This window comes from Cervus elaphus, chromosome 20, assembly GCF_910594005.1.
Source record: "Cervus elaphus chromosome 20, mCerEla1.1, whole genome shotgun sequence".
NCBI classification, from domain to species: Eukaryota; Metazoa; Chordata; class Mammalia; order Artiodactyla; family Cervidae; genus Cervus; species Cervus elaphus.
Genome location: NC_057834.1, coordinates 71,641,337 through 71,785,451, shown reverse-complemented (window position 1 = coordinate 71,785,451; position 144,115 = coordinate 71,641,337). Strand labels below are relative to the sequence as shown.

Sequence of the window (144,115 nt, the reverse complement as noted above, 5' to 3'; positions counted from 1 at the left end):
CCTTGTTCTTTTCTCTTTTTTTGGTACCAACTCTTTGAAACTCAGTGTGATTTACACTCACAGAACATCTCAATTCAGACTAATTGCATTTCAAGTTGTCAATATATACATGTGGTTAGTGGCTACTATATAGGACTGTGGCATTTCATAGACTTTCTGATTAACTGAAATTCTATGATTTTGAAATGTGACTCAAGTAACTCATTCTTAACTCACCTTCACCAGGGCTTCCTGGTGTGGCTGAGGAATCTCATGTTAACAACCTGTGAATGATTTAACTCCCTTGTGCCCTCCCCGGGCTATTCCTGCTTCCTCTCTGTTTTGTATACTCAGCCAGACAGACTGCTTTAAAGTCTGAAGTAGATACCATCAGATCTCTGCTCAAAACATTTCCACAGCTCCTATCCCAGTCTTTTTGTGGCTCCACACAGTCCAAACCCTGCCTACATCTCTGATCTCATTCCCTACCATCCTCTCCCTCATTTGCTCAGCCACACAGCTTCTTGCTGTTCCTTGACCATGCCAAGAACACTCCTCGCCCCAGGGTTTGCACTTGCTTCTCCTGTTCTACGGGAATCCTCTCCCTACATATGTACTGTCTACGCAGATGTCACCTATCAGAAGGGCCTCCTTCACCCCTCTATGCAATATCCCTTAAAGAGGGTTTTTCTGAAGGCCCCCTTGGCATCACCCTGCAACCTCATCCCCTTCTTACCTGCTGTAGTGCTTTTCATAGCACTTGCTTATTTATTAGTCTATTTTCTGTCTCCCCCACCGACTCCACTAGAATGTGAACTCTGTGAGGGCAGAGACTGTCTCTTTGACCTTTGGAGGCACTGATGACAGAGCAGCAATAGTACCTGGTGCATAGTAGGAGCTCAACAAATTTCAGTAAATGAATAAAAAGAAGAAACCATCCTTGGTCAGAAATGCTTATGGGAATTATGGGCTCTCATAACAGTGATCGATTTATATCTAATGTTCTTATTTGAGTTTAGTCTTAGGACTAAGTAAGTGTTCCCTGCACTGGGAACTCATCTGAAGACAAACGAAATGGCCACACATCTGGGTTACTCGGCCTCACACAGGGGTCTCTCCCTTGACTCCCTGATTGCTATTCTTATCGTTCTCCACCTGTTGCAGGCCTGGACTAGAAACCCTTTATTTGATGAACGATTAACTGATAGTTGTCCAACAATCCTAGACACATTTCTTGCTCAGAACACCTCAAATTGCTTAAAACCAGCTCAGGGATCTCTGCCAAACAAATTCTGTCCTGTAACTTTCTAATTGTCCTTCTCATTATTAGTGTTTCCACATTCCCTTTAGGAATGCAGGGAGGGATGCTCCACATGTGTTCACTGGTCGCTAGTATTTACAATAATTTCTGTCTGTGCTGAGCATGCACAGACACAGCTCTCCAAACCTGCTTCATGCTTCTCATGCTCCTGAGAAGACTGGGGGAGCTGCTTCAGAAAAAACCATTTAACTGGACTCATAAGTGCCATCCTGTTTTAACTCTGTGAGGTCCTGAAGTATCAGCCCTAATTCATCTCTGCTCTCCTGTGGTCCTCAGAGGACCCATAGCCCAGGGCTGTGAAGTTGCTTGCTGGTCAAGGGTGGAATGAGGCCTGTGGCCATGGGACTGACATGGTCACTGGTCTCCAACCCCTGTGTCTCCCAGATGTTCCGTGGACACCACGTTCTAGCCAGGCGAACTGTGTGCCCTGAAGGGCTTCTGCTGTGTGGGTGTGGGACATGACCACCAGGATACCAGAGCCGTCTGAATGCTTGGAGCTCCTCAGAGGGATAGATCTCATTGGGAAACACACTGTCACTCTATCCAGCTTGAATGACTGGTAGAGTATATGCTTCAGGGACACAAAGAACAGAGTCTCACCCCCTTGGTGAGTATTCTTATTTTACAATGATAATATACTATAAACACATGGTGAGTGGTGAATAGTTGTAGGACACAGCTAATACATCCTTTCTGTAAGAATGTACAAAGGTATACTGGCCATAGAACATCGGAAACTACCTGTCAGTTTTAGGCAAATTATTTAGAATTTAATTAAGTTTGTGAAATTCATCCCTTTGTCTGCACAGCTGAGTCAATGTTTAAAGGTAAAGTGTTCCCTGACCACAAATTTCTAGGCAAAATTCTCCCTGTTATTCTCTGTCCTGTATGCTGTTTGTTTCTTTAATAGAATATATCATAAACCACAATTACGTATTTGTCTCTTTTATTATTTCCTAACCTATATCCCTGACAAGATTATAAACTGTAAGGGCAACAGAATGTGTATTTTTTACTCACCCTTGTATACCCAGGAATATGTGCCAAACCTAATACACAGAAGTGCTTCAAGGTAATATTGCAAGTGTACTGAGTCATTTCACTCGTGTCTGACTCTTTGTGACCCTAGCATGCCAGGCTCCTCTGTCCATGGGATTCTTCAGGCAAGAATACTGGAGTGGGTTGCCATGCCCCACTCTAGGGGATCTTCCTGACCCAGGGATTGAACCTGTATCTCATTATGTTTCTAGCAATGCAGGCTCTTTACCACTGAGCCACCAAGGGAAGCCCAAAGGTAATATTAATTATTAATATTAATTCAATGAGTAAAGCAGTGACAGCCTTTCAACAAACATCTTTAAACAAGATTGCTACATCAAGATAAAGGTTTTTCTGCAAGTCAATATTGTCAATATCAATTTCAAAATTTAAATTCTTTTTCAAATAGTTGACTAAATCAGTCTAGCGGGTAAAAGCTTTTCATTCTTGAGAGGAGATTTATCTAATGAGGCAAACAATAACTTGTGTTCTGGAAATTTATATTCATGTAATATTGATTTATTAAAGTCTGTAAACTTTGTCAAGTTTTACCCAGAGAGGGGAGGACAGAGAGGATGCTAGCTTAAAAAGGTTCAGGAATGTGAGTTAAGGTTGGATTGGAGCTCAACACTCTGTGACCCCACCTGCCAGATTAGGACACTGAGCTTGATTCAGTTCAGTTCCCCAGGAGATTGTCAGTGACCCGCAGCACTCCAGGTGGTCTGGTAAGAATTAGATAGGGTTCTTGTGCTCTATGGTCTTGTAGTCTGCAGGAGGGAGACAAACTTGACCATTCTGACAAGCACTCAGATAGAAGGATGGACACTTCCACAAGGAGGCCAGCCCCTGAAGGGCCCCATGTTAGGGCTTTGGTACCTGCTGTTCCCACTCCTGGAACAGATTCCATCCCCTGATTTTCCAGATCACCTCAGAACTATTCAGGTTATCCCCTCTGTCACAATTTCTCTGTTTTCTTGTTGACACTTAATATTGCCTTGGGCTTCCCTGATGGCTCAGATGTTAAAAATCTGCCTGTGGTGTGGAAGACCTGGGTTCAGTTCCTGGGTCAGGAAAATCCCTTGGAGAATGAAATGGCTACCCACTCCAGTATTCTTGCCTCGAGAATTCCATCAACAGAGGAGCCTGGCAGACTACAGTCCATGGGGTAACAAAGAATTGGACATGGCTGAGTGACTAACAACAACACTATTACCTGAAACTGTCTTGATATTTGCTTGGTGTCTGTCTTGTCCTTCAGGAATGTAAGCCCTGTGAGAGCAGGAAGCTGGTCTTTGTGCTGCACTGGTGTAGGCACAGTGCCCAGAAAAGTGTCCGGTACAAGGTTGGAAACCAGTAAATGCTGAGGGGGAACCAAAGGGCTTGGCTGCAGTAAGAGCCATTGGAACTCTTGACTGTGAGGTGACAAGATGAAAGTGTTCTGGAAAATGTTTCTGGCAGTGGAGTGTAGAATAAATTATGTGGGACACAGACTTGGGGCAAAAAGAATAAAAAGATTCTTGAGGTAACTTAGGTGTGAGTGCCACAGCTAAGGATCAGATTGTAGTAGGAGGCACAGAAGGCAGGCTGAATCCAAGATAACGTGTTGAAAGAAGAGACCCCGCTCACGTTGGCCACCTTGCTAATCCTCACAGGTATATAGCTCTTTCTGACTCAGTTTTTCAAAAAACAATTTTATATATTTATTTACTTATTTGGCTGTGCTGGGTCTTCATTGCTGCACAGGCTTTTCTCTGGTTGTGGCAAGCATGGTCTATACTTTAGTTGTGGCACATGGGCTTCTCATTGCGGTGGCTTCTCTTGTTGCAGAGCACAGGCTCTAGAGCTTTCAGGCTTCGATAGTCCCCCCTCTGTTTTTATAGTTATTCCCCTTCCTGAAACACTTCTTCCCCAGGTCTTTGCATTTTATTGAGGTTTCTGTTCTTTCCTTATCACCTTACCTAAAAGTATCCCCTCCCTATACCTGGGTTTTGATTTTCTTCCTTGCACATTCACCCCTTGCCATATATCGCACAACATGACACAAGACACGGAAGCTCCCTGAGGCCAGAAGGACAAGAATGCCACCTGCCTTGTTCCCCACTGTATCGCTAATAGATGACACATAGCAGGAATTCAACACATATTTGCCGAGTAAGTAAATGAATTAGATTAGATATGAAGATGGTTAATGAGAGAGACTATCAAGGGAGACCAGCGTTATTAGGAAATTAACAGAAATAGACACCTTGCTAGAAGTTATGGGTCCATGAGGGAAGCTCTTCATTAAGACAGATTCAGCTAAGCCTCTATTCTACAGCATCAAATAGTGCCTGACACATAATAGACCCTCAGTTTAAGGCGAATGAAAGAACATCTTGTAGGCTCTTCCAGTTACTGTGTATTGATAAATTAATAAAAATGATGTCCACAATGAAGAATTTCCTTTCTTTAGAGATTTCTCCAATTCATACTGGTTTTACCACTGTTTTGCATGTACTAGCGAGGCTTTGCTCGATTTAATCATCTGTACCACAGATTTTTCAAAAGTTTTCTTAATGATTGACTTGGGAGTTATAATTATCATCTTAATTTATAACAGTCTAGTTTGAATTAATAGTGTGAGTGCTCAGTCACTGTCATATCCAACTCTTTGTGATCCCATGGACTGTAGCCTGCCAGGTCCCTCTATCCATGGGATTTCCCAGGCAAGAATACTGGAGTGAGTGGCTATCTCCTCCTCCAGGGGATCTTCCAGACCCAGCAATTGAACCCAAGTCTCCTGTGTCTCCTGCATTGGCAGGTGGATTCTTTACCACTAGTGCCACCTGAGAAGTCCATTTTGAATTAATAACAGCTTAACAATAAGTATACAAAAACTTTGCTCCAATGTAGCTCCATTCTCTCCCATCTCCTTTGCTGTGTCAAACAAATCACATCTTTTTACATTGTTTGCCTGTCAACACAGATTTATAGTTATTTTATGTGGTTGCCTTTCAAATCAAATAGAAGGAAAAAAGAATTAAAAACAAAAAACACAGTTATGCTGCCTTTTATATTTATTATGTAGTTATCTTTTACCAGTGCTCTTTATTTCTCCATATGGATTCATGTTACTGTCTAGAGCTTTCATTAAGCTTGAAAGTCCTTTTAGTATTTTTTTTGTAGGGCAGGTTTGCTAGTAACGTATTTTCTTTTTCAGTTTTTGTTTATCTGGGAATATCTTGCTTTCTTTCTCATTTTTGAAAGGTAGTTTTGCTGGACCTAGAATTCTTGATGGACAGTCTTTCTTTCAGTACTTGGAATACATCATCCCACTGCCTTCTGGTTTCCATGGCTTCCAATGGGAAATCAGTTTTTAATCTTATTGAAAGTCTTCTGTACATTACAAACCACTTCTTTCTTGCTGCTTTCGAGATTCTTTCTTTCTCTTAAGCTTTGATTATGATCTAAGTGTTCTCTTAGATTAAGATCTGATTATTATCTGTGTTCATTTTTTAAATTCATCCTACTTGGAGTTGTTTTTGTCGCTGTTGTTTTCAGCTTCTTGGGTGATTAGTGTTTTTCATTGAATTTGGGAAGTTTCCAGTCACTATTTCTTCATTTTCCTTTTTGATCCTTTCTCTCCTCTTCTTCTGGTACTTCATTATACATATTTTGCTATTCTTATATTGTCCTTCAGCTCTCTGATACTCTGTTCATTTTTCTTCATTTTTTTTCCCCTTTTCCTCAAACTGGGTAATCTCAACTGACCTGTCTCAAAGTTCATTGATTTTTTTCTGTTGCCAACTCAAATATGCTGTTGAACTCCTCAAGTGACTTTTTCCATTTCAGTACTGTACTTCTTAACTCCAGAGTTTCTACTTGGTTCTTTTTAATAATTTTCATCTCTTTATTTGGTAAGCCATTTTTCTCATATTTTGCTCTAGTTCTTTAGGCATAGTTTTCCTTAGTTCTTTGAACATATTTCAAATAGCTAATTTAAAGCCTTTGTTCAGTAAGCCCAGCATCTGGGCTCCCACACAGACAGTTTCTATTGACTGCTTTTTCCTCTGAGTATGGCCAAACTTTCTTGTTTCTTTGCACGTTTCATATTTTTGTTGTTGTTGAAAATGGTACATTAAAAAACATAACATGGTAACTCTGGAAATCAATGTCTCTCCACTCAGCATCTTTGTTTAGTGATGACCTGTTTTCTGAACTAATTCTGTAGTTTAATTCTGTATATTTTGTCTTGTGTGGCTACTAAAGTCTCCACTTATTTAGCTTTGTGGTTAATGATTGGACAGAAGTCTGGTTTTTAAAAAATAATTTTATTTACTTATTTAATACTTATTTTTGGCTGTGCTGGATCTTCGTTGCTGTGTGGGCCTTTCTCTTGCTGTGGTGAGTGGGGGCCACTCTCGTTACAGTGCACAGGCTTAGTGCGGTGGCTTCTCTTGTGCAGCACGGGCTCTAGGGCGCGAGGGCTTCAGTAGTTGCAGCCTGTGGTCTCATAGGTTGTGGCTCCCAAGCTCTCCTGCATAGGCTCAGAAGTTGTATATGGGCTTAGTTTCTCTGCAGCATGTGGGATCTTCTCGGGTCAGGAACTGAACCCATGTCTTCTGCATTGGAATGTAGATTCTGTACCCCCAGCCACCAAGGAAGCCCCAGAAACCTGAGTAAATGCTTGGGACTGATAAGCTTCACAGTCTTTGCTGAGGAACTCTGTGAGTCTCTGGGAAACACCTTTGACATTCAGACAGGCAGATTCCAACTCTGTCTTAACCTAAACTTCCTGCTTGTGTAGAAACCTCACGGTCAGCCTGCTCCTTCTTCGATCTTTCCTGAGTGTGCGCACAACCCTGGAAATGCATGTAGCATTCTAGATTCCCAAGGAGCATGTCAAAGTTTTTCAAGGTTCCCTATAGATATCTCATTCCCCAGATTTTTCTTCTAAGATTTTTGGCTAGCCTACTGTTTGACCCAAATATTATTTGCCACCTTAGGCAGCTGTACTGTTTTCAACTAATGCCTCTGGGCAAAGGATTTTTTTACAGTGAGTAAAACTTCAAGTCGATTTAAATAAAGACAACTTTGTGAGTGGGTCTCCCAAGAACCACCAGATAGATCAAATAACAACAATCACCTGGGAATAGGGCTTTGAAGGGGTTCAGGCCCCATTCTGCCTCCTCCTGCGGTTGCCAGGCTGCTGATTTTCACTATACTTGTGGGCTGTTGATCATCAAAGCTACTGTTGAGTTGGGGAGGGGAAACACAGCAAGTTAAAATGTCACAAAACTTGCTGCTTTTTCTGAAATTCAGCCTTGTTTCTTGAATAAACTCTTCTCAGTTTGCCACAAGTCTTTGATTAATTTCCAGAGTTCTGAAAAAAGTTGATTCTGACAATTTTTGCCAGTGTTTTAATTGCTTTATAGAAAAGATTATTCCAGAGGTCTTCTCTCTGCTGTTTTTGCTGACATCCCTCTACAGATTCTTCCAATGAAATTCATCCTTGACTGATAATCTAAAGCCCCAAATAGTTTAGATTTGTTCTGAGTATTTAAGAAATGAGTTTTCTGAGATAAATATTTGTTCTCATAAAACCACCAAGGAGACAAAGTACGTACAAACAGATAAGCCACAGAACATGATAAATTGTTTGTGGCTTTCTACAATTTTCATCATGATTTATGTCTTTTTACTTGTTTGTTTCAGCATGGCACTAATGAACTTGAAAATACCTGGTGAAGTTTCAGCTGCCTGTGTTAGCTCCCCGTCTCCTCTCCGGGCCCAGGCAAGCTGGGAGCAGAAGGACACTGAGATAGGATTTGTCCCCCAAAGCCCCTCACTGTTGTTTATCTTTGCCATATTAGCTTTCTCAGGCTGCTGTAACAAACTGCTGCAGACTAGCCAACTGAAACTGGTTTACTCACAGCTCCAGAGGTTTGAAGTCCAAGATCAAGGTGCTAGCAGGTTTGGTTTCTCCTGAGGCCACTCTCCTTTGCTTACAGACGGCCGCCTTCCTGTGTGTCTTCACATGGCCTTTCCCCTGTGTACACTTGCCCCAGCGGTGCCTTCCTCTTCTTATAAGGATGTCTATCCTGCGGGATTAGGGCTCCATACTGATGATCTGACTTAACCTTAATTACCTCCCTAAAGGCTTTGTCTCCAAATATAGTCACACTGAGGGTTAAGGCTTCAACATATGGATGTGGGAGGGACATAGTTTAGTCCATAATAAGTGCCTAACACACAGGAATTAGGTTCTCCATAAACATTTTCACCGATTATATGCATCTTCTTTTGTCCCTTGCTCTTTATGCTTCTGTACCATTCTTTATCCCTATTTAAGTATTTCCAAAACTAGGCACTATGGCTCCAGGTCTATTGGAAGAGTAGCAACATATAAAGCTGCCAGACTAATCTTAATGCCAGAGTTCAAATCCCTACTCTGGTTCCAAGCGGCTATGTGACCTCGATCAAGACAGTTACGTCACCAATTTTCTCCTGCTTTTGCGTTGCATTCTTGTATACTTTAGAAACCTTCACTTTCACTTTAGTGAAATTCCCTTTCACTTATCTCTATTCTCTATGCCCTAGATTTGTCACCAACTCCTATTGATAAAACATTCTTATAGGGAGGAGCCAAGATGGCGGAGGAATAGGACGGGGAGACCACTTTCTCTCCTACAAATTCATCAAAAGAATAATTGAACGCAGAGCAAACTTCACAAAACAACTTCTGATCGCTAGCTGAGGTCATCAGGCGCCCAGAAAAGCAACCCTTGTCTTCGAAAGGAGGTAGGACAAAATATAAAAGATAAAAAGAGAGACAAAAAGCTAAGGACGGAGATCTGTCCCGGGAAGGGAGTCTTAATAGAGGAAGTTTCCAAACACCAGGAAACCCTCGCACTGGCAGGTCTGGGGGAAGTTTTTGAATCTCGGAGGGCAACCTGACTGGGAGGGGAACAATAAATAAAACATACAGATTACGTGCCTAAAAGCAACTCCCAGCAGAAAAGTACCCCAGACGCCCGCATCCGCCACCAGCAAGTGGGGGCGGAACGGAGAGGAGCGGGCAGAATTGCTTAGGGTAAGGACTGGGCCTGAGTGCCCTGAGGACAATCGGAGGGAGCTTTTGTAGTTACCAACTTAAACTGTGGGACAGCAAAAGAGAGAGAGATAATTAACCAGCCGAACACACTGCCGGCCGTTCACAGAGCAAAGGGACCGAGCAAGTCCAGAGAAGAGCTTGCAGGCTGCAGACCGGCCCAGCCCCGCCAGAGGCAGGGAGGAGGGGAAAGGGGCAGGCTCGGCCCCAAGGACCGCATCCCCTACTGCACTGCAAACAGGCCCCCAGTTTCTAATCAAAGACCCCCTGAGATTCTGGATGGTTGACATCTGCCGGGAGGGTCGCGGTGAGACACAGGGCGCAGGCACCCAACCGGCGCGGACGGGGACTGGGGCTGGGGACATGGAGGGCAGAGGGCGCACGCACCCTACTGGTGCAGGCAGAAACTGAGACTGGGACCACGGAGGGGAGAAGGCGCGCGGCACCCGGGGAGAGTGCGCCCATCAAGCTTCTGGCTGCCTGAGCCGCTTGGACGGGGAAGGCACAAAAACCAGGCGCAGCTTTTTGTTCCGCGCTTTTGTGGAATACCCGAGGGCTGGAATCGCACGCGGCGCAGGGCATGCTCCATATAGAACAGCCGGGAGCCTGAGCAGCGTAGACAGGGCGCAGCGCGTCGGAGCTAGCAACCTGAAAGAGAACACCTCCGCCCGCCTGTGTCAGGGCGGAAATTAGGCACTGAAGAGACCGGCAAACAGAAGCCAAATAAACAAAGGGAACCGCTTCAGAAGGGACCGGTGCAACAGATTAAAATCACTGTAGATAACACCGACTACACCAGAAGGGGCCTGTAGATATCGAGAAGTGTAAGCTGGAACGAGGAGCTATCTGAAACGCACCGAACCACATTGACTGCAACAGCTACAGAGAAATTCCTAGATATATTTTTACATTTTTTTTTTTAAGTAAAGAAAAAAAATTTTTTTTTTCTTTCTTCTTTTTTCTCTTTTATTTTCTTTTAAAATTCCCTATTACTCCCCCATTACTCCTTAACTTTCATTTTCATATACTTTTACGATTTTTTTAACTAGGAAAAAAATTTTTTTTCTTGTTTTTTTTTTTTCCTTTTTCTCTTCTATCCTCTATTTTTCTTTTTCTCTTATTTCCTTTTAAAGTCCTCTATTACTCCTCTACTACTTCTTCATTTTCATTTTCATTACACTATAACCTTACCAAAAAAAAAGAGAGAAGCCGTATTTAAACCGAACTTCATATATATTTCTAAAATTTTTTGTGTGTGTTTTGGTTTTTGTTTTTAATATTGTATTTTTAAGAGTCTAACCTCTACTCTAGATTTTTAATCTTTGTTTTTCAGTATGTGATATGAATTGTGGACATTTAAGAATCCAATATTCAGTTCCCGTTTTTATTCAGGAGTGTGTTGATTACTCTCTCCCACTTTTGACTCTCCGTTTTCTACCTCAGAACACCTCTATTTCCTCCTTTCCCCTTCTCTTCCCAATCCAATTCTGTGAATCTCTGTGGGTGTCTGGGCTATGGAGAACACTCTGGGAACAGACAACTGTGTAGATCTGTCTCTCTCCTCTTGAGTCCCCCTTTTTCTCCTCCTGCTCATCTCTATCTCCCTCCTCCCTCTCCTCTTCTTCATGTAACTCTGTGAACCTCTCTGGGTGCCCCTCATGGGGGAGAATCTTTTCGCCATTAACCTAGAAGTTTTATTATCAGTGCTGTATAGTTGGAGAAGTCTTGAGACTACTGCAAGAATAAAACTGAAATCCAGAGGCAGGAGACTTAAGCCCCAAACCTGAGAACACCAGAAAACTCCTGACTACATGGAACTTTAAGTAATAAGAGACCGTCCAAAAGCCTCCATACCTACACTGAAACCAACCACCACCCAAGAGCCAATAAGTTTTAGAGCAGGACATACCATGCAAATCCTCCAGCAATGCAGGAACATAGCCCTGAGTGTCAACATACAGGCTGCCCAAGGTCACACCTAACACATAGACCCATCTCAAAACTCATTACTGGGCACTCCATTGCTCTCCAGAGAGAAGAAATCTAGTTCCATGCACCAGAACACCGACGCAAGCTTCCCTAACCAGGAAGCCTTGACAAGCCAAACGTCCAACCACACCCACTGGGTAAAACCTCCACAATAAAAAGGAACCACAGACCTCCAGAATACAGAAAGCCCACTCCAGACACAGCAATCTAAATAAGATGAAAAGGCAGAGAAATACCCAACAGGTAAAGGAACATGAAAAATGCCCACCAAGTCAAACAAAAGAGGAGGAGATAGGGAATCTACCTGAAAAAGAATTTAGAATAATGATAATAAAAATGATCCAAGACCTGCGTGACATCTCCAAAGCGTCCAATAAAGAAAGAAGAAGCCATAAAAAAAAAAAAAAAAAAAAAAAAGATCCAAAATCTTGAAAACAAAATGGAGTTACAGATAAATAGCCTGGAGACAAAGATTGAGAAGATGCAAGAAATGTTTAAAAAAGACCTAGAAGAAATAAAAAAGAGTCAATTAAAAATGAATAATGCAATAAATGAGATCAAAAACACTCTGGAGGGAACCAACAGTAGAATGACGGAGACAGAAGATAGGATAAGTGAGGTAGAAGATTAAATGGTGGAAATAAATGAAGCAGAGAGGAAAAAAGAAAAAAGAACCAAAAGAAATGAGGACAACCTCAGGGACCTCTGGGACAATGTGAAACGCCCCAACATTCGAATCATAGGAGTCCCAGAAGAAGAAGACAAACAGAAAGGCCATGAGAAGATACTCAAGGAGATAATAGTTGAAAAGTTCTCCAAAATGGGGAAGGAAATAGCCACCCAAGTCCAAGAAACCTAGAGAGTCCCAAACAGGATAAACCCAAGGCAAAACACCCCAAGACACATATTAGTCAAATTAACAAAGATCAAACACAAAGAACAAATACTAAAAGCAGCAAGGGAAAAACAACAAATAACACACAAAGGGATTCCCATAAGGATAACAGCTGATCTATCAATAGAAACCCTCCAGGCCAGAAGGGAATGGCAGGACATACTTCAAGTAATGAAAGAGAATAACCTACAACCTAGATTACTGTACCCAGCAAGGATCTCATTCAGATATGAAGGAGAATTCAAAAGCTTTACAGACAAGCGAAAGCTGAGAGAATTCAGCACCACCAAACCAGCTCTTCAACAAATGCTAAAGGATCTTCTCTAGACAGGAAACACAGAAAGGTTGTATAAACGTGAACCCAAAATAACAAAGTAAATGGCAACGGGACCATACCTGTCAATAATTACCTTAAATGTAAATGGGTTGAATGCCCCAACCAAAAGACAAAGGCTGGCTGAATGGATACAAAAACAAGACCCCTATATATGCTGTCTACAAGAGACCCACCTCAAAACAAGAGACACATACAGACTAAAAGTGAAGGGCTGGAAAAAATTTTTCACGCAAATGGAGACCAAAAGAAAGCAGGAGTCGCAATACTCATATCAGATAAAATAGACTTTCAAATAAAGGCTGTGAAAAGAGACAAAGAAGGACACTACATAATGATCAAAGGATCAATCCAAGAAGAAGATATAACAATTATAAATATATATGCACCCAACATAGGAGCACCACAATATGTAAGGCAAACGCTAACAAGTATGAAAGAGGAAATTAATAGCAACACAATCATAGTGGGAGACTTTAATACCCCACTCACAACTATGGATAGATCCACTAAACAGAAAATTAACAAGGAAACACAAACTTTAAATGACACAATGGACCAGCTAGACCTAATTGATATCTATAGGACATTTCACCACAAAACAATCAACTTGACCTTTTTCTCAAGTGCACACGGAACCTTCTCCAGAATAGATCACATCCTGGGCCATAAATCTAGTCTTGGTAAATTCAAAAAAATTGAAATCATTCCAGTCATCTTTTCTGACCACAGTGCGGTAAGATTAGATCTCAATTACAGGAAAAAAATTGTTAAAAATTCAAACATATGGAGGCTAAATAACACGCTTCTGAATAACCAACAAATCATAGAAGAAATCAAAAAGGAAATCAAAATATGCATAGAAATGAATGAAAATGAAAACACAACAACCCAAAACCTATGGGACACTGTAAAAGCAGTGCTAAGGGGAAGGTTCATAGCAATACAGGCTTACCTCAAGAAACAAGAAAAAAGTCAAATAAATAACCTAACTCTACACCTAAAGCAATTGGAGAAGGAAGAAATGAAGAACCCCAGGGTTAGTAGAAGGAAAGAAATCTTAAAAATTAGGGCAGAAATAAATGCAAAAGAAACTAAAGAGACCATAGCAAAAATCAACAAAGCTACAAGCTGGTTTTTGAAAAGGTAAACAAAATTGACAAACGATTAGCAAGACTCATTAAGAAACAAAGGGAGAAGAACCAAATTAACAAAATTAGAAATGAAAATGGAGAGATCACAACAGACAACACTGAAATACAAAGGATCATAAGAGACTACTACCAGCAGCTCTATGCCAATAAAATGGACAACTTGGATGAAATGGACAAATTCTTAGAAAAGTATAACTTTCCAAAACCGAACCAGGAAGAAATAGATCTTAACAAACCCATCACAAGCACAGAAATCAAAACTGTAATCAGAAATCTTCCAGCAAACAAAAGCCCAGGACCAGATGGCTTCACAGCTGAATTCTACCAAAAATTTAGAGAAGAGCTAACACCTATCTTACTCAAACTCTTCCAGAAAATTGCAGAAGAAGGCAAACTTCCAAACTCATTCTATGAGGCCACCATCACCCTAATTCCAAAACCAGACAAAGATGCCACAAAATAGAAAACTACAGGCCAATATCACTGATGAACATAGATGCAAAAATCCTTAACAAAATTCTAGCAACCAGAATCCAACAACATATTGAAAAAATCATACACCATGACCAGGTGGGCTTTATCCCAGGAATGCAAGGATTCTTCAATATCCACAAATCAATCAATGTAATACACCACATTAACAAATTGAAAGATAAAAACCATATGATTATCTCAATAGATGCAGAGAAAGCCTTTGACAAAATTCAATACCCATTTATGATTAAAACTCTCCAGAAAGCAGGAATAGAAGGAACACACCTCAACATAATAAAAGCTATATATGACATACCCACAGCACGCATTACCCTCAATGGAGAAAAATTGAAAGCTTTTCCCCTGAAATCAGGAACAAGACAAGGGTGCCCACTCTCACCAGTACTATTCAACATAGTGTTGGAAGTTTTGGCCACAGCAATCAGAGAAGGAAAAGAAGTAAAAGGAATCCAGATAGGAAAAGAAGAAGTGAAACTCTTGCTGTTTGCAGATGACATGATCCTCTACATAGAAAACCCTAAAGACTCTACCAGAAAATTACTAGAGCTAATCAACAAATATAATAAAGTTGCAGGATATAAAATTAACACACAGAAATCCCTTGCATTCCTATACGCTAACAATGAGAAACAGCAAGAGAAATTAAGGAAGCAATACCATTCACCATTGCAACAAAAAGAATAAAATACTTAGGAGTATATCTACCTAAAGAAACAAAAGACCTATACATAGAAAACTATAAAACACTGATGAAAGAAATCAAAGAGGACACAAACAGATGGAGAAACATACTGTGTTCATGGATTGGAAGACTCAATATTGTCAAAATGGCTATTCTACCCAAAGCAATCTATAGATTCAATGCAATCCCTATTAAGCTACCAACGGTATTTTTCACAGAACTAGAACAAATAATTTCACAGTTTGTATGGAAATACAAAAAACCTCAAATAGCTAAAGTAATCTTGAGAAAGAAGAATGGAACTGGAGGAATCAACCTGCCTGACTTCAGGCTCTACTACAAAGCCACAGTCATCAAGACAGTATGGTACTGGCACAAAGACAGAAATATAGATCAATGGAACAGAATAGAAAGGCCAGAGATAAATCCACGAACCTATGGACACCTTATCTTCGACAAAGGAGGCAAGAATATACAATGGAAAAAAGACAGCCTCTTTAACAAGTGGTGCTGGGAAAACTGGTCAACCACTTGTAAAAGAATGAAACTAGAACACTTTCTAACACCATACACAAAAATAAACTCAAAATGGATTAAAGATCTAAATGTAAGACCAGAAACTATAAAACTCCTAGAGGAGAACATAGGCAAAACCCTCTCCGACATAAATCACAGCAGGATCCTCTATGACCCACCTCCCAGAATATTGGAAATAAAAGCAAAAATAAACAAATGGGACCTAATTAAACTTAAAAGCTTTTGCACAACAAAGGAAACTATAAGCAAGGTGAAAAGACAGCCCTCAGATTGGGAGAAAATAATAGCAAATGAAGCAACAGACAAAGGACTAATCTCAAAAATATACAAGCAACTCCTGAAGCTGAATTCCAGAAAAATAAATGACCCAATCAAAAAATGGGCCAAAGAACTAAACAGACATTTCTCCAAAGAAGACATACAGATGGCTAACAAACACATGAAAAGATGCTCAACATCACTCATCATCAGAGAAATGCAAATCAAAACCACAATGAGGTACCATTACACGCCAGTCAGGATGGCTGCTATCCAAAAGTCTACAAGCAATAAATGCTGGAGAGGGTGTGGAGAAAAGGGAACCCTCTCACACTGTTGGTGGGAATGCAAACTAGTATAGCCACTATGGAGAACAGTGTGGAGATTTCTTAAAAAACTGGAAATAGAACTGCCATATGACCCAGCAATACCACTTCTGGGCATACACACCAAGGAAATCAGACCTGAAAGAGACACGTGCACCCCAATGTTCATCGCAGCACTGTTTATAATAGCTAGGACATGGAAGCAACCTAGATGCCCATCAGCAGACGAATGGATAAGGAAGCTGTGGTACATATACACCGTGGAATATTACTCAGCCATTAAAAAGAATTCATTTGAATCAGTTCTAATGAGATGGATGAGACTGGATCCCATTATACAGAGTGAAGTAAGCCAGAAAGATAAAGATCATTACAGCATACTAACACATATATATGGAATTTAGAAACATGGTAATGATAACCCTATATGCAAAACAGAAAAAGAGACACAGATGTACAGAACAGACTTTTGGACTCTGTGGGAGAAGGCGAGGGTGGGATGTTTCAAAAGAACAGCATCGAAACATGTATATTATCTATAGTGAAACAGATCACCAGCCCAGGTGGGATGCATGAGACAAGTGCTCGGGCTTGGTGCACTGGGAGGACCCAGAGGAGTCGGGTGGAGAGGGAGGTGGGAGGGGGGATCGGGATGGGGAATACATGTAACTCCATGGCTGATTCATGTCAATGTATGACAAAACCCACTGCAATGTTGTGAAGTAATTAGCCTCCAACTAATAAAAATAAATGAAAAAAAAATTTTAAAAAGGAAAAAAAAAACCCCATTCTTAAAACAGTATCTGTGTGGCATGTCTGGGGGTGGTCAATACATCCTTGTAAATGAACTGGTTAAACAGCTCTGAGTGCTCTCCACTTCTGCCCAAGTATTAACTATATCTCTGTAGGTGCTGTGCTTGCTATTGCTGCTCAGGCAAGAGAGGTGTTAGCATTGTTGAATAATTTGGTCCAAGAAGGCAGGGGAGATGCAGCACAGAGATGGCTAATGGGGAGGTAACTGGGATTACACCAGAAGCTGGGAGTCACCTCACATGTATTGACTCCGCCAACTTTCACTAAGAATCTGCCAGTTCCAGTTCAGTTCAGTTCAGTCACTCAGTTGTGTCTGACTCTCTGCGACCCCATGGACTGCAGCACGCCAGGCTTCCCTGTCCATCAACAACTCCCGGAGTTTACCCAAACTCATGTCCAATTGAGCTGGTGATGCCATCCAAGCATTGTGAAAAAGTGATGGTCCAGAGCACACACTAAGGTCTTTTATGACCATAGCATTAAGTTTGATGAACCATAGGACTGTAGAAATAAAAAGATGGCCTGGGTTTAAATCTTGGATTTGTTAGTTATTTCTTTCTGACCATAGGCAAGCCACTTCATTTCTCAAAGTTCCAGTAATTCCATTTTTCAAAGAACAAATAGGATCGGGTGTCCTAAATGGCTAGTTCTACTACTTTGGCTCTCACCTAGAATTCTGTCTCACTGGGATCCTGCCTAACATAAATCTGTTTTTGAGCTTGATTTTAGCACAAGGCTACTCTACCTGGCAAGATGGAAGGAGAGACTTACATAAATGTGGGGAAAGTTTGTAGGAGAAAATTAAACCTATAGTTGACTCAGAAAATTTTCAAACGAACCTTTAAAGGAGAAAAAAATCTGCATTCTTTTTCGGTCATTTGATGGTGTTATTCATGAATAACTTACATATGGTAGGGAAGAATACACTTTAGCGGTTTAGACAAAGAGATATCCATTATGGATTATTAGTCCTAAAGAGATTGACTAGGTATTCATAATAAATGCAGATTTAAGAGGAAAAACAATTTGCCCAGTGTCACAGATGCAGTGGCCACATGTTTACACATTTTGATGTAGGAAACAGTTTTGTTCACTTCTCTATTCCTAGCACCTAACAGCACAAAATAGACATTCAATGGACATAATCGTCCTCACTCTCCAGTGGAATTCCCTTCATGTCACCAGCTTAAAAAGAGAGACAGAACCACAACCACATTTTAATGCTGATATTGTCCCCTAAATTGTTGGAGAACTAGTTTTCATTATTTTCAGAAAATTCAATGGAAGTTGTATTTACTTTGGAGTTAGCAGCTTAAGTCCCTGGCTATCCCAGGCCTGGCAGTGCCTCTGAATTCAGACTTTTTGGCCTCACTGTCAGTCTTCATGGGCAGCTTACACATACAAGAGCAGTGGACATAGCAGAGGCTGATGCTCAAGCTGCAGGTCAGGGTGGGATTCAAGTTCCAGCTCTGTCACTCATAACCTTGTAATTTCTGCAAGACACTAACCTCTCTAAGCCCAGTTTCCTCATCTGTAAAAAGGGGAAGGCTCTATTACCTACCTCATAGAGTAATTGTGAAGATTAATTTTGAAAGCAAATTAAAGTACACAGTGACTGGCACAAAAAGTTAAAAGCACAGAAAGTGTTGGCTTAAAGAACTGACAGTCATGGATAGAAGAAGAACTCTCTTTATCTTTTATGCTTTCAGGGTATACACAGAACATTATTACTATTATTATTATATTTTTAGACTTCTTTTTAATATTATAGCTATCCTAAGTATTATCATCATGCAACCCAACTGAATGAATGGTTAAAGAAGTAGTGGCATACACACACACATACACAGCCTAATTAGGAAATCCTTCCATTCGCAACAACATGGATGGAACTTGATGGCATTATGACAAGAGAGGTAAGTCTGACAAAGACAAATACTATATGATCTGAGATCAGACTCTTGTGGTTACCAGAGGTGGAGAGTGGAGGGGGAATTGGAGGAAGGTGGTCATAAGGTGCAAACTTCCAATTGTAAGATAGCTAAGTACTAAGGATGTACTGTACAACATGATGACTACAGCGAACACTGCTGTGAGATTCATAGGAAAGGGAGTAAATCCTGTGAGTTTTCATCACAAGGAGAAACTTCTTTCTCCTTCCTTTCTTTTTATTGAATCTATATGGGGAGATAATATTAGCTGAATCTATGGTGGTAATCATTTCACAATATATGTAAATCTAACCATCATGCTGAGTACCTTAAACTCATATAGTGATGTATGTCAATAATTTCTCAACAAAACTGGGAAAATGTTATCATCATCATATTTTTGTACATCAAGTCTTTCTTTCCATGAACTTTATCAGGAGACTGATGCTCCTGAACCATAGAATAGGAACCCACTCAATCTGAGAAATCATTAATTTGTTTTCCAGATGTCCATTTAGAAACCACCATCACATTACTGGAATACTTACAAGTTTTGGAGAAAAAAAAAAAAAAACAAGTAAAAAAGCATATGCAGTAAAGAAAGGCAGAAAAAAGAAAAAAAATAATAAAAAGCCTTAATTCTTTAAAAGTCATCTCATATATTTACATTTATAAACAGTAGCATATTCTTTATGAAATGATGATTTAAAACTTTGAGGATATACACATAATTTCTTCAAAGCCTTGGCAAGAAATGAAACATAAATAAGTTCTTGATACTAATATAAATATTTTAAAAATCTTTCTAATGAATCTAAACACTACACTTCCTTGTATTTTTGCAGTTTCCTCCCTCAAATGATTTCTCTTGTTTTCTTTAGATCCCAAAGTCACTTGGAATTTATGTACTGGTGATCAGAGAGTAAATTCCAAGAGTTTCCTGACTAAAGTATTTAGGAATATATTAAATAACTGCACCCAGACAGACAGAAATGTTGTGGAAATAAGCTAGCTTTACCTCAAGTTATAGTAAATGAGGTGTGCAGAGAACAGTGAGTTCCCAAAAGAAATCTTCAGCAGGTTAACTGTCATGTTCTCGAACAAGAGAGAAAAATGTGAGCTGAATGCTAGGGAAGATTTTGGTCAAACTTATATTGAAAATAGAAAGGTAAATCTATCTCATTAGGCCTCATTGCTTGTTGAATCAAAATACACATCCCACAATCTCACTTGCTCTTGAGAGTTTGGGGGTGTGGGAAGTGGCCAGATAGCCTCACTTATTGAGACACTGGAGACTGAAGTCATAATAACCTGGGGTGGAGCGAGGCATCCCGGCTGCTCTGAGATGTCTGCAGAGGGCTTTCCAGTGACCAGATGGCTTCTCTGAAATTCCCACACACGTGCAACTTCCTGTGGCCATTGGTGCAGACCCAAGGGTCCCCTTCATTCTCTGGAATTCCAAATCTCCTCCTCCTTGTAACAGTTATGTTCTCAGAAGCATGACTCACTTTTTTCTCCTGAGTCTAGGGGCTGCACAGGGGAAGCAAAACAGAACAAAGCTAGAGATCTAAGCAAGTAAAGTGGTCCCTCTTTTTTTTTTGTCTATGTTGGCATCAGAATCCTGACTTGTCTCTCTCAAATGTGTGTTTAATTTTTTAAAACTTTCCCAAACCAGACAACAACCATCGGTTCACAGTATATGGCCCAAACACCCATCAGTAATACACTGAATTCTCCGGGGCATTTCCCCACAGTGGAGCACATTACTAGGGTTGGAAGGAACAGTTCTCACTAGTACATCACTGTGGTTACTCTCAAACATGAGGGTGAGTGAAGGCAGACAGATGCTAAAGGGGGTGTTTATGCTATGCTAAAGGGGAAGCACAGATGCTATGTGCTTCCTTTTACAGAAAACACAGAAAACCAATCAGTTTGGGATTGCCCTTCATAAAGGAAGTCTACGTGGGTCTTCTGGGTAGTTAGCGATAACCTGGTTTTCTTTGTGTTCAGAATGCTGGTTACACAACTATGTTCTTTGTAAAAATTCATCAACCTGTACATTGAAAATATGCACCCTTTTTTATAATATATGCTTCATTTAATTAAAAAGCAAGCTCTTAAAAAAAATAATACATGGAAAGTGAATCCGAATTCATTGGCCAAGTTCTTTTCTGCATTCAGTCCAACATCCCCCACTTAAGCTTTCAGCCTTTCTGCATTTACAACTTAAATGGGGAGAAAGCCCTTTCGGGCTTCTTAGGTGGCTCAGTGGTAAAGAATCAGCCTCTCAATGCAGGAGATGCAAGAGACGTGAGCTTGATCCCTGGGTGAGGAAGATCCCTTGGAGAAGGAAATGGCAACCCACTCCAGTATTCTTGCTTGGAGAACCCCATAGACAGAAGAGCCTAGTTGGCTACAGTCCCAAGGGGCCGCAAAGAGTCAGACACAGCTGAGTGACTGAGCACACACAAGCCCTGCAAGACTTTTCAAAATTTTCCATGATGGCATCTATGGCAAACACAATCAAGTGTTCATGACTCTTAAAGGCCAAATGATTTATAACTTTTTATCTCAGGAATTTTGGACACCGTTGACAGACAAATTATTATGAACCTTGTTATAAGGTTATGTTATGAGGTTATGAACTTTTACAGGTACCCTTGCTGGGGACATGTGGGCTATCAGCTAAGCTGCTTTGGTTCACAAAGATTTCAGGAAAGCATGGGTTCTTTTAGGCAAGATGGCAGTGGTGATTACCAGCTGGCATGGATTTTATATACTTTACTTAGTGATCTGAAATTTCTTATAATCACCTAATCTTAGAGGGTGGCTGAAAAAACTCAGACGCGAGGATGCTGGGACACAGGTCACAAAAATGTCTCTTGAGCACTGAAGTGCTAGTAGTTCTTTAAGTGTTCTAGTTGTTCTTTATTTTTATACTGATTGATTGATGATGAAAGTTTCCCCATGGATTTTTAATAAGAATGCAAATAAATTAATTGAATCACCTAGATACTTTCAATGAAAGAACAAAACTGGCTTAATTCGTTTGTCTTATGATAGTAATGATGTGGGAATATGGATATATTTTGAGCTTATCAGAAGGAATATCATGAGGTGGTTTTTAAATGCTGGAGTCATAAAAAATGTCAAAATGAAGTTAGTTGTGTATTTTTTCTTCATTAAAAATTACATTTAAAAGGAAAATTGAACCCATGTTTTCATTTATTAATATTAAAAGTTATTTAAATATAATTTGAGACACCAATTGACATCCAAGAAACTTAAAACTGGAAAGAATTGCTGTGGTTGGTTAGTTGCTAAGTCGTGTCCAATTCTTTTGCGACCCCATGGACCATAGTCTGGCAGGCTCCTCTGTCCATGGGATTTCCCAGGCAAGAATACTGGAGTAGGTTGCCATTTTCTTCTCCAAGAGGGATTTTCTTGACCTAGGTATTGAACCCACATCTCCTGCATTGGCAGGTGGGTTCTCTACCCCTGAGCCACCAGGGAAACCCAAAGTTGAAAAGAATGCCTTCTCAAAATTCTTTTAAATAATAAACTATATTTTGCCATTCATGTGGGATGATCACTGGATGATGTCAGGAACTCTCAGTACTTCCAACACTGATGATTCATTACCACTTACTGATTCCCCCTTTTGCTAAGAAGCATGTGTTGTTGTGATTGATTAGAGTAATAAAGGCATCTTTTGTTATAAGATTTGATTTTTGTCCTCAGTTCCTGAAATAGCTTCAAAATTACAAGCATGAAATTGATATGTTATTCATAACAAATTCCTTTCAACCACATCTGAGTTTATGTTAATGGGGTGAATTTTGGAAAGCCCCTAGACAATCACAGGATAAGAGCTGGTTTCTAAGAGAACCAACAATTAGAGGGTTGAAATATTCAGTTCCTTCCCTCCCACTTCTGGAGAGGGGAGAGGGGCTGGAGATTGACTTAATTGCCAATGACTAATAATTTAATCAATTGGAGGGTTGGAATATTCAGTTCCTCCCCTCCCACTTCTGGGGAGGGGAGAGGGGCTGGAGGTTGACTTAATTGCCAATGACTAATAATTTAATCAATTGGACCTTGGAATGAAGCCTCCATAAAAACCCAAGAAGGCATAGTTTGGAGAGTTTCCTGTCCATAGAGACGCTGGGAGGGTAGGGCACCTGGAGAGGACATGGAAGCTTCATGCCTCCTTCCCACACCTTGCCCTTTGCATCTCTTCCATCTGGCTGTTCTGGAGTTACATCCTTATATTGTTTAGTGGCTAAGTCATATCCAACTCTTGTGACCCTACGGACTGTAGTCTGCCAGTCTCCTCTGTCCATAGGATTCTTCAGGCAAAAATATTGGAGTGGAGCTGCTATTTCCTTCTCCAGGGGATCTTCTTGACCAAGGAATCAAACCCAGGTCTCCTCATTTCAGGCAGATTCTTTACCGACTGAGCTACAAGAGAAACCTATATCCTTTTATAATACACTGTTAATAATATAGTACACTGTTACTGTAGGTAAATTGTTTTCCTGAGTTCTGTGAGCAGCTCTAGGATATGATTGAACCCAAAGAGGGGGCCATGGGAACCTCCAGTCTATAGCCAATGGTCAGAAGCACAGTGTGAGAAAATAGAAAAAAAGATATATATTGGTTTCTGTCCTGGGTTCCTGGCACAGAGTTCCTAAAACTCTTTTGATTTCTTAAGTGAGAAAAGCATTAGGAACCTCTTTTGATCCCATATTTGGTCTTTGATCCCAATTCCTGACACAGAGCTCTTAAATCCCTTGGAATTTCCTGGGTGAAAGGAACATCTTTTTTCTAATGAGGTGACTCTTGGTGGGCTTCTGGATGGGGGCTGGTCACCAGAAAGACCAACTAATGATTAGAAGCTTGGAATTTTCAGCTCTACCCACCATTCTCCAGAGAGGGGAGAGAGATTAAAATAGAGTTAATAATCAAGCATGCCTGTGGGATGAGGCTTCCATAAAAATCCCAAATGTACAAGGGTTGGAGAGCTTCTGGGGTGAACACATGGAGGTGCTGGGAGAGTGGGGTGCCCAGAGAAGATACAGAAGTGCCACAGCCTTTCCCACATAACTTGTTCTATGACCATTCCATCTGGATGTTCATCTGTACCCTTTATGGATGTATCCTTTTCCAATAAACTGGGAAACAGTAAGTAAACTGTTTTCCCAAGTTCTGAACCACTCTAACAAATTAACTGAGCCCAGAGAGGGATCATGGGAGCCTCTGATTTGCAGCCTATTGGTCACAAGCACAGGTAACAATCTGGACTTGCGATTGGCATTCGAAGTGGGAGACTGAACCTTTCACATGTGTGTGATCTGATGTTATCTCTAGGTAGAGAGTATCAGAATTGAATAAATTGTAGGACACCCAACTGATGCCTGAAAATCTCTCAGTGTGGGAGAAAAATTCACACACATTTGGTGACCAGAGGAGAGGTGCTCTGAGTGTCAGAAGTGAAGTACTGAAAGCAGAGTGCTGAGAGGAGAAACATAGGAGGTTCCCTCCTTTATGAAGCACAAAGAGCCCCTTTATGGGGTCAGACTGAGGAGCATGAGAGCATAACTCTTACAGGGAGGCTAGGACTTATAGACTCTAATGGTGATTTTTCTAAAAGAACAAACTGCCACAGTCAAACCTTCCTTTAAGAATAGATGAAGTCACCTGATGAGGGTGTGGGGCATGTGGGAGTGACAGAAGGAGCAAGATGGTCAGAGGCCCAGCTCTTTGGGGATGGGTGAAGTTCTCCTTCAGCTGGACCCTAGCTTTGACAGTTTCTCTCCCTCTACCCTGGCCCAGAGCTCTTCTTATTTCTCCAAAGTAGAACTGAGGCCCAAACTAGACCTGTAGGACCAAGGCTTTTGCACCAAAGGCAGAGACACTCTAGACACTCTAACCTTTCAGTTCTTTGTGACTGTGCCTCACTTAGGTTTGGTCCTCTCCAAAGACTGGCAATTCATTGAATACTGAAAGCACTTCACAGTTTGTTCATATCTGTACCCTTTATTTATTTATTTATTTTCATTAGTTGGAGGCTAATTACTTCACAACATTGCAGTGGGTTTTGTCATACATTGACATGAACCAGCCATGGAGTTACATGTATTCCCCATCCCAATCCCCCCTCCCACCTCCCTCTCCACCCGACTCCTCTGGGTCTTCCCAGTGCACCAGGCCCGAGCACTTGTCTCATGCATCCCACCTGGGCTGGTGATCTGTTTCACTATAGATAATATACATGCTGTTCTCTCGAAACATCCCACCCTCGCCTTCTCCCACAGAGTCCAAAAGTCTGTTCTGTACATCTGTGTCTCTTTTTCTGTTTTGCATATAGGGTTATCATTACCATGTTTCTAAATTCCATATATATGTGTTAGTATGCTGTAATGATCTTTATCTTTCTGGCTTACTTCACTCTGTATAAAGGGCTCCAGTCTCATCCATCTCATTAGAACTGATTCAAATGAATTCTTTTTAATGGCTGAGTAATATTCCACGGTGTATATGTACCACAGCTTCCTTATCCATTCGTCTGCTGATGGGCATCTAGGTTGCTTCCATGTCCTAGCTATTATAAACAGTGCTGCGATGAACATTGGGGTGCACGTGTCTCTTTCAGGTCTGATTTCCTTGGTGTGTATGCCCAGAAGTGGTATTGCTGGGTCATATGGCAGTTCTATTTCCAGTTTTTTAAGGAATCTCCACACTGTTCTCCACAGCGGCTGTACTAGTTTGCATTCCCATCAACAGTGTGAGAGGGTTCCCTTTTCTCCACACCCTCTCCAGCATTTATTGCTTGTAGACTTTTGGATAGCAGCCATCCTGACTGGCGTGTAATGGTACCTCATTGTGGTTTTGATTTGCATTTCTCTGATGATGAGTGATGTTGAGCATCTTTTCATGTGTTTGTTAGCCATCTGTATGTCTTCTTTGGAGAAATGTCTGTTTAGTTCTTTGGCCCATTTTTTGATTGGGTCATTTATTTTTCTGGAATTCAGCTTCAGGAGTTGCTTGTATATTTTTGAGATTAGTCCTTTGTCTGTTGCTTCATTTGCTATTATTTTCTCCCAATCTGAGGGCTGTCTTTTCACCTTGCTTATAGTTTCCTTTGTTGTACAAAAGCTTTTAAGTTTAATTAGGTCCCATTTGTTTATTTTTGCTTTTATTTCCAATATTCTGGGAGGTGGGTCATAGAGGATCCTGCTGTGATTTATGTCGGAGAGGGTTTTGCCTATGTTCTCCTCTAGGAGTTTTATAGTTTCTGGTCTTACATTTAGATCTTTAATCCATTTTGAGTTTATTTTTGTGTATGGTGTTAGAAAGTGTTCTAGTTTCATTCTTTTACAAGTGGTTGACCAGTTTTCCCAGCACCACTTGTTAAAGAGGTTGTCTTTTTTCCATTGTATATCCTTGCCTCCTTTGTCGAAGATAAGGTGTCCATAGGTTCGTGGATTTATCTCTGGCCTTTCTATTCTGTTCCATTGATCTATATTTCTGTCTTTGTGCCAGTACCATACTGTCTTGATGACTGTGGCTTTGTAGTAGAGCCTGAAGTCAGGCAGGTTGATTCCTCCAGTTCCATTCTTCTTTCTCAAGATTACTTTAGCTATTCGAGGTTTTTTGTATTTCCATACAAACTGTGAAATTATTTGTTCTAGTTCTGTGAAAAATACCGTTGGTAGCTTAATAGGGATTGCATTGAATCTATAGATTGCTTTGGGTAGAATAGCCATTTTGACAATATTGAGTCTTCCAATCCATGAACACAGTATGTTCCTCCATCTGTTTGTGTCCTCTTTGATTTCTTTCATCAGTGTTTTATAGTTTTCTATGTATAGGTCTTTTGTTTCTTTAGGTAGATATACTCCTAAGTATTTTATTCTTTTTGTTGCAATGGTGAATGGTATTGCTTCCTTAATTTCTCTTCCAGTTTCTCATTGTTAGCGTATAGGAATGCAAGGGATTTCTGTGTGTTAATTTTATATCCTGCAACTTTATTATATTTGTTGATTAGCTCTAGTAATTTTCTGGTAGAGTCTTTAGGGTTTTCTATGTAGAGGATCATGTCATCTGCAAACAGCGAGAGTTTCCCTTCTTCATTTCCTATCTGGATTCCTTTTACTTCTTTTTCTGCTCTGATTGCTGTGGCCAAAACTTCCAACACTATGTTGAATAGTAGTGGTGAGAGTGGGCACCCTTGTCTTGTTCCTGATTTTAGGGGAAATGCTTTCAATTTTTCACCGTTGAGGGTGATGCTTGCTGTGGGTTTGTCATATATAGCTTTTATTATGTTGAGGTATGTTCCTTCTATTCCTGCTTTCTGGAGAGTTTTAATCATAAATGGGTATTGAATTTTGTCAAAGGCTTTCTCTGCATCTATTGAGATAATCATATGGTTTTTATCTTTCAACTTGTTAATGTGGTGTATTACATTGATTGATTTGCGGATATTGAAGAATCCTTGCATTCCTGGGATAAAGCCCACTTGGTCATGGTGTATGATTTTTTTAATATGTTGTTGGATTCTGGTTGCTAGAATTTTGTTAAGGATTTTTGCATCTATGTTCATCAGTGATATTGGCCTGTAGTTTTCTTTTTTTGTGGCGTCTTTGTCTGGTTTTGGAATTAGGGTGATGGCGGCCTCATAGAATGAGTTTGGAAGTTTGCCTTCTTCTGCAATTTTCTGGAAGAGTTTGAGTAAGATAGGTGTTAGCTCTTCTCTAAATTTTTGGTAGAATTCAGCTGTGAAGCCATCTGGTCCTGGGCTTTTGTTTGCTGGAAGATTTCTGATTACAGTTTTGATTTCTGTGCTTGTGATGGGTTTGTTAAGATCTATTTCTTCCTGGTTCAGTTTTGGAAAGGTATACTTTGTTAAGAATTTGTCCATTTCTTCCAAGTTGTCCATTTTATTGGCATAGAGCTGCTGGTAGTAGTCTCTTATGATCCTTTGTATTTCAGTGTTGTCTGTTGTGATCTCTCCATTTTCATTTCTAATTTTGTTAATTTGGTTCTTCTCCCTTTGTTTCTTAATCAGTCTTGCTAATGGTTTGTCACTTTTGTTTATCTTTTCCAAAAACCAGCTTTTACCTTTGTTGATCTTTGCTATGGTCTCTTTAGTTTCTTTTGCATTTATTTCTGCCCTGATTTTTAAGATTTCTTTCCTTCTACTAACCCTGGGGTTCTTCATTTCTTCCTTCTCTAGTTGCTCTAGGTGTAGAGTTAGGTTATTTATTTGACTTTTTTCTTGTTTCTTGAGGTAAGCCTGTATTGCTATGAACCTTCCCCTTAGCACTGCTTTTACAGTGTCCCATAGGTTTTGGGTTGTTGTGTTTTCATTGTCATTTGTTTCTATGCATATTTTGATTTCTTTTTTGAAGAAAAAGGAAAATTTTCATTTTCTTCTATGATTTGTTGGTCATTCAGAAGTGTGTTATTTAGCCTCCATATGTTTGAATTTTTAACAATTTTTTTCCTGTAATTGAGATCTAATCTTACCGCACTGTGGTCAGAAAAGATGACTGGAATGATTTCAATTTTTTTGAATTTTCCAAGACCAGATTTATGGCCCAGGATGTGACCTATTCTGGAGAAGGTTCCGTGTGCACTTGAGAAAAAGGTCAAGTTGATTGTTTTGTGGTGAAATGTCCTATAGATATCAATTAGGTCTAGCTGGTCCATTGTGTCATTTAAAGTTTGTGTTTCCTTGTTAATTTTCTGTTTAGTGGATCTATCCATAGTTGTGAGTGGGGTATTAAAGTCTCCCACTATGATTGTGTTGCTATTAATTTCCTCTTTCATACTTGTTAGCGTTTGCCTTACATATTGTGGTGCTCCTATGTTGGGTGCATATATATTTATAATTGTTATATCTTCTTCTTGGATTGATCCTTTGATCATTACGTAGTGTCCTTCTTTGTCTCTTTTCACAGCCTTTATTTGAAAGTCTATTTTATCTGATATGAGTATTGCGACTCCTGCTTTCTTTTGTTCTCCGTTTGTGTGAAATATTTTTTTCCAGCCCTTCACTTTTAGTCTGTATGTGTCTCTTGTTTTGAGGTGGGTCTCTTGTAGACAGCATATATAGGGGTCTTGTTTTTGTATCCATTCAGCCAGCCTTTGTCTTTTGGTTGGGGCATTCAACCCATTTACATTTAAGGTAATTATTGATAGGTGTGGTCCCGTTGCCATTTACTTTGTTGTTTTGGGTTCACGTTTATACAACCTTTCTGCATTTCCTGTCTAGAGAAGATCCTTTAGCATTTGTTGAAGAGCTGGTTTGGTGGTGCTGAATTCTCTCAGCTTTTGCTTGTCTGTAAAGCTTTTGAATTCTCCTTCATATCTGAAAGAAATCCTTGCTGGGCACAGTAATCTAGGTTGTAGGTTATTCTGTTTCATTACTTTAAGTATGTCCTGCCATTCCCTTCTGGCCTGGAAGATTTCTATTGATAGATCAGCTGTTATCCTTAGGGGAATCCCTTTGTGTGTTATTTGTTGTTTCTCCCTTGCTGCTTAATATTTGTTCTTTGTGTTTGATCTTTGTTAATTTGATTAATATGTGTCTTGGGGTGTTTTGCCTTGGGTTTATCCTATTTGGGAGACTCTCTGGGCTCCTTGGACTTGGGTGGCTATTTCCTTCCCCATTTTAGGGAAGTTTTCAGCTATTATCTCCTCAAGTATTTTCTCATGGCCTTTCTTTTTGTCTTCTTCTTCTGGGATTCCTATAATTCAAATGTTGGGGTGTTTCACATTGTCCCAGAGGTCCCTGAGGTTGTCCTCATTTCTTTTGGTTCTTTTTTCTTTTCTCCTCTCTGCTTCATTTATTTCCATCATTTTATCTTCTACCTCACTTATCCTATCTTCTGTCTCTGTTATTCTACTCTTGGTTCCCTCCAGAGTGTTTTTGATCTCATTTATTGCATTATTCATTTTTAATGGACTCTTTTTTATTTCTTCTAGGTCTTTTTTAAACATTTCTTGCATCTTCTCAATCTTTGTCTCCAGGCTATTTATCTGTAACTCCATTTTGTTTTCAAGATTTTGGATCATTTTTATTATCATTATTCTAAATTCTTTTTCAGGTAGATTCCCTATCTCCTCCTCTTTTGTTTGACTTGGTGGGCATTTTTCATGTTCCTTTACCTGTTGGGTATTTCTCTGCCTTTTCATCTTGTTTAGATTGCTGTGTCTGGAGTGGGCTTTCTGTATTCTGGAGGTCTGTGGTTCCTTTTTATTGTGGAGGTTTCACCCCGTGGGTGGGGTTGGACGATTGGCTTGTCAAGGCTTCCTGGTTAGGGAAGCTTGCATCAGTGTTCTGGTGCATGGAACTAGATTTCTTCTCTCTGGAGAGCAATGGAGTGCCCAGTAATGAGTTTTGAGATGGGTCTATGTGTTAGGTGTGACCTTGGGCAGCCTGTATGTTGACACTCAGGGCTATGTTCCTGCATTGCTGGAGGATTTGCATGGTATGTCCTGCTCTAAAACTTATTGGCTCTTGGGTGGCGGTTGGCTTCAGTGTAGGTATGGAGGCTTTTGAATGGTCTCTTATTACCTAAAGTTCCATGTAGTCAGGAGTTTTCTGGTGTTCTCAGGTTTGGGGCTTAAGTCTCCTGCCTCTGGATTTCAGTTTTATTCTTGCAGTAGTCTCAAGACTTCTCCAACTATACAGCACTGATAATAAAACTTCTAGGTTAATGGCGAAAAGATTCTCCCCCATGAGGGGCACCCAGAGAGGTTCACAGAGTTACATGAAGACGAGGAGAGGGAGGAGGGAGATAGAGATGAGCAGGAGGAGAAAAAGGGCGACCTAAGAGGAGAGAGACAGATCTATGCAGTTCTCTGTTCCCAAAGTGTTCCCCATAGCCCAGACACCCACAGAGATTCATAGAATTGGATTGGGAAGAGTAGGGGAAAGGAGGAAACAGAGGTGTTCTGAGGTAGAGAACGGAAAGTCAAAAGTGAGAGAGAGTAATTAACACCCTCCTGAGTAAAAATGGGAACTGAATATTGGCTTCTTAAATGTCCAAAATTTATATCACATACTGAAAAACAAAGATTAAAAATCTAGAGTAGAGGTTATACTCTTAAAAATACAATGTTAAAAACAAAAACACAAAACATTTTAGAAATATATATGAATTCAGTTTAAAAATATGGCTTCTCTCTCTCTTTTTTTTTTGTTGCAAGATTATAGTGAAATGAAAATGAAACTTAAGGAGTAGTAGAGGAGTAGTTGAGGACTTTAAAAGAAAATAAGAGAAAAAGAAAAAAAAGAAAAAAACAAGAAAAAATTTTTTTTTCTTATTTAAAATAATCGTAAAAATATATGAAAATGAAAGTTAAGGAGTAATGGGTGAGTAATAGGGAATTTTAAAAGAAAACAAAAGAGAAAAAATAAAAAAGAAAAGAAAAGAAATTGTTTTTACTTAAAAAAAAAAATGTAAAAATATATCTAGGAATTTCTCTGGAGCTGTTGCGGTCAGTGTGGGCTCGGTTCAGTTTCAGATAGCTCCTCGTTCCAGCTTACACTTCTCGATATCTACAGGCCCCTTCCGGTGTAGTCGGTGTTATCTACAGTGATTTTAATCTGTTGCACCGGTCCCTTCTGAAGCGGTTCCCTTTGTTTATTTGGCTTCTGTTTGCTGGTCTCTTCAGTGCCTACTTTCCGCCCTGACACAGGCGGGCGGAGGTGGTCTCCCGTTCAGGTTCACTAGTTCCGTAGCGCTGCGGGGAGCGGGGCCACTGTTTTCTCTGTCCACGCTGCTCAGGCTCCCAGCTGCTCTATATGGAGCGTGCCCTGCGCTGCGCGCGGTTCCAGTTTTCGGGTACTCCACAAAAGCGCGGATTCGGTTGCGCCTGCCTTTTGGGCCTTCCCCGGCCCAAGCAGCTCAGGCAGCCAGGAGCTAGATGGGCACACTCTCCCCGGGTGCGACGCACCTTCTCCCCTCCGCCGTTCCAGCCTGTTTCTGCTCACGCTGGTCGAGTGCGTGCGCCCAGTGTTTAGCCGCAACCCTCCCAGCGGATGTCGACCATCCAGAATCTCAGGAAGTCTTTGGTTAGAAACTGGAGGCCTGTTTGCAGTGTGGTTGGGGATGCCGTCTTTGGGGCTGAGTTTGCCCCTTTCCCCGCCCCCCTGCCTCCCGCCTCTGGCGGGGCTGGGCCGGTCTGCAGCAGGCTAGATCCTCTGGACTTGCTCAGACCCTTTGTTCTGTGAAAGGCCGACAGTGTGTTCTGGCAGGTTAATTTTCTCTCTCTCTTTTGCTGTCCCACAGTTTAAGTTGGTAACTCACAAAAGCTCCCTCCAATTGCCCTCAGGGCACTCAGGCCCGGTCCTTACCCTAAACAATTCCGCCCGCTCCTCTCCATTCCGCCCCCACTTGCTGGTGGCAGATGCGGGCTTCTGGGGTACTTTTATGCTGGGAGTTGCTTTTAGGCACGTAATCTGTGGGGTTTATTTATTTATTTATTTATTTTCCTCCCAGTTAGGTTGCCCTCTGAGATTCGAAAACTTCCCCCAGACCCGCCAGTGCGAGGGTTTCCTGGTGTTTGGAAACCTCCTCTATTATGACTCCCTCCCCGGGACGGGTCTCCGTCCCTAGCTCTTTTGTCTTTTTATCTTTTATATTTTGTCCTACCTCCTTTCGAAGACAATGGGCTGCTTTTCTGGGTGCCTGATGTCCTCAGCTAGAGATGAGAAGTTGTTTTGTGAAGTTTGCTCTGCGTTGAATTGTTCTTTCGATGAATTTGTAGGGGGGAAACTGGTCTCGCCGTCCTATTCCTCTGCCATCTTGGCTCCTCCCCCATGTCTGTACCCTTGAATGTGAAAGTTTTCATGCAAAATGAAATAATTTATTAGGATGCTTGCCTACTATCCAATATGGACTGCCGAAAACTGGTGCTGTTATTCAGCCAGAACCAAAGGGTTGTCTACATTAAACACCAGAAAACTGGGGTCATCTGCTGAAGGGTCTGCCTTAGCCATACCTGATACACAAGATCGTTTTTCTCACCCTCTCCCCAAGGCTCTTTTCCAGTCACAGGAAATGGCTCTGGATAAGTTGCTGACCCAAGGTCATGTATATAGTCTGTTTAGCAACCTTGGACATGACCTAGCTCAACTTGATGGGCTCACCCAGGAGTTTCAACTAAAAATATCTAGAGGATGAGTTAACACCAGGAGCAGAACCCAGAAGGGCACATTCAGAAGCAGATGAAGCTGGGACCACACAGGGTCCATGGTCTTGGCATCCAAAGTTAAGGGGAGTGGGGGGGGGGGGGGGAGGTGTGATAACAGCCAAAGTTTGAGCCAGGAGACAAAAATAAGACTGAACAGAGGAAGAGAACATGGTAGAAGGTAGAAGAGCAGAAAAAGAGTAGCTGAGAACATTCCATAAATATTCTGTTTCTTTTTCAGAGCTACTGTGCACTTCTCATAATAAACTTCTTCTTTTGATTTGACCTTGATAAATATCTATTTCTTTCACCCCAAACTGGAAAAGTCAGAGTAGATGTCCAACTCTCTTCCCCACCCTACCTTTCTTCCAGCGATTGGCATGGGGGGAGGTAAGGGCAGGGATGAGGATCTCAGATTATTCTTGCAATGGATACTCATGCTAATAGGGTTTGCTAACTCAACAGTGACCCTACAAATCTTCCAAGTCCTAGACTGATTTCATCCCTGAATTATAGGGCTCAATAATTACACTTCACTCTCTTTGTCTCTGGTTCTCTTAACAGTTTATACACAGGGTTCTCCTTCCTACTGAGAAAGAACTAAGGGGCATAGAAGTGGTTGCTTCCCATGTTTTTTTTTTCTCCCTGGGATTTTTAAGGAGAGGAGGGAATTCCTCAAGAAGGCATTTTGGATTTTCAGACTATAGGAGACGGAAACTAGAAAAGGCTCATCACCCCATGACACAGACTAGTCTTTGATTTGTATATCAGGCTGTCGGACATTATTTTAAGAAAATAAAAGTTTCAGGTAGCAGCTGTGAATGGTAGGGCAGTTTCAGCTCACCTGGTGCTTACGATCAGAGTGTTGTCCACGAGGGACAGTCCCAGCTGAATGGGTATAACTTCTGCCCCTGTGCAGGGGAGCGGAGCACCACACCTGCGGGGGGCAGGACTCTGTTGCTACCGGACACATCCCAGTGGGATCCGCATCCTTCTGTCTTCAAGGCAGGGCTTTGCTATACAAGCAAGTGATTTACGGAAATTTTTTTTTCATTTAGAAGTTCACTGAAAGTTGATTTCTTCAGTTAGTTGCCCTTAGGATGAGTCCTCTAATTGTAAACTTGCATTATGAAATGATTTTAAAACAAGCCAGGCTACTCTGACTAACTCTGCTTTTTTCAATGTTTTCTTCCTTGCATTTGAAGCAACTGACCCAGGAAATCGTGTTTTCTTTTTTAAAATGTTGTAGCTCATTCCTTTTAATCTTATGGAAAATCAGACTGTTAACAGGCTCATCCCTTAGTGTTCTCAACCGTCAAAGGCAATTGGAATCCAGGCTGTGGGCTGATAGGAGTAACCGGTATTTGCCCTCGCCAGCGTGTAGGGGACCTGACAGCTCTGGGACGCCAGCTCAGTGGGAACAATCCAGAAACTCCTAGCTCACAGCCCAGGGTAGGTGCCTGCAGGCGCTCTGACTCATCTTCTTCAACCCCACTTCGGAGTGGCTCAGGAGCCTTCGGGTCCGAGGGCAGCGCAGCATTGGGCTGGGACTCAGACTTGAAAAAAGGGTTCCAGCACTCTCCCTGCCAAGCATGAAACAAAGGCCCATTTGTAGAGCTTCTGTTTAGTCATCGTGCTGTTCCGGAATAATTTGCTTCATGAAAAGGGTGGGCAGGAACCCTAAGTTTCAGCTCCCATCCCCCAACCCCCATCTCCTAGCTCTTCTTTTATCCTGCGGTAATTCCCATCAGAGGAATGTCCCCAGGTTACCTCAGAATAAAACCCCCTTCAGCAAAAAGTGTCCAAATAAGCCTCACAAATGAAAGCTCAGACTGGCACCGAGGGATTCGGCATTCCTTCCCTGGTGGGAACCCGGGGCATTGGCACGATGGCCCCACGGATGAATTAGTGGCGTTGCTAAGCAACCATCTCTAACCCCAGCCCGGGACCAGTGAGAGGAGAAAAACCAAGGCTGCTCGTTTCGCATTTCTGCTCATTACCAGTCCTGGGTTTGTCTGAGCAGATGGCTTACATAACGATGTCCTCGGGCTTGCTCTGGTCCTAATGGTGTCTTGGTGACAGAGCGGCCAAGATCCGCGGTGGCCTCGGAGCAGGAGGGTGCACTTCCTGCCGCCCAGGGAGCTATTGAGGGCTGCAGAGCAGTACCATGGCCCACCATGTAATATGGTACCACCTTTAAGCCACAGCATCCCAGTAAGAAGGTATTAGCTCTGCTTTACAGATGATTGATCCCAAGAGCTGAAGCGACTGGGCTAAGATCACATGGAACCAGCTGCTCAGTCTGGGGTGCGGGCCCATTCCTCCCCGTCCGTTGCAGGGGCTGGACTTCAGCCCCGCTGTCAGGGAGGAAGTATGGCAGCCACTATGTAGGTATTGGTGTTTATTAGCAGACTAAATATTTGCCGACTGAAAAACCCTGTTGAGTTTCTCTTCAGCCAGTCATGATTTGGTTATCTTTCTGGCCACAGGGGTTTAATATTTATCCACATAGTTATGCTCATCCAGTGTATATGGAACAAGCTGAGGCTCCCTTGCTTCACACGGAAGGGGTGAAGTCAGGTCTCCATGGTGGGTGAGGAGAGAATTACCCTCTCACGGCCTCTCAACACACTGTCCCCAGTCCACCAGGCAACGATAATCTGTGGGCACTGTATCTCGCATTTCTGCCCTTCTTTGTCTGCCTGAAAAGTGGTCCTCATCATCTGGGACTCTTCTCAGTGAAGCCTTCATGATTCTTCTGGGTAGAAGACTAAAACCCCCTCTGATCCTCGCCTTACTGCTCTCTGAACACTCTGGGAGCTGTGGTGGGTGCTATGATACATCACCCCGATCTCTCTAATCCCAGGGCTTGTTGCCCCAGCTGGTCAGTAGACCCTGTCCAGCTCCCCAGGGTTTGCCCCAGCTGCCCAAGTCATGCCCCTTTCTGGTGGCCAGATGGTTGATCAGGGCAGATTGTGAAGTGATCTCCACCTAACTCTGAAGGACCTTTCTAGTACCAGAGCTCCCCATGGGTCACTGACACCATCACCAGACATGTATTGCCCCTGGACCTCTCCTCTGCCCGCTCTGCTTCCTCTCCTGCCCTTCCACAGATGATGACTCCAAGGGCACCCTTCACGCTCAACTCTGTCTCAGAGTCTGCTGAGGGGTGGGGGTGGGGATGAACAGCTGCCAAATTCTCCCTTAGTCAGTCTCTGTACAGGAGGGTCTTGCCCTTTCTTTTTTTGTTGTTTTTCTTTTGTATGTCCTCATTCATATCACATTGTACTGGAAGAAAATAAAATAAACAGAATATGTAGTATATTAGACCATGATGAATGACATAAGGAGCAAAGTTATGATGTGATGTAGAAATTAAAATAGCAGCCTGAGCTAATTAATATAGGGTAGAAGAGTATATTAATTAGCTCAGGCTGTGATTACAAAATAACAGAAACTGGGTGGCTTAAACAACAGAAATGTATTTTCTCACAGTTCCGCAGCCAGCAGTCTGGATTATCAGCATGGTCAGGGTTTGGTGAGGGCTCTCTTTCTGGCTTGCAGATGGCTGCCTTCTTTCTGTGATCTCACGTGGTAGGGAGAGGGCTTTGATGTCTCTACCTCTACTTACAAGGGGACCAGCTCTGTCAAATCAGAGCTCTACCCTCATAATCTCATTTATCTTTAATCACCTCCTTAAAGATCCTCCCTCCAGTGTAGTCATGTCAACATATGAATTTTGAGGGGGCACAGTTCAGTCCAACATAGTTCAGTCCATTGCAGGGATTTATGGAAGTTCTCCCTGAAAAGATAGCTTTTAAGGGCATATCTGAAGTATGCAGCAGAATGATCCAGGGATTATGCGGGAGAGGATAATTCAAGGAAGAACAAAGTGTAAGAGCAAAGATCCTGAGGCAGGAATGTTCTGGACAGCTATAATGGGTGAGAGGAAGAGAAGCAAAAGAGAGATGAGAGGCAACAGGGAGGTCAGAGTATATTCAGTTGTTAGGCCATTATAAAAATGCTGACTTTTATTATGAGTGAGATGGGAAGCTGTGGGAGCAAATACTTAACAAGACGTGATTAAATTTTAATGAAATCCCCTTGATTACTAAACTGAGAATGGATTGAAGGGGGAACGTTGGGAAGCAGAGAGACAGCTAGAAAGCTAGTAAAATATTCTAGAAATTACAATGACTTGCCCTTTAGATCTGAGCTTCTCAAAGGCAGGAGCCGAAACTTATTTATTAATATTTCCATCAACACCTAACCCAGCACCTAACCCAGGCCTAGACATTCAGTTGGTGCTCAGGAGATGTTTGTGGCATGAATGAATTCACGTGAAAGCCATTATGAGACAAGAGGAACTGAGAGACTGGTTGCCAGTGGATGTGACATTCTGTCCATGTCTTCTGTTTATCACTGTCCTCCTAGAAGTGTGTGTTTCTGTTATCCCCTCCAGCAACTCTACTGTCCAAACTGGGACTTGACTGGACTCCTTCCTCTTCCCCCAAACTCTATGTATATCATCTTTCTGGACTGAAAGCAAGCTTTGGGATGTGGTCTCTCAGGTGCTATTGAAGTAAGGAAGAAGAAGCCAGGACCAGAAGCTGTGTCAGCAGCCCAGACAAGGTGTGGCTAGAGCTGGTTTTCCCAGAACAACCTTCTGCTTGGTAGCTCTCACCATTTTTTTTTTCCTCTACTTGATTTCTATTTATTTTAATCTTTGTCTTTTTTTTTTTTTAATACCCTGTTTCAGGTGTGATGAACATGTTCACACCTGGTCAGGTAAGTCCTGGGAAGCCTGGTAGTGATGGCCATAGTGCCAGCCCATTTGAAAGACTGTCTGATAGAGTTGGGGCAGAGTTAGCAATGAAGGTAAGGAACCTGGGAGGAACAGCAATTCCTCTCTAGGATCTTTCCTTGAAGGCAGCTCAGAGGCAAGGGTTCCCACCTCCATTACACCCAACAGAGTAAGGAAGAATGAGCAGTCCTCCAAGGTGAAACACTCTCATAAGCTTGACATGAGGAACCCTAGTGGGTGCTTTGAAGCTCCATGGGTCTCAAGTCATAACCCTTCATGATCTCAGGAATACTATGTCTGGGCCAGCTTCAACCAGCTGTAGAGGCCCCTTGCTGGACCTCCTTGTGGATTAGAAGAAACTGGCCCAAGGAGAAAATTGCGGTCTTGTCCCCTCACAGAAGATCTGCCTCCTCCCCTAATTGGCCAGGCACATCACCTGTGTCATCTCAAGCTCAAAGTGGCTCCCTCTGACGTGACACCTGAGGCCTTCCTGAGGAAGGGCACGTCACTCAGACTGCCTGCAGGGCATCTGTGTTTGTGTGAGTATCAATGTATCAACAGGAGTAGCCTGTGTCTTACACAGCAGACTCAAAAAGTAATCAAAATGCATTTTTATTTGTAATCTCTCTACATTCTTTATGATCTGTTTACTATTGCTAATCCTTCTTGCCCCTGGAGACTCCAGCAGGCCCCAAGAACATGTTACTTATTCTTAATAAGGGACAATCCTAGAGTCATTTTAGGCAGTATTGACTTGACTCAGCAACAAGCATGTCCGGTCCAGGAGAGCAATCAAAACTCTGCACCTGATAAGATGCCAAACCCTGTCTCCTTCCCCAGGAGGCCTCCGCGGGCTGGCAGGCAGCTGTGGGGAACTGGGCGTTGGTCTGTTGATTTCTCTCTTAGAGCCCTAAGAACTGCAAATAAATTTTAAACATATTTACTGCAGAAGACATTTATTACTCTGACATTCACTGGAAATATGGTGCACAAAAATGAAAAAGAATAAACTGTTGCACTGAACACCATGAAAGCAATATGTCACATCAATATTTTAATTCCTTGCCAACAATTGGAGAATTTTGGAGGCTTACTGGGTAAAAGAAGACTTTATTTTCATTTTAGTAGAATAAAAGACTTTAAGGTTATGGGGGAAATTTTTAAATTTTTTCATTGTTTAGTGGCAACTTTGGACAGATTTTTAAAAAAATGTTGTGCTAGAACTTAGGTTTGGAAGAGTAGTGGGCATGTGTGGTAACCTCTCATTAATCTGGGGTCATCAAGGGACCAGATATTTCAGAGGAATCACATACTCAATTATTTAAGTCCTATCCTTTGAGAAATTCAGTGCCTGTGTTAAACATTTTTGATGGAAGATTCTCCTAACTTCCTTGTATACTCACTGCTTTCTGAAACACGAGTGCAATGAAAATTGGGTCCCATTTGCCCATAAGATCATCATTATGAAAATCAGTTATAGGGTCATTCTGAATTTGCCCTCAAGGCTACTAGAGTGTGTTGGTGTCTGCCCCTGCCCTCAATGGGCTCGTAGCTATGGTCCAGTAAGCCCCAGTGTCATTTTCTGGACAAGAGCCTGGGGGTGTTCTATAAACTCTAAAGTGTGGCATCCTGTCTGATAGTGGCAGTGGGGTCTCTGCCCAGAGAGAACCAGGCTTACTTAGGCTTGCTCTCACTACTCCTGAAGTGAAGGAAGTCGTTCAGTCGTGTCCGACTCTTTGCGACCCCATAGACTGTAGCCTACCATGCTCCTCCAACCATGGGATTTTCCAGGCAAGAGTACTGGAGTGGGTTGCCATTTCCTTCTCCAGGGGATCTTCCCGACTCAGGGGTCGAACCCAGGTCTCCACATTGTAGGCAGATGGTTTATCACCTGCGCCACCAGGGAAGTCTCATTACTCGTACTTGCTTGTAATGTGATACTAGAAGAAAGAAAGTGAAGTTGCTCAGTCAGGTCCAACTCTTTGAGACCCCATGGACTGTAGCCCGCCAGCCTCCTCTGTCCATGGGATTTTCCAGGCAAGAATACCGGAGTTGGTTGCTGTTTCCTTCTCCACGGGATCTTCCCAACCCAGGAGCTGAATGCAGGTCTATAGGCAGACTCTACCATCTGAGCCACCAGGGAACCGATGATGTCAAAAGTGATTGAAACTCAAACTGCAGTCTTCATCTCTCTTTATGGTCTCAGCTTTGGGTTTCTCACTAACTAAAAGGTAGTTAGAATATCCAGGGTTAAGGATTGAACCCTGTTGTAAGCCATAAGGTGCTGCATCACGTTTGTTGGTTGAACTAAGAGACGCATTCTGAGGCTCACATCCCACCTTTAGCAGATATTTAATCAGAAGTAAGTTTTGAAGAGGAGTTGTTTACAGGAAGGGATAGCTCTGGTAGATACAGGAGGAGTGTTTGAAGGAGAAGGGGTCTTCCCAAATTTCCTCCTGTGAAGCTTGGTGTGGTGGATGAGAATTGGGGCTCAACAGCATACACAAATTTCTCTTCATCAGGACACAAAGAAGGGGATGAGCATCCAAAGAATCTCTCTGAAGTTACACTGGTTTACCATTTCCATCTCCCTGATATTCTTCAGGGGTTAAGTGTCTCTGGCCAGAGATGTGCTATTATTTCAGCATAACTATCCCTTCAAGACTGCTTCCCTACTGGCTCAGACAATAAAGAATCTGACTGCAATGCAGGAAACCTGGGTTCTATCTCTAGGTTGGGAAGATCCCTTGGAGAAGGGAATGGCTACTCACTCCATTCTTGCCTGGAGAAGCCCATGGACAGAGGAGCCTGGCAGGCTACAAGATCATGGGGTCACAAAGAGTCAGATATGACTGAGCAACTAAGCACTTTCCTTTAAGAGCTCCTGGCACCTTTGGAAAGCAGGCTGTGGGCTGCTGCAGCACTAAGTACGTATGAGCTGTAATAGGACGACCTCTGACCCTAAGCCTAGCCACCCCTTGGATTTATGGGCTCCCACAGGTGCAGAGAGGGAGGAGTGGAGGGACCAGTCAAGTTCACCAGCTGGCAGATAGGCCTAGGGAGCTGTCAGACTGGGGCTTGTTACATAAACTGGGATCCTGCTCAAAGCTCAGAGCCCATCAGATTCCCCCATTTTGCACAACCCCTGTAATGGTAGCTACATCCTCAGTGCATAAGTTTAGTTTTAACCATGGACCAGCTGAAGAGCCTGTGCCTTGCTAGGCAAGGGAACAAGGTGAGTCCAAACCCACTGAAGAATTATTAATTTTAAAAAGGGGGAGGATTTTGTGTATGTGGGTGTGGGGGGCTGTTAGAGGCTTCCAGGATTTCAGACTAGGATCCTGCAAGATTTTGTCAGGTCACACTGTTCTAACATGTGATTAAAATGCTGTTTTAATGCTATTATAAAATGAAGTTTTAGTTTGGACATATCTTTAGAAAAACCCAGCCTCCTTTTCCATAAAAGTTGACAAGACAGTTTATAGAGGAAACACACAGGCATCCAGAGAATTGAATCAATATACGTCAACCATGGAAGAGATTCTACAAGCTGAGTTGAGGGAAGGGTGGACGTTAGAAATAAATCTTTTGTCTTGAAGTTATAGTAAAAGTAAACACAGTAAATTAAATAGCCTGTGGGTTTTATGAAGCTGAATCATAAAAAAATAAACACAAAATCCTGTGGTTTGGGCTACACAAAGATAAGCAATTGGGATTCTGTTTTTTTTTTTTTTTTTTTTTATAAAAGCCTCTTTCCTATAATGGATAAAGAGTTTATCAAGGAATTGATGTCAGTGTGTTTCTGCTCACTATTCTTATATTTTTCCTTTTTCCCTATAATTGCCTGTTACACAGGATATGAGAATTGAAAGAGATACTGTGGGTCACTAAGTTCGATGCATAAGGAAAACTAAACAAATGTAGTTAAATTCAAATCTGAATAGAGCTTTTCTGCTGCCTCCTTCTTTCATCTCCTTTTTCCATCCCCCTCTGCTTTGTTGGTTATTTTTTTTCCCCCTGGCTGTGCTGTGTCTTCATTGCTGGGCATTGGCTTTCTCTAGTTGCAATGCCTGGGTTTCTCACTGCAGTGGCTTCTCTTGTTGTGCAGCATAAGCTCTAGGAAGGCGAACAAGCTTCAGCAGTTGCAGCTCATGGGCTCTAAAGCGCAGGCTCAGTAGTTTGGCCCATGGTCTTTAGTTGCTCCTCTGCATGTGGTATCTTCCCAGACCAGGGATCTAACCTGTGTTCTCTGCATTGGCAGGTGGATTTTTATCCACTGTACCCACCAAGGAAGTCCTGCTTTGTGGGTTCTTGTCGACAATTGTGTGCTCCGAGCAGGTGCTGATGCGGCCCTGCTCTCCAGGGACTGTATTTATTCATTTACCCAACCAATATTTATTGAGCTCCTTCTATGTGCCAGGCTCTCTTCAAGATCCTGAAGACTCAGTGTAAGTATGAAAAAGTCCTTGTTTCATTCATCAAGTGATGAATAAATCTTTGGTATAATTTTGAGTACTATTAAATGCTATGAAGAAAGACAAAGGAAACAAAGAGAACAACAGATGGGAGTTGGGGTCTATTTCATGTGGGAAGATCAGGGAAGCCTCTTTGGAGAAGGTGGCATTTGAGCAGAGGCCTGAATGAGCTAAGGAATAAACCCAGGGGAGGATCTGGGTAAAGTGCGTGGCTGAGACAGAAGAAACAGCCTGTGCAAAGACCCTGAGGTGGGAAACAAGCTTCACGTGATCTTCGGAAAACAAAGCCCAGTGCGGCTGCAGCAGAGTGAGCTGAATTTTTCAGCATCTTCCACACAGTATGTTTCCCACATAAAGCAATGTAGTAATTATAGAGTTGAGAATTGTAGGTAGTAATTGCAAAGATCAATCAAGATTGCACATGTAAATCTCCCAGCTTAGTGCCTAGTACATTAGGTTATTGTTTAGTTGCTAAGTTGTGTCTGACTCTTTGTGACCCCATGGACTGTAGCCCAGTGGGCTCCTCTGTCCATGGAATTTGGAACAAGAATACTGGAGTGGGTTGCTACTTCATTCTCCTGGGGATCTTCTCAATCCACGGATCAAACCCATGTCTCCTGCATTGGCAGGAGGATTCTTTACCACTGAACCACCAGGGAAGCCCCCTAGTATATTTTAAGTTTTAGTAAATATAAACTGTAATCATTATCTTTATCACTTGGGCAGCTCAATGTTCCTGCCTAACCAATGCACATAACTAGGACTCCACAGGGGAGAACAGGAGGCCTAGGATGCTGTGGGTAGCTGCTCTGCCCCCTCAGGCCTTAGGTCCCAGTCCCGTTTGTGGTCTAGTTACTCATGTGCCCTAAGGTAATTTCCCTACTTGTTCTTGGATGTGTGAGCCATGTAATTCCTTCTTCAAAAGTTGGAAAGATGAGACTCCAGCCAATATTTCTACATGAAAAGAGGCTATTTTCTCATCCTCAGGCTTGGTAACGATTCCTGCCATAAGCCAGTCATTATGGAAATGACTCAGCCTTTCTCTTGTGTGTTAATAAGATTTTACTGCTTTTGGTCCTGACTCAAACTGGCTTGGAGTGATGGGATCAAGGACGCTGTGCCCGCGTGTCACTGTGTAGCTGTTTACTTGACTACCCAGGTGCGCGTAAGACCACTGCAACCTGTCACCTTCCCTCCAGGTCTGCTATGGTCCTCGCCCAACTCACACAGAGGGTACCTGTTCCCTCCATCCTCATCTGCCAGGAGGCGGGGATGCAGTTTTCTTTTCTCTCTAAGGGCCAATCAGGCTGTGAAAGAGGGTTAGTGGGATGAACTCAAAGTAAGTCATCTGAGCTCTCTTTGCCCCCTAATATCAACAATGCTTGGTGTCTTCTTGGGAGGCCTCACTGTGAGAACTGACCCAGGCCCGGGTCTCAAATTAAACCCTTTATTAGGGTTATGAGGGGGACCCTCTGGTCTCTTGGTTAAAATTATCCTGGTAGTTTAGAAGCAAACCAGAGTCCATTAATTTATTTGACAGAGATTACGGATCACTGGGTACGCAGTCCCCCAGCAAGGACAGAGAGACAGGATGCCTCAAGGTCTAGTGTAAGGAGACCGATGAGAAAATAGACAGTTGTAGATTAGGGTGATTGGTATTGTAACAGATCCTTGGGTGCTATAGAGGCATTCGTGGGTACCTGGCCCACACTGATGGTCAAGAAAGACTTCCTAAAGGATGGAATGCTTAAATGACTCTGGAAGGATGCATAGGTGTCATATAATCAGGAAATGTCCGGGAAGGGGGCAGAGGGATGTTCCTAGAGATGGAGCAGCCTGAAAAGCCAGCTAGCTGTGACCACTAACATCCATTTTCTCCTTCTTTCTGGGTGCACAGTTAGACTATACCTCCCAGTCCCCCTTACAGGTGAGTGTGGCCACGTGACTGAGTTCTGGCTAGAGGCAGGTGTGCAGAGGTGATGGGGGAGCCCAGCCCAAGAGATCCTCTGCTGTGTGCCCTTCCGTGTGCTTTCCCAGTTCAGCTACTTGGGAGTAGGGAGGAATCAGGCCCCAAAGGGCCCTGTGTGCTGCTCGAGGGAAGTCCGGAGTTAAGGGGCAGGTAATAAGCACAGGGAAGCCATCACATTTAGCTTTTAGAATAATGGAGCTAGGGTGATATTACTGACAAGGTTGAACTTAACCTGAGGAAAACAGCCATGCTTAAGAAATCCTCTACCCTTCAGTGTTTTCACCACCCAACCACCATTCTTTTGCAGTCCACAGGCAAAACCTCAAAGGACCCACCCTCAAGTATTCTGAGATAGACCTATCTTCATCCTTCCTCAAGGCTCCTATAAGATTCAGGATGACTGCCTTGTTCACCTGCCTGTATGAAGTCCCAGGTCCTTTCCCTTTCTTTGAGATATTCCTCCTTAATGAACATTCTCCCTGTTGCAATAGACTGAATAAAAGTGTCTCCTTCAGTGTCTGGGGCATTTTGTCTTTTGTATTAACACAATAGCACTGGAGTAGGAGTCAGAACCTTCTATTTGAGAGTAGGCTATCACCTGTTTTATTTTTCTTCAACAACTTTGATTATATGCTGATTTATTTGTCATCAGTCATCTATGGGAATATAAACACCTTGAGGAAAGCGCTTGTCTTTTTTAAATTTTGCTTCTTTATTTTTAATTGAAGGATAATTACAATATTGTGTTGGTTTCTGCCATACATCAACATGACTTAGCCAGAGGTATACATATATCCCCTCTCTCTTGAGCCTCCTCCCCACCTCACACACCCCATCCCACCACTCTAGGTTGTCACAGAGTCTTCTTGACCACTGTATCCCCGAGGGTCTGCAACAGATCCTGACCCACAGCAGGCACTCCAGAATTAAGACAAATTATGGCATGACAACCCCCAGCCCACCTGAGACACCTGCCATTCCCCTCTGGTCCCCTTGCCTTTCTCTGTCCCCTTTGTCTTTCTCCTTGCTTCTCTGTGAGTCTCTCTGTCTCCTCTGCTCCAGTCACTCTCCTCTCTGCCTGCCTCCCTCTTCCTCTTTTTGGAATCTCTTTCCTATTCTCTCCCTTCCTCTTGCTTCCCTCGGTTTCCTCCATGGGTCTTGGACCTAGCAGGTCCCTCTTATCCCTTCAGCCCTTACCTTCTGCTTGGATGTTTATTGAGGAGGATGCAGGGCCCAGGAGAGAGCTCCAGATAGGAAGGACTGAGCCAAAGACCTCTGTGGATCTGTCAGATGGGTACAGCTCTAACTTTGGACACACATTTGGTCAAGGGATCTTTGAAGGTAAAGATTCACTTGGAGTTGGTCGAGTTGGCATTTTGGAAACAATCAAGTAGATCTGAAGCCTTGCTCCAAGTGGGGAGATGAGAGCTGGGGAGGGAGAAAACCAGACCAGAGCCCTACCTTCCAGAACTTCCTGGTCTTATTAGCCAAGGAGGTAAGGATCACACAAGGTCTTCTAGGAAATAGTAGGGGAACAAAGATAGGCAGAAGGAGGGGTGCAGGCGGCACTGGCCAGAGAGCTCTAGAAGGGATCAGCCATTGTTAACTTCGGGGTGAGCAGTCTGTGTGTGAACAGCAGAAGCCAGATAGAAGAAGAGATCCGGGCTCCACCTGCAAAAGGTGAAAGCAGTTCACCTGTGACAGCAAGGCCACCAGGGCCATGCTTGGCTAGGGAGCCTCTCCTGTCAAAGCCTGTCCTGGCTCCCTCTCTGTCCCCACCAGGACCAGGAGAAGAGCCTGAATCAAAGCCTGCAGGTCCCCCAGAGCACAGAACTGGAGCTGAAAATCCTGATGAATAAAATCTGCAGCATCTCACCGTTTGCCCTGCTGCTCGGGAAGTCATTCACATTAGCATTCGAGGCTCTGGGAGCTGAGTGGGAGGCAGGAGCCAACTGAGGCTCGGAGAGAAATAAGATGGTTCATTTGTGCCCCTGAGGACGCTCCAGGCAGATGCTGATCTATCCAGCGTCAAACCTGTTTGTACTGAATGCAACATGGAATTCCTTTTGTGACTGCTTTTATAAATAGAATGGGCCAGAATTTTTCTGGGAAATGCCTGGGTGATTCAAGTGACCTCCTAAGATAGGTGTTTCTGTAACACTGGAGGGACAGAGAAGGGACAGGCTCTTTTCCTGAGCCCTGGCATTTAGAAGCGTGGTTCAAGGAAGAAAAAAAGGAGAGTGGTGGTAATGAGTAAAGTGAGTAAATGTTTCCCCAAGAGGATGATTCTTGGAGCAAAAAGGGATCTGAGAGCGGAAGGGGTTGGCAGAGAGGGGTGCGTGGGTGTTCGCTGGAGCACTTCCCGAGTTCCTTCAGTAAGAAAGCTCCTGCTTCATGGTCCTGATGACTTCTGTCCCTTCTCCCCAACAACTCGGCACAACATATCCACCTATATGGAGTTTCGTTCAGGTGTGTGTGTGTGTGTGTGTGTGCGCGCGCACGCGCGCGCTCAGCCGTGTCAGGATCTGCAAGCCCGTGGACTGTAGCCCGCCAGGCTCCTCTGTCCACGGAATTCTCCAGGCAAGAACACTGGAGTGAGTTGCCATCTCCTCCTTCAGGGGATCTTCCCGACACAGGGATCAAACCCACGTCTCCGGTGTCTCCTGCATTGGCAGGCAGATTCTTTACCACTGAGCCATCTTTGTTCAGGTAGTCATACTTAATTGAAGACTTGTTTGTTGAGTCATCCCTTCCTTATCAGTGATGGTCTCGCTACTCATACCTTACTACTGGTGCTGACTCACAGTTGTCTCCAAAGCTGCAGTCTTTGGACCTTGGGAAGATAATTTTATAACAGCACAGATGCTCCCTGGCCTGTGTGTTCTAAGGGTCACAACAGCATCTGAAACCAAAGCTCAAGGCCCAGGCTTATGAATATTTAGGGCAAAGCCCCTGGTTCCTTTTCTGGATCTTCCTTCCCCATCAGTCAGGATATCTAGAAAATGTGTAAATAGCCATGCAAAAAAAGATTAACTTGATTTACTTCTGTCTCTATAAACATACAGTATTTTCCAGGTTCCACATTTCAATATTAAGATATCTTCAGCTACTGAAATTTCACCAGCAGTAAGGCAACACAATGAGGGCAGAAGGCAGGGGAGAGAGAAGGAATCAATATTTCTAGTATTTAGTGACTCAGCACCGTGCCAGATAGCACACATTCTAACTTTGCACATGTTTTAATCCTCACAGGAACAGGGTATCAAGAAGTATGATTAACTTCATATCACAGTTGAAGAGAGTCCAACTGCCAGTTTTCTTCTGCAGCTTCCTGCCCTCTCTCGACTTCCTTGAGCTGAAGAGAGTTAAGGCCTTGTTCTGGATTAGGCTTTGACTCAAGGGAATGTTGTGACTGGCTTGATCTTGTCGCCAAACCACTAACATTTTCTCCACATCATCAATAAGGCTGTTTCACTTTCTTACCATTCGTGTGTTCACTGGAGAAGCACTTTTAATTTCCTTCAAGAAGTTCTTCTTTTCATTCACAACTTGACTAAGAGCTTGGTGCAAGAAACTAGATTTTGGCCAGTCTTCCTTGGACATGCCTTCCTCACTAAGCTGAATCATGCATTTCTAGCTTTTGATTTGAAGCAAGAGACAGGTAACTCTTTCACTTGAACACATAGAAGCCAGTGTCGGGTTATTAATTGGCCTAAATTCAATGTTGTCATGTTTCAGGGAATAAGGGAGGCTTAAGGAGAGGGAGGGGGGAATGGCTAATGGAGCAGTCAGAACACACACCACATTTATGGATTAAGTGCCCCATTTTACATGACCATCTTGTACATTCACAATAATAACATCGAAGGCCACTGATCACAGGTCACCATAATAAATAAAGTAAAGATGAAAAAACTTGAAATGTTGAGAAAATTACGAGAATATAACACAGAGACACAAAATAAGCAAATGCTGTTGGGAAAATGGCATCCAGAGAATTCTCAATGCAGGGTTGCCACAAACCTTCAATTTGTAAAAAACACAAAATCTATAAAGTGCAAAAAAGGAAAGTGCAATAAAAGTTCTGCCTGTAAAGCTTTTGTGGGAGAGAGAAGTAAAAACCTTTTCTACAATTAGTTGTTTATTAATCCCTGCTGCCCCCACCCCCCACCTCTGCAATATGGTTACGGTTTCAGAGAAAAATAGGAGCTCAGGAAAAGAGCAAAAAAAAACTGATGTGCACGAAATTAATGAAAGGAATAGCCTTAAGAAGCAAGAATTTTGAAAACCTTTGAATTTGGATGCTAGAATTTGTAGCAGGTTTATTCACTCACCAAGAAGGCTTGTTAATCCATTCTTTAGGGATCAAGAGGATTCCATACATTCTTCTGGGGCAGTGGCCTGGTCCTACCTGCCTCAGCCCCACTTAAGGGAGAGCCTCCAAAGCCCACCCAGTTTGAACTGTGGAAGATAATAAAGCTGCTTTCTGGATCCACACAGAGACCAGTGTTACCTCTTTCAAAGAGCAGGCAGGGATCCAATCAAGAGACAGTGTGGGTTTATAGTTCCGTTCAGTCGCTCAGTTGTGTCTGACTCTTTCTGACCCTATGGACTGCAGCACGTCAGGCCTCCCTGTCCATCACCAACTCCCAGAGTTTACTCAAACTCATGTCCATTGAATCGGTGATGCCATCCAACCATCTCACCCTCTGTCGTCCCCTTCTCCTCCCAGCATTAGGGTCTTTTCAAATGAGTCAGTTCTTCACATCAGGTGGCTGAAGTATTTCAGTTTCAGCTTCAGCATCAGTCTTTTCAATGAATATTCAAGACTGATTTCCTTTAGGATTGACTGGTTTGATCTCCTCCCAGTCCAAGGGACTCTCAAGAGTCTTCTCCAACACCACAGTTCAAAAGTAGCAATTCTTTGGTGCTCAGCTTTCTTTATAGTCCAACTCTCACGTTCATACATGACTACTAGAAAAACCATATATTTGACTAAATGAAACTTTGTTGGCAAAGTAATGTCTCTACTTTTTAATATGCTGTAGATTGATCATAGCTTTCCTTCCAAGGAGCAGGTGTCTTTTAATTTCATGGCTGCAGTCACATCTGCAGTGATTTTGGAGCCCAAGAAAATAAGTCTGTCATTGTTTCCATTGTTTCCCCATCTACTTGCCATGAAGTGAAGGGATCAGATGCCATGATCTTCATTTTTAGAATGCTGAGTTTTAAGCCCACTTTTTCACTCTCCTCTTTCACTTTCACCAAGAGGCTCTTTGTTTTCTGCCATAAGGGTGGTGTCATCTGCATATCTGAGGTTATTGATATTTCTCCCAGCAATCTTGATTACAGCTTGTGCTTCTTCCAGCCCAGTGTTTCTCAAGATGTACTCTGCATATAAGTTAAATAAGCATGGTGACAATATACAGCCTTGATGTACTCCTTTTCTTGTTTGGAACCAGTCTGTTGTTCCATGTCCAGCTCTAGATGTTGCTTCCTGACTTGCATACAGATTTCTTAGGAGGCAGGTCAGGAGGTCTGGTATTCCCTTCTCTTTAAGAATTTTCCACAGTTTGTTGCAGTTCACACAGTCAAAGGCTTTGGCATAGTCGATAAAGCAGAAATAGATGTTTTTCTGGAACTCTCTTGCTTTCTCCATGATTCAACGGATGTTGGCAATTTGATCCCTGGTTCCTCTGCCATTTCTAAATCCAGCTTGAACATCTGGAAATTTATGGTTCACGTACTGTTGAAGTCTGCCTTGGAGAATTTTGAGCATTACTTTACTAGCGTGTGAGATGAGTGCAATTGTGCAGTAGTTTGAGCATTCTTTGGCACTGCCTTTCTTCAGGATTGAAATGAGAACTGATCTTTTCCAGTCCTGTGGCCAGTGCTGCGTTTTCCAAATTTGCTGGCATATTGAATGCAGCACATTCACAGCATCATTGTTTAGGATTTGAAATAGCTCAACTGGAATTCCATCACATCCACTAGCTTTGTTCACAGTGATGCTTCCTAAGGCTCACTTGACTTCACATTCCAGGATGTCTGGCTTTATGTGAGTGATCACACCATTGTGATTATCTGGGTTGTGAAGATCTTTTTTGTACAGTTCTTCTGTGTATTCTTGCCATCTCTTTTTCTTAATACTTGATTTTAACTTAAAAAAAAGAAATCTGCTGGAAGTTGTATTTCCTGGTAGAAAGACTTGCGGAAGGGTGAGTGAAAGGGTTCTGGAGAATGAATGACAAGCATATGAGTAGCTTCTTAGGGACGCAGGTTGGGGTGTGATGGCAGTAGATGGTATGTTTGGAAAACAAAGAGCTCTTGGGTGGAGCTTCCGTTCACTGAGCCCTCCCCTCCTTTGAGGCCTCTCAGGTCTCCTCTTTTCAGAAAGTATTATTATCTTTGGTCCATGCTAAGAAAATGATGAGAGCCTATTAACAGCAGCTACAGTAATTACTGTAGGGAACGAAAGACATTCCCTTCTTCCAGTCTATGTTCTTCTACTGGTCTAATTATTAAATTGCTGTGAGACACATAGAAAGTCAAACAAAAGTTTAATGTTTATGTCTTGTATACTTGGGAGAGACCCAGGAAAACCAAGTAATTCCTTGAAATGATAGAAACCCTCATCCAAAATACCATTCTCAGCTCAAGATAAAAGAAGATGCTGAGAAATGCAAATCAAAACCACAATGAGGTACCATTACACGCCAGTCAGGATGGCTGCTATCCAAAAGTCTACAAGCAATAAATGCTGGAGAGGGTGTGGAGAAAAGGGAACCCTCTTACACTGTTGGTGAGAATGCAAACTAGTACAGCCGCTATGGAGAACAGTGTGGAGATTTCTTAAAAAACTGGAAATAGAACTGCCATATGACCCAGCAATCCCACTCCTGGGCATACACACTGAGGAAACCAGATCTGAAAGAGACACGTGCACCCCAATGTTCATTGCAGCACTGTTTATAATAGCCAGGACATGGAAGCAACCTAGATGCCCATCAGCAGACGAATGGATAAAGAAGCTGTGGTACATATACACCATGGAATATTACTCAGCCGTTAAAAAGAATTCATTTGAACCAGTTCTAATGAGATGGATGAAACTGGAGCCCATTATACAGAGTGAAGTAAGCCAGAAAGATAAAGAACATTACAGCATACTAACACATATATATGGAATTTAGAAAGATGGTAATGATAACCCTATATGCAAAACAGAAAAAGAGACACAGAAGTACAGAACAGACTTTTGAACTCTGTGGGAGAAGGTGAGGGTGGGATGTTGCGAAAGAACAGCATGTATATTATCTATGGTGAAACAGGTCACCAGCCCAGGTGGGATGCATGAGACAAGTGCTCGGGCCTGGTGCACTGGGAAGACCCAGAGGAATCGGGTGGAGAGGGAAGTGGGAGGGGGGATCGGGATGGGGAATACGTGTAAATCTATTGCTGATTCATGTCAATGTATGACAAAACCCACTGAAAAAATAAATTAATTAATTTAAAAAAAAAAAAAAGAAGAAGATGCTGGAGGAGAGGGGAGTTGTGAGAAAGTATCAGGAAAATCACAGTAATAAGAGTAAGGTTATCATGCAGATCTAAGTCCTTGCCTTCTCCACAGATAAGTTTCAAGAAACTGAGTCATCTCCCTCTTCCTGGTAAGGGAGACTGAAAGGGAGACACCCCTACAAGTCGAGATTTCTCTTATACAGGTAAGTGTCTCTTACAAGGTGTAAATTCTTCTTGGTTTTCAGAGCTTCTTCTATGTCTTCTGTTCTTAAAAAAATAAATAGACTATACCAAAGGGGAAAGAGAGAAGGGATAAATTAGGAGTTTGGGATTAACATACACACACTACTATATATAAAATAGCTTACCAACAAGGCCCTACTCTATTGCACAGGAAACTATATTCAATATTTCATAATAACTTATAAGGGGAAAGAATCTGAAAAAGAATATATAGAGAGACCTGAATCACTGCCGTACAGCTGAAACTAATACATTATAAATCAATTGTATTTTAATTTAAAAAAAGGAAAAAAAAATCAAAACATAAAATAACCAGCCTAAAATAATCCTTATGCTAAGGAGACCTATTTTGGGGTGGCAAATTCTGCTTCCCTACATTACCAATTACTTAATACCTACCAAGTGCTAGGCACTGTCTGGGAACTTGACATGTAATATCTATTTCTTAACAGCAATCCAATCCTAGAAGCAGTCCAACAAGCTGTACATATATTAATACTATCTCTCATTTCCCTAACAACCAAAATTGCTTTGATTTTCCTTGCTTCACAGATGAGGAAACAGAGAGGTAATTGTGTGTGCAGGGCCACACAGCCTGCTGCAGATGGAGCTAGCATTTGGGCCCAACTTCCTTGAGGGCAAGCGTCTTGACATGCTCACCTGTTGTATCCCTCACAACCCAGCCCCTCAGTCCATTGTTTGCAGGAGGTTCTCAGCAAATACTAATTCGTTAAATTATTTAAATCAGTATTTGCCTACACACCCAGAGACAATACCTTGGGATGTGACTTTGTGTGTACATCCTGGAGGTGGCAAAAAGGGAATGCGGACTTGGTCTCTGAAGAGCCCTGGGCCCCAGCACCCACCTGCCCTGCTGGCCAGCAGCTGGTCGCCTCCCTCTGACCACAGTCTTCCACACTCAGAGCATGCCACAATTTGGAGCCAGAACTGGCCTCACAGACTGGCCCAACCCGCTTCATTTTATAGATGTTCTCATCTATAAATTGAGATCAAAATCTGTACCAAGTTTCATGAATTCACCACTTGTTCTTTCCTGGAGGAAACTGTCTTACACAACAGGAGATCAAACTAGATCAATATACTCTTGAGCACATGCATGAAAGGACCTGTAGGTCAGGGGTCCCCAACTTCTGGGATCTAATGCCTGATATCTGAGGTGGAGCTGATGTAATAATAACAGAAATAAAGTGCACAATAAATGTAATACACTTGAGTCATCTTGAAACCATCCTCCTGCCCTGGTCCATGGAAAAATTGTCTTCTATGAAGTCCGTTTCTGGTGCCCAAAATGTGGGGGACCACTGCATAGGAGATGAGCAGTGAAAATCAGCCTCTGTTTTCAAGGCGGGGTCAAGTTTGGTTGTAGAAAAACACAACAGTCAGCGATATTAAATGCTTTCCAGGGGCCACATCCAGTGGCGACTGTGTTCCCTCTGGAGTGTACCATTTGTAATATTTAATGCCATCAGAAGTGTTTCCCAGCAAACTTTTAATTCCTAAGCAGAGTAGATTGGGGAAATGTTCCTGTGCAGCCCTCCCTCCACTTCTGCTTTAACTCGGATGCTTTTTTTCTCCTAAAATTATGAGAGCTCTACCTGTGTGAGCTGGCCAGGTCACTCTGCAACCAGAGAATCCGGGGGCTGGCTGGGTCTCAGCCACACCACGCCCAGATCTGCGTGCCTTTCTCATTTTTCCGCATTTCTTGGGAAGGAGAGGTGAGCTTGCCTGGCATGACTCAGGCCAAGGAAGTGAAAAGCCCAGACATGGTGGTTCACCAATTCCTCCCAAGCTTACTAACCCAGCAGCATTTGCAGACACTGAGATCTCAAGGCAATCACTGGGAGCCTCTGGGGACCAGTTGCCTGAGACCTGAAGGTGACAAATACTACTTGATGATCTGGCCTTCACTGCAAGAGCCAATGGCATTTTTTTCTTCTTTTTCCTTCTTTAACTTTTTAGGAAATTTTTCAGCAGGGTTATAGAAAATGGACTCCCCAATCCTCTTCCCAAGCTCAGATTCTAATCAAGATTTTTCAACACCCTCCCAGTTCCCTGTGTAATAATAAATTATGCATAATAAATGAATGTTATGACCAAATATTATTACATCATGGATCAGTGTCCAGAGTGGGCCTTGTAGAAACAGCACATGAAAGAGCCCTGGACATCCTGGTTGCCATTCTGGGCACAGGGCAATATTCAGTTTAGGCCTCGTCCTTCTGCCCTGGAGGAAGGCTGGGCTCTAAGTTTCCCTGTTGCGAAGATGACCCCAGAGTCCTCACACAAGGGCCCTACGTCCACTCATGGACCTGCATGTGGACTGCTCCTGTAATGGAGATGAATGAGATGAATGAGATGTTGGGATGCTTTAACTATTGTTCATTGGTGGCTTCAGTTGGACAGAAAGTCTGAGAGCCATTCTCTCTCACCCGGGTGTCTCTGGAAAACTGCTTCCAAACTTCCCTGGGGTGAGGGAGCTCCACTGAGTTCAGTGTTTACTGAGAACCTACTTGTACTGAGCCTGTGCCAGGCACCTTAGGGAAAGGATAACTGTGCCATGGTTTGTGTTGTTGGGGGCCTCAGACGACATGCAGCTCAGCAGAGGTCATTATTGACCCAAAGACAGGATAACCCAAACCCACTGCTCGAATGAAGTCCTCACCCAGGTCTGCTCTTGGATTTGGGCTTGGTGAGATCCTAAAGGAGACGCTTTTTCTCTGATGTTCCCTCTTTCTAACACTTCCCATTGTGTGTTTAAATGGGCTGATGACAAAGGGGATAAAATTCCAAGTGCATGGACCAGGCCGGGTGCTGTGTAGACAGATGCTCTGTTCCCACTGGGGACCTCTAGGAGACCGTCTAGACCTATTCTGGTATTGACTCCCCCTAGCCTGGGTGAGGAAGCTGAAGGACCAGTTGATCAGTTCCCTCTGTCACTCACTGGTGGAGGGCACCAACCCCTGGTAAGTCTGCCCTACCTGTAGGCCAGAGTTCCTGCAGACAGAGAGATCCAGAGTTGCAGAAAGTGCAGGGGTCTGGAAAGGGGAGTGGGAGTGGAGCTGGGCAAGGCCTCAGAACATCTGTCTGCCTCGTCCCCGGCAGCTCCAGTTGAGCAGGGGTGTGCACACTCAGAGGAAAGCCAGCGGGATGTGTGGGAAAGGTGAAATGGATACCCAGCCCCGGGGAGAGGAATGTGACCCCGGGGGTGTGGGCCTCTGTCTCCAGCAGGCAGTAGGGAGGTGGGAGCAGGGGGAATGGAGGTGTTGTTTCATGAGAAGTTTCCTTCTGAAAACACACAAGGCTCAGGGAAACAGGTTTGAATTAACCTTACACATGGAGCCTTCATAGACTGAGCTCAGCGTGGCCCCTGTACAATTTCCACAGCATCTCCCCGTGTAAGGGGCAGGTGCTGGGGAGAAATGTCTTGTGATTCCTGTTTTCCATCCTCGCATAAGTATTCTCTGAGATCAGGATCTGACCTCAGGCTTTCTTGAACCTGCTCCATATTCCAAGTATCAGGGAGGGGCCGGGGTTCACACCTGTCTGGCAGGTGGAAGTTTCCATGACCTAGAAATGGGTCTGTGGGAGACCCGTTTGGCTGTAATGAGCCAGCCTTCTGGGAACGTCATGAGCCTTTCTGCTTGTCCTACGCCACCAGGCTCCACAGGGCCTAGGAAACATCTGAGACTTCACTGGGGCCGAGACTTGGCCCAGCTTCACGTTGGAAGTGATGCTGCCTGGATTCCGCGTGCCAAGGCGTTTGTTAGTATTTCTGAGCTGTTCATTAGCATTGGGGGAAGTCAGCCCAAACTCTGGCGGGAAGGAAGGGCTGGGGAAGGAGGCTGCGTTCACCCTGAGTGCGTGTTCGTCTAAACATTTGGCCTGTGGTCAGCCACCCTCCAGTTGGTGGAGTCTGTGATGCTGCTTAGCATGACCTGGGGCTACCAGGTCAAAGTAGCCTAGGGTAGAAGTGGCCCTAGGATGAGCAGGCAGCCACCCTTCCCCACTTCTCCCAGGTTCCGAATGCAGCAAAGAGAAGTTCCCAGTGTTTACCCCCTTCATCCTCACACTAGAACAGACTGAAGTTCCCTGAGGTGTACTGTCAGCTCCCTCTTTTCAACGGCTTCATAGCTAAACTGTCTAATCAGGAAAGAGCAGAGGGCAGGAAAGAGTACATATTCCATCCTGACCTAGCGCTCACTCTGCTGTTAGGCTCCCCCCCTGAGCAGGCAGAGCCCAGGGACTTTTCTGAGGTGAGTCTCCTCGAGCTCAGAGACAGGGAGTGGGCACTTTCAGCCTGGCCTGTGGAGCCCATGGTGCTCCTCCTCACTGGTCTTTTTCAGGCCAGCGAAGGGTCATTCTCCAAAGATCCTGCCTGAGAAGAAAGCAGTCAGACTAGAGCCCAAATCCTGTATCAGATCAAGGGGTCCACACTCGCCTCAACAAAGCCAGTTTCTTCCTCCTCTGTGGGGAGCTTGGGCCTCGCAGCCTGCTTGGCCTGCCTGCCAGCAGTTGACTTTTAAGGGGTTGAGAACCTTCTGGAGAACCTGTTTCAAGGAGAGAGCCAGGGAGAGTGAGCCACACCTAGAACACAGCTTCAGGTGTTGGAGATCGGGCGTGGTTCCTACTTCAGTCCAGTGGAGTCTAACCTCAGCCTGGCCCCTTGGATGTATTATCTGGGTCACAGAAAGAGGACGGACATTATTATTTTAATTCCAGTTTTGTTTCACTCACTTCGTGGCTTTGGGCGAGCTACCTGAGCCCCCTGTGCTGGGCTCCTTGGCTGTCCACTGGTGATGTGTAGTTCCTGGCTCAGAGGGTTGCTATGAAGTCATATGAGTGAAGGCTTTCATACTGCTTAGAACACCGTGCACGTCAAGTGTTTGTCGAAGTAAGGAAACCCAAGGGCACAAGAGCACTACTTGGGGACCCTTAAGCTTGGGGCACGTGGAGGGGAAAGGACCACATCCTTTCCACAGACCACCTGAAGCTCCAGCTTAGCAGAGAGCAGGGCATAGCACAGTGACTGCTGAGTCCAGGGGTCTCCGCGGGCGGGGGTTGTCTGGGGACGCAGAGGCCTCTGGGACTGGGCGGTGGGCGCCAGGAGAGAGCCTTGTATGGGAGGGTAAGAGGCGGCACAAGTGGATTCACACTACCGTTAATGTGGCTTCATCTACACTCACAGTGCTGACTGGTGAGGCACAGGTATAAGCTCCAGCGGGGCGCCTCCCAGAGTCAAAGTCAGTTACGTAGCAGCTGGAAGTGCAGAGAAGGGAAGGGCTGTGTCCTGGGAGGTGCCTAGAGCTCAAATGTCTGGTTTCTCCCCACCAGCTGTTCTTTCATATTTAGAAAAATTCTCCAGTTCTTTCCCATTTCTACTTTGATAGGGCTGGGTTTTTTCATCTCACTACACCTGAAACCTAATTCTTATAGACTTGGCTTGCAAAGAACTTTGTTTCAAGTCCTCTGTCTTACTAGTTAGGGTGGTTGTTAAAATTAACCCAGGCTTCCAGAAAAGGCATCACCAAAAGATGGGAGTTTTTGAAAAGCTGCTGGTTTGGAAAGTTGAATGGGAAAGGGAGGTCCACACTGCACTTGACAACATGAGTCTTAGGAACCTCATTCTAAAGAGGGGCCAGACCACTCACTCAAGGCTTCATAAGAGGCTTCAGAACTGGCCCTGCCAGCTCCCCCAACATCACTGGGCTCTCCTATACAACTTAAGTGGAGAACCAGGGGAAGGAGGAAGAGGACAGGTTTTCACCAGGGCAGTGTTCATGGGAAAATGTTACTTCCTCCCCAAAGCTACATGGAGAGTTGGATGTGCTGGAAGACTGAGGGGGCCATCGGGGTGAAACAGAATGTAGTGAGACTGGGGGATTTCTTGGGGGGCCAGCACGTGTCCCTGGAGTGTGGAGACCAAAAGCTGAAGGTTTTTGCAGGTAGAGGCCTGCAGGCTCAGCTTGGGTAGAGGTGGGAGGGGCCTGTCTGCTAGCTGCTTGGCCATGAGCCAATAGGCCAAGTGAGGAGGGTAAAGGCACAGAGCAATGTTAGCCAAAAGGAAATACAGCTGCTCCAAGGGGGGTACTCAGTTCATGGATGTGGCTGGAATGGTCCAGAGAAAACCTTAACCCCACCTATGCTGAGATCAGAGAAGCAGTCAAAATATCCAGTATCATGTGGACCATGACTGAGCCAAGGTGAGACTAGCAACATCTTCCCAGCACAGACAGGTGACCTGTCATTTTAGATCACCCTGATTCCCCCTCCCTCCTCTTCCCTGTCCCCCTCTAGCTTATAGCAACTTGACCCTGAAAGGGATGGTGAAGAAAGAGAGGACATACCACACACCATACTACTTCAAGTCCCGAGCTGAAGCCTGACTTCCGCATCGAGACAGGAAAGGGGAGATTTAAACTGGATCTGAGGTTGGAGTTTTGATCCAGACTGGGCTAGATACTGAGTGTGATCAGTGGGTTATGGAACCTCCATCAGTACAGGATTGGCAGAGATGGTGACTGGAGAAAAGAACATCTTAGACTCGGTCTCTACTTAGTTGAGATTCCTCGCAGTTTTTGCAACCAGGAATTCTAGGAACTTTAAGAATGTATTTTCTTCTTGAAACACAAGATCTGGAGAAACCTAGAAAATGAAGCAAGAGCGGTCTCCTTGTTTGAAGCAGAGATCTGAAAACTCTGAAGCATGCATCATGCTTAGAGAGCTGTATCTTGAAGATTTGTAACTACACAGTGTATTAGTTTCCTCTGGCTGCTGTAACTAATTACTACAAACTTGATGCTAGCCCAGGGTGACCCGTGTCAGACCTCATACCTACAGAACTTCAGGATGATAAAGCTGTGCTGTGTCAACCTCTATGAATGCATGCTAAGTCATTTCAGTTGTGTCCGACTCTCTGTGACCCTATGGACCATAGCCCACCAGGCTCCTCTGTCCATGGGATTCTTATGGCAACCCACTCCAGTATTCTTGCCTGGAGAATCCCATGGACAGAGGAGAATGGCAGGCTACAGTCCATAGCATCATAGAGAGTCGGACACAACTGAAATGACTTAGCATGCATGCATAGAGGCTGATACAGCACAACTTTATCATCTTACAGTTCTGTAAGTAAGAGGTCAGACACGGGTCACCCTGGGCTAGAATCAAGGTGTTGGCAGGGGTACACTGACGACTCACATTTCACCACTTCAACTTCCTCTTGCCACTCCCATTTCCCCCATATTTGAGGACCTAGTTATCATATTGGGCTCACCTGAATAATCTGGAATTCTTCCAATCTTAAAGTCATTTGGCTCAGTTCAATTCAGTTCAGTTCGGTCGCTCAGTCATGTCTGACTCTTTGCAACCCCATGGACTGCAGCACGCCAGGCCTCCTGGCCCATCATCAACTCCCAGCGTTTATTCAAACTCATGTCAATTGAGTCTGTGATGCCACCCAACCATCTCATCTTCTGTCATCCCCTTCTCCTCCTGCCCTCAATCTTTCCCAACATCAGGGTCTTTTCAAATGAGTCAGCTCTTTGAATCAGGTGGCCAAAGTATTGGAGTTTCAGCTTCAGCATCAGTCCTTCCAATGAATATTCAGGACTGATTTCCTTTAGGATGAACTGGTTGGATCTCCTTGCTATCCAAGGGACTCTCAAGAGTCTTCTCCAACACCACAGTTCGAAAGCTTCAATTCTTTGGTGCTCAGCTTTCTTTATAGTCCAACTCTCACATCCATACATGATTGCTGGAAAAGCCATAACTTTGACTAGACAGACATTTATTGGCAAAGTAATGTCTCTGCTTTTTGATAGGCTGTCTAGGTTAGTCATAACTTTTCATCCAAGGAGCAAGCGTCTTTAATTTCATGGCTGCAGTCACCATCTGCAGGGATTTTGGAGCCCAAAAAAATAAAGTCTGTCACTGTTCCACTGTTTCCCTCTCTATTTGCCATGAAGTGATGGGACCAGGTGACATGATCTTAGTTTTCTGAATGTTGAATTTTAACCCAACTTTTTCACTCTCCTCTTTCACTTTCATCAAGAGGCTCTTTAGTTCTTCTTCACTTTCTGCCATAATTGTGGTATCATCTGCATATCTGAGATTATTGATATTTCTCCTGGCAATCTTGATTCCAGCTTGTGCTTCATCCAGTCCAGCATTTCTCATGATGTACTCTGCATGTATGTTTAAGAAGCATGGTGACAATATACAGCCTTGATGTACTCCTTTTCTTGTTTGGAACCAGTCTGTTGTTCCATGTCCAGCTCTAGATGTTGCTTCCTGACCTGCATACAGATTTCTCAGCAGGCAGGTCAGGTGGTCTGGTATTCCCATCTCTTCAAGAATTTTCCACAGTTTGTTGTGATCCACACAGTCAAAGGCTTTGGCCTAGTCAATAAAGCAGAAGCAGATGTTTCTCTGCAACTCTCGCTTTTTCGATGATCCAACGGGTGTTGGCAATTTGATCTCTGGTTCCTCTGCCTTTTCTAAATCTGGCTTGAACGTCTGGAAGTTCACTGTTCACATACTGATGAAGTGTGGCTTGGAGAATTTTGAACATTACTTCACTAGCGTGTTAGATGAGTGCAATAGTGTGGTAGTTTGAGCATTCTTTTGCATTGCCTTTCTTTGGGAATGGAATGAAAACTGATCTTTTCCAGTCCTGTGGCCACTGCTGCGTTTTCCAAATTTGCTGGCATATTGAGTGCAGCACTTTCACAGCATCATCTTTTAGGATTTGAAATAGCTCAACTGGAATTCCATCACCTCCATCACCTCTATCACCTCCATTAGTTCGTAGTGATGCTTCCTAAGGCCCAGCAACTTAAATTTTAGCTGTAATCTTGATTCCTCTTTGCCATGCAACCTACCAGAGTCACAAGTTCTGGGGATCAAGACACAGACAACTTTGGGGGCCATTATTCCTCTCCCCCATGTGGCTTACACATTACTGAATTCAATTTAAACAAAAATGCGTGTGATTCTTACAATACGCAAGCCAAGATTCAGTCACATTCCATCACCTGCCTCACAGGGGTTCTAGGAACTAGAGAGGCAGTAGCCAGAGATGGTTGGACTTTTATCACATCTTGAGGGTCACCCCAAAGTTGCTCCATCCCACTGAGACCCCAAGCAGGGGAAACAGCAGGATCACAGGCCCTGCATGCACCCTGGAGCTAAGAGGCTCAGAACCCCTTACTGCACTCGCTGCTCTACCGACATTGGGACTGACCCTTTCCACTGGTAAGCGTCTTCTGTTGCAAGGATCTGGATTGCCAAATCCCAGGCAGCTTTAACCAGTTTGAGGTGCTGCAAGAGGCTGCTGACTTAGGGAAGAAGGAAGGTGGTGAAAGGCGCTGTCACTGGTACTCCTGGGTGTTGAGGCTTGCCTTTCTCCTAGGGTGGAACATTCTAGCTAAAGGCTGCATCTGAAAAAAAAGAGAAGGCTGCATCTGCACAGGTGCTGCAGCCAGTGTTGGAGAAAGAGTTGGAGCCAGCTTCTCCTGATCTCCAGGAAGGACCACAGGTGGAAGGCTCTCCAGAGCCTGGGGCTGTTAGCTGAGCTTGCTGGGAGGGGCAAATGTGTGGAATTGTTGCAACTTTCTGTATGTTTCAACACTGGCCTCTCTTCCCCACTCTTCCCAGCTCAGCCTGCCCTAGGTGTTCTTGTCTGACCTCCAAATACAGAAGAAGGAATCCACCCCCCCAAATTAGGACCAGGTTGCCAGGCCTTATAGGTGTCCTGTGCTGGGGAGGTGTGACGAGCAGGCTTCTGTGAAGCTTCACATTGATCGGTCAGTCATGAACTCTGGGGTCGGGAGGGTGGCCTTCTCTCCCTTACTAATGGGTCCAGCAGCTTAGGTTGGCCCTCCTGGTCCAGCACAGCCCCTGGATATCAGAGCATTCCCCCTACTGCTCCCCCCGCTGTCCTGTCATTGGGCATTTTGAGGACACAAGCCCAGCTTAAGACCACCCTCATCGAGACTCAGTGTGGTTACTGAGCCATCTCTGTCCCCCTGGAGCAATGCCCACCACCCCCAGCTTCTTTACACAAAAGCTCTCTTTCTTATCTTGCACAATAAGTCTTAACAGCTTGTTGGAAAGGACACAATGGTCTGTTAAGCCCTTAAGAACATAAGTACTTATTTACTTATTTACCCTCCTGGAGAGTAAGATGGGCCTGGTAGGTCCTTCCTTAGACATACAAAACCCCTGAACCAGACCTGCCCTCCCCTTGGAACATTCATTCAAGATGAGGTCACCTTCCCTCCAAAAACAGACCAAAGGTTTTCCTCCCGAAGCACAGAAATCTACTCTCTAATCACATTTTCTGTGATGAGCTCTATTACTACTATCATCATGGAAAAAATAATCACGTGTATTTGTGAACGTTTAAAAAGCAAGGCCGAACAGACAGCAGCCAAATGCAAACCAGTTTCTCTTGTTTGGATGTGGAACCACAGCCTCACATGACAATTTTGTCACAGTTATTTTACGGATACGAATACAAGGATGTTTCTGACCCCAGAAACAGTTGTGCACTAAGACAGAAGACCTGGTGGCTGACCCGCTGTTTCACTCACTTGACCTTGAGCCTCAGCTCCTTCTCCAGGGAGAACAGCATGATACCACCTGCCTGCCTGCTAGGGGCGCGGCGAGCCCCTGATGAGGGCAGTGGCGCAAGCGTGTTGGGCTCTGCACAGTGCCCAGCCTCACATGCTGGCATCAGTGGCTCTGGGGAGGAGTGATGGAGCAGCCGTGTGGTTTTGGTGATCCTGCCAGGCTAGGGTAGTGGAGAGAGTCCTGCCCAGAGTTCCGGCCACCCCCAGGGACGCCCCCACAGAGAACATGACAGTTGCCACAATGGCAGGATGAGTCAGGGAGAAGCAGAGGCTGGAAGGGGGTGCTGAGGGGGAGCCCAGACTTGCTGTGACTTCCTTTCTGGTCCCAGTGAGAGAGTTGCCCAACCTGGCAGGCAGGCAGGCAGACAGGATCCACTGCAGGGGCACCTCTCCACCAGAGGAGTCATTGAGGGCAGCGGTCCCCAACCTTGTTGGCACCAGCAACTGGTTTTGAGGAAGACAATTTTTCCATGGACGGTAGTGGTGGTGGTGAGGGGGGTTTAGGGTGATTCAAGTGCATTATATTTATGGTGCACTTTATTTCTATGATTATTACATCAGCTCCACCTTAGATCAGCAGGCATTAGGTCCTGGAAGTTGGGGGCCCCCTGATTTAGGACACATTACAAGGGCTCTTAGGCTTTCAGCCTACCCCACAGGCCCAGCGTCACAAGCCCGCTTACACCCACAGAGGCTGTCACACCCCTGCATCCTGATTTTCCCTTTAATCCTACCCCTCCTTGAAGATGGAACGTGTGCGCGTTCTTGTCCCTTTATTTAGCAAGAATTGTGGGCACCTGGGCAGCGTGTGGCTGACTACTTTCACTATGTTTTACTGTGTGATGTCATAAGCTGGGGCTGAAGCTGTGAACAGAAACCATTTTCGCCCACATGGCTCACTGCCCCATCAGTACTGTCCCACAAAACACTGGTTCAGGAGGATTAAACTTGCAAATCACTCTGCTCACCTCAGGAACTGCTGCCTCCAAACCATTAAATGAACCCATGACTGCCCAACTTTTCAGTAACTAACACCCAACAAGACTTCTGGAAACTCTTACCTCAAAACCCTCGCCTTTCCCCTCAGAACCCTCGCCTTTCCGTGTTGGCCAGTCTTCTCTATATTGGATTCCTTAGTTCTAAGCATGCTCCTGCAAGAAAGACTTGCATTTGACTAAACCCCCAACCCACCAAACCTCTCACCTGCAAGATGCCACTGAGACTCTGTTTCAAGTTTGTGATGAGCAGGCAACTCAGTTTTGCCTTTTCAAAAGGCAGTTTGGGGTTGTATTTTTGGAGAGCCAGAGTTTAAAGGATATGCTGAGAAATAGCATCTGTTTTCTGAGCCTACTAGGATTATTGTGGCTCAATGTAAAAGAATCCTTCTGCAAAGCAGAAGACCCAGGTTCAATCCCTGAGTCTGGATGACACCCCCTGGAGAAGAAAATGGCAACCCGCTGCAGTATTCTTGCCTGGAAAATTCCATGGACAGATGAGCCTGGCAGCCTATAGTCTATGGGGTCACAGAGGGTCAGACATGACTGAGCAAATGAGCACAGAACAGGATCTTTGCCTTACCAGAAAGGCTAATTTTTCTTTATATCTTCTTTTCTCTTTGTCTTTACCTAATTCATGGCATTTTGTGTATTCCCGTACACCATCTCCTGTGTGTGGAAGGAGGAAGGTGTTCTAGCTGATGCTGTCAGTGTCCCATCTGTATCCCCTGGACTACAGGTCCCATCAAACACCAACGGCCAGAATCTGCATGTGTGCCTGAGGGTTCTCCCCTCTTCCAATTTAGATCTGGGGAAGGCTGCATAATCCTTGCTTCCTTTGGCAGCCAGGGATGCTAGGATGTAACATACATGCAGCGTGAGTGCTCAAACAGGGACTCTGGAATTAGTGCATAAATATCCCAGCTCCTTGGCTCTTGGATGAAATACTTTTTCAGGCATGTGTTTTACACCTTGTCTCCGAGTTTCCCCTCTGGATTAAGCTTCCGCGGCTTACGGTGGTAGCTGGTTTCTTGGCTTCCTTTCCGTCTCTGGATCCCTTTCCCACTTCTCTACCAGTGTTACCTGTACTTCCCAAATAAACAATTTTCACTTGAATCTTTGCCTCATGATCTTCATCTGGTAAAACTCAAACTAAAATGGATATCAATAAACAAAAAGGAATAGAAACAAAACATCTTACACATTACAATATTCAAATAAATGTTTATTACATTAGAGACAACATTGCAAAGTATATTCTCAGTGCTTAGCCCAGAGCTGAGCCCATAGTACGTGTTCAACAGATGTGTGGAAAGAAAGAAAAAGAGCTTAGTCAAGGATAGGCTAGATGATTACCTGGTGGGACTATTGTAGAGGTGGTTGAAGAATCATTAGCTAAGTAGACAAGACAACCTTTGAGGATCCATGCAGATTTAGTTCTGTGGGTATGACTTGCCACAGTAGTTATAAGGAGCCTCCTGGGTGCTAAGAATGGTGGTTAGCCTGGGCTCTGTTAGTGTCTCATTTTCCTATTGAATTTCTTCAACGCCACAAAATTTTATTGAGATATAATGTATATTTGAAATATATATGTAATATTCACTCCTTTATAGTGTAAAATTCAGTGCTTTATAGTATATTCACAGAGTTGAATAACTCTGTGGTAGAACTATCACCACTATTCCTTCCCAGAATCTTTCATTACCACTCCCCTCAAAAAGCTTGTACACATTACCTGTCATGCCCGTTCTTCACTCCCCCTAGTCCCTGGCAAACACTATTCTCTTTCCTGTTTCTATGGATTTGCCTATTCTGTGCAGCATAAGTGAAATCATATAATACGTGGTCTTTTCTGAGAGTGTTCTTTCACGTGACGTGTTTTCAAGGTTTATCTATGTTGTAGCAGGAATCAATATTTCATCTTTTTATTGCCAAATAATAGTCCATTGCATGGATATGCCATATTTTGTTTATCCATTTATCAGTTAATTGAAATTTTGGCTATTTTTACTTTCTGGCTATAATACTGAACATTCATATACAAGAGTTTGTGTGCAAAATGTTTTCTTATTTATACACACTAGCAGTGGAATTCCTGGGTCATATGGTGACTCTGCCCCACATGGAAAATTCTGAAAGAGATGGGAATACCAGGCCACCTGACCCATCTCTTGAAAAACCTGTATGCAGGTCAGGAAGCAACAGTTAGAACTGGACATGGACCAACAGGTTGGTTCCAAATAGGAAAAGGAGTACGTCAAGGGTGTATATTTTCACCCTGCTTATTTAACTTATATGCAGAGTACCTCATGAGAAACGCTGGGCTGGATGAAGCACAAGCTGGAATCAAGATTGCCAGGAGAAATATCAATAACCTCAGATATGCAGATGACACCACCCTTATGGCAGAAAGTGAAGAGGAACTAAAAAGCCTCTTGATGAAAGTGAAAGAAGAGAGTGAAAAAGTTGGCTTAAAGCTCAACATTCAGAAAACTAAGATCATGGCATCTGGTCCCATCACTTCATGGCAAATAGACGGGGAAACAGTGGAAGCAGTGTCAGACTTTATTTTTTGGGCTCCAAAATCACTGCAGATGGTGATTGCAGCCGTGAAATTAAAAGACGCTTACTCTTTGGAAGGAAAGTTATGACCAACCTAGATAGCATATTAAAAAGCAGAGACATTACTTTGCCAACAAAGGTCCGTCTAGTCAAGGCTATGGTTTTTCCAGTGGTCATGTATGGATGTGAGAGCTGGACTGTGAAGAAAGCTGAGCGCCGAAAAATTGATGCTTTTGAACTGTGGTGTTAGAGAAGACTCTTGAGAGTCCCTTGGATAACAAGGAGATCCAACCAGTCCATCCTAAAGGAGATCAGTCCTGGGTGTTCATTGGAAGGACTGATGCTGAAGCTGAAACTCCAATACTTTGGCCACCTCATGCAAAGAGCTGACTCACTGGAAAAGACCCTGATGCTGGGAAAGATTGAGGGCAGGCGGAGAAGGGGGCTACAGAGGATGAGATGGCTGGATGGCATCACCAACTCATGGACATGAGTTTGAGTAACCTCCGGGAGTTGGTGATGGACAGGGAGGCCTGGCGTGCTGTGATTCATGGGGTCGCAAAGAGTCAGACATGACTGAGCGAGGGAACTGAACTGAACTGAATGACAAATGACATCGAGCGTCTTTTTCTGTGCTTATCTTATTGAACATTTGTCTATCTTCTTATGAGAAACGACTGTTCAAATCTTTGGCCTGTTGTTTCGGCTATGTAGCACAGCTTGTGGGATCTTAGTTCCGTGACCAGGGATTGAACCTGGGTCCCGGCAGTGAAAGTACTGAGTACTAATCATGGGCTGCCAGGGAATCCCTCCTTGGCTTATTTTTAAATTGTGGTTTTATATATTCTGGATAGCAGACCCTTATCAGATATATGATTTGCAAATACTTTCTTTTTGTGGCTTGTCTTTTTACTTTCTTCATAGTGCCCTTAGAAGCATAAATGTTTCCAATGTTTATGAAGTCCAACTTATCTCTTTTTTGCCTTTGGTTGCTTATGCTTTTGGTGTCACATATCAGAAATGATCACCCAATCCAAAATCATGAAAATGTACACCTATGTTTTCTTCTAAGAGTTTTATAATGTTAGTTCTCATATTTAGGTCTTAGGTCATTTTGAATTAATTTTTGTACATTGTGTGAGCTAGGAGTCCAGCTTCATTTTTTTGTATGTGGAAATGCATTTATCCCAGCACCATTTGTTAATAAGATTATCTTTCCCATATTGAATTGCCTTGGCATCTTCTCAAAATTAACTAGCTGTAAATTTAAGAGTTTATTTCCATAGCCTCAATTCTCTTCCATGGCTCTATATGTCTATCCTTATTCTCATGCTATACTGTCTTGATTACTGTAGCTTTGCAGTTTTGAAATCAGTAAGTATAAGTCTTCTAAGTTTGTTCTTCTTTCTTAGGATTGTTTTGACTATTCTGGGTCTCTTGCACTTCCATATGGGTTTTAGTATTAGTTTGTCAATTGCTAAAAGGAAAAAAGCCATGTGGATATTGATGGGGATCATGTTGCAAGCATGAATCACTTTGGGGAGAGTGGTCATCTTAAGAATATTAACCCAGTCCACAAACACAGAATGTCTTTCCATGTATTTAGATCTTCAGTTTTCTTCAACAAGGTTTTAAAATTTTCATCTTGCACTTCTTTTGCTAATATGTTTCTATGTATTGTATTCTTTTTGATGCTATTGTAAATAGAATTGTTTTTTCTTTTTAAAATTTATTTATTTTTAATTGAAGGATAATTACTTTACAATAATTGCTTTATTTTATAGAATACAATGTTGTGTCATTTTCTGCCATACATACAATTGTTTCTTAACTTCATTTTTCACTTTTTCATTGTTAGTGTATGAAATGGAATTTTTATGATCCCACAAAATTTGGAAGTCTGTGTTTTTCCTTTCAAAATTAAGAATCATTATTTTCAATAAATATTTTCTGCACCCTATGACATGAGAGCCTTTTGATGCCTGCCACAGAGCACTCAAATCATGCTGCCATTTTTGAGAGAAAATAGGAAAAAATCTGGTTTGGGGAAGTGAAGTGTGTATGACTGACTTAGCATAAATAAAGCATGTTTATAGAGAGTCATGAACTATAAAAAATGAGACGTCTTTGAGCATAGAACACAGATCTGAGGGTGCTACAAATGAGTTACAAAATGAAATATTAAGATCCAAGAGCTGGTAGTGTAATAAGGGTAACAGAAATGCAGGTTAAAAATAACAACGTATAAAAATCCTCCCGGAGAAAATGGGTATATGCATTCTAATACCAACTTTAGACATTGGCTATGAAATTCAGAGCTTGAAGGGATAGTGCAGGATCATCCAGAATTGTCTACAGCATCCAGAATCATCCAGTCTGATCTCCTGAATTTACAGATGAGAAAACCAGGTCTAGAAGGTGAAGAGGTGCTGCAAAGCAGGAAAAAGCCAAGGGCTTGGAAACAAAGGACCAAAGTCATCGCTACTAGGAAACTTAGGAGGGGCTACTTAGTCTCTGTCAACCTCAGTTCTTTATCTGTAAACAGGAAAAAAAGGCCTACCTTTCAGGGAGGTTTTAAGCAATCAGTTATCCTATGAGTCACAGCTTTTCCCAGCACCACGGGGCTGTGCTGGGTGCTGGGGATAAAGTGGAGAAAAGAGACACTGCCTTGACCACTAGAAGAGCAGATTCAGGGTGAAGATTAAATGAGATAACAGGGCACAAGGCTAAGCACTGTGGTCCTCTGCCTCAAGTTCCAGTTAAATTCCTCGGGTTTAGAGGGTTTAGTGCATTCATTTCTGAGTCCTGAGTACTGAGCACGGAGCCTGACACATTGAAGGTACTTCAGCAAGTGTTTGTTGAACTAAATATATTTTCTCCCTATCCCAAGGCAAAGGAGAACTTTAGACACCAAAGGGAAGAATGGCGTTTGCCAGGCGAGAAAGCAGAGCATTTTAGGAGGAGGTGATGACCAGCATGGAACTTAGCATGAGACCAGGTCCTGGGCCCAAAGAAAGGGGAAATATTCTCAGTTGAGCCAAGGATTATTTTATTTTATTTTTAAAGAAAAGTTTTCTCTTGATAAGTTAAAATGAAATGTAAAAAGAAAAAAACCTCTCTGTCCCTTTTCCCTTCTAGTGACATCCACATACATAAGTCTTTTCTCACCAAATAAATCAGTTATTCTTAGCCAAGAAGGCTATGTTTTAAAATAGAAGTAAATGCAATTTATGTCAGCATGACTCTGAGTAAAAAGTAAAAGATTTTCTGTGCATACCATCACAAGTCTGAGCACACCCAAACTGGGATGGTAAGAATGATGGGTGGGTGCTCCATTGCTAAGTGGTGCCCGACTCTTTGATGAGGGCAATATAATTACAGGGAGGAGGGAATAAATTCAGGCTCTGGATCAGGAATTCAGGCCCCTGGGCATCACCGTGGATTTCTGCATAGGGAGGATCCCTCATTCTTCCTGCTGGGTCCACAACAGCTTGAGGATGCAGCCCGCTGGCACTGGTGGGGGTGGGCTAAGCAGGAACCAAGCTGGGACCACCAGGACAGCTGATTCCCTTGAGCCTTGTGTTAGGTGTTAGAGCCAGCCAGCTCCCTGATCTTCCCTTGCTCACTCACTAAATCGGCCCTCTCCAGACCTCACGAACAAAAGCAAATGAGTTGATGTTAAAAACAATGCCCAGGTGGAAAGCTAGAGGGCTGGATTTGAGGCCCAGTTCTGCTTCTCACTGGGGGTATGATCTTTATGGGGGCACCCCAACTCTCTGAATTTCAGTTTAATCATTTGTAAAATGAGAGGTTGGATCCAGATCAGGCATGGTAAATACACAAGAGGTGGCCCTTTACTACATCTCATCCATGGCAGACATTGCCAATCAATCACCCACTGCTTCCCTTCCCACCCAGTTACCTGAGATGCCGTCACAGACATGCTAAGTCACTTCAGTCGTGTCCGACTCTGTGCGACCCCATCCCTGGGAGTCTCCAAGCAAGAACACTGGAGTGGGTTGCCATTTCCTTCTCCAATGCATGAAAGTGAAAAGTGAAAGGAAGTGGCTCAGTCATGTCCGACTCTTCGAGACCCCATGGACTACAGCCTACCAGCCTCCTCCGACCATGGGATTTTCCAGGCAAGAGTACTGGAGTGGGGTGCCATTGCCTTCTCCGCACAGACACGCTACCTGGAGCCAATACCAAGCACTGGAACAAGCGTAGGATACAGCCTACTTTCCATTCTTCACCAGATAGTTGGGTAAAGCCTTTTTACCCTGACATTATGTGATTCTAAATCACTTGCCCAGACTTCCTGCTAAACTTGTCACGAGGCAGAAACTGATGATTCCCTGAAGTCAAGAAGCAGTCCATGGTGGCTCTCCACAAATGCAAGCACTGTGAGTACTAATACTTATGTGAGTCCTCTCAACAAAGCTATCACACAGTCAGGGCTTTCAAGTTGCTGAAGAAAGGGAATCCCTGGCTGAGCTTGGTCCATGACAGTCCCTGGGGGTAGAGATTGAGTAGTAGGGCAGGCGGGGAGAAGGGATTATGAGTTGTTGTTGTTTTTTTTTTCTGAAATATAAACTTCTATTTCTGTGCCAGGATTAATTCTATTCCATGCAAGAATGTCTAGGGCAGTGTTGCTAGGAAATTAGCAGCTGTTTGTCTGGATGACTTTGGACAGGAACGTGTCATTCATGCAATGCAAACAGGGAAGGGCTTTGAAGTGTGTGAGATCAGTCTCCGTCCAGCGCTATTTAAGGAAACACAGTACAGGGCATTTTAGACAGAACCAAGGTGGGAGAATCTTTCCCAAAGTGATCTAATTGCCGGGGTTGGGTATCCTGGAGCATGGCCCCAGGGTCTCCTTCCATCTGCCTGTCTGCCTCCCTCACAACTGCTGCCTGGCTTTTGACCCTGCGCCTGTCCGCCAGGCGCCTGGGACCAGTCGAATGACCACTGAGCTGGAAGATGACGCCTCTTTAGAAATGAGCCCTGGAACGCTAATTCACTCCCAAAGAATTTAGCCTTGGGAACTATAAAGTGGAGCCCTTAAGAATATCTCGACCTTCTGATGATTCCATTACATAGAGTTTGTTTTTGTTGTTTAGTAGCTCAGTCATGTCCAACTCTTTGCGACCCACTGGACTGTAGCCCGTCAGGTTCCTCTGCCCATGGAATTCTCTAGGCAAAAATACTGGAGAGGGTTGCCATGCCCTCCTCCAGGGAATATTCCCAACCCAGGGATTGAATCCATCTCCTGCATAACCTGCAGGAGGGTTCTTTACTGCTGAGCCACCAGGGGATAGAGTTTAAAGACAGTCAAAGCTAATCTATTTTATTAGTGATCAAAACATTACTGACCTTTAGGGAAGGGGAAGGGGAGGGGACTATTGATTGGAAAGTATCTCAAGGGACATTTCTGAGGTTCAGGTTATGTTGTTTATATTGGGTACACTGATGTTTTAACTTTGCAGTAACTCACTGAACTGTACACTCATGACTGTTTTACTTTGTGTATGCTATACTTCAATAAATTTTAAGTATCTTAAAAAAAAAAATAGAATACCCTGACCCATCTCTAGCCTCATCTCCCCATTGCCACTCTGCATTCTCCTTCTCTACTTTATTTCTGACCAAAACACTCTTCTTGAATTAATATCCATTTCATTTTCAAGATTTATTTATTTAGAGTCTCTCTCATTCCTTTCTAGCATGGAAGCTCCATGAGGGCATGGGTTTTTGTCTGTTTTGTTCATAGCTGTCTCTTCAGTACTAGAACAGTCTCCAGAACATAAGAGGCACCCGATAAATATTTGTTAAATGACAAAATGCATTCATCTATTCAATATTTTATCCAACCAGAAAACTGGATTTGTTTCATCTAAGAAAATTTTTGTAGAATACCTTCTGAATGCCTGGAATTATTCCCTGGGTTTGGGGTTTGGGCCTGGGGTCTGGGAGGAGTTTGAGGAGAAAAACAAAACAAAACAAATCCAAGTGCTGCCTTCATTTTTTATATATGCCTCAAATTAACCTCTTGAGGTAAGTAGCCTTATCATGGTGTTCCAGAGGAAGAAACAGAGGTTCACAGAAAGTAATTTGCCCAAAACCACATGGCCACTAAGTGGTAAAGGCCCGACCTTTTATGAGATATACAAATATCGCCTACAGCAGCTGTCACTGGCCCTTCTTTCTCTATAATTGTCTCTCCAAGTTAGCCGGCTTTCCAGAGCAGAAAAGCTAACAGCTTTTCTGATAAAAGTCCCTCATTGAACAGAATATTATGTAAACAACTGCAAACTTTTTTTTAATCTGCCTTGGTTTGATATTTCTACACTATAAGGTCTAAAAGGTGGAGTAATTCATCATGACACTCACAGCACGAGAGAATGTGCCTGGAGAGGAGACATCCAAATTTAGAATTTCCTGAACAATGACAAAAGTTCTGGAACCTCTCAGAACGTCCTAGGTAGGATTCCCACTGGATTTGCTGTCTCATTTGTAGGAAATTCCTGGTTTGCACTAAAAGTGAAAATAAAATCCATTTTCCCATCAAATTTAGGCTTAGATGTTTTTTGTGATATACTCCCTTTTCCAAGCCCCCAGGAATTTAGCCTTCTAATCCCCAGAAGGCAGACTGGGAACACTTTGAAATTCTTAGGATTGAGCAACTGAGGACTCCAATAAACCCGTTGGCAGTCAGGAAACATCCCGTGGGTGAATTAGTTGTCATGAGATCTCTCTGAAGGAAGTTTAACTCCTAGTTCCAAAATGCCTCTTTATCTTTGTATACTACAGGATCACTATAAGTCCGAGGTGTCAACTGAAAAAAAAAGTCCGACCTAAAAGTTGACAGTTAGCTTTTATCTGGGGCGTTACTGAAAACTATAGCCCAGGATGGCAGATAGCCCCAAGGGACTGTTCCAACGAAGAACAGTCTGTTCCTCTGTTCCTCGGACTGTTCCAACTGTTCCAAGGAGAAACTAGGATATGTAGGAGTTTTTGCTGGAGGAAGAAACAACAAGCAAAAATCCCTGCATAGTCGAAAAGGTAAAAGGTAACTGCTAATCACACACACACACACAACCCAGACATCTCAAGTTAATGATTTTAATCTTTTCTGTGTATGAGAAGATATAAAAGTCCGTGTTCACTGAAATTATTCCTTCCATATGTATCTTAATTAGGCCCAGAATCCAGTTTTTCTCCATCCTAAATTCCCCCTGAATGCACTACTGGGGAGCTGCAGTGGCTGATACCTTTATGGCTGCAGCATCCTTTGTTTACTGAAATGGCAGGTGATGTTCTTTTGTCCACAGGAGCAGTTGTGCCACTCACCAAGTATAGGAGGGTAAGCCAGCTCAGCGGGTTTCACTGCAAGTAAATATCTTTCTAGCAAGTATTTTAATAATAAAATTTCTTCCAACAGAGTTTCTCTTAAACCTTATTTATGTTAGTTTATTTTAACTGCTCATTTGATTTGCGAAATAATTTTTTAAAAGTTTTTGGTTAATTTCTTTTGCTATGCTCTCAGGTAAAAACCACATTTGTTGCAGAAAGAGCCTAAATATTTGCTCCTACCCTGATAAAATATGTACCTCTTTAGGCTTGATGAGAGGGAGTCAACAGCAGTGTTGTAAATACTATCATGTCCTGGTATCCCAGCTTGGGCCCCCAAAACCTGGCAGGGCCAGAAACTGACAGATGAAAAGATGCTCAACATCTTTAGCCATTAGAAAAATACAAATCAAACCACAGTCAGTTAACACACATTAACTGACATAACAATTCACACACACTAGGATGGCTGAAATAAAAAAGACAGAGTATACAAACAAGTGTTGGTAAAGATGTGGAGAAATTGAGACTCATACATTGCTACTAGGACTGTAAAATGGTGAAATTACTTTGGAAAACACTACTTTAAAAAAAAATTGACATTGAGCAACCACATGGGCACTTTTACTCCTAGGCATATACTCAAGAGAAATGAAAACATCTGTCCACACATATGCTGTGTTTTTAGTCGCTCAGTCATGTCCAACGCTTTGCAACCCATGGACTGTAGCCCACCAGGTTCTTCTCTCCATGGAATTTTCCAAGCAAGAATACTAGAATGGGTTGCCATTTCCTTCTCCAAGGGATCTTCCCAACCCAGGGATCAAACCTACATCTCCTGAATGGCAGGCAGATTCTTTTACCACTGAGCCACTCGGGGAGCCCCGGTCCATGTATATATGGGTACACAAATTTTACTGCAGAATGATTCATAATAGCCAAACAAGTGAAACAACCTCAATGCCTGTCAACTTGTGAATGGATAAATTATATGTCATATACCCTTACAATAGAATATTATTTGGCTAGGGAAAAAATATTGACACACGCTATAAGATGGATGAACCTTAAAAGCAGGCTAAATAAAAGAAGCCATTCACAAAAGGCCATAATTGTGAGATTCCTTCTACATGAAATGACCAGAAGAGGCAAATTCATAGGAACAGAAAGGAGATTAATGGTTGCCAGGACCTGGGAGACGGAGAAGGCAATGGCAACCCACTTTAGTACTCTTGCCTAGAAAATCCCATGGACGGAGGAGCCTGGTGGGCTGCAGTCCATGGGGTCGCTATGAGTCGGACACAACTGAGCCACTTCACTTTCACTTTTCACTTTCATGCTTTGGAGAAGGAAATGGCAACCCACTCCAGTGTTCTTGCCTGGAGAATCCCAGGGACGGGGGAGCCTGGTGGGCTGCCGTCTATGGGGTCGCACAGAGTCGGACACGACTGAAGCGACTTAGCAGCAGCAGCAGCAGGACCTGGGAGGAGGAGAGAATGGGGAGTGCTAGTGGGTATATATATATAATTTTTTTCTCAGTGGATAGTGATGAAAATATTCTGCAATTCAATAGTGGAGATGATTGCATAACTTTGCCAATATACTAAAAAAAAGTTGAATTCCATACTTTAAAATGTTGAATTTTATGATAAGTGAATTATATCTCAAATAATCTAGTGGAGAGAGATATATATAAAAATAAAATAATATAAAAAAATCATTATTACAATTAAATTACTCTCTTTGAAAACCACTTTTCATCTATTGCAAAAGCTCAATGGATTCCTTTGTAAACACAGAACGTTGACATATATGAAATTGTGAATCAGGGAAGAGTACATTAATCTTGGCTTTCCCCAATGGCTCAGTGGTTAAGAATCCACCTGCAATGCAGGAGATGTGGGTTCGATCCCTGGGTTGGGAAGATCCCCTGGAGGAGGGCATAGCAACCCACTCCAGTATTCTTGCCTGGAGAATCCCACGGATGGAGGAGCCTGGCAGGCTACAGTCCATAGGGTTGCAAAGAGTCGGACATGATTGAAGCAACTTAGCACGCATGCACATTTTTCTTTACTCCCATTTTTCTCTCTGTGGTACATCACACCTAGCCCTGTTCCTGGATGCCTATTTTTGCCTTATAATCAGGGCTTTCTCAAAGCATCACATTGTTGTAATTGCATCAAAAATCTCTTGTAGCGCTTGTGAAAAATTAAAAATTCAGTAGGACCCTCTGAAACAGAAACTGTATGTGTATGACTCTGAAGTTGGCATCTCTAATAAGTCATCTAGCAATAAAAACAATGTTATTATTAATAGGAGCTTTACCTATAGAATACTATGTGCAGGCACTATCCCAAGTATTTAACATCATTTAATCTTCTGTACAATCTATGACTGGGTACTACTATTATTCCCATCTTACAGATGAATAAACTGAGGTACTAAGCGATGAAGAAACTTTCCCCAAGGTACATAACTAGTAAGTAATAGAACCTGGAGTCATATGCAGGCAGTCTGGCTTTAGATTTTGAATTCTTGATCACTTCACAATACTGTCTTCTATGGATAGAACGTTTGTGTCTCCTCAGATTCATATGCTGAAATCTTAAGCCCCAACTGTGATGGTATTAGGATGTGGGGCTGTGGGGAAGTGCTTAGGTGATGAGGGGGGAGCCTCATGAATGATTAGTGCCTTTATGTAAAAGAGGTTCCTGCTTCTCAGGTGGCTCAGTGGTAAAGAATCCACCTGCCATGCAGGAGATGTGGGTTCGATCCCTGGGTCAGGAAGATCCCCTGGAGAAGGAAATGGCAAACCAATCCACTATTGTTGTCTGGGAAAACTCACGGACAGAGGAGCCTACTGGGCTACAGTCCATGGGGTCATAAGAATCAGACACAACTGAGTGACTAAACAACATAAGGGCTTCCAGAGGTTCCATCATGTGAACACAGAGAGAAGGTCCCAGCTATGATTGAGGAGAGCTCTCAAGGGAACATGGCCATTCTGAAGCCTTGATCTTGGATTTCCCAGCCTCCAGAGTTGGGAGAAATAAATTTATGGTGTTTGTAAGCCACCAGATATGTGGCATGTTGTTATTGCAGCCCAAATGGACTAAGATATCACCTCTTCTCCCCATTGATTCTTACACTTGAGACTCATTGTTACAGTTACTATTTAATACATTACTTTCATCTGCAAAATAAATATCTAGATTTATAACTTTGATGTGAACATTTACCAAAATAAACTTTCTGAAAGGGTTCAGTTCAGTTCAATCGCTCAGTCGTGTCTGACTCTTTGCGACCCAATGGACTGCGGCACACCAGGCTTCCCTGTGTCATGACCAACTCCTGGAGCTTGCTCAAACTCATGTCCATTGAGTCGGTGATGCCATCAAACCATCCCCTTCTCCTTGTCCTCTTCTCCTTGTCCCCTTCTCCTCCCGCCTTCAATCTTTCCCAATGAGTCAATACTTCGTATCAGGTAGCCAAAATATCGGAGTTTCAGCTTCAGCATCAGTCCTCCAATGAATATTCAGGACTGATTTCCTTTAGGATTGACTGGTTTGATCTCCTTGCAGTTCAAGGGACTCTCAAGAGTCTTCTTCAACACCACAGTTCAAAAGTATCAATTCTTCGGTACTCAGCTTTCTTTGTGGTCTAGCTCTCACATCCATACAAGACTACTGGAAAAACCATAGCTTTGACTAGATGGACCTTTGTTGGCAAAGTAATGTCTCTGCTTTTTAATATGCTCTCTAGGTTTGTCATCACTTTTCTTCCAAGGAGCAAGCATCTTTTATTTTTTTTTTTTTATTATTTTTTTTTAGCATCTTTTAATTTCATGGCTGCAGTCACCATCTGCAATGATTTTGGAGCCCAAGAAAATAAAGTCTCTCACTGTGTCTATGGTTTCCCCATCTATTTGCCATGAAGTGATGGGACTGAATGCCATGAAATTCATTTTTTGAATGTTTAACCCAGCTTTTTCTCTCTTCTCTTTCACTTTCATCAAGAGGCTCTTCAGTTCCTTCTGAAAGAGTCGGGAGATTATAAACTTGAAAACAGGGACAGGAGAGGCTATAGCTTTGGCCAGGGGCCACACCCACCCTTCCTTCCCCCTCATTAATTAGCTCTAGTGAAGTCAGCTGCCCAGAGAAGAGGCTTGGCTCCAGCAGAAGGAAGCTGGCCTGGATTCCATTCCTAAAGCCGAGCTAACCTTCCCCCAAGGTATTTCTGATTCACAGGGTGTGGGGAGGAGCCTTGCCTGAGGGTGTTATCGCTGTTGTCGCTGAGCTGGGTCAGGCCTGTTGGGAAGCTCTGGCCAGCTTTGGGCTACCTACTGATGGCCCCAACCATTTCTGGCTGGCATTGGGTCCCTGGATTCTGGCTGGCCAGAGTCACCCATCATGTCCCCAAGGGCCACACTTGTGTCCACATCACGTGGGATGTTCTGTGGTGGCTTTTTCAGCAGCCTGCAGTGTAAGATAGTGGAAGAAGCACAGGTACAGGGTTTGGGTCTGCTCCTGGGGGCAGGCGCATTGGTCCTGCAGTGTCTCCCTGGCATAAACCCTTCACCTATAAAGAGAGATCACTGTGTCCAGATGATCACAATAAGTCATGGACATGACTTCCCACTGTGTCATATTAGCATCATCACTCTGAATTGCCAGTCTTTAACTCCTAGTCTGGCCTCCCTCATCTAAAGAGGGCCAGCAGCCACTCACTCATTCAGCAATTATTATGTATATGTGACTTCCTTTGTAGATAACACAGAGAAGTGCAAAGTGACTTCCAGTCTGCCCCTGTCTTGTAACCAGCACCGGCAGCCATTCCGCTGCTTAAGTCAAAACCTAGAAGTCATCCCAGACTTTCCTCTTGGTTCATTCAGTCCATCAGCAAGGTCTTCAAAGATCACCTGAGCCCCTCCCTCATGTGACCACTTGTGTTCTCATCCCTTATGACATCCCTCATGCCAGTCTCCCTGTTTGTTCACAGGCCGTGCTACACTCAGCTGTCAGGATAAACCGAAGCCCATCACCACTCCCCCGCTGGGAAATGAAACCCAATGTTCTTGCCAAGTCAGCAAGACTGAACCTGGACCACACCGCCCCTTGCCCACCTCTCTAACATTGTCCGCCACACAGCTCCCTTTCACTGTGTCCCTGCCACACCAGCTGTCTACTTTCTGTCAGCCCCACACAGCCACGCACGTTCCTATCTCAGACCTCCACAGTCTGCTGCCTCAGCCTGGAACACTCCCTCCTTCCCCGAATACCACGTGCCTCCTTCTCATCACCTTGGTTTCAGCTTAAATAGTTTCTTCAGTTCAATAGTGTCTTCAGAGAAACCACAGCTCCTGTCCTGAATTGCCCTCTCTTCCTTTATCTGTTGTAGTTTCTTCACAGCACCCATTGCAATTTGAATTTATCTTTCTTGTGTATTTATTTACATGTCAGGTAGTGTCATTTTCCTCAACTATAATAGAAGCTTCTTGGGGGCAGAGGCTGGCTGGTTATCCCCAGCTCCAAAAGCCCACACGTAACGGGCTCTCAATAAAGATTCTTTAAATGACATGATGTCATTGACATGATGTCATGATGTCACTGCTATAGCACTGGTTTCAACTATATTTGACTTGTTCTTGGTGGTGTTTAGTTGCTAAGTTGTGTCCAACTCTTTGTGACCCCATGGACTGTAGCCCACCAGGTTCCTCTGTCCGTGGGACTTTCTACGCAAGAATAATGGAGTGGGTTCCCATGCCGTCCTCCAGGGGATCTTCCTGACCCCAGGGATCGAACCTGAGACTCTTACGTCTACTGCATTGGCAGATGGGTTCTTTACCACTAGCACAACCTGGGAAGCCCCAACCTTACTTGGTGTCTAACCAGCCTCTCACACCTGGTATGTCCAAATCTACTGTCCCATGTTGTACTTCCTGGGAAGTACAATATAGCATGTTGTACTTTTGAAAAGCTCCAGCCTGCCAAAACCCTCATAGTCAACCTTAACTCTTCCCTTTCTTTCATACCAATATTGCATCTGTCAACAAGTCCTGTTAGCACTACCTACAAAATATATCCAGAACAAGACCCTTGCTCACCTGCTCCGACTGCCAAAGCTGCCTCATGGCACCGTCACCTCCTTGCAATTCTCTCCTAATTGCTCTCTGGCTTCTACTTTTGTCTCCTTTGTCTGATCTCAACTTATTAGAGTGATTTTTTTAAACTTTCACCTCCCCTGTGGTCAGAACCCTCGGATGGCCTCTCATCTGATATAGCACATTGTCCGAGTACATCACAGCCTTCCAAACCCTACACAGTCTGGCTTCCAGACCTGTCTGACCACATCACCACCCTACTCACTCCGCTCCACCAGCAGAGCCGCACCAGCCTCCTTGCTGTCCTCCTCCATTTCCTTCTTCAGGGGATCTTCCCAATGCAGGGACTGAACCCACATCTCCCATGTCTCCTGAGTTGCAGGCAGATTCTTTACCACTGGGCTACTGGGGAAGCCCGGGATTAGCCATAAACCAGTTAAATAGGGGCAGTTATCACAACTAACCACTGCAGCAAGTTTTTCCACTATGAAATTTGATTCTATAAACTTCTCACAGAGTAAAAATATTCACTCCACTGGGCACCCCAGTCAGCTCTGCCACCCAAAGGCTCTTAACTTACACATGACAGGAGAATCCATATTTCCATGTTCACGTGTAAGACATTTCTTGAAATTTTGCGGTGAGTCAGGGATTTTTATGAGTTAATTTTCACACACTCTCAACACACATTTTTTCTTTCATTTATTGGAAGATATGAAGAAACTGCATGGTAATTAATCTGAAAAATATGTAGTGGTGATGAATAAGCAAACGCCTCAGCTTTCATGATTGTGGCTGGCTGAAGTTCCCAGGAATACTTCCCCCCTCGGGGCAAACCCTCCCAGAAAGCCTACCACGTGTTAGCATCATGAGGACAAATGTCAAGAAGACATGACCCTTGACCTCAAGAGGTTCCCAGTCTGGTGGGGGAGATAAAGCTTTCTCACCTGCAGAGTTATCCAGCTCAGCGAGTGCAGTGTCTGCTGAGGAGAACTGACTACGTGTGATCCTTGTGGACAAGAGGGACCCAGAGCCTCCAAAAGAGATGGGCTCTGAGCTGGTCTTGAAAAAGAGCAGGATGTGGAAAATCAAAGTTTCACAGAGCAGAGTTGCTTATCAGCCTCCTACCTCTAGCTATGACCTCTGTTAATATGAAAGAAATTAAATTTGAGCACATTTGGGCCACTGTATTTTGAAGTCTCTTTGTTACAGCAACTTAGCCAATAGCCTAACTGATACATCTGTGGAGTACTTTTGGAGTTTACCTTCTCCTAACACATTCAGTCCAATATGATTCCATCAGCAAGACTGAAGGAAGGGAGCCAATAACTCCTTGGCTCCCTTGTGATAAGCCAAGCATTATTCTAAAAAAAGAAAGAAAGAAATCCATCAACTCTAACCTCCCACTGACTTGGCCAGGCAGGAGCTTTCACTTTCTTCTAGTGATAAAGAAGCTGAAGTACAAAGGCTTCCCAGGGTCACACACAGCTAGGAAGCTTCAAAGACCAGGAACGCAGATAGCTCTGATGCTCTCTAGGACTCACGCATAATCGATTGTAGAGGTTCAAAGGACTACATCGAGTGTGCCCTGTGACTCTTCGCTTGGGAGGGCAACATACAGAATCACCGATGCGCTACTGAATCCAAACGGGGCCAGGTGACCTGGGGAGTGGAGCAGTCTTTTAGAACTAGAAAAGAACTTGGAAATTTTCCAGTTTAACCACCTCACTTTACAGATGAGGAGACTGAGGCTTGGAGAGATCAGGTGGTTTCTCTGACGTTCCTTGTGCCTACGTAGTTCACGGCCCTGTTCAGCGCAGCAAACCATGAACCTACGCCCAGGGCCTCACGGACAAAAGGCTACAAATTAGGACATGTGTTTTCTTGAAGACCTTCTTCGAGTCTCTCTGAGGTCAAGAAACAGACAATGATGGAAGGTGTTCTGTGTGGATGGGTGAGATGGACACAGGCAAAAAAGTGCCTCAGTTACTGTGGTCCAGAGCTGATGCTTGACCAAATTCTAAAGTAGGTCAGACTTGTCCTTGTCCTTAAGTTTCCCTTTCTGGGTCCCTTGCTCTTCTTCAGATTCTGACAGGTGACAGCCTGGTAGGAATGTAAGCCGTGTTCTGGGGTATGTATGTTCATGTAGGCTCTCTCTCCCACCATCAGTGAAAAACTGTGTTTTCCTCAAAGAGACTTCAGGCCCAGCCAGCAAGCAGGGGCAAAGGTGGGAGGAGAGGAGGCGGAAAATCTGATATGCGTAATAGTGAGGCCATCTCTGCAAGCAGCCTTGGGCCCTGTGGATGGATTGTGTCCAAGCTGGTCTGTGTGCTGGGGCTCAGTACTGCCTCTCAGAAGACGTGTTTCGGTGATGAAAGAAGAGCTCTCGTGTCTGTTTAGAGAGATCACTGCATTCCCGAAAGGCTCCAGACTAGAGCAGGCTGAGTCAGGAGCGGGCTCGTTTATTAGATAAACCTAGAGTTATTGATTTCTCAAGACTTTGTAAACTGATTCTGTGTGGGAGTATTTCCCTTTCCTTATATGGATCATTAAGGAAGGTTGGCCACAGATCAGGAATTCAATTTCTAACCAAACAAATTTCCACCCACACACACAGGACTCCACTCACTTTAGTACAGGCAACTTATAATAAATAAAAGTTTTTTTTTTTTTTTTCATCTTAGAGACTGACTAGTCAGTGGAACCTAGCTGAGTGTCTATAGGGGTCTTTTAAGGGTCTCTGTCTGGGCTGCTGTAATCCAACGGTACAGGATAACTTTAAAAGGTATTCTTAAAAACAACAAGGTATCCTTAAAAAGCACCATAGGACAGCCTTTTAAAATTGTTTTTATTTTTGGCTGTGCTGGATCTCCGTTGCTGCTCAGGCTTTTCTCTAGTTGTGGTGAGCAGGGGCTTACTCTTTATTGTTTTGTGAGGGCTTCTCGTTGTGGCGGCTTCTCTTGTTACAGAGCATAGGCTCTAGGCTCACGGGCTTCAGTAGCTGTGGCACACAGGCTTAGTTGCTCCGAAGCATGCGGGATCTTCCCAGACCAGGGATCCATCGATGCTGTGTCTCCTGCATTGGCAGGCAGATTCTTTTCCACTGGGCCACCAGGGAAGCCCCAGGAAAGCCTTTAAACCTAAGTGCTCTCATTTGCTATTATCACTACCCCTGGGATGAAGATTGTGGGTCATATTATCATTTCCTTTTGCTAGATGTGGAAACTGAGGCCCAGAGTGATGAAGAACTGGCCTAAATTCACACAGCAAGAAACAAACCATTCTCTTCCAGTACCTTTTCCCACTTTTCCACAGCATCTGCTTTCTTGGGGGATAAGTCTGAAATGCCACAGGTCAAAAGAGAGAATGGAGAAACCACCAAGACCCTATAGATAGTGCCTTCATTTGTTCATTCATTTAAAAACTTTACTGAGCACCAGCCATGTGTCAGACACCATTCTCAGTGCTGGGGATGCAGCCGTGAGTAAAGCAGACAAGAGTCCCACAGTTTTTCTGGTCTTATTCTTTGACTCATTTCCCTTTCTGGGTAACAACACCTGGCATTTACTTAGAGCTTAACAATTTACAATGTGCTTTCCTGTATCAGCTCCTGAAACCTTCACGGCCATCCTCAGGCTGGGTGTGTTGCCTGCAGGCACAGGCAGAGCTGGGATTCCATCCACCTCTTTTGATGGCCATGCCAGCAGTGCCGTTGCAGTCCATTTGCACTTTCTTCCTAAACAGCTAGCCAAGGGTCACGCTGCTGGAGGGGGCGCTGAGGAGCCTCAGAGTTACTGCACCCCTCCCCTCCCTGCACAGGTGAGTGGGTTTCCCCAGAGAAACAATGGTCGGAAAGAGAGTCCCCCCAGCAATTTGTCAGTTCACAGCTTGCGAAGCCACAGATCTGACCAAAGGTGGAGAAAGGATACAGGAGTTCATGCCCTTGTGACCTGTATGGCAGGTGGGGAAAGACCTGGAAGGGGTGGGCTGGGAAGAGCAGCCACAGGAGACAGAGATGGGGGTTTGCAGGAACAGGCTGGGGCATGTGTACATCCACGGTTCACATGTATTTGCCCTGAAAGCAGCACTGGGCCTCCTGATAGCAGTGAGCATTCAGGAAGGCAGTGTCCTGGATCCAGGGTGGGCTCAGTCTAAAGGAGGCAGGAAGTGGGACGTGAAAGCCACACCTTTTTTTGAGGTACCTCCATACTGTTTTCCATAGTGGGCTGCACAGCCTACATTCCCACCAAAAGTGAATGAGGACTCCCCTTTCTTCACATTCTTGCCCACACTTGTTATTGCTTGTCTTTTTGCTAAAAGACATTCTAACAAGTGTGAGGTGATATTTCATTGTGGTTTTAAATTGCATTTCCCTGATGATGAACAATATTGAGAATCTTTCCATGTGTGTGTTGGCATCTCTATGTCTTTTTTGAAAAGATGTCTTTTCAGTTCCTCTGCCCATTTTTCAATTGGATTGTTGGATTTTTGATGTTGAGTTGTATGATTTTTTTTGTATATTTAGAATACTAATCCTTTATTGGATACATCATTTGCTCAAATATTTTCTCCCATTCAGTAGGCTGCCTATCCATTTTGTTGATAGTTTCCTTTGCTGTGCAAATGTTTTTTAGTTTGATCTAGTCCCATTTGTTTATTTTTGCTTTTAGTTTCCCTTGCCTGAGAAGACACATCCAAAAAATTGTTACCAAGACCAAGGTCAAAGAGCTTACTGCCTATGTTTTCTTACAGGAGTTTCATGATTTCAGGTCTTACATCTAAGTCTTTAATCCATTTTTAGTTTATTTTTATATTTGGTGGTATGTGATCTTTTAAAGGCAGTATTGCCAACTTCCTGTTCAGAAAAGTTGCACCAAATTTACCTTCCATAAGCAGAAGTTAAAAATAATGATTTGGGTCTGAATTTTTCCAACAAGAAATAAAAAATCTTTTTGTCCTTATATATCCTATTTTTGTATTTTTGTTCTGACCCTTACTTCAGCTTACATTGTAAGCTTGTTTGTGTGTGTATGTGTGTCATTATCTTGTATCTGCTCAGATTATAAAGTTCATTTAATTGATTGAACAAAAAAGGTAACAATTTAGGGAACATTGTCACCTCCCATGCCTGTTACTCTTATTTGCTCCTATGATGATTAACAATAAAATCCATAAAGAAGCAAGGAGGTCCATGAAGGGTGTCAGAGAACCACAAAGAGAACATTGAGAAGTTGGTCCATGTTCTCAGGCTGTGGAAAGGAACAGCAGGAAATTGGATAAGATGATAAAAGCTTTAAAAACATCCCTCAGGGATGGAAGAAAGGCTGATGTTGAAGGGGGAGCCCATGGAGATACTGTGCAGCGTGTGCTTTCACTCCTGAATTACACAGAAGGTTCCTGGGGAGGGCGGTAGCTCTGCTTCTTTACACTGATGTCTGTGCCCTTTGGGGCTCAGTCACACGGGACTGGAGGAGCAACTGGAAAGTAGACTTTACCAGTAGACACCTGCAAGAGGAAGGCAGAGTGGAACTGCTGGGCCTGGCGAGCTCCAGGGACAGCTAAGAGAAGCATCAGGTGGAGGAGACCTAGATGCCTTCAGATAGCTAGCCAGTTCTCAACCACGTTGGGGTCCTTCTCAGCAAAGCATACAAAGGTGATCATCCAGGCTTTCTCTCATGGCACCTAATTCACTTTCCCTCAAGCACTGAGCAGCCACTTAACACCCAGCACGAAGGCAGGTCCACAGAAGAAGGGGAAGACTCACACTTGCCTGTGAGGAACCTGTGGGCTTGGTAAGGAGCTGAGACCAGCGTGACCAGGAAAGCACCCCAACCCATCCAAAAGACTGGCAGGTGAGTGTCAGACTTGGGAGCAAGGAGGTGTGGCGGGCATCCTAAAGACAGAGGAGGGGTCAGCAGAATGGGGGCTTCAGGGCAGAGGGGAGGCTCAAACATCAGTGATTCTGAAGTGGGGGCCTTGCATCCTTGCTTCCGTGAGGTGTGAAGAGCTGGTTCTTTTGAGAGGAGAAGTTACCACCTGGAACTTCCTGGGTCCCCTGCTCTTCCCAGCAGCCTCTTATTTCATCATCAGTGCAGAGGGCTACCATAGAGGGCGGAAAGGAACAAGCAGCTGTGGGAAGGTAAAAATCTTTTGTGTCTGCCCCCAGGCTGCAAAAGTCTCCTAAGTCTGACTCATCTTTAGGGGAAGGGGGGGCTTCCAATATCTGTCTTCCTAGAGTCCTTAGGATAAAAAAAAAAAAAAGCCTGCTACAGGGCCTATCAACATCCCATAGTTGGATAGCTGAAGCACTGGCATATTTACCCTGTTTAATCACCACCCCACCCCTCTGAGGAAAAAAAAAACAACTTATTTCAGCCGCTTGAAGAGACAGAAAGAAAGAAAGAGCAGTGACCTTTCTGCAAGACGGATGATAACTCGCTCCTTATAAGGAGAGACAAAGAGCTCAGCTCATGGCTCAAGAATGCGTGGGCTTCCTCATGTGTTCTTCCTCACGTTACCTGGTGATGGGGCTCCACACCTGAGCACAGCTTTTCCAGGACGACAGAAAGGGGAGCTCTCTTCTCACCAAGCCCAGAGAGTCCTGATTGCTGGAGATAACCCCAACTGCAGAGCCTCAGAGTCAGTGCTACACTTGGATTTAATGCGGCCAAAGAGTTCGTTAGAGAACAAGCAACTTTCTTATTATTTGAAAAACAAACTTTCTAACAGCTATATAAGGGCTTCCCAGGTGGCTCAATGGTGAAGAATCTGCCAACCAATGCAGGAGACACAGGAGATGCGGGTTTGATCCTTGGGTAGGGAATATCCCCTGGAGAAGGAAATGGCAAACCTTTCTAATTAATATTCTTGCCTGGAGAATCCCACGGACAGAGGGGCCTGGCAGGTTATATTTCATGGGGTCACAAAGACTTAGACACGACTCAGTTACTGAGCACACGCACACACACACACACAACAGATACATAAACACCCATCACACAATGAGTTATTATTTAACTCCCAGTAACAGAAAGGTCAAAGTTCACAGAAATCAATACCCACATTCCTCCAGGAGATAATAGAGTAAACAGGCCATTATAATCTTAGCTATTCTTTATTTAGAGTGTCTCCTCTATGTCATATGCCTCATCTATGATTTGTTAGTTATAATAGTAATCCAGGAATCAGGTCCATTTTACCAAAAAAATGCTGAAGCTGGAGGTTATGTCACTTGCCTGAGTTCACACAGCCAGCACATAGAAACAGGGAGATTTGAACCTGAGTCTTTCTGACTCCAGAGCCCACAGTCAACAGGAGCCACAAATACCTAAAGCCCATGGAACACCAGGGCTCTCTGAGGTTGCAGTGTGAAGGAATTTGTCCTTCTTGTCCTGTTCCTTGTAAATCCCCAGGCCTTCAAGGAACACATTAAGGTTGCGTTATTTTTCCTTCTAGTTCTGTTTTGCTCAGAAAAACAAGGAACCAGAAGTCACATCCCTGGGTGTTATCTTTGCTCAACGCTGGAGGAGCCATTTCAGCAGGGTAGTGCAGGCCTTTCTGGGAGATGTTCCAAGGCTGGGCCTCCCTCTCCCTGGCCCCTGGTTGCCTGCCCCACCCACCAAGGCTGCATCTCTCTGGCTCCCAGAGCTAATCAGCTGGACCAAACTCATCGCATTTTCAGTGTGGCTGTCCAGACATGTCCAACCTCCCACCCCTACAACTCATTCAAACAAATGTTTCACACCGACTATATACCAAAGCACAGTCCTAAGGTTTTGAGGGATAAGACAGAGATGTCCCTGTCCTCTGGGAGCTGGCATTCAGGACTGTGGAGTCAATAACCAGCTAGTTACTCAATGACTTGCTTAACTACAATTGTATAAATTCGACAAAGATTGCAAAGTTGCTAAGACAGTGGATACCTGGGGTGGGGTCAGGGGTCCAGACTGGAAGTGAGGAATCAGAAAAAGCATCTCCCAGGAAGAAGACAAGATGGCTGGATGCAGAGAAAGGGCCAGAGGTCCAGCATGAGGCCAGAGAGGTAAGCAAGGTCCCATCTCGAGGGCCCTTTACAGACCTAGACTCTCCTTGGAATGATGAGACTCCTTTGTAGGGTGAGGGTGGTGAATTATACGTGTGTATAAGTCAGGGAAGAAGGGAATGACACTTATGCCAACAAATTTTATAAATCAAGTTGAGAATTAACAACTTCCTTTTTGGTTCTTTGTCTTTCTGAAACAGTAAATTTGTCATAACTTAGAAGCTGTCTTAACTTAGAGACACTTAAAAGGCTCACCGTGTGACTTACCTCACGGTCCAGTGGTTAAGAATTGACCTTCCAATGCAGGGGACAAGGGTTTGATTTCTGGATGGGGAAATAAAATCCCACATGCTGCGGGGCAACTCAGCCCAGTTACAGAAAGCCTGCATGCCAAAACCAAGATCCAGCACACTCAGAATAGACAAATAAATAAAGCGCTCACAGTAAATGTTTGTTCTTGACAAGAATGGTTTAAGCCTGGGTAATCCTCTCAAGAGGGCTTCCCTGATGCCTCAGTGGTAAAGAATCTGCCTGCCAACACAGGAGACTCAGGTTTGATCCCTGGGTCGGGAATATCCCCTGGAGAAGGAAATGGCAACCCACTCCAGTAGTCTTGCTTGGGAAATCCCATGGACAGAAGAGCCTGGTGGGCTACAGTCCATGGGGACAGAAGAAAGTTGGACACAACTTAGTGACTAAACAACAACCCTCTCAAGAGGAAGTATTTGCTCTCCCACTCTGCCAGCAGTCTGGATCTGGAAGGGTCTTCCTGCATAGTTGTATTCAGAGGTTTGACACTCCAGGCCTATTCAAAGACAAGGATTTGGAGGCAGGGGTGTGGGAGGAGAGAGAAAAGGCTGAGAATAGACTGGTGCTTGTATCTCAAGGATGATCCCCTCCATCAGAATCCAGCTGTCCTGGGTTCTGGGGAAGCACTAAGGAACCCCCAAACATCATTATCAGAGTCCACCCTCATGTCCCCACTGACAATTCAGGCTCTTGTTCCTTAAGCCTTTTTCCATGTGTACAATGAAGGCCTTGCCTCAGAGGATTCCTTGAGGTCTCTCTCACCCTCATGGTCTGGGATCTAATAACTTCATTGAGGTGTGCCATCCCCAGCTGCATCCCTAGGAGACTGTTTCATGGGGGACAACCCTGAGAGCCAACCAGGGCCTAGAGAGAGATGGAAGAAAAAGGGGGAGAGGTGGGACATCAACAAGGACTTTTTGATCCATTGACTCGGGGGAAGGCAGCAAGATAAGAAACAACCGACGGCAACGGCATGATTCCACCCAGAGACAGTTCTGCCTGTGAAAGCTTGACTTGTCCACTTCTCCAGAAATCAGGAGGATTTAAACATGTACATGTTCACACCCACATGCATGAGCACACACACACACACACACATACACTTCCTATTTAGGAGAATATTAGCATTCCTTTAAAGTGTTTTTCTTTTTTAAAATTAATGAACTAATTTGGCTGCGTGGAGTCTTAGCTGAGGCATGCAGGATCTTCCTTGCATCATGTATGATGTTTCGATGTGGCACATGGACTCTCTAGTTGTGATGCACCAGCTTAGTAGTTGCTCCAAGGCATGAGGGATCTTAGTTCCCAACTGGGATTCAAACCATGTCCCTGGCATTGCAAGGTGGATTCTTTACCACTGGATCACCAGACGTGTCTAAAGTGTTGTTTTTCAAACTATATTTGGAGACTACATTTTTTCAACTCGTGAGAATGTATTTCCAAAATCTCAAAAAAATGATTTAAAAAGTCTGCTTTATTCCATAATTAAATTTACTGTTGGCAATCAAACCACACCAGCTTGCAGCATGAGCAACCTTGCTGCAATTTCTGTTGTGTCAAAGCCCTTTTCCTCACATTCCGTACATTCCCATACATCTGCAAATTTTCCACTGAGCTTGTCCCCTCTGGAAAGTGAATTCCAGGGATGTGCTCTCCCCACAAGCACATTGCTGGCCACAGAGAGTGTTACTATCATGTGTTGAAAAGAATGTGAAAATAAAAGAGATAATGTCTGAAATGAAAAAAAAAAATGGGACTTTCTAAACCAAATAATCAAATGTTGCCAATTCTGGTTCCCAGCTATCATGATTGATAACAAATTATCCAAAGGGCAGAATTACGTGTGGCCTGGGCAATGGTTATATCCAAGAAAAACACATCTCCAGATATCTCCAGCTCTGTGGCTTCCAATCCAAGGCTCTGCAGAATCTGTGCCTCACTATGGGGCTCTGCTCCCAAAGGCGTAGGAGGAACGATTCCTTGCCTGGTAGAGTGGCTTGTGCCCTGGCTGGGATATTGGAAACTGTTCTAGAATCAGCCACCTCTGTTCATTAACAGCTGTGTGCTTTGGCTCCTTCTCCTAACCCTTTGGAGTTGCCATTTCTTATCTCTAAAATAACAGCAACAACTCAACAACCTTTGACTGAGGACAGACTGTTACGTTGGGCTGGACAATGTGTGTTGAGATATAGCTACCACTTCCAGGAGAGTGAAGCAGTGGACACAAAACATTGGGTAAGTAACAAGGATGAGGTAACTGAATATTAGAGCATCTCCATTTACCCAGTGAGCGTTTAAGGTTTTGTTGCTGTGAATATAAAAATGTGTCAGGATATAAATGAAACAGACACATCTGTGTATAATATTTAATGTGTTGTTTTATTTACATATACATACTTAAAATCACTTATTATTTAGGCAGTGTTAGTGTTAATCACTTAGTTGTATCTGACTCTTCGTGGCCCAAAGGACTGTAACCTGCCAGGCTATGCTGTCCATGGGGTTGTCCAGGCAATAATACTGTAGTGGGTTGCCATTTCCTACTCCAGGGGACCTTCCTGACCCAGGGATCAAATCCATGTCTCCTGCATTGGATGGTTACTCAGATAGTAACCATCTGAGTTACCAGGGAAGTCCCAAATCACATATAATGTGTGTTAATTTATAAATATTGATTAAGAGGTTAATAGTTTAAAGCATGTATTTAAAAATCCAGCATGGTTATGATGTAGAAGCATTGCTTTTACCAAGCCACAATGCAATACGTTTGATCAAACTATTCCAATGCACCTTTTACATCAGTGTCTTGGTCTTCATCAGTTGTGGAGGGGAGTGGAGAGAGAAGAAAGATGACTAGCCTAATTGCTGAGAGGTCAATGAACCCCCACAAACAAGGAAATCTACTCCAGAATCTTCAGTCAGTCACTCTGCTCCAATGTAACCACCTCCACAGCTTCTTTGTGCCTTCAGAAGAGTCTATATCACAAGTGTTCGCAAAAGCTGGTGGAACCGGCTTTTTTAGCGGAAACCAAGGGAAGGGAATGAGTTCCACAAAGGTCACTGTGATGCAAAACCAGGACATCAGCTCTAGAACAGGGAGCAGAGTCAGACATGGACCTGATTCGAGGCTGACCACGAACAAGCCTTCTTAGAATCTGCAGATATCTTTGGGTTGATTTGTACTTTCCAGGGTCTTTGATTGGGTATTTGCGTCAACCCTGGTGAGTCTCAAAGGATAAGGTGGGATTCTTTGTGTATCTTGCATAGGACACATGCTGGACAAACTCAAACATTTTGTCCCAGAATCCTCGGGGAAGCCTTGCTGGAATCTCAGGACTGTCTGCCCTCAAAGCAGTGCACTCTATGCTGTGTAAGCCTGGAGATAACCAGCACCTTCCCTGGTAGCCATAAAGGCGGTGTCATCTGCATATCTGAGGTTATTGACATTTCTCCTGGCAATCTTGATTCCAGTTTGTGCTTCCTCCAGCCCAGCATTTCTCATGATGTACTCTGCATATAAGTTAAATAAGCAGGGTGACAACATACGGCCTCGATGTACTCCTTTCCCTATTTGGAACCAGTCTGCTGTTCCATGTCCAGTTCTAACTGTTGCTTCCTGACCTGCATACAGGTTTCTCAGGAGGCAGGTCAGGTGGTCTGGTATTCCCATCTCTTTAAGAATTTTCTGCAGTTTGTGGTGATCCACACAGCCAAAGGTTTTGGCATGGTCAATAAAGCAGAAGTAGATGTTTTTCTGGAACTCTCTTACTTTTTTGATAATTCAGGAAAAATAATCTTGAAGTAAACTCCCGGAGTTGGTGATGGATGGGGAGGCCTGGTGTGCTACAGTCCATGGGGTTACAAAGAGTCAGACGTGACTGAGCAACTGAATCGAACTGAACTCCCTGGTAGCCTGGCTTTCTCCCAGAGTAGATCCACCACCAGCAGGCGGAATTCTCCAGTAATCCTCTTTCCTTTGCCCTGGGTCTCCAGTCTTTCTTTGCCTTGATCCTGTCCCTCTGACATGGAGGCAGCCAGATGGTGGCCTCACTGCCATCGGCAGGGGGTGTCCAGACACCTACCCTCTATCTTCAAGATATACAGAAAGAGTCCCAGAGAAGTTGAATTGTAGGTTGCAGGATCAGAAAGAGTCTTTTCCTACTCATCATAGCATCCTCCCCTCTCCCGACCCTAACTCCCATTTTTCAGAGACCAGGTGGGATTTCTTTAGGGTGTTTACCTTACTTCTCCTCCAGAGACAGTATCTGGCTTCTCTGTATCACCAGATGTGTGATACTAAACCAGTGTCTCTCCTTTCTCCAGACATTCAGGTGGGGTTATAGGAGTCACTGTGGTCATGGCTATAGAAGCCCTTAGTCTGATCCCGGGCTTTGTCTCTCCTCTAACTCCTCCTCTTTATCACTGCTTCCTTGGGGAATATTTAGTAGAGAAGAGCCAGGGCCCTGCAGGCTCTCGGGCTCCGATGTGCCTTGTCTCTCAAAGTCTCTGCAGGCTCCTCTGGCTGTCAGTTTGCCCTTTTTAGGATCCTGCAAGGTTTCTGCCTCCTAGGTCTTCTGATCTTTTCCTCTAATCTTCTGGGAACATTCTCCATTCCCTCGCTTTCCCCACCAGAATGCTTTTTGACAGAACTGTTGGCTTGAGTTGTTGCTGGGTCTCGTCCATGAAGACAAACATATTGGGGAAAAAAAGCCCCAGGTTTTAACTCTCCCCTACCCCACCATCAGCTTCCTCTCTCCATGACCAGAGGCTGGGGCATTGTAAAGTGTCCCCAGAGCTTGGTCGTGGCCTTTGACACATTTTTCTGCATTTTGGGGAATTCCCCTTTCTCACTACCTCTTTAGATGCTGCAGATTTCACTGTGGTTCTGTTCAAATTCCTACTTTGAACATCACTGGTTAACTTGCATTGAGCACATTATGTGTGTCAGGCACTGTGCTAAGCGTTTTACATTCATGGTCTCATCCTTACAACAATCCTGTAGGGTAGGAACTATTATTATTTTTTACTTTATAGAAGTGGAACTGAGGCACTTGAATGAGAGGTTAGATAACTTTCCTGCATGGTTAGAAAGTGACAGAATCATGATTAAAACACAGCTAACTCCAGTGCCTGTGTTATTTGTGTCTATGCTATACTGTTTCTTGGGGCTTCCCTGGTGGCTCAGTGGTAAAGAATCTGTCTTCACTGCAGGAGATGCCGGTTTGGTCCCTGGGTTGGGAAGATCCGCTAGAGTAGATAATGGCAACCCACTCTGGTATCCTTGCCTGAAAAATCCCATGGACAGAGGAGCCTGCCAGGCTGCAGTCAATGGGGCCGCAAAGAGTCGGACACAACGTGGTGAATAAACAACAACAATCTACTGCATCTTACTGGGCCTTAATATATCTGCCAGCTCTTTCCTTTACCAAAGAAAAGAGCTATCTGCTTTCTGCCCACCCAGGGAGTAGATGTGTATATGTGGCTGACTGACACATGTAATAGGTATCAAGTATCGTTTGGTGGATGGATGATTTAAGATCTTTTGTGCAAAAAAACATTTTGGAACACAAGGAACTCAGATAACTCAAAGTTATAAACACTCCGGATGTTTTGTTGCTTCTTTTCTCCAAATCCTACTGGGTGCTGTTCTGTCTGTAAGAGGAGGGCTTTCTGTTGGCACCTAGTCCCACAGAACAGAGCAGCTGTGTTCTGCTGACAGTTATTTCTGCCGCATTTATTTTCTTAGATGCTTCCGGCTAACTTTGGAATTCAAAATAGATTTGCTCAGGGAGGCTCAGTCCCTTCTCAGTCTGGCTGTTCCCTGATCCTGGTGGGGTCCCGCAGCCCACGTCTGACTCAGGCTGTGGCATTTGTTGTTTATGTCTAGAAGTCGGAGGCACCCCTGTTGTGCAGAAACAAGGAATTCCACCTCTCCTAACTCCCTGCTGCAAAACAGAGGCTGAGTCTGAACATAGCCTAACCCAGAACAAGTTCATGGAACAGGTGAGCTCACAGGAGGGGGCCAAACTTACACATCAGGCATTCTCCCCACTTCACTTCCTCTTCCCCCATCATCGTGTGACCCAGCAGGACCCTATGGGGCCTTCCTGGGACAGACCCCTCCTCATATCTACTGTAGCTCCTCTCTGCAGTATCCAGAAAATAGTGTTTGATGCATGCTTCCTGAGTTTTTGAGATGCTAAAAACCACCACCAAATGGAAGAAATTAACTACTTGATGATCATGAGCACGTAGTCCCCAGACCTTTTGGGGCCTAAGGATTGATCACTTTCAGCCAATCAGAAAATCGTGCTTGGAACTAACACAACGTTGTAAAGCACCTATACTCCAATAAAGATAAATACTACATATTTTTAATTTTTAAAAATAAAAAAAATAAAGAAAACTGTGCTCGAGAGGATCACATACCCTGGGACACCTCTCCCTCACCTGGCCATTGAAAAATGCTTTTGGAAACACTTTGAGGAGTTTGGGGTTTTTTTAAGCATGAGCAATCCAATCTCCTTGCATGGTCCTGCAATAAACCTTTCTCTGCTCCAAAAGTCGATGTTTTGGTTTGTTGACCTCACTGTGTGTCAGGTACACAAACTTGCACTTGGTAACAATCATTCCAACCCTCATATAACCCCCAGACCTCTCTTCTTATTCCCTTGGTTCCAGATGACAAACTCATTCTTGCTAAGCTATAGTGACTACGTTCCTTTCCCACTAGAGAGAAGTTCCTCAGTAACAGCAAAGGTTAAACTCAGAGGCAGAGTTGCTCAAATTACAGCAAACAAGTGATAACTCCAGGCCCATCATTCAGACTAGCTTGTTCATCTGTGATATTATTTTTATGTGTTTGTTTACTAATGTTATTCAATCAAATAGACCTGGAGAACAGCTCAAGGCCAAATTCTTTTTTTTTTTTTTTTCCATTTTTTTTTTTTTTCCAAATTCTTTTCTCATTTCTCTAGTATCTCTAGAGAGGCTTTCCCCATCTTACTCAGAATAAGGTTTTGGGGCACAAATGTGCTAAATGCTCTCACCAGCCCCAGGCCCTCAGTCTATGTGTCATTGCAGTAGATACAACTTACCAGAAGTGGCCAGCCTTGCCGCTTTCACGGTATCCATGTGCCCCTTAAGAGTGACCAAGAGGCCATGCCAGAGGCCTGGGCTGCAGCAAGCCTCTGGCAAGACCTCAGCTTCAGGTACCTCTAGTGCAGGTAGGAAAGATTTCAAGATATTGATTAATGTGTCTATTTTGACATGGCCATAAGAAAAGAAGTAAAGAAAAATTATATTTGCTCTTCTTTGGTCTCACTCTAAGCTTTTGAATCAACTCCACACACCCAGCTCTAATCTTTTTGTCTGGTTGTGAGCTAAGTTCACAGGAACACTGTGAACTTCCTGTATGAAACAAAAGGCAAGTTCTTTCTCTAGGGCTCCAAATCCTTTTTGTTGATGAGAGGACAATGAGAAATTTAGTTGTCAAATGTAATCAGCCTATTCAGTGTGAAAACAAATTAAATCTTTTTGCCTTGTGGACTGTGAACAAATCTGCCTGCTATAGGTGTGTCCCCATCCCTGGCGATCACTCATGCTGGGGCCTCAGACTCCTTTTTAATTCATGTGGGAAAGCGATTAGAAAGAAGGAAGGTGTGTCCCTGGTGGGAGAAACTAGTCAGTGTGGTGCCTGTGTGAGACGGGAAAGAGACAATGTGTCCTCCAGGTGAGCACACGACTCAGCAAGCAGAGTGCAGGCTGATTTCAGACCCCATTCAGCCCCTTGTGTGAGACAGCCCCAGACCCAGACCACATAGCTTTGCTGAGGTGGTCTCTGCCCTGCTCTGGAGAGGGTTCTTAGTGTCTTAGATCTTGGAATGCGTGCTTGGAACTTGCCCACCATAGACCTGAGGTCAGCGATCATGTCAGTAATGGAGCAGTGACAGTGACTGATTGGAGTTAGCAGGCTGGCCAAAGGCTGCATCATCCCCAGTTTGTTTGTTTTTTTTTCTTTTAAATTTTGGCCACGCCACACAGGATATGGGATTCTAGTTCCCCAACCAGGGATCGAACCAGGCCCCCTGCATTGGAAGTGCAGAGTCCTTTCCACTGGACCACCAGTGAAGTCCCATCCCTTTTCCGAGACAGTCATCACCGGTGCCTGCTCAGCATAAAGGGCACTGAATCTCAGCCCATGCAACTACAAGCGCCTCTGAAATCATCCATTCAAAACAGCTCTCAGGTAGGTAAGACATAATTGACAGAGACTCAAAGCTAGAAGCATTCTCGAGAGGCCAGCTGGGTCATTCCTCAGCCTTTGGGCAAAACCACCTCCAAACTATCCTAGCCCTCTTGGCAGCTGGTGGAAAGGTTGTTGGTTTAAGCCTTCGGCGAATAAAGATTTTGGATGGGCTCGGAGGGCTTCCTGAATGCTTGTATTTTTATGTTTAATTACACTATGGAATAGAAGTAAAATCCTCTGTGAAGCTGGACATCAGCTCCTCACCCCAACCACTATCATCCTCTTCCTTCTCTTCTTCTTTGGTCTGTTCCTTGGGAGATCACGCTGAGAAATAGATTAAAAAGCGAGAAGGTGTTTGAGATGTGTGCTCAGGCCCCACACCTGGGCAGAGGTAGAGACCAGACTACAGCACCATCATCACAGTGGCCACCATACCTCAGTCCAGCCCAGCAGGAAGTGCTTCTCTCTCCCGACATCAAGGTAACAGTCTCAGGAAAGGTCTGTGATTGGTGCAGGTTGGGTCCTCACCCACTCCTTGGACCCAACCACTGTGGCCAGGAGATGAATGATTATAATTGGCCAATCCCCTGTCACGTGAAAGAATGTGAAAAAGTGAAAGTGAAGTCGCTCAGTCGTGTCCGACCCTTCGAGACCCTGTGGACTGTAGCCCACCAGGCTCCTCCATCCATGGGATTCTCCAGGCAAGAATACTGGAGTGGGTTGCCATTGCCTTCTCCAGGGGATCTTCCCGACCCAGGGATCAAACCCGATCTCCTGCATTGCAGGCAGATGCTTTAACCTCTGAGCCACCAGGTGGCCACCACCAATTGGAGGGTGATGGAAAATCTTGCTAGACAGACAAAATCAACAGCTACCACTTACCTCTAAAACTATCTACCTTTCAAAGTTGCCAAAAAGATTAGGGAAGACATACCTAAGAGCCTAAAAGAAGACGCTCAATCGATGGTCACTGCTGTTTCCTCCATCAGCATCAATAGTACTAATACAAACAGCCTTTCATCTAAAGTCTCTGGGCAAACAGGTGCTGATAAAATCAACATTGACTCCAACCTCAGCCCCAAATTTGAACTTCTCTTGAACTTTTCTGAAGATCTGAGGATGTTTAGCAAATATTTTCCTCTGGCGTATTTAATCTTTGTGGTTCTTTGTACTTTCTGAGCCAGAACGGGCCTGGATCACCAGGACCATCATAAGGACGCTTATCTCCCCGACAGCTTAAATGGTCTGAAAGTATTTCCCAAAAGAGACAGTCACCAGTGTTTTTCTAACCTTTCGTACAGCCAGAGCATTTGGATGAAGTGGGGGAAATTCCTGTCTCTGAACTGTCTTGCAAGGTCTCTTTCCAATGATGGATGCTGTATGTCCTTCCCAACCCTCAAGATGATAAGCCTCTCCAGAACCTCGTGATGATGGACAGAGTTCTGGGCAATTGATGGCAAGCCCATCAGCCCAACTCTCCTGTTACAGTGTCGCACTGCGGCCAACTGGATGGAGGTGGATGTCTAGATACTTCCCAAACATCTGGACACCCTGCCCTCTGCGTCCTTAACATGCTGTTCCTCTGTGGAGAACATGCTCTTCCCACTTCCTAGCCGAATAACCCACCTCTCAAAATTCCTCCCGTTTTTCAAGTTCCACCTCAATGCTATCTCCTTCAGGAAGTATGTCTTACCCCTTCAGCCATCTGTGGTCTTGACTACCTTTTAATCTCTGTATGGAATGTATATTGTGCCTTATGCTGTGTTGCCTTAAATAATAAGCTTCATAATTCAGTTAAAGGACATTTATTAAGAATCTACTATGTGCTGTGCCAGACATTGGAGACAGAGAAAGTCTGTCTATCGTCTGTTTAGTTGCTAAGTCATGTACGACTCTTTTGCAACCCCATGGACAATAAGCCACTAGGCTCCTCTGTCCATGGGATTTCCCAGACAAGAATACTGGAGTGGGTTGCCATTTCCTTCTCCAGGGGATCTTCTAGACCTAGGGATCGAACCAGCATCTCTTGCACTGCAGGCAGATCCTTTACCACTGAGCCATCAGGGAAGCCTCGAGATGCATAAGATAAAATTAACCCAGCCAACATGAGGCTCTTAGAAGACCAGGTAGTACCTGTTTCAAATGATGAATTTCGAGGATATGGGCTCTTCCTAGTTCATTCTTTAGTTAATTCATTCACTACCCGCTCAGAGTTTGGGTGTCCTCAACTACAAAGCAATAAGCTTTGTGCTATAAGGTCACAGAAGATCTTTTCTCATTCAACAATGGGTCTCGTTCATTCGCTGTCGTCACTTTGCCAGCACTTCAGTGGTCACTGTGCTCCTTTATTATCATCCAGAAACACAGTGTCTTTCTAAGTTTGAGAGAATTGAGGGCAGAAGTTTGGAATTAATCCATGACTAACATATCTTTATTAGTTGAACATGGTCAGCAGGGTGGTCAAGTTGATAATAAGCCGCACCCTCTGTCTAGAACATAATTTCGTCAGTAAAATGGGATGCTTGGAGTAAGCCCCTGCCAACTCTGATGTTCAGTGATTCACAGGCATTCTCTCTCTTGCTCCCACAAACAGCACATCATGTTCTACAAGGATGTGGCCACCAAGCCACCTGCCAGTGAGAAAAAAATACTTAGCTATGCCCACCCTCACCCCATGGTGAGCCGAATTTTGAAGAGGCTGTGACTGAGTCCAGAGGGCTTGAATTTTAGTCACTTGTCCCCATTCTCTGCTTAAGTTGTTGTGGGAACCAGGTGAGCAAATTAAACCTCCAGAGAGGAAAAGGGAGCTGCTAACACTACCTGATGGAAAAGCTCCCCCTCCTCACCTCATGTGCCAGCTCCCTTCCGCTGTGTGCTGTTTCTGGTCCCAGCCACGTGCCCATTTACGGAAGGAACTGCGGTCTGCCAGCACCACATTGACCTACCCCAGACTCGGCACACGTGTTAGCCAGGTACCCGTTACTCAAAGGATTTGATGTAAGGTGAGAAATCAGTCAGTTAATTCAAATTTTTTCAGATAGAGAAGAAGCTTTCCAATCTCCTCCTAGCCCACTATATTAACCATGAGTGCAAAACAGAGCTGTTGGTTAGTTTAAAAGGAGTAAACAAAGCTAAATTCTTATAGATACTTGAGGTCAGTATTGGGATGTGGAATAAATGTTGGTATTTGGTGAAAGATAATGAATATATAGAAATATTCACCATATAGATTGCTCTGCAGTGTCTATATCTTCTTGTTCCCCTTTGAAGAAACCAGAATCAAAAATTGTAGGTGAGATACTAAGGATGGAGTCTATGTAAGAGAAACAATACAAATGCCAATCAAAAGGCCCCATCCTCAAAGGAAAAAAAGCCTTAAGGCAATATTAAAACACTGGCTAGTATTGTAGCTTGTAAGTTAAAATACAGCACAAATGATACATTCAAATCAGTTACTTTTCAAGTAGCAGACCTAGTAATATAGATGAAGAGTGTGCAGTCTGGGACTCAAATATTTGATCAAGTTTTTCAGTTTATAGTTTATATTCAGATTTTATGGTGTTTCCCTTGTGTTTGTTTTTATTATTATAAAATATTTTAAGCATCTATAAAAGTAGAGAGAACAGTAAACTTCAATATTTCGTCATCCAAACTCTGCTCTCCATGCTTCATCTATTTCTTTTTTTCCCTTTTTTTCCTGTTATATTTTAAAGTAAATTTTAGATATTGTGTCATTTTATCCATACTTACTTTAATAACATTTTCTTTAGAAATGTTTAGAACTTTTTCTTGTCTAACCACATCACAATCATCATGCAGAACATAATTAGAAACAATTCTTTGCTGTCATCTGACACTTTGTACATACTCAATTTTCTCAGAATACCCACCAAATGTCTTTATACTATTTGTTTAAATCCTGGTAGAGATACAATGCCCACATTACATCTGGTTGTTATATCTCACATGTTTTTAAATTTAGAACAGTACTTCCTCACTTTTTTTCCCCTGCTATTAACTTGTTGAAGAATCCCAGCTTTTATAAAGAGAGATGTGTAAAGTTCAAAGAAGAGCTACTAACAAGGTGTTAGTGGTGAGGAATCTCAAAAAAATGCCAGAATGAACCCCCAGTTTTTCAGGGTGGTCAGGAAGCTGATGCTGTCATGACTCAGGAAAAAGTTTCCACTCCTCTGGGTGCCAAGAGTAGGAGACTAGGTTGAAAGATGAAAGGTTTAAAGTTCTTAAACAGACTTGAACTCTCAAAAAACAAAAGGTCAAGCCATCAAGGAAATGCAAATGAAAACCATGATGAAATACTACTTCACACCCACTAAGACGGCAATAATCAGAAAAAGAAAATAAACAATGCTTGTTGAGGATGTGAAGAAATTCAAACCTTCATAAATTGCTGGAACGAATGCAAAATGGTGTGCTGAAATGGTACACTGGGAAACAGTCTAGTAGTTCCTCAGAAGATTAAACAAGGTTTGCCATATGACTTAGCAATTCCACTCCTAGGAATATACTCAAGAGAACTGAAAATACATGTCCACACAAAAATCTGTTCATGAATATTCATTGCGTATAATTCACAATAGCTCAAAGGTAGAAACAATCCATATGTCCATGATGAATGGCTAAATTAACAAGGTACACCCACACAATGAAATGTTTTTCATCAAAAAAATGAAGCACTTTTACATTCTACAACATGGGTGAAACCGAAAACTATTATGCTAAAGTGAAAGAAGCCGGCCAGAAAAAAGCACATACTATCTGACTCCATTTATAGAAAATATTCAGAATCAACTGAGTAGATAAGAGAAAGAAAGATTAGTGGTTGCCTAGGTCTGGCTGGGGGGTAGGGAAGGTTATAAAGGGGGTGAAAGCTAAGGTGTGTGGGATTGCTTTTGGGGATGATGAAAATTTTCAGAATTAGAGTGTGGTGATAACTGCACAACCCTGTGAATATACTGAAAGTCATTGAATTGTATACCTTAAATGGTAGATGACATGGTAGATCTCAATAACGCTGTTATATGGTTACATCTCAACAACGCTGTTAAAACTACACACACAAAAGTTCAGGGGTTGGTTATCAGCTGGCTTGGAGCAGGGACAAGGACCCTGCCTCGGCGGGGCCACCTCCCCAGATGCAGGGGGCTTCCTGCCTTACCACTTCTGGCAAGTGTGACTCAGCCCCATGTGGCCGCCCTGCCGGCCCCCAGCAGGCTTCTGAGGCGGATCCGTCCCGGGTTATGAACCAGACAACCTCTTGACCCTGCTTCAGTAATACCACGAATGGAAGCCCAAGGGGAACCTAAAGGAGATTCATTTTCACTTTCACCCACCTGATTTCTCTCCAAGCTGACCATTTCCTCTCAGGCCTGCATGTGTTCTTGGAAGACAGCAAGACCAGACGCAGGTCTGGATGCTAAACCCTCAGTGGAGGAGGGGGTGGTGGGGAGAGGTTGCAGCCTTCTTGCCCCCAAGACCTGGAGGCTGAAAGCAGGCTTTCCAGGCAGTGGGTGAGATCAAGATTTCCTTTCCACATGGTTTCAGAATGGGGCTCCGTGTGATTGGAGGGGCTATTGAGTAATACCCAGAATGAGGTTATGGCCGGGGAACAGTGGGATGTTGGTACAGAAGTCTTCCTGCCTGACTCTGAAATTCTCTCCAGGCTGTTTACAGTGCTGGTCTTGTCAGATGTGGACATCTGCCTGGCCCACGCATCTCCAATTATCCCTCCAGCCACAGGATCCTTTGCCCATTTTGGCAAAGGCACAGGCCTCAGGAGAAGGATTTGGGCCCATGGAAATTGCAGAGGACCTGAGTCTGCCGAAAGGCCTCTGGGTCTGCCGGTAATAGAGAAAGCTCCACGGAGGAAAGGGCGCCGTGGGTGGGCCGGGTTCCCAAGAGGCCAGGAGCAGTCTCCTGGCCACCCACAGCCATGATGGCCCCACCTCTCCCTTCTTGCTCCCATGGCTCCCAATTCCCGGTTCCACTTCGAGGAAAAGTGGCCACAGGCCACAACCCTTCTGAGCAGCTCCAAGGGAACAGGTCAATAAACAGAAGACAAACATCAATAAGAAAGAGTGCAACTTACAAAGCATATGTTTCCAGGGAGAAGAATCCAGAAAAAACAGTCAAAGGTTATCTGGAGCCCTCATCCTCATGCTAAGGAAGTGCCCTCTTAACCCTGGGGGAGCAGACACTCCATTCCCTATTCTTCTCATTTCTAGCCCTGTGACCCCAGGAACCTCCATGCCCAGTGCCCAGGAGCTTGTCTTTCTGTACATCTTGCCCCCAACATCTGTCCTCTGTCCCCTCCATCTCACCTTCTTCCTTCCCATATAGCATCCAAGCCCTGCAGCCAGGCAGGTGGGAGTTAGAATCCTTGCCAGATGACGATGGGCAAATCTCTTGACTACTGTGCTTCCCTTTTGTGTCTGCATGTCCTGGGAATAATAACAGCCCTCTCTTTGTGGAGCTATGGTGAGGGTTAATGAGAAAACATGTTCACTCAGTCCAGAGCAAGTGCAGGAATTTTTTTTTATTATTCTCTTTTCTCTCTCCTCCCTTTTTTCCATTCTTTCCACTGTCTTTCCTTCCTTCTCCTGAAGTTAACTTTTTAAGGTTTAAACCTCCATCTCAGCCTCAGTGGTAAGCTGGGTGACCCCAACTCCCAGCTGGTTTGCAGGCTCCTGTGCATCCTGGTGAGGGATCTGATCTTCCCCCAGTTCCCAGCTCTGCCCATCTGTGGAGCCCCCTGCACTGCTGTCTTGGGCCGGCCACCACACAGGAAAGGGGTCCCAGCAGGGCTTAGCTCGTCATCAGCCCCACGTTGTGACTTGCAGAAACTTTTCTGCATTAGATGACATTCACTGTGTTAGATAAGGAAACAGGGGTCTCCTTTCAGTTCAGTTCAGTTTCTCAGTCATGTCTAACTCTTTGCAACCCCATGGACTGCAGCATGCCAGGCTTCCCTGTCCAGCTAAAACGTCTCCTGTAGCTGCTGCCTCTCCAGGGCCTGAGCATCGTTCCCCAGAGCAGGCAGGAGGGATGCATTCCTGTGAAGGATGCAGCTCTACTTTGCTTCCTTTTCAACTTATTTGGGCTACAGCACTGTGCATCTGTGAGGTGTCCCATGACAATTACAGGGACCCAGTTTGGTCCCTCTGAAGCATCTGAGCAAGCATGAAGGGGCTGGGGAGAAGGGGGTCCTCTGGTCATCCGTAGAACTCCATAAAGAATCCAGTCCCTCACTTTGGAGCCCACACATCACAGTGAACCAGCCAAGCCTTGTAATCCCCCCTCCCACAAGTAAGAAGCAGTATCCTAGGAGAAAGGGTGGTCATCCCCTTCCAGATGCCTAGAGAAAGCCTTGGCTCTGTAAGGAAGCACTCACCAGAAAGGTTTTATGCGTGGAGGCTGCTGCCTGTCACCATGATGGCTCCTGACTACTGACAGTAGTGACCAGTTGCGGGGAGGCAGTCTGCCCTGCCTTGGCACCACTCCTGTAGTGGTTGATGGAGGTTACCAGTATTACACAAGGTTCTCCAGCAAAATGGAACCAATGGGATGAATGGATAAGATAGATGGATGGATAGATGGATAGGTAGAAGGATAGACAGACAGATAAATTATAGATAAAGTAGGGGAGGAAAAAGAATTGTTTTCCTTCTATCCTTCTAAATGCTCAGCTGGGGTCCCTGTAGCAAAATGGGTTAATAAGAGAAAAATAGAAGTTTTTTTTAACATGTATATCTCATGGGAGACACCCAGGAAAAAAATGAGAAACTCTCAAAGAGGTATGTTAGAATTCTGTTTCAAATACCATCTTCAGCTAAATCAAAGAAACAAGTGTGTGGGGGAGTCAGTTACAGAGGCGATAAGGAAAAGTGAGATAAACAAAAGTACAGTTTGTTATACAGGCTTTAATTGAAGTCTTCTCCATTGATAAGTCTCTAATAATTGGTCATCTTTCTCTTTAAGGTAAAGAGAAGGAAACACCCTCACAGAGATTTTTTTTTTAATAAATGCAAATTTCCCTTACAGAAGAGTAACTTATACTCTATTTTGACGGCCTCTCCTGTGTTTACTGTTTCTCAGAACAATCAGCTCAAAATAATCTCTATGCCAAGGGTGTTTTTTGGGGTGGCCTCTTCTGGTCTCCTATAATAGGTAGATAAAAATTTATCTATAAGGATTAGCTCATGAGATTACAGAGACTGACAAGTCCCAAGGTCTGTGGGATGAGTCAGCAGTCTGGAGACTAAGGAGAGGTGATGTGCCATTTCTGGCAGGCTCAAGACCCAGAAAGAGCCAGTGTTTCAGTTCAAGTTAAAGGCAGAGGGGAAAGATCAATATCCCAATTTGAAGGCAGTCAGGCAGGAAAGAATTTTCTTTTACCTAGAGGAGAGTCAGCTATTCACACCTTCAACTGATTGGATAGGGTCCACCCATACTAGGGAGAGCAATCTGCTTCACTCAGTATAGTGATTCAATGTTAAGCTCACCCAAAAACACCTTTACATAAACAGCAAGAAGAATGTTCTGCCAATATCTAGGTACCCTGTGACCCAGCCAAGATGACACATAAAATTAACTATCACATACTATTCTTTTGAGCTTCTAGAGGAGCTTTCTGCAAAATATGTGCTTCATGGAGCCCAGTCTTAAGAAATGCTCCACCAAAAAGAGAGAGAGGGAGAGGGTGAGAGAGAGAGTGAGAGAAACACTGTATAATCAAATACATTTAGAAAATATCATATATTTCTCCCTACCCTTGCCCAACTTCTCTTCAAGTCTTAAAGTGTAGCAGCAGATAGAGACCAGTGGGGAGTCCTGTAACCAAGACAACTGTTTAAAGGTGTTTGACCCAGTAATTCCCAGAATGATGGAACACCACTTAGGAAATGCGGCTCCAACAGTGGTTTTGAGCTGGCTGGACATTTGCAGCACCTGGGGAACTTATTAAGTGCCAGTTCCCATACTCTCTCTGGAGTGAGATCCGGAAGTCCTCATTCCTAAACACTCACCTTCCAGGATGAGGAAGCTGGGAGCAGCTCTATTTGTCATTCACCCCATTCACTCAGGTGGGTCCAGGGAAGGGGAGCCACTTCCAGTTAGATCTCCTTCTCCTTGGCCTGACTCCCTGCTTTGGTGAGGATATTGTGGAGACCATCCCTTCCTGGAGTCACTCCTATTGTCCTCCTAACAGTCTTACTTTTGGAGCCTGTTCTAAGCCCCAGGGAAGCAGCAGGATTAAGGAGCATAATAAATGAAGGGGCTGGGTGCACACCCAAAGTGTCGCACACAGTTGTGGGTCTCAGGCCTCGTCTGGCCCTCTGGGTCCTGCAGAGTTCCCAAAGCTTCTTTCTGTCTTGGGCACGCAGCTGTGGTTAGCTGTCCTCACACACTGTGCCTGCCCTCACTGTTCCCTCTCCTCCCTTACTTGATGCCCATCTTTCTTCACTTGGATAACTCTCTCCAAAGGGCAGCCCAGTTATTGTCTTATAGAAGTTTTTTCAAATGCTGGGTAGAGTCCAATGCTCCCTGGTGCTCCCATAACACTACATGAAATCCCATTCTAGCGTTTAGTGCGTATGTGCTACACTCACGTGTTTATTATGAGTCCACTCCTTCCTGGACCCTAACTCTATTCCCCTCCACTTTAAAATTGAGGGTGTGTGTATGAAAAATCTGAGTTCCCACTGCATGCACATTTTGGCTAAAAACTGGTGTTCTGCATCTAAACTGCCCACCTATCCCTAAATTCTAAGTGGCACTTGCTAGTGCCTACAAATTCATGATTTCCAAACAACTCACTGTCCTGCCATCCCCTTTGTGAGGAGTTAGAACACCTCTACCAGGCCTTCAGTTCTTTAAAGTCAGTCAGTGTATATTAAATGTCTTTGAACCCCCGGAGCCTGTATATTATAGGCTTTTGGTAAACCTTGGTGGAAATTAACTAAACTGTTGATAACTTCTTAAGAGACAGATCTCATTGATGTGATTCATTATCTTCATGATTTCATAGGCAGAAACCCAAGCCAATGATGTTTCTTCTTTGCCAGGCTTGCATATTAAGGACTCAGAGATTCACCAGGGGGAATAGGGGACAGCAAGCTGTCTGGAAATCACAAATTCATAAGAACTCAGCAAGTACCTGGAAGGAATTAGGGACAGGAAGGGCAATCAGGATTAAGAAGTGACAGTAGCTTATAGCCAAAATCATCATGAAATGAGACTTCGTATTTTGCCTAAATAAATAAAATTTTAATTTCAAGAAGAAAAATTTTCTAAGTTAAGTATTTTTTTTTTTTTTTTTTTTTTTTTTTGCTGCTTCAGTGCTCTTATTTCATGAGCAGCCTGGACATTTGAACGATCTCATCAGTCAAGGCCCAACAGGAGACCAACAGCACCTGTAATTGCAGCTTTAATTGCGATAGTAACTGAGGAAAGATCAACAAAGGGACCAATGACAAAGGTGTGTGTGTGTGTGTGTGTGTGTGTGTGTGTGCTCAGTCATATCTGACTCTTTGTGACCCCATAGACTGTAGTCCATCAGGCTCCTCTGTCCATGGGATTTTTTCCAGGCTAGAATACTGGAGTGGGTTGCCATTTCCTCCTCCAGGGGATCTTCCCCACCCAGGGATCAAACCCGTGTCTCCTGCATTGGCAAGCAGATTCTTTATCACTGGGCCACCTGAGAAGACCTTGACAAAGGTGAGATGGGATTAATTCTTGTCCAGTGAAAACAGTCAGGGATGATGAGGTGCCCAGAGTCTAGCAACACTGGGAAGCTGCTCCTGCCCTAGGCCTGAAGGGGTTACCAGAACCTGGGAATAACAAACTGCAGGGGGTTGCCCACAGGAGCCGAGAGGGAGTTGGAGGGAATAAAGACCCATCCTCACTCTCTGTCAGCCTTCTAGTCTCTTATGAGAATTCCTTGGCAAACCCAACCAGAGGCTTGGAGGACCAAGAAGCCTGTAGATACAAATCTATAGCCTCCTGGGGCATAGAGAATGGTGGAAAGGAAGGGAAACCCATCTGAAAAGGCAAATGAGGATTATGCAGTGAGCCCTTGATTAAAAAATAAAGTCACATTCCTTTACTTAATGTCCATATCATAGCAACTCAGAGCCCCGACTTCCCTCAAATTAGCCTTTTCTCAAGCCCTGAAGAGGGTATGTGTACCCAACTTCTCCAACTAGTAGTCTACAAGTCCTAGGCCCTTGCCTGCTGCTGGCTTTTAGCAGCATCTGTGATATTGAATTATATTTGTTCTTTTTGAATCCTAGGTCATGTGGGCTAAGAGAGGATAATTTCAGAGATTCTGGGAACTTCCTGGTCACCTGATCTGTGATAGTCGTGGATCTAGCTGTCTGCTGAAGTAAAACTATCTTCCATTGCCTTCACACACTGTGAGTATAAAATACTAGATTTCCAGAGTCCTGTAGAAAGAAGAGCTGCTTCTGGGTCATTTTACAGACATTAACATAGGAAACATGTCTTCATCTTATAGTCAGAGAATGGTGATATATCAGATGTCTAGGTTTTTTTTGTGTGTGTGTGTGATTTGAAACACTTTTATATGATAACTCGAATTATAACTGACAGCATTTTATCAGAACATATCAGATTTTCATGAATGTCACATAATTTCTAGGATATCTATATTAGTATCATCAACCATACAATATAACTTGAGAAGATTCAATCACTCCTTCTGACAACACTTCCCATGTAGTTTAACATGCCAAATGAACTCAGGTTGTTTAATATCTCTCTTTGGGAGGTCTCAGGGGCCCTCTGAAGCACCCCAAAGTTAGCTAGAAGTCAATTATTTAGGAAGGTTTGTTCATAAATATCAAAAGGGTTTATAACAGTCAGGTAAGCTGTGAAAGAATACTTATCCACTTAGCCATAGTTAACAAAAGATTTCAAAGGTAAACCTAGGACGGATCATTTAAGAGGTAAAGAAACTTAAAATCCACTAGCAAAGGCAGTTCAACATCTCAAGAAACCTTGTACTAGGCACAAAACTCTTTTCTGGGGGTCCACTTTCCATAAAACCTCCTTATCCCATTCTGTACCCATTCCTTTGCTTCCCCCATCCTGAAACTGCCACCTGTAAGTCAGAACTACTTCTTTTTCCTTCATAAAATGCGATTTCATTCCTCGTACCTTCTTTAATTACAAGTCATACATTTTTCCTTAAGCAACCGAGAACTGACTTTTATATTGGCATTTTACAGATTGGTGAACATACGTATCAGTGATACTATCTAAAAAAAAAAAAATTGCTTTCTTACACTGAACATCTCAGCATGGCACCAGACACTATTCATGGATAGTCAAAATCTCTTTAGTTTCTGTGTAAGAGGAAGGTCCTGTCAAGCAGTGAACGTTTCAGAACCTTAATTTATGAAATGACCTAGCTATTCAATACACTGTCATCACTTAGTTTAGCACAACCATAGACATTCAGGTAACCAAAATCTGGAGAAACTATTGTAAGTTCAGCTCAGCTCAGTTGCGTCTGACTCTTTGCGACCCCATGGACTGCAGGCTGCCAGGCTTCCCTGTCCATCACCAACTCCCGGGGCTTGCTCAACCTCATGTCCATCGAGTCAGCGATGCCATCCAACCATCTTATCCTCTGTTGTCCCCTTCTCCTCTGCCTTCAATCGAGACTACTCTGTCGTGTCCCTGCCCGCTTGGCGCCACGCTTCCCGTCCTCTCTGCCCTTGGTGGTGGAGGGAGGAGGGTGCCTGGGCCGCGGGCGCGGGTAGCGGGCCCCGGTGGATGAGGGGAGAGGACGGGGTCCCGGGGGGCGGCCGTACCGGGTAGGGGGCCCCGGTGGATGAGGGGAGAGGACGGGGTCCCGGGGGGCGGCCGTACCGGGTAGGGGGCCCCGGTGGATGAGGGGAGAGGACGGGGTCGCGGCCGTACCGGGTAGGGGGCCCCGGTGGTTGGGGGGAGAGGACGGGGTCCCGGGGGGCGGCCGTACCGGGTAGGGGGCCCCGGTGGTTGAGGGGAGAGGACGGGGTCCCGGGGGGCGGCCGTACCGGTGTACGAGGTGGTGGGGGAGGGCTCTGCCCGTTTCGGGGGGATGTGGGGGTGGTCTTTTGGCGTCGGCGGGGACCTCCGGGCGGCGGTCGACCGGCGCACTGGGGGCCCCCATGCGTCGCGGGCCGATGTCTAGGTTTTATATGAGAGTTAAGGGAGAATTTTTTACTTTTAAAATTTTATGACCATTTTGGATTAAGCTTAGGTCATTTCTTAATCTAAATGGCACTGCCTATCCTTAAATGGAACTGGAATTGTGATTTTTATGAGTTTTACAGCCAGCTTATCCACATCATCTATTATTACTAATCTTGTTGTGAACTGAAGCATTACATGCTATTGTAATAAACTAGTGAAATTTATTGGCACCCAGCACCCCAGAGTGAGATAAATAGCTGTCTGAAAACATTTGGTATGCCAAAAATCATAAGTTTTGAAGGCTTACCATTAACATTTGAAGTCTCGAGCTCAGAATCCTGGTTTTGAGAATTCCAGTTATAGAATCACTGGCGACATTTCTCAGAATTCATTTGGTTGATGTGGAATGTGTATCAGTCAACTCCACCTCTTTCGATCAATACCTCCAACAGGATGTGGTGAAATTCTGTTGAATTTGTTTTCATAGCCAAGATGCCTCTTAGAATGTTCTCCCTGGGAGAGAGGGAGGAGGAGAGGAGATGCCAGGTGTTTCTAACATCACCTACTGCTGGCCAGAAGCTCTTTGGGTATGAGAATATCAGGGGGTTGTATTAAAATGTTTTTGCTTGCAAGTAACTGAAAATTTCAAGTCAAAAAGACTTACACAACAAGAAACATTTCTTATTTTACATAACAAAAAGCCCTGTGATAGGACGGCTCCCAAGTTAGTGACATCACTAAGAACCCAGTTTCTCTCCATTTTTCTGCTTTGCCACCCTTTGTGGAAGTCTACTGCCTTGCCCTTACGTTATTAGCTTGTGATAAAATGGCAGCCACTGCTATGAGTATCACATAAAAACACAAAAATGTCGAATAAAAGAAATATCCCTGTTTCTCTTTTAAGAAGGAGCTAATCTTCTCGTTTCTTTTTGGTTTGAAGTATATCACATGTTCAGGCTTACACTGTCTCTAGTAAGAGGAAGAGTAAGGGTCACTTGAAATAGCTTAACTTCATCAAGACCCAGCCTCAGGAAGCTAGGGATGGTCACAATCCACCTGGAAGCACAAGGGCCTCACTAAGGAGGGGATACTGAATAGAACTGGGATTCAGTTAGGAAGGAGGTGGGTACCACGCCCATGGGAAGAGACAACCAACAGTGCCCACTGCAGACATACCTGAGAAAGTGCTGCAGGTAGGATGGAAGGTGATGGGCAAGTCAGTACACTCAGGGCAGGCTGTTCTTTTCAGGGGTGCTGCTGCCTGGTTCTCATTCTCCAAACAGGTGAGGGGAGCTCTGTTTTAGGAAACTGGATGGGCAAGAAACAAAGGCAAACCTAGCGGATGTCCTTACAGTATATGCTTGTATATGTAACATAATTTTGCATTTTTATCTGCATAAATATATTAAAGTATGTACCTAAAAGATGTATACATTTTATCTGTATAAATATCTTTAAAGTATGGAGTTAAAAGGGCTTCCCAGGTGGCTCAGCAGTGAAGAATCTGCCTGCCAAAGCAGGAGACAGGGGTTTGATCCCTGGGTTGGGAAGATCTGGAGAAGGAAATGGCAACCCACTCCAGTATTCTTGCCTGGGAATCTCATGGACAGAGGAGCTTGATGGGCTACAGTCCATGGGGTCACAAAGAGCTGGACACAAGTTAGTGACTAAACAACACCAGCAACATGGAGTTAAAAAGATGAAAGGGGTAGAATTTTCAATGTCAAGCACTTGAGCACTCTCTACCTAGGCTGTATGCTTTCCTGGGTTTCCCGGGCATGGTCCTCTACAAACTCTGACTCATTAGATGACTATGTGTCAGACCACTTGTACTAATTCTTCATTGGGAATGTGTGGTCCCTGTACCTGTGAAGAAGCCAAGAACTTTCAGGTGACGTTTCCACATCATCATAAACTATCTCCAGGAAAAAAAACCATGTTTGCTTTTCTGGGTCACACCTAGTCCTGCTCTCGCTGACGGGTGGAGGACTGTTATTTCATGAAGTCTAGACTTGTTATCCTGCCCCAGGTGCACACCTGCTCTCCTATGACTCAGCCACGAGAAAGCCGCCCAACAGGTACCTGGCCTCCCACTCCAGACCACCTTTTGAAAGTCACTTATAGCTCCCTTTTGCCCATTCTTATCTCTTCTATTGGGCTTTCCAGGTGGTGCTTGTGGTAAAGAACCCTGCTGCCAATGCAGGAAACGTAAGAGATGCAGGTTCAATCTCTGGGTCAAGAAGACTTCTGGAGGAGGGCATGGCAAGCCATGACTTAGCATGCACTCACACATCCCTTCTATCACCCTGAAGGTGGACTTTTCAACCTTGTGTTGCAATTTTTAGAGTGCGTGAGTGCTCAGTTACTTCAGTCCTGTCTGACTCTTTGCGACCCCATGGACTATAGCCTGCCAGGCTCCTCCAGGCTAGTAATTTTCCAGAAGCACAAGTTGTCAAGACAAGTGAGTGATCTTGCCAGCTAAACTGCCATAAAACTGTCCTTTTATGAGTAAAGTCAATGTTTTCTCAAGCAGGGGTCTATCAGCTGGATACCAAATCAACTCTACCTTGAAAGGGTCAAAAATGAAACACCTTAGCTGCATGTTGCTAAGGGGCACATTATTGTCCATTAGAGGCCCTCCAGACATCATTTGTTAGAGAATGAATCTACCAGTAGCATGTGGCCTGTTGGGTCAAAGTCCTGCTTATAGCTGGCTAACCTCCCTTGAAGACCCTAATAGGGCCTTTCTTTCTACAAAAAGGTCCTACTTTTCCAGGGAAGCAGTACAGTTTAGAGGTTAAGGGCTCTATGCTGGAGTTACTGCATTCAAATCCCAGTTCTGCCACTTACCTGGCATAGGATCTTAGGGAAGTAATTTCACATCTCTGTGAATGTGTTCTCATCTGCAGGATGGTACAATAGGTGTGTCTACTTCATATGCAGGTTGTAATTGTGACATGTAAAGTAATTGGTATATACCATGCTCAATAAATGTCAGTGGTTAATATCATTATTTTTTCAATGTTTATGTTCTTTAACCCAGAAGTTCTGCTTCTAGGAATTTTTTCCAAGAAAGTAATTGTAGATTTATTAAAAAAAAAAAAAAAAAAAAAAAACCATTCCTTTAGCATATTTCATAATGTCAAAATCTAGGTACAATCTAAATATCCAAGGGTGAGTAATCAGTTGAATAAATTACAATATATCCATGAAATGAAACACTAGTCAATAATTAAATACCAGTATATCTCTGGATATGACATGGAATGATGTTCAAGATGAAAGTGAAAAAGTTGGCTTAAAACTCAGCATTCAGAAAACTAAGATCACAGCACCTGGTCCCATCACTTCATGGCAAATAGTTGGGGAAACAGTGGAAACAGTGACAGACTTTATTTTGGGGGGCTCCAAAAATCACTGCAGATGGTGACTGCAGCCATGAAATTAAAAGACACTTACTCCTTGGAAGGAAAGTTATGACCAACCTAGACAGCATATTAAAAAGCAGAGACATTACTTAGCCAACAAAGGTCCATCTAGTCAAAGCTATGGTTTTTCCAGTAGTCATGTATGGACGTGAGAGTTGGACTATAAAGAAAGCTGAGTGCCAAAGAATTGATGCTTTTGAACTGTGGTGTTGGAGAAGACTCTTGAGAGTCCCTTGGACAGCAAGGAGATGCAACCAGTTCATCCTAAAGGAAATCAGTCCTGAATATTCATTGGAAGGACTGATGTTGAAGCTGAAGCCCCAATACTTTGGCCACCTGATGTGAAGAACTGATTCATTTGAAAAGACCCTGATGCTGGGAGAGATTGAGGGCAGGAGGAGAAGGGGACGACAGAGGATGAGATGGTTGGATGGCATCATCGACTTGATGGGCATGAGTTTGAGTAAACTCCAGGATTTGGTGATGGATAGGGAGGCCTGGCAGGCTGCAGTCCATGGGGTCGCAAAGAGTTGGACATAAATGAGCAACTGAACTCAACTGAACTGATGTTCATGAAATATGGCTAATAAGTGATTAAAATATATATATATATATAATGATGTAGTAGATATCATTTTATAAAAAATAGATACATTTTAAAAAAATATAAAAAATAATGAGCATACATGCATGCAAGGAAAAGGGTATACCAAGGTGTTAATGGTATTTAGGGTTTTAGACTAGTTTTCCTTATATATGCTTTTAATTTATCTATAATTATAAATAATCCATATAAAAATCCAAAGAATTCCAAACTGTGTTGTCTTCTTCCTGTCTTGGGCGTGGCTGACTGACCTGAATCTGCTCAGGAAATTAGAGCAAGGCTGTTCCAAGAGTAGGCACCCAGTCAAGAGCAGCTCACCCATGGGCATATCCAGTGACCCATGAGGTGTGAGGACCTCTGCCCAACACGGGGACAGTGAACATCTGACAGAGCCACTCTCCTGGGATCTGGACTAGAGAGTGGGGAATGGAGAGGGGGCAGTCTGGCAGTTGCAGAGAACAAACTTGGACCTGTGAGATGGGCCAGAGGCTCTACAGGAAAAAGAAACCATGGGGAAAAGGAGCAGAGGGGATTTCCAGTGTGGCCTTTGGCTCCTCATGGCTTACTGGTTCTTGGATCAGCTTTAGTCCACAGCTGTCTTTAAAATCAACCTCAGTTCTGAGAGTATTTTTGAGTGAGTTTCTATGTCTCACAGAAAAAACATCTGAATGACCAATTCCCCTACTACTGTCTTCCCAAATGGATCATGTATTTGTTTAGAGCAGCAGCATATCTTCCACACCATGCACTTGTAGCTCAAGTCTGGGCAGAGTTTGCACTAAAGCCATTTCAGTCATGTCCTACTCTGCAACCCCATGGATTGTAGCCTGCCAGGCTCCTCTGGCCATGGGGATTCTAGGCAAGAATACTGGAGTGGGTTGCCATGCCCTTCGCCAGGGCTCTTCCTGACCCAGGGATCAAATCCAGGTCTCTTTTGTCTCCTGCATTGGTAGGCAGGTTCTTTACCACTAGCACCATGCAGAATTTAGTTGTTCATTTAATGCTTCATGTGTTCATTTCCACACTCAACAAATATGCAACGTGTGTTTATGATGTGCTAGGTACATTTCTGAGCTCTAGGGATATAAGGATAAAACAATGAACAAAATAGACAAAAAAATCTCTGCCCCCTGGATTGGTAAGATATAATAAATAAAATATATACAATTAAGTTTTAGGTCACAAAAAGTGCTCATGTGAAAAATAAATCAGGAGAGGGCACACTAGGGTGGAGGGATGGGAGGAAGAAGGAGTTGTAATTGTAAATAACATAGTCAGGGAAGAGAAAAACATGGGAACAAAGCCCTAAAGGAGATAAGGAGGCAAGCCATACAATTATTTGGGGGAAGAGCATTCCAGGCAGAGAAAACAGCAAGTGCAGAAGCCTGAGGCAGAGAGAGCCTGGTGTGTTTGAGAAAGATCAGTGACACCAATGTACCGGAGCAGAGCAAGCAAGGAGGAGAGAGAGGCTCTTGGAAATGGATCCATGCCCAAAGCATGATGGGACCCGAGGACAAGGGAGGTGTAAGGGAGGCAGAGATTGTTCCTGAGAGGGATGTGTTGAGGTGAAGCCTAGACCTCCAATCTAAGATTGGAAAGTGAAACCTGAGCCCTTGCTTTGGGTCCTACCTTTGAGTAGGAGAAGAAGTCAGCGAGGGAAGAGAGGGGCTGGATCACATGGCTGGGTCACAGAGGGTGCAGAGGACCCTGGCTTCTACTTCTAGAGATGTGAGGAGACGCAGGGAGCTTTTGAGCAGAATAGAGGCATGTTTGACTCAGGTTTAACAGATCACCCAGGCTGCTGTGAGGAAAATGGCCTGGAGGGAGGCCAGGATACGGTGTTTGCGCAACACCAGGGGAGATGATGGACATACAGATGAGGGTGGGAGTCATAGCTGTGGTGAGAAGAGGCAAAACCACATTCTAAATGTGATTTGAAGGTGGATCATCTCAACAAACATGATATCCTAGAGAGATATGGTCCAAAACAAAGGCTCTGGCTCCAGTTCCAGGTTTAGGTTGAAGGTCAACATGTCCCTCCCAGGAACAACCATTATCTGTTCTCATATGACTCATTTTGGTTTTGAACAACAGGGCATTTCCATGGGTCTCTGCCTGGATGAATCTTCTTTCTTAAATGATGCCCAACTTTCCTTCCTTCTGACTGTTCACCGCCAATTGTCAAATAATTGAAAGAACCGCATTGTCCTTTTTGTGATCTTATCAAGTCTTTGGCAAGTTCAGACGGAGTAGCAAAATTCCCCTTTAAAATTAATTTACACATTTTCGTTGAAGATGAAAAAACAGATTCTGCATAGCCTTGGAAGCAAGCAGGGGAGGGAGACACTAAGGAATGCTCAAGGCCAGTGTCCTAGAGAAAAGTTGCCTCTCAGTTGAAAGCTGAGAATCAATTCAGGGGGGTGATTATAGTACCTTCTGCGTCATGAATCACTGCTGAGGCATATCAAACAGTGCCCTGTGGTCTCCAAGACTTAATATGCCTCCAAATATAGCTAATAAGTTACTGGGAAGAATTTTAGCCCCTTGATAAACATCTCACTGAGGCTGAACAATGTAACTTCTGGAAATTAATAACCAGACCTCCTCCCTCAGCTTCACCTCCCACGAACAAAACACTGTTCATCAAGAGAGTGCAGACAGCTTTGAAACATACGTTGTCCCCATTTTTCCAGCTATGAACAAAGGATGAATTAACAACCCAGAAGAAAATTATGCTCACAATCATGCCAGGAATGGGGCTGTTGAGTTTCTGAGTCAAACAGTACCAGAGCTAATGTCTGCCAATGCATGTGGCTTAATTGCTCTAAGTCATTTTCAAGGAGCTGTACCAGAGGCTGACAGGCTTTGTTGGAATTATTGGAATTTTTTCAGGCTCTGTCTTGTTGGCCTACCTCATGCAGGAGTCAGATGAAATGTCAGAAGTGCAACTGCCTAAACTCCAAGTCACAAATTTTCTGCCCTGCCTGTGCTCATGGCTTTTCTCTGAAGTCCTTTGACTTTGGGGTCAAATGATCTGGATTTGAAATTTAACTTCGCCACTTCTAGTTGTATGGCCTTTAACAAGAGGCTTAATTAGCATCATTCAACAAATATTTATTGACTACCTACTGTGTTCCAAGTACTGTAAACACTGATGAGTACATAGTTTTTGGAGCCTTGATTTCCTCATATGTTGATCCCACTCATATCCCCTCCTTTGAGAAGAAGCTTAGTAGAGAGCAGGGTTAGTGAGAAGTGAGATGTTTGCTAAGCAGTCAGCACAGAGTAGGTACACAGAGAATGATATTCATTATTGTGATTTTAAGGGTGTATTCATGAGACTTATCTGCTGGTCCAGTGGCTAAGATTCTGAGCTCCCAATGCAGGGGGCCAGCGGGGTTTGATCCTTGGTCATGGAACTAGATTCCACACGGTGCAACTAAGAACGGATATAGCCAAATAAATAAATATTTTTCTTTTTTTTTTAAAAATGATTCTCCAGAAAGTAGTCATATTTTACAAGGGGATAAAGAAAACCTGGTCCTCTTTGAGAATGTAATCAGAAGTCCACTCCAGAATTTCACACTCTTTTGAAGCAGTCTTTCACTGGTCCCTGCCCATGTTTCCAAGATGATTAATTTCATGGCAGCCTGATTGGACCATAGGGTCCCCAAATATTTGGTCAGACATTATTTTGGGTGTTTCTGTGAGCGTATAAGCCAAGTAAAGCAGATTGCCCTCTTCCATGTTTGTGGCCCAAACATCAACTGAAGCCTTGAATGAACAAGAAGGCTGATCATCCCCTGAGTAGGAGAGAATCCTTTCCTGTCTGAGTGCTGTCAGAATAGGACATCATTTTTTCCCCCTGCCTTCAGACTTAAATGGAAACATAGGTCCTTCTGGGGTCTTGAGGCTACCAGCCTTTGGACACAAACTATACCATCAGCTTTCCTGATTCCTAGGCCTTTAGACTTGGTTTGACTAACCCCCACAGCTCTCCCAGACCTCCAGCTAGCTGACTCATCCAGCAGATCTAGGGACTTGCTGGCCTCATAACTGCGTGAGCTGTAAGAACTTATTAACTTGTATATGGTGTTTGGTAGAGAACTCAGAAACAATAAGAAGTTACTACCCCAATTAACTGGGCTTTCCAGGTTTAGTGATAAAGAATCCGCCTGCCAATGCAAGAGATGCAAGAGACATGGGATTGATCCCTGGCTTGGAAAGATCCCCTGGAAGAGGAAATGGCAACCCACTCCAGTATTCTTGCCTGGGAAATTCCAGGGACAGAGGAGCCTGGTGGGCTACAGTCCATGGGGTCGCAAAGAATCTGACATGACGGAGCGTCTGAGCCACATCCCAATTAACTAAATTTGCTTTGAAATTTTTTTCCACTTTATTATTTTCAAAATAGCCTTAGCTTTAAAAAAAAATGTATTTTCATCTCTTGATTTCCAGAAAGTAGATAAAAATATCTTACTACTTTAGATTAAATAATTCTCTCCACAGTCAAGCATGTATCAAGGAGAACTGCATTCCCTTGTTTCAGCCTCTTTTAACATACCTGCCTTTAACAAATGTGTGGATTAAGCGTTGCATACAGTATAATATTTCAGTATATTCTAGCCATGAATTTCCCAACACTTAATCAGGAAAGTAAATAGCACTGGGATTAAAATACTTCAAGCGATCTGGGTAAGTAGTTTTCATTTTACAGGATCCCTTTGCTAAGGCAGCATTGCTTATACATCACAGATGAGTCTAGGGTCTACAGATCCAACTCTGGCTTCGGTGGTTTCCTGGTGTCAAGGACACAATCCTCCTTGCATTATCTAGTTTCACTGCCAGTGGGAAGAAAAACATTGTCTTCTTCTTTTCTCCAATCACACCTAAACCCATATCACATGGGACCTGTAGAAGCTGTGTCTCAGCTCAAAGAAAAGTACAGTGATGTCCCCCACATGCCTGCTGAAAACCTATCTGGATCAAGGTGAGTGAAGGCCTTCCTCAACCTTCTCAATGCCTCACACACTTCCCTTCCAACCTCAGGGTCAGTCCCTGTTCCCAGTCTGCCTTCAGGGAAGTCTTGGTTCTAGCCAGTCCTGGGAGAAGGGTTGCTTTTTCCTGGGAGAGCTTTGGGAAGGCTAGCTGAGGCCTGGATGGCCCTCATCCAAACGAACACACGGTACCCAGAGTCATCTTTTGATGACCTTTGCTCAGGGAGGAGGCAGAATGTGAACAGTCCCCAAATCCTCCTTCTTTGGCTCTATGATGTGCTATCTTATTATTTCCAGATGTTTTTTCCTAATAATAGTTGCTTTATCTAAAGTGAGAGTGAGTCTGCATTCCCTGAACACACAGTGGACATGGGGAAATAATTTTAAAAGAGTGGGAAAATAGAATATTTGCAATTAAGTACATTTTTTTTTGCCTGGATGATTCTCCTAGTTGATAATCCACCCATGATGGCATGCATATTGGAAAGGAACAAATAAAACTATCCTTATTTTCAGATAACATATGTCCATGTAGAAAATCCCAAAGAATCTTTTCTAAAGAGCCCCAAACAAACAAAAACAAAGCAAACAAACAAAAAACCTTGTCTCACTAATAACTTAGCTAGGTGACAGGATACAAGGTCATTATTATAATATCAATTGTATTTCCCATATACTGTCAATGACCATGTGAAAGCTAAAGTTAAAAAAATAGTACCATTTATACTACACCCCCTCCCAAATAAAATATATAGACATAATTCTAACAAAACATGTATAGGACTTGTTTTCAAAAGACTATAAAATGCTGATGAAAAGAACTAAGGAAGATGTAAATAAATGGAAAAACATGCCATGTTAACATCTTGGAAACCCAACCTAGTAAAGATGTCAATTCTCCCCTAGTTGATGTATAGGTTTTAACGCAATTTCTATCAAAACCCCAGCAAAATTTTTATTGGTTTAGACAAGATTATTATAAAGTATGTGTGGAAAGGCAAAGGAATTAGAATAGAAAATAATTTTAGAAAAGAAGACTAAAGTGGGAGAAATCACTCAATTTTAAGATTTACTATATAACTACAGTATTCAAGATAATGTGTCTTATGGAGGAATAAATACACAGATCAATGAAGAAGAAGAGATAGAGAAGCCAGAGATAAGTCCACACACGTGGACTTCAATAGAGAAGCCAGAGATAAGTCCACACACGTACAGTCAACTGATTTTTGACAAAGGAGCAAAAAATACTCAATGGAGGAAGGATAGGTTTTTTAAAACAGATGAGGCTAACAATTGAATGTCCATAGGCAAAAAACAAAACAAAACAACACTCAAACCACACACTTTATACAAAATTAATTCATAAAGGATCATAGATTTAAATGTAAAATTATACAACCTTTGGAAGAAAACACAAAAAACCTTCAAGATCTAGGGGAAAGTAAAGAGTTCTTAAACATGACACTAAAAGTGCAATCCATAAATGGAAACATTAAGTTGTACTTCATCAAAATTAAAATCTTTTTTCTGTGAAAGACTCTGTGAAGAGGATGAAAAGACATGCTACAGACTAGCAGAAAATACTTGCAAACCATTCATGTGGCAAAGGACTCATGTCTAGAACATAAAGGACTTTCAAAACTCACTACTAAACAGGGGTTGGGGGGTTGGGGGGGGGTGTGACTATAAAGGTGAAGCACCGGGGATTCTTTGTGGTGACAAAATGTTCTAGATCTTGATTGAGGTGGTGGTTACACACATTTGCACATGTGAAAAGATTTCATAGACTCATATGTAAACAAAGGAAATCTGAATAAGATCTGTGCCTTTTACGCATGTCAATTTCCTGGCAGTGACATTGTCCTGCAGTTACGTTTACCAATAGGGGAAAGTGGCGGACGGTATACACAACGTCTCTGTACCATTTTCTGCAACATTCTTTGAGTCTCTAATTATTTCCAAAGTAAAAGTCTTTAAAAATGGTTGCCTGGATGGTCCCCACCAGTAGATAACCCTCAGGATTACTGTAACTTTCCCACCATAGACAGCAGATCTTTACAGGAACGGACTGGGGCTTTTATCTCTTTATGACGTCCATAGGCTGAGCACAGACATGCTCAGTATGCTCCTAAATGACAGCTGTCCTTGACCTCCTTTGGTTCCCTCTTCCTACTGGGGTGCCTGCCTCCCTTGCCTTTACTTACAACTGCCTGAGATTTTCATCACCCAGTCCCAGAGGAGCTCTCCTTCTTCCAGATTCTTCAGATTCTGACGGTAACAGAAGGCTAGTCCAAATGAATTCTGTACCATTCTACACCTTCCAAATGAGAGTAAGTTCTTTGAGGCAGACTCTCTTTCTGTCATGTGCACCCCTGTATCTCCATCCCCTAGAACAGCGCCCAACATGTAATAGGGACTCCGGAAATATTTACGGACTGAGGGACTGACTATCCATTAAACAAATACAAAAAAGAAAAGAGCAGAAACAATCTTGCATGCAAATTAAGAAACAGGTCTACAGGTCTCTCCCCAGGAAGGAGGCAGCAACCTCTGTCACATATGTGTGCCTTATATAAGGCCACCTAACACACATTCAAGGGCCACCCTGTGTGCAGTGATTTCTCCCTCAGGATTCCGACAAATGCTGCAAAGAAGGGGCGCTGTGCAGTGTCCTCAGCTGAATTCTACTCAAAAGCACTTACTGAGCACTACTGCCAACCCCAGGGATTCAGAGGTGAGCAAAGCCCTCTTCCTGCCCTAAAGGAGCTCCTGGTACCATTGGGGGAGACAGACAGGCAAGCAGACCATTCCAATAGGTAAGCCCAGGGTGCTAGGACAGTGAGCAGAGTGGAATCCCAGTTGAGCTTGGGGGTGACAAGGAATATTCCCCAAGGCATCAGACAGATGGGGAGTTGAGCAGATAATCATTCCTGAGAGCATAGTGTCTCTCAGACTTCTCTGGGCTAAATGCCTCAGTGAGCCCCCTACCAACCCCAAAGGAAAGTTAATTCTTTCTACTCAACTGAATCTGGAGAACAAGTAGCATCAGACAAGTAAGAGGAAGGAAAGGGTGCTCCCAGGTCAAGAGAGCAGGAGGTGGTGCTACATGATATATGAGGCCTGTCAGTGCAGATAGCTTCTATCACTGGGTTAGAATTTGACTGCAATTAAGGTGAGAATGAGAACCAGGAATCACTGACTGGAGCCAGACCCTGGAAAGCTTCGTTTGGTGCTCCCATGAATGCCAACAGTCTTCAGACCAGGCCCTGTGGAAGCCTGGCATTCGAGGGACTGAGCCAGAATTGCTGCAAATGTTTGGTTCAACTTCACTTTAAATGTTTTTAGGAGAAAGTTGTAGCAGATGCTATAGCAGATACCTCCTGCTCCTTAACATTTCAGGCCATACCTGCACGCTCTGAAGTGCCAGCTCTTGAGCAGACCAAGAACTTTTTCTGACTGCCAGGGTTCACTGAGCCTGGCCACATGGCTGGTTGCCCACACCCCCACAGACCTCAAACAATGCAGTTGGTTATAAAACACCAGTTTTATTTCCCCTTGGGAGAAATAATAGTGGGCCACATGTCCTATGCTGGCTCCCAGAGTTCCCCAATGGACTTACATTCTGTTTGTCCATGGCGGGATTTACAACACGATCTTCCCTTTATTGGCTGCCTTCCCTGTCCAGTCTCACGTCCCAGTCCCTGCAGAAGTTTCCTGGGAGCACTTCCCAGATAAATAGCCGCATTTCAATCCTTATGTCAAGATCTGTTTCTAAGGTAGCCCAAATTAAGACACACTCATACACACACACACACACACACACACACACACACACTATCTCTGGTTGGAATAAAAGAAACTGGCAAGAGTGAAGAAAAATACTGGGGAGAAGAACACTGGTTGAGGATGAGGTGGCAGGAGATTTATTTGTCACTAAATATCTTTCTCTTACCTTTTGGCTTTTGGATCATGTCCATGGATTTTATATTTAAAAAATAAAACACCTTTTTTTTTTTTTTTTGAGAGCTGTGAGTTGAGTTTTATTTGGGGCAAAATGAGGACTGCAGCCCAGGAGGTGGCATCTCAGGTAGCTTTGAGAGATTGCTCTAAAGCGGCAGTGGGCGAAGGTCAATATATAAAGTTTTGGTGAATGGGGAGTTCAATACCATTAAGCACTCAGTTTACAAAAGGGTTTTTTGTTAGTCATGAGGCTCTGATGCCACTGTGAAGGAATTTAGTGCTTCTCTAGATATGAGGAGATGCAAGGACTGAGATCATAAAATGTGTTCCTAAAAACCTCCAACTATCTAAAGACCTGTCCCACCAGATTCACTGGAGCACAGAGTGCCTCACTCCACCCTGAACTCCCTTATGGGGTGTTGAAGGTCAATAGCTAGAGCAGCATGGGGTTCAATCTCTGTAGAGGCAGATGGCAAATGCCTTTGCTGTTCAGTTGTTGGCAATGCTCTTGGTAAGTGCCAATTTGTAGTTGACATGGCCCCCTTGTGGTCACAAATCAGACCATAGCTTGGGGGGCATTTCATGACTATTCTCGCATAGCTGGGAAGCCTTGTTCCCAGTTCTGAAGGTTTTTGTTGATAGGCCACTCAATGCACTATTACTGGACTAGGTCTTAATAGTCAAAGATCTCTGGACACCTGTCTTCTAGTCATGGTCCAGGAAAGTATTCCCTTTTGTTTCATCTTCCCATATCTAGAGTTACACTATTACAACCATTGATCATATATCGAGCTATACATTTGGTCAACTGCTTCAAGTCTAGTCATCATTATTTTCATTGGAGGCTTAGGTAATACACTTGGTAATACAAGAAACAATAATCGTGTGAAACAGGCAAAATACAAATAGTATAGTTAATAACAGTGGAATTAAAAGTAAATATTTTAGCCATGAGCCTCCCATACCAAACCAGTTTTTAAAAGATTGTCAAGACTAGGGAATGGGTCACTTAGGCAGAAATATGATTTTTCATATGGTTCATCAAGTGTGTTACATTAAAGGATTTATCAGGAATGAAAATATAGCATTCACTTTGAATTGTAGCACAGATATCTTCCTGTGACGCTGTGAAGTGTCAAGGGCCTTGCAGTTGTGTAGCACTGCCTTTCTCATCATAGAGATCTCAGAATTCAATAAGCTAATAGCCTGGCTACTATCATTTAAAGCTTATGAAAGTTGTTAAGGCTTCGATATAGCCAATTATATCCTCCAACCTCAGTGAAGACACACACACAGACACAAAAAGCTGCTAAATGGTCATACCAGTAGATTACAGATCTTTGACCAATTGGGATCATACCAGTGGTAGATTGGTTGGGGTTACCTCTAATTTGTTAATGTGTATGACCTTAAATTCATGGAAATCCAGGCTACACCTTTGTATTCATTCCTGTAGATATCAAGGCCATAAATTAGTGCCACAAATCCACTGAGTTCCATACCAATTGCTCTCTCTAAGGGTAATAATAGGCATAGTTCATAAAACACCCAGCTTTGTCTCATAATATTACCAGGTTGGTCATTTTTAGTATGATTTAATTGTTCCCAACATAGAGGAGCTTTTAAATTTAAATGATCATAGTCTGGTGTTAGCCACATAGATTTATCCCATTATTGTGGGAGTTTTCCTTTTAATAGATGAAAGGTTAGTTTTTTGATTGAGACTTAGCTTGTCACTCTGATTGAGTTTGAACGACTCTAAGAGAAAATTTAAATTATGGCCAGGATCAGAGCAGGTATTATTAATTGGCCAGATGAGAGGATCTCATCTAGTAATATCATGAATAGACAGAACAGGACTGAACTCTCATCTAAAATAAATTTCCTAGGGGGTATCCAATCAGAGTCCTGAAAGAGAGAAATCCACCAAGGTAACCCAGAATTACTAGACACAGGTTATTGGCCACAACCCAACAATTGAATTGAGATTTAAACTAGCATAGAATCATGTCCATGATAGAAAACATTTGATTGATAGGCACAGGTCCAAGGAATCAAGAAAACATTGTAAATGATCATATGAATCAGTTCCAGCATCTTGGGCAAGCTGTCTACTTCTGATCTTGTGGTCTTCTCATCCTAGTGTGGTGCAGCTTCAGCTCTGAGACTCGTTTTAAAGTGAGTTTGAGGTCAGCAAGCCTCTCTATAGGCCAGTCCAGCTTAGGGGCCTTTGGAAGTGGGAGTTAATTCAAGAGTCAATTTCCCTCCATTTCACTGTGCATGAGTCAGTTAACAGTATCTGACAGAAAGGTCCATCCATCCAGGTTGGAGACAGTTTCTTAAATTATGTCTTTTTCCGGTCTTGGTTGCAGGTCATGCCTGAGGCATCCAAGTTAGTCTGCACTCCCTGAGGAGGCTGATGGGTGCAAGGGGCCACTGCTGGTACCAAAGCTCCAGTTCCTTGTGGAGTCCTGGCGAAAGAAGGAAGTCCACTCTGGGTCACTTCGTCGGTCGCCATAACTGTCGACTAAAAAACATGTACAACTTGAGAATTGTGAGTTAAGTTTTATTTGAGGCAAAATGAGGACTGCAGCCTGGGAGGCAGCATCTCAGATAGCTCTGAGAGACTGCTCCCTATTTAAAAAATAAAATACTTTTTAAAGAAAGAGACTCAAAATAAATACTTTAGTAGTGTTAGTCGCTCAGTCATGTCTAACTCTTTGTGACCCCACAGACTGTAGCCTCCCAGGCTCCCCTGTCCATGGGATTCTTCAGGCAAGAATACTATAGTGGATTGTCATTCCCTTTTCCAGGGGATCTTCCCAACCCAGGGATTAAACCCAGGTCTCCTGCACTGCAGGCAGACTCTTTACCATTGACCTACAGGGAAGTCCAATAAGTACTTTAAAGAACTTTAAATCATTAAAAGTACAATAAGTACTTTAAATCATTAAAAAATTAACTGTAATTTTACATCAACATAATCACATGTGCTTTATATCAAATACTACCATATTGGAGACCACCAATGCATTAATTTATGTCACTGGGCAAATGCTCTTTGTAGAGTGAGAATTGATCTTTTCTTATGGTTTGGTTCATGATTTTGAATATTTAATACACGTGTCATTGATTAGAAAGACCGTATATCTGTACAGGTGATCTCCTAAAATTCAGGCCAGTGTGTGTCCTCTTGCATCAATTTGCACAAATGCACAACCACAGTAAACAGAATAACCAAATGCAGGCTGATGAGACCTAGGTAATTACATTCACTCCCTTTCCATAATGGTCAGCTGTAGGGTCAGGATAACACTGCACGTGCACCTATCCTGATTTTGAGCTACTTCTGATGGGGCTTTTACATTTAACATAAGCAATGAAAGCAGATACTGTTAATGATTCAATATTAGACTCAAAATTGCTCCTCTGCATTCCAGATCTCAGATTTGTTTAATTAAGAGCATCCCAAGTTGGCAAGGTAGGCTGTGTAAAAATAAAACATAAAAATGTTGCTAATTTTATTACTTATATCTTTAACCATACTTTCTCAACATTGGGCAATAGAAACAAATACAGAAATAAACTGATACCAAGGATGATCTAAAACTGCAAGTGCACCATCATCAAAGAGTCTACAAATAATAAATGTGGAGAAAAGGGAACCCTCCTACGCTATTGACGGGAATGTAAATTGGTGCAGCCACTATGGAGAACAGTACAGAGGTTCCTCAAAAAACTAAAAATAGAGTTATCATATGATCCAGCAATCCCACTCCTGGGCATATATCCAGAAAAACACAAAAACTCTAATTTGGAAAGACACATGCATCTCAATATTCATAGCAGCACTGCTTATAATAGTCAACATATGAAACCTAAGAGTCCATTAACAGATAAATGGGTAAAGAAGATTACACACACACACACACACACACACACACACACACATATCCCTACAATGGACTATTAGCCTGTCCTAAAAAAGAATGAAATCACGCCATTTGCAGCACCATGGGTGGAGGTAGAGATTATCATAGTAAGTGAAATAAATCAGACAAGGATAAAATACCATATGATATCATTTATATATAGAATCTAAAAAAATGATACAAGTGAACTTATTCACAAAACAGAAATAGGCTCACAGACATAAAAACCAAACTTATTGTTACCAAAGGGGAAAAGGGTGAGAGGAGGATAAATCAGGAGGTAGGGATTAACAGATACACAGTACTAAATTTAAAATAGATAACCAACAAGGATCTACTGAAGAACATAGGAAAGTATATTCAGTATCTTGTAATAAATTTAAATAGAAAATAATTTAAAATAGAATATCTACATATGTATGAATCACTTTGCTCTACACCTGAAATTAAACTAACACTGTAAATAACCTACGCTAAAATGAGTAAATAAATAAAAAAATATAAACTGCAAGTGTATCCATGACCGTGAATTTTCAAATATTTATGCTTTTGAAATTAGCCTCGTTATTCAGAGGGGCTGGCTTCATAACAAGCAAATGTTATAAATGTAGCCTGTAAAGTACATGTCTACCAATGAAATAACTTTCTTATTTTTTTCCATTTATTTTTATTAGTTGGAGGCTAATTACTTTACAATATTGTAGTGGTTTTTGCCATACATTGACATGAATCAGCCATGGATTTACATGTGTTCCCCATCCTGATCCCCCCTCCCGCCTCCCTCCCCATCCCATTCCTCTGGGTCTTCCCAGTGCACCAGCCCTGAGCACTTGTCTCATGCATCCAACCTGGGCTGGTGGTCTGTTTCACCCTTGATAGTATACTTGTTTCAATGCTATTCTCTCAGAACATCCCACCCTCGCCTTCTCCCACAGAGTCCAAAAGTCTGTTCTGTACATCTGTGTCTCTTTTTCAGTTTTGCATATAGGGTTATTGTTACCATCTTTCTAAATTCCATATATATGCGTTAGTATTCTGTATTGGTATACTATATATATCTATATATTGGTATATATATATATATAGGTGTATATATATATATATATATATATCTTGCTGGCTTACTTCACTCTGTATAATGGGCTCCAGTTTCATCCATCTCATTAGAACTGATTCAAATGAATTCTTTTTAATGGTTGAGTAATATTCCATGGTGTATATGTACCACAGCTTCCTTATCCATTCGTCTGCTGTTGGGCATCTAGGTTGCTTCCATGTCCTGGCTATTATAAACAGTGCTGCGATGAACATTAGGGTACATGTGTCTCTTTCAGATCTGGTTTCCTCGGTGTGTATGCCCAGCAGTGGGATTGCTGGGTCATATGGCAGTTCTATTTCCAGTTTTTTAAGGAATCTCCACACTGTTCTCCATAGTGGCTGTATTCTGTTTCTTCTGTGGGTGTTCAATGTAATATTTTAGTTGAAAAATGAGTTACATTTCTACGTTTGAACCTCTGATGTGGAGGACAGCAACTAGTACAGGCTGCTGCTTAGAACAGAGCTGTGGTTAGATATGTGTGTTTCAGGCAGGCCACCCCCATCAACTGTGTGGAGAAGGGGTATCAAGGAGTGTGACCACAGCTCTCTGCCTCCTGGGAAACCACCCAGGAGGTAGTGGAAAGTCAGACTGGAGACTGATTTGCCACTGAAGCTTGACAGAGGATGGTTGACATCTCAAGTGTGCATGTGAGAGTCTGTCTCTCTGTGCGCTAAGTCGTGTCCAACTCTTTGTGACCCCATGGACTGTAGCCCACCAGACTCCTCTGTCCACGGAATTCTCCAGGCAAGAATACTGGAGTGGGTTGCCAGGCCCTCCTCCAGGGGATCTTTCCAATCCAGGGATCGAACTGGCATCTCCTGTGTCTCCCGCATTGGAGGCAGATTCTTTACCACTTGAGCCATCAGGGAAGCCCCTAGGGAAAACACATTAAATAAGAAGAGAAGTAATCGAGTGTAGGGCTGGAGAAGCAGTGTCATGGCACCATCAAGCACTCTTTCCACAGGCACAGGCGCTGATTTCACAGCCAGACCGGAAAACGCCTCCAGGAGTTGGATTCTGAATATGGCAATTGTGCTACAAATGCTTCTTGGTTGATTTATTCCCAAAGGCAAAGGATTGCATTACAACTAATCCCTCCGAAACAAATTTATCAAAGTTTCCCTATCATATCCAAACTTGCTCAAATGTCTCCATCTAGACAGAGATAACAATTGGCACTTTAAAGAAAAATTATTATGAGTTTTTTAATTGGGAAAGGTCTACATACATTGGCTACTTTTAAATGGGATCTTTTCTCATTAATGAAGGAAAAAGAGAAAAAGAAGAGAGGGAGGGACCTAGGACCACCCCAAGCATAGGCCTCAGCTCCACTGTTCCACATTTGGGAAATTAAGGAACCTAAGCTCCAGGGATCCTCTCTTGCAGTTCCAAAACTCTGTGCCTAATTTCATATTTGCAATTTCACAGCTTTTCTTAAGGCATGCCCACATTATATAGACTCCTAGGACCCCCAAACCAGAGCCAGACTTTGCCACCAGCTGATTTTGAACCCGCTTTCTCCTGCTGTCTCCTGCCAGGATTTGCTCTCCACACCTGACCACTGCTCACTTCCCAAATCACTACTTTCCCCCAGCCACTCCAGCCACTGGTCTCCTAATTCCTTGAGCACATCAGGCGGTGGCCAAGGCCTCAGGGTCTTCGCACTGGCTGTCCCCTTTGGAGGATGTTCCCCGGCTCCCCTCCCAGGTGCTCACTTCCTTGGGGTTGTATCAGGTGGTACCTTCTCCAGACCTCCGCATGGAACCTGCTCCTCCCTCCCCCTGCACACACCCTCACCCTCCCTACCCACTCAGTTTTCCAAAACATTTGTCATCTGCTAACACACTTCACCCTGAAGAAGGAAATGACAACTCTCTCCAGTATTCTTGCCTGGAGAATTCCATGGACATAGGAGTCTGGTGGGCTATGGTGCCTAGGGTCGCAAAAAAGTTGGACATATCTTAGCGACTTAACAACAACACACTTCATAATTTCTTTTCTGTTCTCCATCATCCCCACATTAGAATGGAAGTTCCATAAGGGAAGGGAAATTCAAAGTCAGCTCTGTTCACTGGTGCATTCCTAGCACCTAGTACATAGTGCATAGCAGTCACGCAGTTAACATTTATCTCATAAATGCACGTAGGGCCTGAGGCAAGCACCCTGCCTGCTGCAGCTGGGGCCCGGCTCTGGCCAAGTGCAAGGAAAGTTGCTTCTCAGAGGTGACTTGGTTCTGTGGGCTGGGTCAGGTGTCTGGCCCACGGGCCGAGGCCACAGGCGCCACTATATCCTGTCCCTGCCTGTCTGCCTCAGGAGGCATCGTGGAGCCCTGGACAGCGCTGCCACCTAAGAGTGAGTGCTCCCCAGAAATGTCGAGGCTGGGATGGGGAGGGCTGGAACGTGTCTGTCTCGTCAGGGCGGGGGACCGTGGGACTTCGATGAGTCCAGTCCTACGAAAGTGCAGAGATGTTTATTCAGAGCTGGTGCTAATTTCCTGCCTCATACATCTGGCAGACACCCACCAGCCTGACCGGGGGTGCACTGGTGGTGCTCCTGGGAATGAGGGCCTGGATTCTAACCCCCCGGGGACACATCTCTGAGTGGTATTTGATCCTGGCGCCGCGAACAGGGTGTGTGTCTATGAGGTATAGGGTGTGGGTGACACCGAGATGTCCACGGAGCCGGGGATCCCCAGTCAGCTAGTCGGGCCCCCTCCCACTGCAGACAATGCTGATGACATCACGACGGTCGGGGATTTATATAGCAGTTTAGGGTTGCCAAAGCTCTTCGTCATAACCTCTTTCGTGTCATGGTCATCCAAACCTGGTAGAAACAGACAGCAGGAAACACCGTCCTGTTTTCCACAGGAAGAACATGAGGCTGAGTGGTTGAGGGGCGCGGGGGTCACAGAGCCAGCACATGTCCAGGCTGGAGAGGCTGCGCCCTGTCCCGTGGGCTCACGGGCCCGCGATACCCTGGGTTTCTCACTTGTGGCCATATTCCCCAAAACCTTCAAGGCGGCTGAGTGCAGAGACTTATCCCCAGGGCTGCGTGAGGGCAAGGTGCTTCATAGGCAGAATAGCAATGCTGGCCTCTCAGCACCCGCGGCACACTCCCAGCTAGTCACCAATCTCTTACAGATGGCAGCAAAAGAACAAAAACCAAACCACTTGTTGCTTTTTGGAAAATGGTAATCAACTGAGAGTCAGTGAAAATTGAAGAGGCAATCACTGGCAAATCTTGTGATCAGGAGAATCATGGCTGTGATGGCAGGCGCATTTGCAGCTATCTTCTCTTCTGCACTTGCCAGGAGTCAGACTCGGTGTTACATGCTTGACATGTGTATCTCATTTATGGCTTCCAACTGCTCTGTGATGCAATAATATTGTTACTCCCATTTAACAGGCAGGGAAACTGAGGCCTTGAGGTGAATTCCTCGCTTAAAGCCTTACAACTAGTAAATGGTGAAGCCCAGACTCAAATTTTGAGTCTGTGCAAAGCCCATGTTCTGAAAACTTATGTTGTATGGTCCCTCAACACACATGTCTTCTAGCAGCCTGTGTAGGCTGCCACACTTCTGAGTAACCTGCAGAGAACAGTCTCAGACTACATCCTGTCTCTTCTCTCAGTTCATTCTGTCTGTGTTTCTCCTCCCATTCCCTCCCCCCACTACCCCCCCTCTTATCTCAAGGTCTTCTTCTCTTACCTTTCAGACCAGGAAAATCAAAATTCTTCTCTCCTGATTGTGCAGAACAGTCCATTCATTCAACAAATGTTTTGGGTGACTGTTCTATGTCAGGTCTTTCCTAGACACCGTGCACATGGCCGTGAACAAAACTGATGTGAATCCCTGACTTAATGATGTGATCATGCTGCTGGAGAGATGGCCAGAAAATACACAAGGGCAAGCCAGACAGGTACTGCTGAGAGGGAAATAAGGCAAGGGGAAGTGGACGCAAGGATGGGGCCACCCTTTAAGGTGAGAAGGAGGTCAGAGGAGGCCTCCCTGAAGAAAAGGCATTAGGACTGAGATCAGAATTCAGATAGGAGCAGACTAACTGAAGGGGATGGCATGGGGTGCGAAATGGGAGCCAGAGATGAAGCCCTAGAAGGGGCTGCGGACCCTCCACCTCCCCCCACAATGGGCTAAGGTAAAGAGGTGGAGTTGCAGGTGCGCAAGGTCTCCTGGGCTCCGGGGCTTCTGATGACTGTGGGAAGCTGGGGAGTCGAGCACTTGCCTTTGGTGGGGGCAGCTTATTTGGGTATCTGAGCTGGGAGGAGGCCTTTGGGACTGATCTGAGCCATATGTAATGTTAAGGTTGAAAAGCAGAAAACACCCTTTGAGGTTAAAATATAAATAACCCAAGGGACCTCATCCTGGCTGATTCTGGGCTCTAGAGAGAAGCTAGATAGATCAGAGCAGACATTTCAGGGAAATTCCACTATATACCCAAATACCAACTTCACAGATCACCTTGAGAATTAAATGAGGTGATGCATGTAAAACCCTGTGCTTCATACCTATGACATTGAAAGTGAAAGTGAAGTCACTCAGTCGTGTCTGACTCTTTGTGACCCCATGGACTGTAGCCTACAACACTCCTCCATCCATGGGATTTTCCAGGCAAGAGTACTAGAGTGGGTTGCCATTTCTTTCTCCATTAGATATTCAATTTTCCTTGTCTTTTCTAACTAAAGAAGTTACCTCCTTTCCTAAGTCCCGAACCCTGCATGGACCTTGAGGGCCTCAAAAGAAAAAATAATGAAACTATGTTGGATCCCCAACAGCTTGGAAGCTCAGCACCACATCTGGTTCTCTTACCTTTCCTGTAAATAGTGACCCCATGAGATTAAAGAGCATGGCATAGAAGCAGCTGCCCAACAAGTTGTGCTCACTGAATAGCCTGGAAATAAATGGCTTGCTTCTTAAGGTTCTCCTGTAATGAGATGTCTCATATTCAAACCATCAGAAGAGGAAGTAGGGCCGTCTGAGTGGGGCTACAGGGAGTTGAGAGCAGGCGGCCCCCGCCCTTCCCATTCAAGGACATTGCTTCATCACCCGAGTGAAACGCAGGCCAGGGAAGCCTCTGGGGCGGCCCAGCAGCTGCCTTATAAGGACATTCGCCAAGCCTGCCAGGTGTGTCATCCTGGAGTCCAAGAGGAGGCCGTGATGGCCCCAGTGAGTCAAGGCCTGGGTGGGTGAAACAGCCTCAGAAAGCCATGTGGGGGACCAGTGAGAGTGTTCTTACTCTCCCCTCTTATATGTTTCCGTGTGTTTTAAATTATTAGCTCATTAACCTTGGCAATTGAGGAAACAGAGAAAAAGATTTTTGAGTTTAAAAAAACAGTCCTCATAAGCTCTCACTTCAGTAGTGGAGGAAAGTCTCTCTCTGCTTTTTGGGGAAGTCGGGTGGGGGCAGGGGGCAGCAATGAAATAAAGAAGATGTAGGTCTGTGGAGAAATCCCCTTGAGAATTAACACACAGCAGCCCCTTCAAGTGGGCTTCCCAGGAGGCTCAGTGGTAAAGAATCCACCTGCTAATACAGGAGATGCAGGTTCAATCTCTGGTTTGGGAAGATCCCCTGGAGGAGGACGTGTCAACCCACTCCAGATTCTCGCCTGGGAAACCCTATGGCCAGAGGAGCCTAGCAGGGTACAGTCCAGGGGGTCGCAAGAGTCAGATACAACTTAGAGACTAAACCACCACCACCACAGCCCCTACAAGACAAGACAAAATATACAGTGATGCAGAGCTGGCCTCAGCCCCAGGGTGGCCCCAGCGAGATCCAGGATCTTTCTGTTGTCTCCCAACAAAGGCCTGCCAGGGATGGGTGGAGTGGCCTCAGAGAATATTGGGCCTTTTGAAGAGTTGGCCATGACTGAAGCAACTTAGCACACATGCACAAACCAAACGAAGGCGTGGTAGGCCTGACCAGAGGTGGCGCAGTGTCATAGCTAAGAGATTGACTTTTGAAATCTTATAGGTCTTGGCTTTGCCACTTTAGCTGGGTGAATTTGAGCAAGTTAATTAATCTTCCTAAGTCTCGACTGCCCCTTGTGTGAAGTACCTGTTCATTTAACAAATATCTACAAAGCATTCCAATGCTTTACATAAACTCATCAAATTTTCATAAATAGCCTGTGACATAGACTCTATTATTATCCTCATTTTACAGGTGATGGCAAGTAACCTGCCAAGATCACATAGCCAGTCACTAGCAGAACTGGAATTTGACCCCAGATAGTGGGGCTCCAGGCTTCCCTAGTAGCTCAGCTGATAAAGAATCTGCCTGCAATGCAGGAGACCCAGTTCAATTAATGGTTTGTGAAGATTCCTTGGAAAAGGAAGAGGCTAACCACTCCACTATTCTTGGGCTTCCCTGGTGACTCAGATGGTAAAGAATCCGCCTGCAATGCGGGAGACCTGGGTTCAGTCCTTGAGTTGGGAAGAGTCCCTGGAGAAAGAAATGGCAATCCACTCTAGTATTCTTGCCTGGAGAATCCCCACTGACAGAGGAACCTGGCGGGCTACAGTTCGTAGGGTCACAAAGAGTCAGATACGACTGAGCAATTAAGCACTGCACAGCACAGTGGAGCTTCAGGATCCGTGCCCTTAAGCCCTAAACTCTGCTGCTGAGAGTTTATTCAGCACCTGATGGGGTTCTGGAGAATTCAGTGGACCCTGTCATGTAAGAGCTGTCACCACAGTGCTGTGCAGAAGGTAAATGCCCACCGAATGCCACCTATTATTACCTTCGTTTATCTACATAAGGGTGGGAGACTACTCAGAGCAGACTCTGAGAGGAGGATTCCAGGGCTGGTAGCTTAATAAGACAGGCCCTGGAAGAAACTTGTAGCAGAGTGAGGGAATCAGGCCTGGAGAGGTAGGGACCCCAGGTTGTGAGATTTCAGGAGAAGTCTCATGAGATACAACTTATGATCTGGTCCCCATCAAGGCCAGGAGCTGGACTTTGTGCTCATAAACTGTCAGCCCTGGCTAAGGGTTGGGGGGTGGGCTGAAGAAATGGAAACTCCCAGGCACCTCTGGGCAGACAGTGTAGTTACCAGGTGGCAGTCTTCCAAAGAGATTGGCTGGTATGAGGCCACTGAAGGAAAAGCAGCTCCCCCACCACTGCAGCGGGTCCCTTGGCTGGAGGTGACCTCTGGAAGTAATTCTCCTCCCTCCACCATTTCCCTCACTCCCCACCAGCAGTTCTACCAGTCTAGGTGGCTTGTTTGCTGAAATGACACAAACTTTAATCCGTGAAGGATCTGAACCCTTCGTTGCCATGCTCTCATCAGGTGGTAGTTACAGTAATTGCCCATCTCCAGCTAAAACCTGGCACCAAGGTATTCCCTCCAATAAATCCCCGAATATCCAAACTGTTCCTCCTTATCCCCAGGATGCAGCAGCAACCCTACCTCCTCATGATGATCAGGGTCGTTTACTCCACCACGCTGCATCTGCACGCTGTTCTCATATCTTTAACGCCCGTAACCTTGGTGACTCCATTCACAGGCCCATGTACTGGCACTGGGAAGGCTGAGAGCAGGTCACGTCATCCTGTCCAGCTGGTTGCTGAGTCTCTGATTCTATAGTAGAGTCTCTCTAGTGGGCATTCATATATGATATAATAATCCCTACACTTTGGGACCCTTTGGGTGCTCCTCTCCCACATCACCTCATGCCCAATCTTCCAGTCTTGTTGCATCCAGACCCCTGACCCAGCAGCCAAACCACGTGCCACAGCTCAGGACTAAAGCCACGTGTCTCTCTTCACAAACGGGATGACTGCTACGCTGCCTGCAGCTCTGCCCACAGGGAGGATTTTCTCCTGCCCTCCTACTCTCTTCAGACTCCCCAGAGTGGAATTGTGATGCAGCACAGTCTGTCTTCAGCTCACACCAACAGATCCAGTCAGCTCTCCATGAGTCAGGCCTGGATTTTTTCCCCTCCTTTGCCAACTGGTCACAGGAAACTCCTGGCCATTGGTATGAGGTTATAGGGAAGTGTCAGTTCAACATAAGTAGGTGATATGCGAGTCTGTTCAACTCAGTCAGTTAGCGTATTCATGCCCTCTGGACCTGGACCTGCTCAGGCCCACTCCTAGCTGCACCATGACCTCTGTAGGATATATTGTGCTGGGCCTCTCCAGCATTATGACTTGTGTGAATGACAGCCCTCCGTCTCTGAAAGGTAGCTCTGGATTCACATGTACTCGATGACTTCTGGCAAGATGTTCAGCCTCTTCCCAGGTTCAGTACCCTGCCAAGGGCTTCCATTTAAAAAGTGCATTATTTCTTGCAACAGATAGCATGTCCTTGCTCTGGAACATAGAGATCTGCACTGCATCTCCCCTAACGCAGCCTGTCAGAGACATTGCACAGTGCTCTCCTTTACTGCAGGTACCTCCAGCACTGTGGGGTTTTCCAGTTCATGTGGCCCCAGTGGCAGGACACCTTATACTGCAGCCCAGACCTGCTGCAGAGCCCCCTCTTTCGCTGGGACCAAATCAAAATTGCTAGTCATGTGAAAGTCCTCTGAAAAATGGGATGAAGCAGTTATCACAAGTGCAATATATATTGCTTCCAGTACCTGAAGGACTTCCCAAGATCTGTGACTGTTTGATAGTTGTAAAGAGGTGCAGATGTATTAACTGGTCCTTTGCTTTGGGGAGAATGTTCAGCATAGTCCAGAATACTGGAGCCTAAAAACTTTACCATATAGCTGACCTCTGGAATCTCTGTAAGGTTTATTTCCAACACTCTAGAACACATGTATCATCTTACCAGGGCATCCAGAGATGCCACTTCCAGTTTATCAAGTCTTATCAACATAAAGACATCAACATGGTGGACTGAAGGGCAAAGCACTTATAGCTTCTTAAGAAGGGAGAAGGATGAAGTTCCAGGAGACATATTTAGATGAGCATGCCATCAATGCCAAGGAAAATTGTACTGTTGTATTAGTTAACCTTTGGTGATTGGGTAGAAAAGAAATTAGTGATCAATAGTAATTGGCAAGAGTTCTCTAAGAACAAGTCAAGCCAAGAGCACATGGGGTGCAAAAGAGAAATTGGAAATCACTTCATTTTGTCTTGATAATGAGTACAAAAGAATGATTGAGAAGAGTGTAGGTAGAAGAGGTAAAATGCATGGATAAGATGTTTATTATTTGTATGTTGTATTTACCCAAACAATTCTTATCCATCAATAGTTGGAAATTAAATGTAATTTGTTCCCCTTTGTTGGTGTAGGAATGGACTATGAAAATGTTATCTTGTATTTCTTGGGAGTTAGTGAAAGCTGGAGTCGAAAATGCAGGTCAATTTCCATATGCTGTGAAGTTCTGCCACCAGGGGCTAATCTACCAAGCCAAGATGCCTCATGATGAGAAATTATCCCACATGGCAACATGTTCCCCAAATGCCAGCAAAGATAAATCTCTCATATTGCTCTTTTAATCAACAGAAAGAAAAACTTTCTCCCATTTTGGCAAATTTATTGTTTTTGCTATTACAAGAATAATACATCACACTATTCATTGTAAATTTTTCAAAATATGAAATAAAATATGAAAAAGTGAAAGTGTTAGTCACTCAATTGTGTCTGACTCTTGTGACCCCATGGACTGTAGCCCACTGGGCTCCTCTATCCATGGAGTTTTCCAGGCAAGAACTCTAGAGTGAGTAGCCATTCCCTTCTTCAGGAGATTTTCCTGACCCAAAGATCAAACCCGGGTCTTCTGCATTGCAGGCAGATTCTTTACCAACTGAGCTATAGCAGCTCAAGATCAAAATAAAGTATGAAAGTCACTAAAAAGTCCAACTTGATCCAGCGATAATCACTGTTAATGGTTTCATAATACTCTTTTCTATTTTCTTGCTGGATGAAAGGAAGGGTGGATAGGTAGATGGATAAAAATCTTTATAATCTGTCTCTTTTACTTGATATATTTCAGGCATTTTTCCTTATATTAATAAAAATATCATGTAGGGATGTGAGAGTTGGACCATAAAGAAGGCTGAGTGCCAAAGAATTGATGCTTTCGAACCTTGTTGCTGGAGAAGACTCTTGAGAGTCCCTTGGACAGTAAGGAGATCAAACTAGTCAATCCTAAAGGAAATCAATCCTGAATATTCATCGGAAGGATGAAACTGAAGCTGAAACTCCAGCACTTTGGCCACCTGAAGTGAAGAGCTTACTTATCAGAAAAGACCTTGATGCTGGGAAAGATTGAGGGCAGGAGAAGGGGGCAATAAAGGATGAGATCGTTGGATGGCATCACTGACTCAGTGGACATGAGTTTGAGCAAATTCCAGGAGACAGTGAAGGACAGAGAAGCCTGGCATACTGCAGTCTATGGGTTCACACGACTTAGCAACTGAACAACAATAGAAATACAAAGACATAGAGATTGCTTCTCTTCTAACAATTGCATAGTATTCCATTATATGGCTGTTACCATGATTTATTTAGCTAAATCACTATGACAAAAGATTGACTTATTTTCATTTTTAACTGTTTTATTATTAATGCTGCGATTAATATTCTTGCACATAAACTTTGTACTCGTATCCAATTATTCCTAGAGGACAGAGTCCTGGGACTATTGGGTCAAAGATCCTGTAAATTCTAAATTTTGAATTATTATTGCTTAATTGCTTTCAGGAAGGGTTCTATAAATTTATACTCCCACCAACAGTGCAAGAGAGTTCCTGTTTTTCCCACCTCTTAGAAACAGCAACTTTCATTGTTTACATGGAGATCAAGTTCTGCCATTTTCATGGCCATTGATATTGTTTCTTTTGTAAATTGTTTTCTAAATTATCTATCATCTTTGGTCAACTTTTCTCTTAGGGAATTTGTCTTTTTATTATTGATTTCTAGGTACAGGTTACTTATTAGGGACATAATCTTTCTAATATAGGGAGATATTTTTAGAAAGCTATTTTAGTAAATGTTCCTGGTTACTGAGGAAAATATGTAATATTATGATTAAACAACTGGCTCTTCATATACTGAGATCCTCCTCAGCTCTAGACATAGAAGATATGCACCACACAGAAGATTCATGGAAGATGCACGCAGATGCATCTTCCCTGAACTCAGGGTGCTGACTGTTTAAAACAAGAGATAAACCAAATGACAAATAAATAAATAGATGCCACATCACATGAAATGTCATAAGAGAGTTACAGGCAAGGTCCAGTGAGGGCCCAGCAGGAGAGAGTTGGCTCTGGTCTGGAAGAGCAGTAAAGGCTCCAGATCACTTCCCTGGTTATCCTGGTTGTCTACCATGGTTGGCTTAAGCTGTTTGTACTTTTCTTTTTTCCTTTTTTTTTCACTTCAGTAAAGTATTTTTTTTTTTATTGAAGTACAGTTGATTTACAATGCTGTGTTAGTTTCAGGAGTACAGCAAAGTGATCTGTGTGTGTGTTTATGTATGTTCCTGTGTGTGTAAGCAGCTTCAGTCATGTCTGACTCTCTGTGACCCTATGGACTGTAGCCTGCCAGGCTCCTCTGCCCATGGGATTCTCTAGGCAAGAATAGTTGAGTGGGTTGTCATGCCCTCCTCCCAGGGATCTTCCCGAGCTAGGGATTGAACCCACAGCTCTTATATCTCCTGCATTGGCAGGCTGATTCTTTATCACTAGCACCACCTGGTAAGCCTATATATATATATATATTCTTTTTCATATTCTTTTCCCGTACAGGTTATTTTCTTATCGATTTGTCAGTGGGTTACTCAAATGTGCTATCATTAGAAACAGCATCTTGGACTCTGCTGGGATGTTTTGAATTCAGAAATATGGTGGAGTGGGGTTGTTGGGAGAGATAGCAATGTTCATTTAACAACTTCCCCTCTTCCATCCCCTATTCCTATCAGAGAATGCATAGGCCTGGAGTGAAGTTCCCACAAGAGCCAAGTCCCAGACCACTAGAATAATACACCAAGCTCAACTTAGGAATGGTGCTTTACACTGAATGAGTTTAGGCTAAATTCCCAAAGCAACTGGCAGGCTCTGAAGAGCTTTAAGTAGGGGAGTTATGCCTCCTATTCACGCTGTGAAAGTGCTTTAGCTGCTATGTGGAGGGTGGTTCAAGGAGAGCAAACTGGAAGCAAACTCACAGGAAGAACCCTGTGGGAGCTGCTGTAGGATGGAGATGCAGGCCTGAACTGAGGCTCATCCATGGAGTGGAAAGATGTTACAGAGGCAGGAACTGGTGACTATCTGCACGTGGGGGATGGTGAGGGTTAGTGATGGGGCCGTTCACTGTGCTTGATGGCAGAGGAAGAAGCAAGTGTGGGAGGAGCTCGGGAAGAAGTTCCTGTGGGATGCAGAATGAATATACCCAGAAGGCAGCCACATATAAGAGTCCAGAGCCCATGGACAGCTCTCAGCTGGAACTCCAAAACTGGGTTTAAAATATACACACCACTATTGGTGGCTCAGACAGTAAAGAATCTGCCTCCAAGACAGGAGACCCAGGTTCAACTCTTGGATCGGGAAGATCCCCTGGGGAAGGAAATGGCAGCCCACTCTAGTGTTCTTTCCTGGAAAATCCCATGAACAGAGGAGTCTGGTGGGCTACAGTCCATGGGGTTGCAAAGAGTCGGACACAACTGAGTGACTTTTGCTTCACATATACAAAACAGATAACCAACAAGGATCTATTGTATAGCTTAGGGAACTATTCTCAATATTTTGTAATAACCTATAAGGGAAAAGAATCTAAAACTGTATGTAATATACAATAGGCCCTCCCTGGGGGCTCAGTCAGAAAACAATCCGCCTGCAATGCAGGAGACCAGGGTTTTTAACCCTGGGTGGGGAAGAGCCCCTGGAAAAGGAAATGTCAACCCACTCCACTATTCTTGCCTGGAAAATCCCACGGGCAGAGGAGCCTGGCAGGCTACATACAGTCCATGGAGTTGCCAAGAGTCAGAAACACTGAGCAACAAAAAACCAACAAGCTGAATGTAACTGAATCACGGCACTCTACACCTGAAACCAATACAACATTGTACATCAACTATGCTTCAGTCAAACTGTAAAATCCTTCAAATTTAAATGAAAAGTTAAAAAATAAAGTTGTGAGGCTGCAGCCTGTCACTGAGTCCTGGCATCCTGAAATCACCCTTGCAGTGGCAGAATCCGCAGCAGGGGCGGCAAAGAACCCTAGGGAAACCCACGGAAGGAGAGGCCCGCTGGACCACCGAGGACCCCTGGATGGATGCCGCTTCTCCACTGGCTCCGAGATGCCACCGCATGCGTCAAAACAAACCCAAGACTGGTTCTCCAGCCCACTTGGTGAACTCAAGCTCAACATTTTAAAATATTGTCTCCAGGATTTCCATTCCCAGTTCAAACCACGTTTCTCACGTCTGCGTACACAGCTGAAGAAACCGACCTCAGGATGCGTGGTGTCTCTGTCACCGGGTTCAATCAGTGACTTTTGCACAATCCCAACTAGCCTATTTCTGGGGCTCTGCTTTCTCACCATACATCCTCTTCATCTCATTCATAGCCCCGTGGAGAAATATTTCAACATAAGGAAGCATATAATGCGGAGGAAGAGAAAACACACCCTCTAAGGGCTGATGCTTTCGTTGAAATGAGGCGAGACCACCAGCTGCGCAGGGCTCCCCCAGCTGGGACTGGGGCCAGTTGGGCAGACTGGGAACCAGATGGCAATGACTTGTCTGCCAGACAAGTGTGTCTGACCCTTGCCTAACAGAAAAGTAATTTTTAGCACCGATTAGGGAGGATTTGCTCTTGCTTTAACATGATCTATTTTTCCACTAGGCAGGACTCATTCAGAGGCCCTCCCAGAGCCCTTTCTTATACTCTGGTCTGAATCACACTTTGAGAAATTAATTATTCACCATCTTGTATCATCAGTTATGCCCCCAAATACATCAGAAGTTTCCCGAGGGGGCCAGAGACCATGATATTATTTCTCATGGAGTCTCCAGGTACCCGCGGCTGGTCTGCACCCATGGGAGGCCTTGGTGATGCACAGTGAATCAGGCAGTATGAGTGCTGGGGCCCACAGTCCTGTTCCTCGCAAGCAGGGAAACTGAGCCCCATGGAGGCTCAGCAGTGTGTCCAGAGCTGGAGGAGCAGCACCAAGGCTCCCAAGCAGGGCTGGGACTGGTCACGAGCATGGCCCTGGCCAGCCCCCCTGCTCTTATTATCCATATGAGCTGGGGTGAGTTACCCTGCCTCTGTGTCTACTTCTACAAAACAGAATCTGTGGGACAAGCAGAGCTCAGGGAAGGCGTGAAGATTGAGTGGGCAGATCCAGAGAAAGCCAAGAAAACCATATCATTTCAATGAAGTATTTGCTGCTTCTAAGTATATACCACAAGTTCACTGAACAACTACATTTTCAATTCATCTCTACCTAGAGTGAAGTTGGGAGTGGAGCTTCTTGTTCCCCAAGCACAGGGCTATTCCTTCCAAACACAGGGGTCCATGTGCCTTAGAGCACTGTCCAGGTTGCATCAAAACTGAAACATCTACTGTCAGGGCAGAGACCTGCTCCCAGGCCCTGAAACTGGGAGAGAAGTGTGAAGGCAAGTGATCAGAGGCAGAATGCACTGTGAAGGAGGCAGGGTAAACTCACAAGGACCATGCTGGGTGCTGGTGGTGGGAGAGGAGGGACAGGTTGCCTCACTCTCCAGAGCCCCTCCCACACCTTGAATCCAGGCTGTGTTCTCTTGTAATAGGGAAGAACACGTGTGACTCCATATTGGATCTGCTCCTTTTACTTTAGCCTTTGTATTCTATTGCTTTTGCTACAAGTACAGAATGTTTCCTATAGCCTGAAATATACAGGATGGCCAGTTCTCAAGGATCTAACCTTCAAAGTATAATGCTTCATTTAGAAATGGTATAATATATGAATGGTATAACCATTCATACAGAAATTAAAAGTGACAGAACAGAGAATAACATTTGTCTTGTTGGAGGTTTACAGGAGTATTGTGATCTGACCTACGTAAACAGCAGCAAGAACAAAGGATTTCCATGCCAAGAAGTTTGTAGGAACCAACCACACACCCTCCACTCTTAGTATAAAAGAAACTTGAATTCTAACTTCAGTAAGAAGGTTCTTTGGGACACCAATCCACCATCTTCTCAGTTTCCTGGCTTTCTGAATAAAGCCACTATTCCTTGCCCCAACAACTGGACTTACTAGCCTGCCTTGCAACGTGCAGTATGAGTGTAGACTCGGTAACATGCTCAGTTACACCCCTCTGCTGAGTGTATAAATAAATCCCCATGATCTGTTTATGCCATCTCTGTGTGCTCCTATCCCCATGCCCCAGCCCATCCTCCTATTTCCAGAACTTCAGCCACTAGCATATTCCTTTTCCCTTCCACCATCATTGCTGCTTTCATTATATAGGGTTTGTACTTATATATTTGGTTTATTTATTGGTTGGTTTTAGAGTATGCTTCATTAGCACAGAGTTTAAGAAAAAGCTAGCAAACTAGACCATATTTGCTAAGGGGTGTATATTTAGGTGATACACTACAAAGAGTGGGGCTTCCTAGGTGGCACTAGTGGTAAAGAACCCATCTGCCAATGCAGGAGACGTGGGATTGATCCCTGGATCAGGAAGATCCCCTGGAGAAGGAAATGGCAGTCCACTCCAGTGTTCTTGCCTGGGGAATCCCATGGACAGAGGAGCCTGGTGGGCTAACAGTCCATGGGGTCACAAAGAGTCAGACACGATGGAGCAACTTAACACACATGATAAAAAGAGCACCCATACTACCCAAGGCACTGTCACAAGCACCACACACATATCAGCTCAGAGTTAATCTTTTAAACAGCCTCATCGGCCTTCATTCTGTCATAATCTTCACATCACAGACAAAGAAAGTGAGCACAGAGAGATAAAGTATTCTTCCCAAGGATATGCAGAAGGTGAGTAGAGGAACCAAGCAGTGAATGGACACCTTCTGTCCTCAGAGTCCATGTTCTTACCACTGCACTATGCTGCCTTGTAAAAAACACACAAAAGCATGTGGGAATGATTGCTTCGGAAGTCAGCATAGTACTTACCTTTAGGGAAGAAAAGGGATAGATATTAGAAAGGGATGAAGCGGAGATGGCCAAGGTTCCCTCATGACTTAAGTGTTGGCTGCATGCATGCTCAGTCCATCAGTCGTGTCTGACTCTTTGCGACCCTATGCACATTAGCCTGCCAGGCTTGTCTGTCCGTGGGATTTTCCAGGCAAGAATACTGGAGTGGGTTGCCATTTCCTTCTTTAGGGGATCTTCCTGACCAGTGAACAAACCCACATCTTCTGCGTCTCAAGCTTTGGAGGTGGATTCTTTACCACTGAGCCACCTGGGAATCCCAGGTGATGGTTACATAGGATTCATTTTGTAATGATTTGTTGAGTTGCAGGCGCCTCTTACGTAACATACATTACTGAGGGCTAGAGAAAGGCGTACACTGAGCTTTGCAGTTGTGGTTTCCAATTTACATGGGTGGAAAGCTAGAAGCTCCACCTCAGGATTTGCTTCTCAGCCCGGTCCT

The 144,115-nt window shown here is 43.9% G+C and overlaps 2 long non-coding RNA genes across 2 annotated transcripts; both read left to right on the top strand.

Annotated features, from left to right (window-relative positions):
* Positions 1-87,629: 87,629 nt before the first annotated feature.
* Positions 87,630-106,778, top strand: LOC122678212. Its single transcript, XR_006336036.1, has 4 exons — positions 87,630-87,756; positions 90,188-90,300; positions 93,953-94,068; positions 106,667-106,778. It is a non-coding gene; the product is annotated as an uncharacterized LOC122678212 (long non-coding RNA).
* Positions 106,779-122,603: 15,825 nt separating this feature from the next.
* On the top strand, positions 122,604-127,864 carry LOC122678211. Its single transcript, XR_006336035.1, has 3 exons — positions 122,604-122,739; positions 127,484-127,489; positions 127,854-127,864. It is a non-coding gene; the product is annotated as an uncharacterized LOC122678211 (long non-coding RNA).
* The last annotated feature ends 16,251 nt before the right edge of the window (positions 127,865-144,115 follow it).